Source organism: Desmodus rotundus, chromosome 10 (assembly GCF_022682495.2).
Source record: "Desmodus rotundus isolate HL8 chromosome 10, HLdesRot8A.1, whole genome shotgun sequence".
Lineage (NCBI taxonomy): Eukaryota > Metazoa > Chordata > Mammalia > Chiroptera > Phyllostomidae > Desmodus > Desmodus rotundus.
In genome coordinates this window covers 97114115-97258293 of record NC_071396.1, presented here as the reverse complement: position 1 = coordinate 97258293, position 144179 = coordinate 97114115, and the positions used below count along the sequence as shown (strand labels likewise).

General features: G+C 41.4%; 2 protein-coding genes across 7 annotated transcripts; one reads left to right on the top strand and one right to left on the bottom strand.

Moving 5' to 3' along the window:
- The first annotated feature begins 8345 nt into the window (after positions 1 to 8345).
- On the top strand, positions 8346 to 29280 carry MEX3C (mex-3 RNA binding family member C). Its single transcript, XM_024580568.3, has 2 exons — positions 8346 to 9436; positions 26259 to 29280. Exons 1-2 carry the CDS (start codon positions 8713 to 8715, stop codon positions 27479 to 27481), a joined length of 1947 nt encoding a protein of 648 aa, XP_024436336.3. The 5' UTR covers positions 8346 to 8712; the 3' UTR covers positions 27482 to 29280.
- A 43691-nt stretch (positions 29281 to 72971) lies between these two features.
- Positions 72972 to 134548, bottom strand: SMAD4 (SMAD family member 4). 6 transcript variants are annotated; one of them, XR_008425384.2, is made up of 13 exons: positions 134409 to 134548; positions 118004 to 118382; positions 116977 to 117151; positions 116515 to 116544; positions 111881 to 112093; positions 108821 to 108940; positions 108608 to 108724; positions 107110 to 107160; positions 89409 to 89592; positions 87282 to 87450; positions 75964 to 76102; positions 75330 to 75442; positions 74373 to 74493 (listed from the first exon to the last, which is right to left on the bottom strand). XR_008425384.2 is itself a non-coding variant. In XM_053913215.2 (12 exons), the coding sequence occupies exons 2-12, from the start codon at positions 118250 to 118252 to the stop codon at positions 74282 to 74284; spliced, it is 1659 nt and encodes a 552-aa protein (XP_053769190.1). In that variant the 5' UTR covers positions 118253 to 118382; positions 134409 to 134548; the 3' UTR covers positions 72972 to 74281. The 6 variants fall into 6 exon arrangements, 5 of the variants coding, with proteins under 5 accessions (XP_053769190.1, XP_045043887.1, XP_045043886.1 ...); XM_053913215.2 differs by lacking the exon at positions 75330 to 75442 and having other exon boundaries at positions 72972 to 74493; XM_045187952.3 differs by lacking the exons at positions 75330 to 75442; positions 134409 to 134548 and adding an exon at positions 134067 to 134204 and having other exon boundaries at positions 72972 to 74493.
- Positions 134549 to 144179: the final 9631 nt, after the last annotated feature.

Sequence of the window (144179 nt, the reverse complement as noted above, 5' to 3'; positions counted from 1 at the left end):
TTTTGCTCTTCTTTTTCTTTTCTTTTTGAGATAGGAAATTACATCATTGATTTGAGACTTCTTTATTTTACTAAATTTATTGAGGTGACATTGGTTAATAAAATTACATAGCTTCAGGTAAATAATTCTATAATACATCATTTGTATATTGTATTGTGTATAAAGAAGACCTTTCTTCCTTTCTAACATGCACATTTAGTGCCATAAATTACTCTCTCTACTCTGCTTTAGCTGTGTCCCACCAATTTTGATGTTGCATTTTCATTTTTATTCAGCTTGATGTATTTTATTTTCCCTCGAGACTTTCTCATTTACCTATAAATTGCTTAGAATTGTGTTGTTTAATTTCCAGGTAATTAGAGATTTTGTGTTCTCTTTCTATTATTGATTTCCAGTTTGATTCTATAATGGTCAGAGAGCATACTGCATATGATTTCAATTATTCTAAATTTGTTTTACAGCTCAGGATATGGTCTATGTATGTGACTATTCCATGGACAACTTGAAAAGAATATCTATTCTGCTGTTCTATGGAGCAGTCTACGAGTACCCATTAGATTCTGTTGGCTGATGGTATTATTAAGGTCTATATTTTTGCTGATTTTCTGTCTAATGGTTCCATCAATTACTGAGAAAGGGATGTGGGAGGCCCCAAGTATAATTGTACGTTTATTTATTTCTTCTATCAGCTTCATCAGTTTTTTGTTTTTTGTTTTGTTTTCCATGTGTTTAGAAGCTCCGCCGTTTAGTACATACACATTTAGGATTGCTGTATCATTTTCGCAGACTGTTCCTCATGTAAATAAACATTATCAGGCTCTGTGCTACAAAGTGTGAGAGTCCCAGGCAGTCTGTGACCAGAACATACCAGTAATTCTAACTAAACATTATAAATTTGTAAAAGAGGTTTTCCTGAGTTTTTTTAAGTAGACTTTTTAAAAATCAGTTTTAGGTTCACAGCAAAACAGCAGAAAGTACAGAGAGCGCCTGTATATGCCTTGACTCCACACATACACAGCCTCCCCCACTACCAGCATCTTACCATAGGGAGGTACAATTGTTGCAATCTATGAGGCTAAGTTAACACATCATTATCATCCAAAGCCTATAGTTTATAGCAGGGTTCACTCTTCATACTGTATATTTTATGAGTGGACAAATATATATGACATGTATCTACTATTACCGTTATATACAGAATGGTTTCACTGCCCTAAAAATCCTCTTTGATCCACCTGTTTATCCTTCCCTCCCCCTTAATCCCTGGCAACTGCTGATCATTTTATTGCTTCCTTACAAACCAGAGACTTTTTTAAAAATATATTTTATTGATTATGCCATTAATGTCCCAATTTTCCCCCTTTGCCCCCTACCACACAATACCCCCATTCCCTCCAGCAATACCCCCCGTTAGTTCATGTCCATGAGTCATGCATATAAGTTCTTTGGCTTCTCCATTTCCTATACTGTTTTTAACATCCCATCTATTTTGTACCTACCAATTTATACTTCTTAATCATGGCACCTTTTTTCCCATTCTCCTCCTTCCTCCTCCCAACTGATAACCTTCCAAATGATCTCCATATCTATGATTCTGTTTCTGTTCTGCTTGTTTGCTTAGTTTGTTTTCTAGATTCAGCTGTTGATAGTTGTGAATTTTTTTGCCCTTTTAATGTTCATAGTTTTGATCTTCTTTTTCTTATGTAATTCCCTTTAACATTTCATATAATAATGGCTTAGTGATGATGAACTCCTTTAGTTTTATCTTCTGGGAAGCTTTTTATCTGCCCTTCCATTCTAAATGATAGCTTTAATGAATAATCTAGGTTAATAATCTAGGTTGTAGCTCCTTGCTTTTCATCACTTCCAATACTTCTTGTCAGTCCCTTCTGGCCTGCAAATTTTCTTTTGAGAAATCAGCTGACAGTCTTATGGGAACTCCTTTATAGGTAACTGCCTGCTTTTCTCTTGCTGCTTTTAAGATTCTCTCTTTATCTTTAAAACTTTGGCATTTTAATGATGATGTGTCTTGGTGTGGTCCTCTTTGCATCCATCTTGTTTGGGGCTCTCTGGACTTCCTGGGCTTCCTGGTCTATTTCCTTTGCCAAATTAGGGAAGTTTTCTTTCATTATTTTTTCAAATAAGTTTTCAATTTCTTGCTCTTCCTCTTCCCTGTCTGGCACCCCTATGATTTGGATATTGGTGCATTTGGAGATGTCCCAGAGGCTCCTTATGCTATACTCATTTTTTTAAATTCTTTTTTCTTCTTGCTGTTCTGATTGAATACTTTTTTCTTCTTTATGTTCTAAATCATTGATTTGATTCTCAGCTTCATCCCCTCCACTGTTGGTTCCCTGTTGATTTTTCTTTATTTCACTTAATGTAACCTTCATTTCTACCTGGGTCTTTTTTATGCTGTTGAAGTACCCAATGAGTTCCTGGAGCATACCGATAACCAGTGTTTTGAAGTCTGCATCTGATAAGTTGCTTCTCTCCACTTTTGTTTAGTTCTTATTTTGGAGTTTTGTTCTGTTCTTTCACTTGGGCCATATTTCTTTGTCTCCTCATTTTGGCAGCCTCCATGTGTTAGTTTCTGTGTAACACATGTAACACATTAGATAGAGCTGCTTTGACTCCCTGGCTTAGTAGCTTGGCCTATTGTAGAAAAGCGCACCTGCAAGTTGTATGGAGTGAAGCCTTAGGTAATCACCAGGGTGGTACAACCCATGTCACTGTTCTGTGGCTCTGTGTGGGGGAGGGCTTGGAAAGGGGCCAATGCCACTGTCTGGCCTCTGCAGTTTTGCCCAGGAGGAAGCTATCTCCCAGCACTGATGCCAGTCACTTCACTTTCTCCCCCTATGCCACTAATGCCTTTCCAGCTGTTGCCCTGGTGCTGAATCCCAGAGGGAGTGGGTCTGTGTAAGTGTTAAGTTCATTGCAGGCCCTTTAATAGGAGTCTCCTGTGAGTCCCGCAGTTTCTTCTGCCACCCCAACCTCCACTGGTTTTTACAGCCAGGAGTTATGGGGACTTAACTTCCTGGCACTGGAACACTAGGCTGGGTGGTCTGGTCTAGGGCTGGGATCCCTTGCTCCTGAGGTATCCCTCCTGATTTTTATCTACCACATGTGGATGTGGGACCACCCATTCTGCATTTCCACGCCTCTTCATCTCTCCATGCCTCTCCATAGGTCTCCACCCCTCCACCCATCTAGATGAATGTGGCTTCTTTAAGTCGTTGGTTGCCAGACTTTCACACAGCTCAATTTTCTGACATTTCTAGGTGATATTTGTTTTGTAGTCTAGTTGTAATTTTTCTGTAGTTGTGCAAAGAGGCAAAGCGTGTTTACCTATGCCTCCATCTTGACCAGAAGAAAACTAGCTATTTGTAACCAAGCATTTTATATTAGTTAGGATAGGTTAACTGCTGTAATAAATGTACTAAAAAATATGTAATACTTCACCTTGATAAAAATATTTTTTGTCCTACAAAAAGTCTAGAACAGGTATATCCATGTGGTCATTCAAGCTCCTTTCACCTTGTCGCTTTGCCATCTTTAACATGTGGTTGCTATGGTCATCGTATTCATCCACATCACAGACAGGAAAGGAATGTGGAAGAAAATGTGTAAGGGATTTTTAAGGGTCAGGAATTGGTGTGCAGTTGGTAAAGCTCAGTGTCATGGCTATTCCCAATTGCAATGAAGGCCAGGAAATGTAGTCTAGCTCTGTGCTCAGGAAGTAGATGAAATGGGTAGGTGAACATACAGCCAGTCTGTGTCACAGGTCTACGGAGCCAAAGGGATCGATGGATAGACTTTAGTGGGTTGATTAGGCATTCAGAAGATATATGTACAATGTTGCCTTCATGTGTGTTTTCCTGGGGAGAGAGAAAGACTAGCCCTGATTGTTGTATTGATTAGGAAAGTAGTATGGTGGCTGAAGTCACATTTAAACTGAGGCTTTAAAATTGGTAGAGACGGTCTGGGTGGGGATAGAGGTATGAAGAGTGTTTCTCAGGACATGTACAATGCAACGGGATGGGCAGAGGAGAGCCATATTGCAGGCCTTGAGGCATAAAAATTGTACATAGAATATGAATGGCTGCCAGAAGGCCTCTAGGGCCGAGGCCGGGAATGCAAGAGGAAGAATGCCATAAAATAAGGCCAAAGAGGTAGACGGGGCCCAGATGCAGAAGACCTTTTATAAGTTATGTTAAGAAACAAGAGGTAGACGGGGCCCAGATTCAGAAGACCTTTTATAAGTTATGTTAAGAAATTGAGATATCACCTAAGGTCAACAAAAAGGGTTTTAAGCAGGGAAGTGGAAGGAGTAAACTTGAATTAAAATCATTCCAGCTGCAGAATGGAAAATAAATTGGAGGAGAGCAAGACTAGATGTAAGAATACTGTTCCATGGGCTATTGCAATAAATAGTTCCTGGTCTGAATGATGTGGTCTAGACTATGGTAATGGTGGTAAAGAAGCAGAGAGGTAGATTTGAGAGGTAGGACCCACAGGATTTAGTCTTTACAGGATATAGAGGTTAAAGAAGTCAAGAATGTCTACCAGGCATTTGGTTAAAGGAACTGAATATATAGTAGTGCTGGCTAATACTGAGCTAGAAAGCAAATTTTAACTGACATTTCAGTTTGGGGCGCTGAGCTTATATTGAGGTTTTATTTGAATTGCCAAGTGGAGACATTCATAAAACACTGGGATTTGTGGGTCTGAATGTCAATAGAGAGATCAGGAATGACAATACAGATCTGGGAGTTGTTAACAAAGTAACAGAAATCTTGAAAATAGATAAGATTTTTAGGCCCAGAGTATGGAGTAAACAGAAAGCAGAACCAAGACAGATCCCTGATAAGTATGCAAAGAGAGAGAGACACTAAGTTTGTCAAGGGGACTGAGGCACAACTGTAGAAGTGGGAAGAAAAGCAGAGGGAAGTCAAAGGAAGAGAGCGCTTTTAGGAGCAATCAGTTAAGGTGGATAAGGATAAAAAGTGCTCACTGGGTTCAGAACAACATGAGGATAATTCCAGTGAAGCAGCAAGAGCCCAGTGCACTGACAAGCGCAGTAAGGACAGCAGATGACTATTGGAACAGACGATTTGGAGCACAGAAGAAATAGTGGTGATGGGGGGATATGTGCCATCAAGGAAGAGTTCCTGTTTGTTAATAGAGGAGAGATTTAAGTACGTTTATATAACAATTTTGAGCACTTGGAAAAATGATACCAGAATGTGGAAAGCCTAAGATTCTAGGCAGACTTTTTTTCTTATGCAATTGGGAGCCATTTCAAGTAGAATGACATGTTTATTGTCGTGCTGTAGGAAGACTTATCTTGGAGCTGGGTACTGCTGATCTCAGGGGACATCCTACCCTAAAGAAACTTAATCCTGCCTGAAAATGAAGCAGATGTTCAGCTTTGGGTTCTAGGTGAGGCTGTCAGCGGAAGCTTTCACCACGCTTTTGTGGCAATCTTTATGGCTTTGCTTCAACCTTGTTGTCTAATTATCTGTTTTCTTACTAGGACAAACATTTGTTAAGCTTCATTTAGTTTGCAATTGTTCCAACCTTAATATCATTACAATCAGTTTTAAAAGGCTAGTTCTGCAGTTAGCCTAGTAGTTGATAAAAATGTAGCTAATTCTGTAGTTTTCTGTTTTAACATACTTAAAGCAACCCTCCTGCCTCAGTGTAACAACCTAAGCCATAAACAGCAAAATAAGAATGAAAGAGAAATCCCACTCAGGTGCAAATTACATGTGTGGCTGGAGGAGGGCAGAAGGGATGGTGTTGTTTAATGGATTTAAATGAAAGAACCCCAGTCACATATTTAGAGCAAAAGCAAATCTTAAATTTGTTTCATAAACAAGATTTAATACCAGACAGTAGATATAGACCCAAAGGGAAAGGTGTATGAGCTTCAATATCTCCTGACTTGTACATAAATCACAATATTGATCAAATATATGTTAATGCATGAGTGTATACATTTGTATATGGAAACTTATGCAACCTCATTTACTATGTGAGAATGAAGCAGGAAGCAATTTTTACATTATGAACATCTAAATCAAACCATTTAGCATTTTTAAAAATCTTAGCTGACTGAATCTTACCCACATGGATCTATTCTTCACATCTCCCCCTCTCAAAAGAAAAATGTATGGTGAACTATCACTCCACCATAGCTTTTGTTTTGGGTCCTTGCAAAGAGAGCTGAAGACCAAAGAGGGAACATTAATTGACAAGTCTCATGAAAAGAGATGAAGGACCATCTGAGATTTCATTTGTAATTCTATTACCCATTTCCTCCCGATGACCAACATATTCTACAAGTGGTCACTGCACCTTTTATTTGACTTTCTCCCTGATTTGCTTTGCTAGATCTACCAGTCAAAGAATGGTTATTGTTTAAACTGAAATATCAGACAGCAAGAGTATTTGTATATTCTATAAGTAAATGCCTAATTATATAAGCTAGTCGCTGGCACATTAAAAAAGATTCAGTACCTTTGTAAGACACCATGAAATATCATGTTCTTGGAGCAGAAATATTGTAGCAAAATTAGTAAAAAATGTGCCTAATTGGGAAGGGGGTGGAGAGAACACTTTGCAGTAGAATTCATAGCAAGATTCCTTTGTAATCCCCTAACTCTTACTCTGGATCAGTGTTCTCAACCCTGACTGAATTTTCAGAACCTGTGTGGCTTTGTAAAGACCGTACAGGACCTCACTCCACATCTACTAAATCCAGAGAATCCAGAGTTTCCTTCTCCCGGCTCTGCATTTACCTTTTTTAACAGCCCTTCTTCATCCTGATGTACAGTTAGGATTGAAATCACTGTTCCAGAGCCTACTGCTACAAATGAGTTGTTACAGAAGCAACATACAGAATTTTATGAGGACCAGGACACTTAACAACAGGAAAGATTTCAGTGTTAGCTAAATTTCTCTAGGCCTCTAATTGGGGGAGTAGCATAAGTTGTAGGGTTGGGAATATGGTCATGAAGGCGCACATACACACACACACACAAGACATAATTAAGTCTTCTCTTGGACATCCTAGACAATTCAGGACATTGGTGCTCGTCTCAGGTTCACTCTTAAGAAACTATTTTGAGGCAGTAAAACACAATAAATCCAAGGCAGAAAAACTCCCAAATTACAAATCAAAAACCAAGAGGCTTGGAGCTGCTAGAAGTTATTCAGTACTTGATACTATGGCTAAAGTGAACCAAACTGAATTGAGATGTGTTTTGAGTGTATGTAAGTGTAAAATACAATTTTCAAAGACTTAGCTTGAAGAAAACTATGTCACTAATAATTTTATATTGATTGAATGTTAAAATCATATTTTGAATTATTGCAGTATTTATTAAAACTGTTTTTCCTTTTTTCAATGAGGCCCCTGGAAACCTTAACATTACACTATTTGGTCATATTATGTCTACAGGATAACACTAGTGGTCAACACTAACCTGGGGAGACTCCTCCCTGGGCAGTACCGTGGGAAGGGCATCTTGAAGGAGGAAACAGTTTAATTTTTTTTTTTGAAAAGCCCCTAAAAACTGAAGTTAAGCATTTAAGGCTCCCGATGTAACCAGCCACCTTCACATTGGAAGCCTAGCCAGCTGGATGTGGGGGCGGGGCCCTGGCCCAAGGGAGGAGCGTTCACGGGTTGTGCTGGGAAGGCCCAGGAGCCACGCGGCTCAGAAAAACCACCCCCCGCGATTCACTAGGAGGACACCTCACTGGCCCTCCCTTCCTCGCCCTTAGGCCCTTAAGATGAAAAAAAGAAATCTCTTCCTTAAACTGGGAAAACAACGCCCTCAGGCCATGTCTACGCTCCACTCCAAGGCAGCTCCCTCAGTACGCTAAAGAAACCACACTCAGGTGGGCAAGAGGCTGTTGGGGAGGGAGAGGGACCAAAGGAAGAAACCTAGATCTCCGCTTGTACTGTACGCGCCTGCGCAAAAATCCCTTACTTAGTCTCTAGTTTCAGCCTCGCTATTACGTTCCTTCGTCCAGCCTCCTTTTCCCCGCCCCCACCTGGGGGGCGTCACAAAGAGTGACGTATAAATCGAACAATCACAGTCCCTCTCGTGAGCCATGAAAGAAAGGGGCGGGAGGAGAGGGGGGAGGGGAGAGGACTTAAGGAGAAGCCTTAGGGGCTAGCTCGTCCCAGTCACCCAATCAGAGAGCTCCGGGGAGGAGCGGGGAGGGGCCCGAGAAGAGGGTTGGGGGGTGGGGGCTAGGGAAAGGACTTAGAAGGCTGCGGGGAAGAGAGGGCGGACTCCCAGAGATTAAAAGCGCCCAATCAGACGCGCGGGCTTCATTCTGAGAGCAGCGTGGGGCGTCACCGCTGCCGCCGCCGCGCGCCGGGGGCTGGTTAAGGCCATGAAACAAAAGAAACCCTGAGAGGGGAGCCGCGGCCACCTCCAGCAGCCCGCCCCGCTGCCGTCCCCACCCACCCACCCTAGTTACCTACCTCTACCTCCTACCCCAGCCCCTCCACCCCGCCCTCTCCGGTCTCCGGGCGGACCTGGCGCTCCCCAGCCCGGGTCGCCAGCCCTGCCACCTCCCCAGAGGAAAGGTGTTTGCGCGCTGAACAGGGCCCGGGCCCTGTCCGCCATGGGGCTCGCCGCCCGCCTCGCCTGACCCGGCCGCCGCCGCCGCCGCCATTGACAGCGCGCCGCCGCGATGCCGAGCGGCAGCTCCGCGGCCCTGGCCCTGGCGGCGGCCCCGGCCCCCCTGCCGCAGCCGCCTCCGCCGCCGCCCCTGCCGCCGCCCGCGGGCGGCCCGGAACTCGAGGGGGACGGGCTTCTGCTAAGGGAGCACCTGGCCGCGCTAGGCCTCGACGACCCCAGCCCGGCGGAGCCCAGCGCTCCAGCACTGAGGGCCGCGGCGGCGCAGGGCCAGGCCCGGCGGGCGGCGGGGCTGTCTTCGGAGGAGCGGACTCCGCCCGGCCGCCCTGGGGCTCCTGAGACGGCTGAGCTGGAGATAGAGGAGGACGAGGAGGGGGAGGAAGCGGAGCTGGACGGAGACCTGCTGGAGGAGGAGGAGCTGGAGGAGGCAGAGGAGGAGGATCGACCGTCGCTGCTCTTGCTGTCGCCGCCCGCGGCCGCCACCTCCCAAACTCAGCCGATCCCGGGCGGGTCCTTAGGGTCGGTTCTCTTGCCCGCCGCCGGCTTCGAGGCCCGGGAGGCGGCCGCGGCGGCGGCGGGGGTGCTCTACGGAGGGGACGATGCCCAGGGCATGATGGCGGCGATGCTGTCCCACGCCTACGGCCCCGGCGGCTGCGGGGCGGCGGCAGCCGGCCTGAATGGGGAGCAGACGGCCCTGCTGCGGAGGAAGAGCGTCAACACCACCGAGTGCGTCCCAGTGCCCAGCTCCGAGCACGTCGCTGAGATTGTCGGTCGCCAGGGTGAGTGCGGGGAGAGGGCTTTATCTGGGCATGGCCCCGGGCGTGGGTGGAGACGCAAAAGAGCTTGGAACAGAAAAGGCGACCCTGGAGAGTTCCCCAAGTCTGCGTGAAGGGGTCGGGGAGGAGCCGAGGGTCAACGAGAGGAGACGGTCACCTTTCGAAAACCCTCGGTGTTCCGCTCGTTTTGCATGATAAAAGGTTTTAAGTTTCTCCAGCCACCCAATCCTACAGTATTCACTTTACTCAGGCTGTATTCGTGGAACACCAGACTGGCGTGGCACCAAAAACCTCAGTGAGGTGGTAAAAGGTCAGGTCGATTGTGCATTCGGTGTTGTGCACGGAAAGGACCGAGATTGCAAGTTAACCCACAGTGCCTGTAAAAGCGCTCAGTTCACTTTACAATAGCTTGTTCAAATGAAGAAATTGACAGAAATGGAGGCTTGTGGAAGAAAGAGTTCGTTCGAGAGGATAGGGAATGTTGTCGTGGTGGGTTTCACCACCACCACCCCCGCCATCCGCTATTCAGAAACTTAGCTTTTGAAGTGCAGCCTCTCTGTTGATCTTGCTGTATTTCTTTGATGCATTTTAACTCTCGAAAAGACACGTTAGCTACCTTTTAGTTCACTTCAGTATACACGATGTAGAAAAACTGACCAGTAAGGTAATTGAGTTAAGGAACTTTATGCATTTACACCGCTTTTGTAAATTCTTTTCCACACTTGCCAGCGCACCAGTACTGCAGACAGACTCCTCCCACATTGTTCAGACAAAGGACCTATGTCTCAGATTCCAGTAGATTTGTGACGGTGGGGGAAGGGGATGCCCAGAGTACCTCTGTATCCGACATTTTTAGGGAAGGTCCGGTGCTCTGTAGAGTGCAGCTTTTCCCCTTTATTAAATATTACTTGCAGCTGCCTTATTTCAATACGGGTTGGACTGGTTGATGCATGTCTCTGTGCTGTTAGGTTGAGAGCAGTGTTGGGGTCAAATAAAGAGAAATGATGGCGCTGCTGCTTAAATGATCTCATCTTTCCCAAGTGGTCTAAAGTACACATAAATAAGAGGTCTGTTGACATGGTGGTTTCAGGTATCAGAGCTGGCTCATTTCTTACCTCCTGGATTTTAACAAGAAAAACCTATCTGAAATCTGGATAGAGGAGATAGCTTATTTCAGACCTCTTGATTGGTACTAAAAGGCATTATAGTTTGGTAAATAACTTTTGCATGGCTTGCTTGAGTTTTTGCAATACTTTAGATACTAATCCAGTAGAGAACTGTTTCATCTTACGTAGAATAAAATTATAACATCTCAATTTATGGATCCAGAATGAGTTGGCCACTGAGTTAAGAACGTCGAGGAATTGCTGTGTATCAAGCTTGAATTTTGCCAGGCATTGAGTTTATGGCAGATGAGGATGTAAGGTTGGTTCAGAGTTGCTGCTTTTGAAAGCTAGTAGTCTAATAAACAGTGGAATGGCACTAACTGTAATGTGGGACAAACAAGTCATGCATCTCAGAACATCAACCCTGGGAGGCCTTAGGGAATGGACAGGACTTTGTCAAATGGAGGTGGAAGGAAGCCTGAGGAACAATGAGGAAAGAAAGGTGTGGAGGAATAGTCTCTAGGTATAATTGGAAAGTTGCATATTTTGCAGGGCGGGGGGGTTGATACTTAGGATCTATAAAGGGGAGTGGTGAAAGGGGTTGGGAAGGTGTGTGTAAGGCAGAAAAAACCCTTATGACCATACTGGGATGCCACTTCCTTAGCACAAGCTACAACAGTGTGCTTATGGCCACAGTTTAGGGTAACAAAGGAGAACATTTACATGCCAGTTGGACTAAGGGACATGAGAGTGACATCTTTTGTATATTTGGTTTAATACAAATTTTTCCTTTTCTTTACTAGACCCTTTAAAGCACTATAAGATGGTTGTTAATTGCACAAACTTTTACCTTTATACAAATCCATTACTTGAAAGTAAACTAAATTCATTCTGAGTTTTTATTTTATACTATCTATTAAATTGCAGATAAAGTCTTTAGTTTTTCTTTCTATTGGTTATTAATTAATAAGGAAACGTGAATCTGTGTCTTAGGACATGGAGACAAGTTGCTGACTGTTCCTTTTGTGCTATTTTCCCGGAATTCACAGTATTGTTAAAAGTATGTCATCATCCTACCTTATCTTAAGAGCAGAGAGAGTCTTGCCCTTGGCTGTTCTGGACCATTTAACTAGTGGATCATTGACCCCTCTGCCCCCCCATTCCTCAGCAGCACCATAATAAAGCCCGTAAAGTACTTTCCCACTCCTACAGGAGAACTGAGCAACTTCCAATATTTGCATCCTTTTATAGTGTGGTAATTTCTCTTTCCCCCTAAGTGAATAAACAGGGCAGATCATTTAATTTGTTTGCCTTAGATGAACTACATTTTCATTCTTAAGAATTTTCTATTCCTGCCATTTTATTCATTACCTGAAGTCATATTTTCTGTTTGACATCCTCTTAATTGGTTTTGGAAATAATAATGTCACAGATGGAGACATTTATGACTTCAGTTCTAAAGCAAAGAGTAGGACAAATGGAATTCTGAGTCATATAGACCAGCAACTCATTTAGATGGCCTCTGGTTTCAGTCTTTCAAGAAAACAAGCCACTGCATCTGCTAGTGATGAAAGTTGGCGGTGTTGACCTCATATTTATACTCCCCGTACTATGGTTGTTCACACATGTTGAATTGGTCCAGTTTTTTAAACTTTACATTTCATTTTTAAACCAACAGTACTGTGAAAGAAAGCCAGAAACTAAAGAGGCTTGTTGGTAATCAAAGAAGTTTTAGAATATAGGCATCAAAAGTAAACCTAACAGATTTAGACTTTTTAAAAATATATGGTATTTGCAAGACAGATTCACAGTGGTTAACAGATTTAAGTCAAGGGACTTGGTTCCAACTCGCAGTCAGTGGTATCCAGCCAGTTAGACTAAAAAGTGAATTAAAGTAGAACAATACCACACGGCCTGTCCAGAAAGTATCCAGCCATATAATCTGAAAAATGGAGACATTTATTGAAGAAGATAAATGAAACATTGTACATAGGACAAGGACACCTCAGTCCCCTTCAAAGTAGGCACCTTGAGACCTCACACAGTTCTCCTAGTCATAGTCAGCTGCCCCGTAGTATTTTCCTGAATCTCATCAAAGGTCAGAAATTTCTTCCCTTTCTAAGGTGATTTTAGTTTGGGGAAAAGGCAGAAGTCACAGGGCACCAAGTCTGGGCTGTAGCGGGGCTGAGTCACCTGGGTGATTTGATGTTTCACAAAAAAACTCTGCATGAGACATGATGCATGAGCAGGCATGTTGTCCTGATGAAGCTGCCAATCACCAGTTGCCCATAGCTGCGGCTTTCTGAATCATCCAAATAGTTCCAGTGGAGGAATGGAATGTTCAAGCTTTACACAAAATTTGGTGCAGATTCGCTGCTCTACTTGCTCAGTCATTTTGAATGGAATGGCCACACAGTACACATGCTCACTCAACAGCATCTACCACCCCCACTGACTAGTACAGTGAAGTCATCATTGTTCACACATGCGCCTTCCAGTCCACTCTCCTTGGCCGCCAGGTTACATCGATGTCACAAAAACTTATTGTTATGTTAACAATGGCTGGACTTTTTCCTGACAGGCCTCATATACCAATGTTTTACCACATTATACATAAATATTGGTATCATGAATTCAGTTGCTTTAAGACTCACAACCCACAGTTTAATTAATATCACTGTTTAAGAAAATAGTGTCTCCAACTACTTTCACTAGTGACTTTGTATGTGTGTGTTTTCTAGCTTCATAGTCTAGAAAAGTCATCTCTAGCTTTTTTTATTGTACACCTTGTCAAAAGAATTTAAACTTGTACTCCCATTGTCTGGTATTTATGTATGACTGTTACATATGCTGATATATTATACATTATAAAACATAAAACAATTTTTGAAGAATGAGGTAGCAGTGGAAATTGGAGTTCTATTTTTTTCCTGCACTCCAATGGATTTCCTTGCACCCTGCTTTGGCTGTTGCTGAGCTACACCCTTTTGGAAATAATTTTCTTTATTAAGCTACTGTCTCCAGTTTCACAGGGTGGAACCAAGTTCTAACACAACGGAAAGTATATGCATGTTTGTCCAGGAGAAAATGAAAAAGTTTAGTCTCGCTATACACATACACTCTATTCAAGAAGAAATACACATTTCATGAGGAGAGAGTTTCGGAATACTCGAGTCCCCTGGCCATGTCTGGGCCTCATTCTGCCAGGGAAAGGTCACGATTCAGGGCGCCTGCCTGGGCTGTGTGCGTTCAGTCCCAGTCCCGTGTGTGCAGGAGTTAGCCCGCTGATGTTTCTTTCCCTCTCTTTTTCCCTTTCTTCCCCTCTTTCTGGAATCAATAAAAGAAAAAAATAATTTTAAAAAAGAATAACACTAAAGCACAGTGTGTCTTTCTTTTGTGGAGGTGGAGGGGGGGATTGTTGGCCTTCTTTCTCCCTGTGCAGGTATGTTAGATGCTTTACTGGTGTCATTTAACCCTGCTGGGCCATGTCCCCCATTTTGCAGATGTAGGAACTGAAGTTCTGAAAGGTAACCTGCTCAAACAATGCTGCTTGGATTTGACTGGCATGTTTGACCTGAGATAAAGGTCTCACTCTAGATTGTTGCCTCAGTGCTGAGGCATCCTGCTCCGGAAGGTCAGTAATAGGTTGGGTCGATTTCTGACGTAATCACGAGTAGGGATACCATATTTTTAGTATGCATAACCTAAAATATTACTATCCAAATTAACTTAATAAAATTTTGATACCTCTACTACTCAGAAGGCAGAGTTGTCATTCTAATATTCAGGATCTGAGTCTTAAGTAAAAATTCAGTCATTTTCAGTTCAGAAAGTTAATTGTGTGTATATACACACTAGCTTTAGAAAATTAAATATTGCAGATTTCCTAGGCTTTAAATTTTAAATTTAGTTGATAATTGTATTAGCTCTGGGACCATTTGGAAAGGTTCAGTTATAATTGTTTTGCAGACTGGTGGGGAGTCTATTGCCTTCTCTTCCTGCCTTACTCTGCTAATGAACTATTTTGATTCACTAGGGAGGAAGCGGAAAATAAAGAGGTAAAATGAAGGGTGTGTTTCTTACCTCCAGTTACCAACAACCTAAATGATCCAGGGAGTCAAGTGTTTGAGACATCTTACTGTTAGAGATTTTTATTTAGAAAAATTTTCAACAATGTTTATAGGTTGGAATTCTAGGTAGCTCTTTTTACATCTTAAGTTTTCAGAGAAAGGTGGCATTAGTTGTAGCATGGTACTTCATATTTTGTGGGTTTGGTACAAATTAAAGAATATAAAAACTTTGCCTTAAACTGAATGTAAAAATGTTTTAAAATGTATGTTTCAATGTAAAAATTCATATTGTGTAAACTACTCCAAATTGCCCTTAACAAGTCTGCTCATCTGTGGAATTTTGGAAGGAGCCAGAAACCAGAAATTAAAATTCCTAAATTCTGATACTCTATGCCAATAACTCACTTTGTGATCTGGGAGAAGTCACTTAAACTCTGCAGGCTTGAGATTCCTTTCTCTTAGCTGGGTGTAATCAAGAGATTCTGAGTGACACACAAATCTGTTAATACATAGAAGTGATAAGCACATACTACTTTTGTTAAGTTAAACCTGAAATTAATTTGAGTCTCTCTGTTTAATCCTGTTCACCCTTTCGTGGCTTGCTTAGCAGTTTCACCCATTTTATTCTTCTCAGGAGACAGAACTAGAACCATCTGATGTCTGAATGCTTGTTAGGTAGATTGTGCATCTGTCCGGGTAGGCTTAAATTACACTGTGGTGACAAAGAACCCCGACATCTCAGTATTGTAACAACAAAGGATTACTTTAAAAAAAAAAAAGATTTTATTTATTTTTAGAGAGAGGGGAAGAGAGGGGGAGAAACACCCATCACTTGCCTCTCCCTTGCCCCAGGCTAGGGACCTGGACCACAACCCAAGGCCTGGAATTGAGCCAGTGACATTTCCGGTTTGCAAACGACACCCAACCCACTGAGCCACACCTGTCAGGGCAGCAAAGGTTTATTTCTTATTCACAAGGGCTCTGCTCATTTTAATCATTCAGGGACCCATGCCGGTGAGGCAACCACCATTTCAAACGTTGGCTGGTCTGCCCCTGTGCCAGAGGGGTAAGAGACAGTAGCATAGCATGTGCTGGTCTTTAAATGTTAGCCCTGGCAGTAATAATTACCAAATCTGTTCATATTTCATTAATCAGAGCGAGTCATCTGGCTACACCTAATATCAAGTGGTCAAGAAAGTGCGTTACAACCGTGGCCCACAAGAGAGAGCCAGAATGTTAGTGAATGGCTATGATAACTATCACAGTATTTTTTAATCTTTTAAAAAATTTATTTATTTTTAGAGAGAGGGGAAGGGAGAGAGGAAGAGAAACATCAATGTTTGGTTGCCTCTCCTGTGCCCCCCAGAGGGAACCTGGCCCACAACATACACATGTGCCCTGACTGGGAATCGAACCAGTGACCCTTTGCTTTGCAGGCCCACACTTAATCCACTGAGCTATACCGGCCAGGGCCACAGTATTATTTTTTAATCTGTGGGATTGTTACAGGATATTTTGAAATGTAATTTATGCCACATAGAATTTGTAATTTGAAGTTAAACTCAAAATGGCCCTGGCCAGGTAACTTCAGTTGGTTGAAGCGTCGTCCTGATACGCCAAGGTTGCAGGTTCCGTCTCCGGTCAGGGCTCACACAAGAATTGACCAATTACTGCATAAATGGATGGGGCGACAAGTGTCTGTCTGTCTGTCTCTCTCTCCCTTCCCTCTACCCACCCTCCCCCAATCAATAAGTAAGATTATTTAAAAAAAAATAAACTCAATAGAAAAAACAGATAATGTTCATCAGATACTAAATAGGAAAGCTTAAAAACTTTGCAGTTTAAAAACTCCTTTAGGAAACTAAATTATGGATAATCCGTTTTAGAACGCCATTGATGTTTAGGTACCCTAAAGTGATGTTTTTATTAAACTGCATCTTACTGCTTCCCAGATGGTTTATACAGCATAATTTGTGGGTTTACTTTTAACTTTTTCCCATGTTACCATTAGGTACCATATAGACATTTGTAAAAATTAAGTCTTAATATTAAGCCTTTACAATAACTTTCTAATGCTGTATTACCAAACTCAACTGTAAAATTGATTTATGCACAGACCAATGCTGTTTGAATAGCATTCAAGTTCAAGTCTTTATTTCATGACTAATTTTGAGAATTTTAAGATACACGCCATAACTATAGCACATCTTTCATACCAATGTTTGGGATTTAAGAACAGTTCGTGTAGGCATGGTTTGGTTGCCTTTGTTCAGCAAAAGCTACCATTTATTGGGTGCAGGGAAGCCTGATTTGACCATACGTAAAGTTGTATCATGAAGTGATAAGACTAGGCCTTAAAATGATAAAATTCTCTAATGAAAACTGCTGCTGTAGTTGAAGGTAAGCAGAAAGTGGTTAGTATTGAGCATGGTTAGTTAGAGGAGAGCGTGGAGGGAATTGTGCAAACCATTAGAAAATGTCCCCAAAAGATTAGCAGTATAAATGTTTGTACTTTGGACTGACCTTATTTCTGTTCCCCTTTCTATACCACTCTTCCTTCCCTTTAGCTTGTTTCTGCCTCTCCTGTACCTTGTAGTATACTGCAGGGAAGGACACTGAACTTGCAGTTAGAAAACTGGGAGACCTGGTTTCACCTTTTGTTGCTTATGACCTTGAACAAATCACTTAACCTTACTGAGTCTGTTTTTCCTCTTGTGGGAAAAAAAAACCTGTTTCATCTGCTTGCTTTCCCTGGTCCCTCCTTTGCCCCGCATTTGGCGCGAGGATCAAGTTTGAGAAGAAGTTGTGATCACTATACAGTTGAAAGTGTAGAAATAATAAATTGTATATGAGGTGTAAGGTAAGGTCTGTAATTTGTTTTTCTACTAGATTTATACTCTGAGCAGGTAACTAGTTGAAACCAAAAAATTGTCAGTCACTAAGTTTTTTCCCCTGGTATACCACTAACTAAATTATCTACATTATATTCAAGTTTACAATATCTTCAAATTTTTTTTAATAAACTTTTGAAATGTAAATGGTAAAGAGCTAGGCTAGCCGGGAAGAGAGTTACTTTACAAATGAATTAGATTCATTATATGGTACTCAAACAGGTATTTCTAAGGTTTCTACTAACATCATCCAAAGGGCATAAACCTAATTTAAAAATCCCCAGGTAGGAAGATTGTTCTGCCTTTCATCCCTCAACAGGCAAAATATGAACCTTTTAAAAATTACTCAGTGCTCTTGTTAAACTAAAAAGGTAAAATAAAGAGGGGGTTTTAGATTTAGTTTAACCTCTATTTTTAAAAATATCTTGAACATGCAGGGAATTCTGTACTCTCACAATCAACTAGGAAAATAAGCAGGTTGAGAGAGCGGTGTATTTAGGAGTCATTAGTCAATAACTTTGTTCTGAGTTTCAGTTTTCTCTCATCTATAAAATGAGATTAAACTAGATTATCTCATGTAGTTCTTATTTTTGTCCACAAAGAGTTCCTAAAATCATGTAAAAGTATCAGGTTTCAAATTACCAATTAACTGACTTCAACATATCTCCTCCCAATTCTGTAATGTTTATAGTATCTTAACATGCTTTTCATAGTATCACTAAGTTTTATCTTTAGGAGCTATATTCTTCACATGTTTTTAACTTCCTATCCAGAAAATTGATTTCACTTTATTTTTTTAATAACAACAAATGTTTAAGTGTGTCAGGCAGTGTGTCATCTTATTTGATCTATTACTTCCACAGTACGGATGAGGAAACAGTTGCTCCGAGTCTCAGACTAATAGAACTGGAGGCTTCAACACTCCTGTCTTCAGTAAGTGGTGGGACAAGTAGACACAAAGTCAGCAAGGATATAGAAAAGTTTAACAACATCACCAACCAACAGTATAAAAAAGGGACAGACCAGTATCTGCTGAACATGTGCAGACACCAAATCCTTACGATGTTTATAGTTGATACAAGTCAGTGAGGGCAGAACTGGACCTTGGTCATTTTTACATCCTTAATGTCAAAGTACCTAAAACAAAATAGATGCTTTCTGTTTGTTTTATTGAACTGAATTGTTGGATTAGAAATTTACCATTTTATTATTTAATTTCCATATTGTGGTCATTGGGGTTTTCCTCTCTCTTGCTTTATCTCTAACCCTTTGCCTAAAGAGCCCATCAACCTCAAGTTGTTTGGAACTTGTTTTAAGGGCAGTGGGTGCTAATCAATTTGAGGTATTAGATGAATACTGGTAATAATCAAAACTAAAATCACTTAAATGAAGCTGTTTGAGTGCTTTTATAGGATACCTTAAAGTGAGTCAGTGTTCTTAACAACAACAACAAAAAAAATCAGAAAAGTTTGACTAGGAGAGCTACAAGATGCACACTTGAACCCCAGAAAGAAAAGCTGTTATTTCTATATTGTGATTTAGGAATATACTGCATTGCTAATCTAAATAATTTATTTAAATGTTGGATTAATAATATTGAACTTGAGTCCCCTGTAAAGTTAAAGGAACTTCAGGATAGTCTTGTCTATACTATTCTAGGATATAGAGGACCTCATTTTATATAAAATCATTAAGTAATATGACCCCACCTTCATTGATTCTACTATATCAGGAAAAATGAAATAATGTGTCTTCATTACTGTTAGAGAAAAATAGTATGCCTAATGAGAGGAGTATGGAATTAAGGCAGCTTGGGTTTCAGATCTGACTTTCCAACTGGGAGGTCTTGAGCAATTCAGTTAAGCTCTTTTCTGCTCTCCCTAAAGCACGCTATTACAATTAAATGAGAATATAAACGGGAGAGTGAAAACTGAAAAGTAATGCTACAAATTTTTATTAGTTGCAAGTTAAGCATATTGTCTCAGTTCTCTCGTGAAATACTTGAAGTGATGGGGTTGGCTAGATAGTCTAAAAAGCTCCCCTTCACTGAGCACCTACTTGAGGAACAGGCATTGTAGAGTAATAAGCGTTTTTAATACATTATATTATTCAGTCCTTGCAACAACCAAGTGAGAGTGTCTTTAATCATAATTCCTCTCCCATGAAAGAGATAGAGGTTTAGTGACCTGTTAAAGTTCACGAAGCTGGTTAGTGATAGTCTATCCAAAATCTGGTGTTGCCAACCACTACTCAACATCCCTTTTCTTAAGGAAAGAAAGAATAGATACGTGTATGTGAAAAATGGTAGTATCTTAACGAAGAGGTGCCTTGGTTGAAACATACAAGCATTGGAAAGGGCCTTGAGGTTGAATGGCCTAATATAGTGAAACCATGAGTAACTGGCGACAGATTTGAACCCAGTCCTGCAGATAATCAGTTTTGTGATCCTTACATTGTTTCCTTTAAAACGGACCTTGGAAGATTGGCTGGTGGTAGTGTGGTAATAAGAGTTATACCTATGTTTGTATCACTCGAGTTCGCACGTACAATGTCATCTTTTCCAAATGGCTGTGTTTGTTACTCAGAAGATGTGAGGCAGCGAGGGTGCTAGGAGGGTGTTCCTGGTGATGTAGGGAAATACCTGAGCAGAGATAGAAGAGGAACAAGGCATGTGTGGGAGACGATGGGGTCTGGGAGAAGGTAGGTTGTGGCCACTGAATGGGGAGAAGGGAGGTGGGAGTTAATATTAGACCAAGGAGTTATTATCTTGAACGTAAAAAGAATTTCTTGAGTTTCACTGCCCTTCCTCATTTTTATTAAAGAGTGTATGTACATATATGTGTGTACACTGATTTCCTAATAGGACTCTTTCCCCTTCAAAACAAAACTGCTTGGGGCGGGGGCGGGACTTTCTGAAGAAAGGTATACCCAGAGGCTGACTCAACGTGAAAATAGAAGATGCGGTTTTGGTGTTTGTAAGAGTTTTAGCTTTCTTCAATCCCTTATATACTGGGTGTGGCAAAAGTGGGGTTTATAGTTGTGAGTACACAAAACAGTGTATTCTCATATTGGTTATTAATGTATTTTCCATACAAACAACTGTAAACCTACTTTGCCCCATCATGTAATATAATATGTAGCTAATTTATGAAATAAGTGAAAAATACAATGAATTTAACTTCGGGAAAACAGTATTTTCTTTGTCAAAAGTTAGCAACACTTCATAAAACGTTGGGGGGTTCTTTAAAAAAATAAAACAAATTCTCTGCAAGATAGAATTTAACCTTGTCTGACCTTGAGGATGTTTGCCTCCCCATTGAGCCTTCTCCCCTCCAGTCCCTTGAAGCTCCCACAAGAGCGAGCCAGGTGTAGCGTCCTGACCGCCATCTTGGACTCTTGAGCCCCTGCTTTGGCACTTGAACCTCCGCTGTTTCCTCCCACCTTTCTTTAAGCCTAAGTTCAGATGCTTTTGTAGCCGTCTGTCATTTACTGTAAGCAATAAAGTCATCTCCTTTTCTGTGCTCCCACTCTGTCTATTTTCTTTAAAGCAGTTATATCAGTATTGCTTACATGACTGTTTCCTCTCCTGATTATGAGCTTACATAATTCAAACCACTTTGAATTAGCACCTGCACCTCTCTAGGGAATTTAATATTTGAACAGGTAAGTTTAAGCATTAGGCTGCCTCTTGCACACCCCTAGTGGGGACACAGCCTGCAACCCAGGCATGTGCCCTTCCTGGGACTGATCCCTTTTCTCACAATTGGTGGATGTTTTTGGACTGGAGGAGGAGTGGTTTAGTTAGGAACACCTAGGCAAAGCCCTTAGAACAAGTGGAGGCCAGTTTGCCACCAAATTTTTCCTTAGCTCTTGCTGTATACTGTCTTTGTCAACACAGTGACTTAAGTATTTCTTCTTTACCTATATCTTGGTTTTTAGCTCAGTCCCATCACTCTATTCTAATGTCTGTGATTCCCATACTTCTGACCTCCTATGTGTAGCCACTGCCTTGGGTTAGGGTTTAAATTTTTCATGGGCCAGATAGATACTTTCCTAGGTTCCAAAGCTGTGACTTGGAAGAAAGGGAAAATAACTGGAGGAAAGGAAAATGGTGATGTAGTAGGCAGAATAAATTCTCTTCTCCCAAAGATGCCGACACCCTAATCCTCCAGAAACAGAGTATGTTTGTAGAATATGGACCTGGGGTACGGAGGATGTTTGAGATCATCTATCTGGGTGGGTCCTGTGTAATTACATGAGTCCTTAAAAGCAGAAACCCTTTCCCAACTGAGTCAGAGATGTGAGAAGAGGAGAGATTTGGGCATGAGAACCTCTGCTGCTGTCTCCAAAGACTGGGGGAGGGGGAGCACAAGCCAAGGAATGGGGGTGGCCTCTAGAAGCTGAAAATGGCCCTCTGTTGACAGCAAGGAAGGTGGGGAACTCAGTCCTGTAACTGAACTAAATTCTGCCTATAACCTGAGGAGCAGGGAAACAGGTCCCCTGAAGCTTCCAGCAAAAAAGGAACACAGTCCTGCCAGCAGCTTGATTTTTAGCCTTGTTGAGCCCCGTGTCACACTTCTAACCTACAGAATTGTAAAATAGCCACATGGTAACTTGTTTGGCAGCACTAGAAAACAGAAAACAAAAGCAGGTAATAAACAAAATTAAAGAAGAGAAAAAGATTTCTGGATTGAAGTCTCCATTTTCCATCTGGCTCTCAGCACCTCTCTCTGACTACTGAGAACCAGCTGGAGAAACCTGAAAGGACTCAGAGTTAGATCGGGCCGCCGAGGTGATCTGGATAATCTTCTTATTTTTAGGTGAATTGGTTTGGACCATAATTACATCTACACTGCAGACTGCAATTCTATAGCTGGTTCTTGGGTTATATGTACATCATTCCACATGTTGAAAGGATTCACAAAGTGGCCTTAAAGATGATCCAGTGCAGAATTTTACACTTTTCTGATTGTGACCCCACCCCCCAAGCAAAAGAACATTTTACAGTGAAGCCCATCTACACATATTTTACTGAAATATCTGTAACACCTAGAGTTTTTGTTCTTGTTTTTTTTTTTAATGCTGATTTCAACTCGTTAAGGTGACATTGCAAACCCACTGTAGTTTGAGAAACAATGAAGATGCAGAGACCATCCTTTGAATTCTTCCTTTCAGCTCCTCTCGCAGCAAGAGGACCTCTCCTCTTAATTGCTGAGGCAGCTGGTGGGAGAGGCTCTCTTGACCCTGCAGAGGCAAGGCAGGACCTTTGCTGTGCTGGGAGTGAGAGGACCAGAATTCTGGCTGGAGCTAAAGGGCTTCAAGGTGAAACAGCCCCAGCCAGAGTGGTATAGAAAGGAGAAAGGGGTTCCTCCTATACTAGGGAGCTAAGTTGGAGACTCTGTATTTGAGGAATTTACTTCCAAATCAAAATAAAATTACAGTTCTGAAAGCTGCTGCTGTTCTAGTTCTTAACCTCTACACAGGCTGGTATACATCTTGTCATATGTTTGGGGTTTTTGTTTGTAGTTGTAAGAAAATAATTGTTAGTCCTTACATCTTAGAAATAAAAAGCCTTGGCCCTTGCTGGGATGGCTCAGTGGATTGAGCACCGACCTGCAAACCAAAACCAAAGGGTCGCCAGTTTGATTCCTGGTTGGGGCGCATGCCTGGGTTGCAGGCCAGGTCCCCGTAGGATGCGCGTGAAAAGCAACCACACACTGATGTTTCTCTCCCTCTCTTTCTCCTTCCCTTCCCCTCTCTAAAAATAAATAAATAAAATCTTCTTTTAAAAAGCTTTTTTAAAAAGTTAAAAAAAAAAAAAACTAGTTATTGCCCTAGAAATAAAGTAACTTTGATATTGCCCTGGCTGGGTAGCTCAGTTGGTTAGAGCATTGTCCTGATAGGAACAGTAAAATGACAACAAACTCACAACTATCAACAACTGAACCTAAAAAACAAAAACAAACAACTGGAACAGGAACAGAATCACAGAAATGGAGATCACATGGAGGTTTATCAGTAGGAAGTGGGAGGAGGAGAATGGGAGAAAAGATAAAGGGAATAAGAAGCATAAATGGTAGGTACAAAATAGGGGGAGGGTAAGAATAGTATAGGAAATGGAGAAGCCAAAGAACTTACATGAACAACCCATGGACATGAACTAAGGGAGGGGATGTTGGTGAGAGAGGTATGCAGGGTAGAGGGGAATAAAGGGGAGAGAAAAAATGGGAAACTGTAATAGCATAATCAATAAAATATACTTTAAAAAGAAAAAGAAGAAAAATAATCTCAGTACCAGCCAAAAGTCTTACTGAGAAGCTAAGTCTAATAAAATTATCATTTTTTAATTGTTCTAATTTAACCATACTTCTTTGCAAAGTTGATGCATTTGTATGGCTCAAAGTTTTTCTAAAAGTGGCGTGCAAGGAAAATTTTCTCTCTCGTGCCTGTCCCCCTAAGTCAGCCAGTTCTGTGACTGCATAGTATTCCACTATGTAGCTGTACAGCCCTCACACTAATGTAAACCACAAGTGAGAGCATAGTGCCGAGGTCATTTTGTACCCCTGCAAGTATTTCTGCAGAGCCCATTCTGCGGGTGGCAGTGTAGGGGCAAAAGGACACCTGCAGTGGTAATTGTGATAGGGCAGCTAAATACGAGGGTTTCTCACCCTTTCCTTCCTAGCGCTGTTTTTGATACTTGCCAATCTTACAGGGGAAAAATAATGCCTCGATTCACATGAAAATGGGAATTTGTGTGTTCAGAGCCATTGATGTATTTCTTCTGTGAGCATTTCTTTTACCTGTTTTTCTGTTGGGCTTTGGTGTTTTCATATGTAGGACGGAGTATGTGTGTAAGAGAGAAAAATCAGCTATTTGTGATGTGAGTTGTAAATGTTTTAACCTTGTTTTGGGTGGCTTTTGGCATGCAGAAGTTTTTTTTAGTGCAGTCTAATTTATCACTACTTCTATAGCTCTGTGCCGCTGTGAGATTATATATTTTATGATTTTTTCAGTATCTCTGAATTTTCAAACACAAACTCAGTCTAAAGTACTCAAAAGCTTTTTATCTCCACCTGAATATTAATAAAACAAACTTTTTCTCCTTTCATTTATGTCACTTAATTAGAACTCTGCCTATTCAAATTGTCCCCAACTTTAGAATGTGCATATTCTAGAAAATCTGTGTTCCTCTAGAAACAATATCATGATTGATGGAGTTTTCTTGCACCGTGTTAAAACTGTCCTATAAACTTTAGGGGAGAGAAGACATGCTTCTGCTTTTGCTGGCAGCGTAAAAGGAGTTGGGTTTGCTATCTTCCTGTTACCACCTTCCCTGGTGTGCAAAGCCTGAGCACACGACTTTTGGGTAGTGTGTAAGGCCTATCTCACTCCCCCATCTCCAAAGCAGTTCATGCTCAAAACGTTCGTTTTCTGTCTGCCTACATGAGCCATATGTTAAACACCTATTTGTTAGATCCAACCACAGTCCAGATAGTTGGGGGGAGGGGGGTGGCGCGGGACAAAAAGAAGAAGGGAAAGTTTAAGAAAAAGACCTGCCCAGATAGTGATGAGTATCTTCAACAGCCTTCTTTATTTGGAGGAACTGGGAATACCATGACACACTCAGGAGAATAAATCTGTTCTAGTAACCTTCATGTTGAGATCTTTGAAAACTGCATGCTGTGGTGGTATATTTTACATTTTAGGTTACACTTTGAAGCCTTCTAATCTTACCCAGTTGGCACTGGTATGAGTGATTATTCCAAAAAGTTATTATATAATCACATGTAGTTATACATGCTGTCTTAAATGTTTTATTTTAACTTAAATATACTTAGGAGTTGTCCTTCAATAAGATCACACCCAATGCCCACATTCCGTACAACTTCCAGTGTTTCTTTTGAATTTAGCCAGAATTTCACAGTGAGTGCAAAGTCATCCTGTGTTATTTTTTTATCCTAGGCTTTCACAGTTGTCTCACCCATACATAGTTCAACAACACCTTTTTTTCTCTTTAAGGTACTCATCTGTGTTGAAATTTTCAAAAATAATCAACTTAGTTCTCATACAAATATGTTTTTATTCATATTTCACTGGTTTATGTAATAGTTCATTTAGTTCATTCATGAATACAATTAGCATAAACAGATGAGGAGAAACACAACTGATTCTTAGTAAGCTTAAAATTCAGCTGATGTGAGCAAAAGTGAAATGACCTACTAGTCATGAGCACTTTGCTGTTGTCATCGATTGAGTTTTATGAGAAAGAGTCGTGTTAAAATGATAAGACAATTAAGTGGGAATTAGTTAAAGAACATCGGTCATATGGTATAGTTGTGTGAAATTTGAGGTTATTGGACTAACAAAAAGATGGTAGATTTTCAAGTCAATAGGTTTAACCTTGACTTTGCCACTTACTATCTGTGTGAACCTGGACGAGTGATACAATTTTTCTGCACTTCATTTCCTTTGCAGTAAAAGGAGTATAATAGTCTAGTTCTTAAGGTCATTGTTTAGGTTAAATCAATGTTGAATTTCTGACATATACACCGATGGCTTTTCTTTGCCACCAGTACCCTGCAGGGTAGGAAACTACTCAGGTTTTGAAGGTCAGACCAGTCAGGGTACAGCTTGCCTATATAGAGCAGTGTGGCTGCCCAGAAGCAGAGTCTAGATTGAAAGGAGCGCTTTGTGATTTGTCTTTATCAATATTGTTGAAGTAGATGTTGATTCTTGTGACATATTTTCTTTCTAACAGGCTGCAAAATTAAAGCACTGAGAGCCAAGACAAACACGTACATCAAGACACCTGTTCGTGGTGAAGAGCCCATTTTTGTTGTCACCGGGCGGAAAGAAGATGTTGCCATGGCCAAAAGAGAAATCCTCTCAGCTGCAGAGCACTTCTCCATGATTCGTGCATCTCGAAACAAAAATGGCCCTGCCCTGGGCGGGTTGTCAAGTCCTAATCTGCCCGGCCAAACCACCGTTCAAGTGAGGGTCCCGTATCGTGTGGTAGGGTTAGTGGTTGGGCCCAAAGGAGCAACCATTAAAAGAATTCAGCAGCAGACCCACACATACATAGTAACTCCGAGCCGAGATAAGGAGCCCGTCTTTGAAGTGACCGGGATGCCTGAAAATGTTGACCGAGCCCGAGAAGAAATAGAAATGCATATCGCCATGCGCACAGGAAACTACATTGAGCTCAATGAAGAGAATGATTTCCATTACAACGGTACCGATGTAAGCTTTGAAAGTGGCACTCTTGGCTCTGCCTGGCTCTCCTCCAACCCAGTTCCTCCTAGCCGTGCAAGAATGATATCCAATTATCGAAATGATAGTTCCAGTTCTCTGGGAAGTGGTTCCACAGATTCCTACTTCGGAAGCAATAGGCTGGCTGACTTTAGTCCAACAAGCCCATTCAGCACAGGAAACTTTTGGTTTGGAGATACACTACCATCTGTAGGCTCAGAAGATCTTGCAGTTGACTCTCCTGCCTTTGACTCTTTACCAACATCCGCGCAAACTATCTGGACTCCATTTGAACCAGTAAACCCACTCTCTGGCTTTGGGAGTGATCCTTCTGGTAACATGAAGACTCAGCGTAGAGGAAGTCAGCCATCTACTCCTCGTCTGTCTCCTACATTTCCCGAGAGCATTGAACACCCACTTGCTCGGAGGGTTAGGAGCGACCCACCTAGTACAGGCAACCATGTTGGCCTTCCAATATACATCCCTGCTTTTTCTAATGGTACCAATAGTTACTCCTCTTCCAATGGTGGTTCCACCTCTAGCTCACCTCCAGAATCAAGACGAAAGCATGACTGTGTGATTTGTTTTGAGAATGAAGTTATTGCTGCCCTAGTTCCATGTGGCCACAACCTCTTCTGCATGGAATGTGCCAACAAGATCTGTGAAAAGAGAACGCCATCATGTCCAGTTTGCCAGACAGCTGTTACTCAGGCAATCCAGATTCACTCTTAACTATATATATATACATAAATACTATATCTCTATATGGACTCGTAAAGGCATGGGTATAATGGTACCCCCAGTAAACTTCCTAATGAATTCTTATGACTGTTATCAGGCTTTATTGGGATTAGGCTAAAGTTGTTAGTAAACTTATAAAAGGCTGCTATGGTAACACTAAACCTAAGTGGTCTCTTGTCTATTAGTTTGGTTTGAATTATTAATATTATCCTGTAGACCCAGAGACATAGCTTGTATAAGAATTGCTAAAGCTGAAGTTCAACTCTATGGAGTGAAGATCATAGGTTGTGTGAGCCTATGAGAAAAGTATATACGTCTAAGATTACAAAACAATGGGTCCCAAAGCCTAACCACATTAAGAGTTTATGGAGGGTACTTGGCATTACAGGTGATTCAAGACACTTCCAGGGCTGCCTTCTTTTACACTGCCAGTTTTGACAAAACAGGTTTGTTTGTTTTTTTATTTTACAACAACTTAGCCTAATTCTGCAGGATTACAAGTAACTTTTTAATGCATTGTGAATTACTGGTAATAATAGGGCTGATGGCAGTTTACTCAATCACTGGTTATAATTTGGGGCAAAAAACTGCTACATTGACCTTCATCTCGCCCAGCTGGTATGATCAGTGGATCAGGAATGCAATTGTGTCGATGGTGAATTCCTACCCATTGCCTCCCTCGGTGAATGTGGAAATGGCCACCTGGGTTTTCCCATTTCAGGAAGGGCTTTGGGGTTCACCTGTATTGGCTAATAATTGAGGATGTGAACATTCCATTCATTAGTCTGATCAAGCTATTGATTAATTTTTAGACTCTAGATCAAAATGTGAAACATTTTATGTTCAATCCATATTTGTCTTGCACATGATAAATATATTTTTATTTTTTAGTAATTTAGGGAAGGGGCGGGGAGAGAGGGATGATCATGCCCTTAGCATAATTCACAAAAGCAGCTGTGATGACCTCTAATCAGTTTACTTCATTTCAAAACTATTTCCAATCACAAGGAAAGATTTAAGATACACTTTTACATTTCACCTGCGGATGTCTATGACGTCATCCTCAGTATGTTCCCAAATCTATGCTGGCATCGACAGGACAAAACATTATACTGGTGGGTTTTTCTACTAATTATTTTTTTGAAGCGTTATTTTCCCAACACAAAAGAGCTTTTTTTTCTCAGTATAACAAAAATTGAAATCCTATGTGTATTGAATAGTAAATAGACAAATTTTATTTTTTATTTCCACTTGAAGAGTTACATTTCGTATAAAAGTTTACAAATAACGGTTTTTATTTTGATTTTTTTCAGTATAAAAAAATTGCCTTGATGGCATATTATGATGTAATGCTAATTGCTTGTAGGATAGTTAAATGTCAGTATTGAAACCTAATCTTTAGCTGCCGTCTTGTAGATAGGAACGAATGTTCACCAAGCATGTATTTTGTATTCTGTTGCATTGTACACTGCAACTAATAAGCCAAGGGATTGACGTATATATTAGGTGCGTGTACTGTTTCTAAACCCACAAACTAAGAATGATAAATTATCAATATAGTTTAGTATTTGCTAATTTTACTACACTCTTTTGTTATGTATATGTAGGGAAGTCATAGGGATTATAAATTCAATTTGAGTAAAGTTTAAAACCATATATTTTATGATAAAGGGCCTTTAACTTAAGATGGCCAAAGCACTGATATTATATATTTGCTGTAAAGAGAATTATAAGAGTTTTATTTTTCTGATATTAAAAGTTACTTAATAAAGACTTGTTTCCATTAACTTAAATGTATTCTCATTGGTGTTTTTCATGTAATCATTAGTTTAGACTGGAAGATACCTGGATCCAAAGCTGAGTATTTCCTTGTATTTTCTTTTACAAAGTTCCCCCTCCAGCCACCTGTGTTCCCTCTTGTGAGTTTAGTGTGGCGTTAGTGTCGAATGTGTCGCTTGTGTCGAATGTGTCGCTTGTGTTGCTATGCACATTTACCCTTTTCTTTAAATGGTGTTACATTATAGTAAAGTTAGAGATGTAGCTAGTTTCAGATTTTTTAGTTGCACATTTGTGTAGTTGACCACAAATAATCACTATTAAGTTAATTATAAATAAAATAGAAGATGACTTTGTATAGGTATGTTAACTAAAACCCTGAATCCAACTTAGACTGTAGTCTCTATCTTTTGTTGAAATTTTTTGTTTTTAATCACCAAATATATAAAAACTTTTTTTTCTATTATGTAGGTACATGTACAGGATGGGGCAGGGTAGGCTTATAGTTGTTAATATGGCAAAATGCAGGGGTGAGCAAAAGTGGGTTTATAGTTGTTTGTCTGGAAGAAGAGACACGCAGGTTATGATTGCAGCGGCGGCTGTGTGAACTGTTCCCCGTGCTCCCGGCTGTAAACGACTGTTGCTCCCCCCGGTGTAAAACAAGAAGCGCAGTTTCGCATCCGCACAACTTCAAACCTACTTTTGCCATTCCTGTGTTTAATTTGCTAAACACCTTCTAAAAGGTTTTGTTGGCAAAAATACTACTCCATTGATGAAATTGATTTGATGAAGCTGGTTGGAGTAAACTATTGCTTTTGTTAACGAGCAAGAAAAAAGATATTTCTAAGATTGTTCTAAAGAAACAGAAATTCTATCCATTCTTAATACTTAGAGGTATTTATTCCACACCCAGAATAAGTCTTTTTATTGTTCGTTTTGGGTAGATTCTTAGGCCGTGCTGGGAGACCAGAGAACATAGATTCGATGGTGGGCGAGATTACTGCCCTAGAGTTACTCCACTAACTTAGGGTTAGCCTCCAAGAGTATGCAAGGTAAATTAATTGGGTGTGCTACAGTATTTATATAATTCCAGCATAAATGAATGACCAATAAATAGGAATTTTTTAACTTTTACCCAATATAAGGTCAAGATCTTTCAGAGGACCTTGGAAATAATCTACTTGGAAGGCTTTCTTTGGCAAAAGAAGCCAAAACTTTGTCTGAAACTAATGTTAGCCAAGATAAACACTTAGCAAATTCTTCTAAGTCTCGGTCTGCCTTTCCCTTAGTGCCTGAGTTAATTTTCTTGCTCATGGAAGTATTGGGGGGAGGGGCTCTAGGAACCCTGTGGACATGCATTTCCAGGGAATCAAAGCCCCACACTGGAAAATCTGCAATGTGAAAAACCAAAGGTAAGGCAAACCTATTGAGAAGGACACCACAATATTCCATTTTTACAACTTTGGAGAATAGATGCTAACCTGAAAACATTTCGTTTGGCTAGCAGTTTAATTATGATATGTAATAATATGTAATTCTTTCTGTAAAGGGTTTTAACAAAGGAATCCCCTTGCAAATACGTTTTTAGCAAGAGTAAAAAAGGCTACATAGAATACTTAGGTTTAGGAAATTGGTGTAGGTATGTTATTACACTTCAAATTATTATTAGTGAATCTATAAAACACACTGGTTCTCAATCTGCTACCTATCCCCCCCCTCAAATTTCTACTTGTTTCATTTCAAAATTTTTTATAAATAGGGCTAGGGATGTTTATGATACATCATGAACATTTTTTCATGTTAGTATACTTCCATAACATAATTTAGTGGTTGCGATAATACTGTTGTATAGCTATTTCATACCTTAGCCATTTTCTGTTAGTGATTTAAGGTACTGGGCTCCACTAGCATTGATGAAATAGGGAGGGACATCGAGAAACCTAATGAGATTCTGTTTAATAAAGATTAGGAGTAGCTATTCTCTTTAAACTGTTATACCTTCCTACTTGGATGTCTTAGAGTAATTATTTCCCATTAAGTGTCTTCAGTTGACCATGTGAAGTAATTGAAAATTATGAAAAAAAAGTTCAATTTTCCTGCCATTTGGGATATTCTGTGCTGCCTCTGTATTAGTGTGTATCTGCTTTTACATTTTAAAGGTAGCATTTTTACACCTGTGCAAGAGAACTTCCATCTGGAGGAGGCGAGGGTAGATACTTTAGCTAGTAAACAGTTCATTGGCCAATTCATTGCTGGGGGATTGGAAAGAGGGAAATGGCTAAAGAGAAACCTGGCCCTCCAGGTATTTTTTTAGAGGTCTCTGGGAAGATGGAGAAGTTTGTAACCTGATTCCCAAATGAGTTCCTGCTGCTTCTGTATTTAAAATTATAAATTTGCAGTCTTTGTAAGAGTGTTTAAGTACCTTTTAAATTTGCAGTCTTAGTGGGAGTGCACTTAAGTGCCTTACGTCTTAAAGAGGAGCTATGATGTACACAACAAACTGAAAAGAACTGGCTTAGTAGTAAGCTTGCTGGTTTCAGAAGACAGGACCGACGTGTTACAAATCTTGTTCAGAGCCTATCAGCAACATCCAATGTATCATTTACTGCACATGTTAATATTGAGCATCAAAATGGGAAAAGTTAGTGTCACCATCTCAAGGGCTGTACAAAAAAAACCTCAAAAGTATAGAGACAACCTACGTGTGCCCCAGAGAGAGATGGAGGTTCTGCTAAATTAGAAAGTTCAGCAACAGGTTAACAACAGTTAGCCTCTATTCAAAATGAAAATTTGGGGTTTTTTTTTAATGTGATCCTAGAACTACAAGAATGTATTATTTTAAACTGAAAAACAAATTGTAGGTATTTCTGTTTGAAAGCACAAGGCTCTATGTATTCCACGACAGTTCCCAAGAGCAAAAGCAAACAATGGAAGTTTTGACATAATCTTCCTGCAGTTTAAGGGGACTCACCAAGGCGTTGTAAGCGACTTGAATGGGGTAGTGGTTTCATGCCTACTTGAGTCATAGATGTAAACTACCGAGCTGTGGAAACTAGACATTGTACTTTAGAGATAAATCTAAAACTAGAGAGCTAGGACTTCAAAAAGGACTGAGGGAATGCTTGATAGCCTGTGGGTTTCACTAATGCTAACCATTTGTAAATTACATAGACTTCAAGTCTTTGAGGTTCACTATTAGGTGGCATTTAAAAGAATATGATAGTAGAGTTAACAAATAACCATGCCTACTATTAAGAAATTACTGAGTCCCGTTGGTGAAGCAAAGTTTTCTGAAAGGAGGACCTAAACCGCAGAGGAAAACGAGGGATTAGCTAGTTGATTTCTTCCTCATTGCTGGAATCTACAAGTACTTATTGGAAATAGTTTTAAGAATTGTGTGTGTGTGAAAATAATTGTGTGAGTATCTAAAAGCAACTCTTAAAGCTACTTAAAACAGTACTACCTCAGGGAAGGACCCCCACCCCCACATCTGGCTAGTGATGAAAACCAAGAACAGACTGACAATGAGGGGGCTCTTGGTTGTGTTTGGATTAAATGGCAATTTTCCTTTGTTCTGTGTATTGCAGAATTTTTACCTGGGAACTTTGCACATTCTTAAAGTCAACCAGTGGTATCGTTCAGGATGTTTCTTTTTGATTCTAGAAGTTGCAGTTTTCTCCAGGCCAGACATGTCTTAGGCATGCCTTTTCTGTACGTGAATGGAGGTTCTCAGTATTCACATTCTGAAAAGCTGTCATCTCATGTTTCTCTTTCCAAGCAGGTAATTCCTAGTAGTTTTTTCAAGAATCCTCCCTTCAAAGATTGTGTTTGTGGTCAAAGTTAACAGAAATGGTCCTTTTACTTTCATTACTAGTGGGCAAGCCTTATCTTGACCTATTCCAGTTCCTCAACCTTGTTCGTGAACTTGCCCCCTCTTTTTGTAACTTTCCCCAGGAATAGTGTTCTGCTATCCCTTCCATCACCACCTTAGGTAAGTAAACCCTTCCCAGTAAAAGATGGAACCAGGCGGACTCCAGATCTGTGTCCCTGAGGTCTATAATCCCAGGTAGAGCGCGGAAGGGGAACCGAGTGTGTCATCTCTTACAGTATATCTGATGTGTCGGTCACGACCCGGGGCATTTCCCTGTCGTTTAGTTTTGCAAAGCGCTCCTGGGCTAGGCCTACAAAATTTATTTTTCAGCTTTGGATTCTATTTCAATACAAGTTCCTTTAATTTCCAGCTTCAGTAGAGGGCATCTAATCCTATATTTTGCAGATTGTGTACTTTTGGTCTTATTTTCCTTATCTGGGAAATGGAAATAACCTATGAAGACTGCACAAAATTCAGCTCAGATTGAGACCTTGAGATGTTGTGAAATAAATAACTACTTTTCCTAGGTAGCATCCCTCTTGTTCTGGTTCTTTTAAAAAACCCAGCATGACCCTAAAAAACAATGAAGTACTTACTGCTGAAGAGCAGTGTAAAGTAAGAAGACTTTGGGTTCTAGAACACTACCCCTAGTTGGGCGACCCAGTTAACTCAGGTGCATGATCTCATTTAATCTTTACCACAGCCTTGGGGGTGTAGGGACTATTGTGTCCATTTTGCTGAGGCGGGGGGACAGGTTTGCTATTATGACCCTCTAATTTCGACTGCATTTTCACATCTTTGCCCAAGAGCTGTTTCAATCTGTGCTGACCTATGAGTTTCTCGGCATTCTGAGGTCACAGTCTCAATGTGTACTGTGTTGGGGGTGAGGGGTTCCCACACCACCAACTCTCAGACTTAAGCAGGGTGTCTAAGAATTCAACTCAATTCTGACACTTGTTAAATAAAAAAATTTAAATTCCAAGGCTGAAAGTCTTAAAGGGTTTATTGAACCATTGCTGGGGGCTGGAGGTTGGAGGGTTGGGAGACTGGGTCCTGGGCTTGGAGTCTAAACCACCAATCACAGTGCCCAGTGGAAAAGTCAACAAGCCCTCTGCCCTGGAGTTGGCAGGCATTTTTATACATCAGCTGGGGGGAGAAAGATGTAAGGTGCTCTGCATACATTTACACTTCTGTAGAGAAAGGGAGTAGGAGAAGGTGAAGCGGGGCTAGTAGTTCTGGGGAAGGAGCAGAGTCCCAAAGGAAGAGAAGCCTTTGCTCTTTTGGATTGGTTGTAGACAGCAATCTGGAAAACTCGTGTATAAGCAAGAAGTGGGAGTTCCTGGAGTTGGGTGGTGCCTAGCTATTAGATAGTTGCAGAAATAGCCACCTGGAAATTAATTCAAAGTTCCAACATGAGCAGCCTTGTCAGTTGGCCCACAGCAAATTATTGATAGGCTTACACTCCAGCCCACCAATTTACAGCATCTCAGGAATTTTGTCATTCTGCCTGGTGACAGCATCAGATCCCACAGGGTAAGGGCTCAGTCCTACAGCCCCCTCTCCCACCTGTGAGTCAGGTTCCTACGCCCCCCTCGGGTTGGATAAATTTGCTGGAGAGGCTCACAGAACTTAGCAAACATTTTACTTAGTAGAACAATGCTTTATAACAAAAGGATATAACAGGAACAGCCAAATGGAAGAGATGCATAGGTCAAGATGGGGCAGGGGAGGGCACACAGCATTTGTCCCCTCTCCATGACATCACTCCAAATCTCCCTGTGTCCACCAGCCCAGAAGCTCCAAACCCTGTCCTCTTGGGATTTATGAAGGCTTCATTACATGGTCATGGTTCATTAAACACCGGGCCATTAGAGATTGATTCCACCTCCAGTGCCCATCCTTAGATGAGGTCCAAGAGTCACATCATTAACATAACAAAACACCTTTGTCACTTAACACTTAGGCATTGGATGCCCAGGTTCATCACCCCTGCTTGCTACTTCTCACTTGCCCGTGAGCATTTACATTCTAATTGAGATGCCACTCCCGATCCCTGAGTCTCAGGGCCCCTTCTTCACAACGCTGTCTCTTACACTGCCCAGGGACTCTAGAGATCTCTCTGCTGCCAGGCCCCAGACCACTGTGCCCAGGGGCTGGTTTCATAGCTCACCAGGCCCTCTGGCTTCTACACTTGCCACCCCGGAATGTATTTGGTGAAAGGTACTGTGTTTGTGGAACAATAAAGAACTAAGCTGCCTAAGGACCCGTGTTCTGGGTGCCAAGGTGGTATCTGAGGATGGCACCTTTCTGGAAAGTCTCATTTCCAGTGGTTTTGCCATTTGACCCTGGTTCCCTGAAGGAACCGGAGGTCTTCAGAAGCATCGCCCCAGGCTTTGGGATGTGTTGGGGAGTGTCTTACTTTATGGGGCTTTGAGAGACCTCCTTATATCGTTTACTCTGCATTATCAAAAGATGGGGGGGAAGGGGCAGGGTAGAAAAGGCCACCTAAGTGTGAGTCCTTGGTCCTCTTCCAGATCTGTACCCAGTGTCCCCCACTGCGCAGTGCCAAAGCCACTGGGGGCTAACCCTGGTGGACTTCATCCTCCAGGGCTTGATATTAACACTGACGTGGTCCAGCAAAGCTCCAGGTGGATTTGTCACTCTGCCACTCAGATCTTGAGGAATCACTGGCCCGTCTACTAGGGAACCACACCCCCTTCAGACCTTTCCACCCCCTCCTGTGAGTTTCACAAACACACCCTTGAGCCAGAGCTGCTTAATCTCCCCTGAACATTAGAGTCACTTGGGAGCAATTTGGACCCGGTGCTGACGGCGACTGTTGAGAGGAGGTGCGGGTGAGGGTGTCAAGCTCTCCAAAGCCAGGCGTGTGGACTAAGCTGCACGCCTGGAATTTCTTTAAAGCCTGTGTTTCACTTTGACCGGTGAACAGTTTGCATTTCCTGAACAACATCCGTGTCTGATACTGAAATACCTTAAACGACTGAAGTCCCCACATAACCTGCTAAGAGTAAAACCAATGCTCCTGGAAGGCGCTTATCACACGTCCCGCACCTCTGGTGTGATTGCTCTTGTCTCGGGCAGGTGGGATCCAGACCTTGAGAAACCTTTCGTGGCTCTCACCACGTGTGAAGCTTTGTCATAGAGGAAATCCTCCGGCTTCAGGACAGTTGATGGTTTTCCCTGGGCTTCTGGGAACCCCTTTCTCATTTGAATTGGTGCCTGGATTTCCCCAGGGTCAGGCTCAAGGGCTTCTCTATAGGCTGCATAGTTACATTTGCTTCTGAACACAAGTAAAAGAGGAACAAAAAGCTCTGTGCTTGAGTAGCATTCTATTTTGACCAGGAAAGAAGGCACAGATGGGCTGGGGGAGGAGGGGGAGATCTTGACAGAGTACATTAGGGGATACTGAGGCCCAAGCCAGGGAGAGAATCCCCTCCTCCACCTCCAGAGTCCTCAGATTTGGGCGGCCTCTGGTGCTCTCACTGAGTGCCTCACTTTCTTGTTCCTTCATCCCCGAAAGGGCTCCTTACATTATTGTGTGTGAGCAATCCTGGGGCACAGGGCAGTTACCCAGTTCTGCAGATGAGGAGGGAAATGAGTTTGCCTGGCTGGGCACCCGGAGGCTCTGGTGGCAGGATAAGGACTGGGGCGCTGAGCCTGTACTGGCCACTTGGTTGCAACAACCTTGCCCAGTGCCAACCTGCTTAAAGCTCTGAGCTCACAGCTTATGTTACCTGTGGTAAAGAAAAGTCCCTGGGTGTGAAATATTTCATTCATGAATACTATGTGTCTATTCTGCGGTGTGCACAGTAATCAGAGTCTGTTTTCTACACACTGTCCTACTATCAGCAAGGCCAGCCTGGCCCACGTAGCCGGGTACAGAGCTGCGTGGGGCCTCTCTGAGGGTGGGCCTGACTCCGCATCTCTGCCTCCCCTCCCCCCACCCCCACGACACACCCTAGAGGCCTTCTGAGGGACTCCGGCTTAGAGAGAAGCCTTGTCCTGACTGACACACCAGTGTGATTCTGAAGAATGGCATCACTCAGAGTTGAAATGCAGGCTGGTGGTGTAGCCAGCTTCCAAAAGGAAGCCATGCAGGGGGCTGGTCACGTGGAGGCGTCCACATACAGAGCATCCAGCCAGAGTTCAGAGTGGGACCCACATGCCATTTCAGAAAGGGGAGAAGACTAGGAGAGGAACAAATGTACAAATTCTGAGACTGACCAGGGGAGACAGCAGAGATCAAGGTGACCTTCTGCCCAGCAGGCTAGATCCTTGACTAGAAGACCAATAAAGAGAGTGGCCTGGCTCCTTTAGATTTCTGGTCCAGGATGGGGGTTCTGGTAAGGACAGGGTGAATGATCAGTCCCACCTGCAGCCCTTTCTGTCAGGGACAATTGGACCTGGCCAGGCAGAGGGATGGGGCTCTGGAGGTAGCTGCTGAAAACTGAGCCAAGATGCATCCTCTGGAGGCGCTGGCAGCCCCCACTGTTCCCAGGCCTCTCCCTAAGCCCAGCCACCCTTTTTTGTTCTTTCCCACCAGCATGTGTCAGCTGGGCCCTGTATTCAGCCTGCGGAAGCAGACACATAAAAAGGATTCTGTCCCCAGCTAGAGGGGTGGTGCTCCTTCCCACTCAGATCTCCCCTGAGGTTTAGGAAGCGGGACTTGGGTGCATTCTTCCGATGCTGATTGAATCCCTCCCATTTGGGCAGCTTCGCATGCCCTTGGCACCAGTGAGAAAAGGAGCAGGACAGGTTAAAAATAGCGCACAGCTGGCCAATGCGCACCGCCGACAGGGCCAGCTATTATAAACAAAAAGTCCAGGTGACGCAATTTGTTGCGAATGTCTTTGGCATGCTTGGGGGTGTGGCTTTGCATTTCTAGGAGCACGTGTTCGGTTAGTGGAATGGAAATAAACATCAAGTGAATGTTCGGTTGCAATTCAAACAGCAATGTGCTTTCATGTCCAAAATGTGGTTGTCGTCCATCCATGGACCTCAGGTAATTTGTGGTCGTCAGGTGCTGCTGAAATCAGCTCTTTCTAGGAACGGGAAATGGAGACTGCAATAAAAGGAAGCCACTTGTTGGGGTTGCTCTGAAAGGCATGTATGTTAGTGTCTAGGAATGGCTGCCACAGGCCAGTCTCCCGATTGCAAATAAATACTGCCACTTTTGAGAGAGCCAACATTGTGAACAGGGAGCATGTATTTACAAAGGAAGCTTTTAATCACTGTATTAGTTCCTACGCCTGTTATAACAAAGAATAGCTAGGGGTCCTGGGACAAGGATGCTGGGCCGTCTACTAGTTTTACTCAGTAGCCTGTAAGTAACTCAGCTTTGTGCCTCAGCAAAATGACGGGCTGCCCAGGGACCTTCTGGGTGACTTGGGAATGACTAAAATGTCACTTGCACAAATGCCGAGGATCTTGACTTGGGTGAGAATAGGGTCACTGCCCCCACAGCCACCTTTGTCTTCCTTGCCTTGAAAGGAAGAATGGACTGTATCGGATGCTCTGGAATTGGCTCATTTTTGCATCTGAAACCCTTTAGGTCTTAAGGCATTTCACACTGCTGTCTTCCTGTTTGAGGTCCAGAGGGCAGATCTTGGATGGCTGACAAAGCACTAGGACTTAAAAAGCTTTTTTTGTTGTTGTTCAAAATCACATAATTATTAGTTAGTTGGAGCTGGCACTCGAAACTCCAATCTTCTATTTTGCATCCTGCCACTCTTTGTTACCTGGCTCTAATTTTCCCCTCACCCTCCCCTGGAAAGTTCGGCCAGAGGAAGCCATCTGCCACCGATAGATGCCGAAATTCCAGCATTAGAGCTTCCTCTCTTTTGCTTAAGGCACGAGTGTGAATTAATTGCTTCTAGGAGCAAATGCTCCTAGAAGGCAGGTTTCCCTAAGTCAGGGATCAGCAAGCTTTCTGCACAGGGCCAGACAATATCCCAGGGTTTCGCAGGGCATACGACCTGTGTCGCAACCACACAACTCTGCCGATGTAGCACAGCAGCAGCTGTAGACCACATAACAAATGAACAAGCCACTATTTATGGTGCTGGCATTTAAATTTCATGTGATTTTCACATGCCACAAATTATGCTTCTTTTGAGAGGAATTTCACACCATTTAAAACGTGAAAACCAGACTTCCAGCCAGGATGGAGGCGTAGGTAGACACACTTTGCCTCCTCACACAACCAAAAGAAGGACAACAACAAATTTAAAAACAAAAAACAGCCAGAACTGACAGAAAATCAAACTGCATGGAAGTCCAACAACCAAGGAGTTAAAGAAGAAACATTCATACAGACCGGTAGGAGGGATGGAGCCGGTCAGCCGGGTGGAGAGGACTCACAGCAAGGTGGAGGCTGGTGGAGGGCCGGTCCCACATTTGCATGCAGATAAACTGGGAGGAACAACTGGGGAATGAGACAGACCACACAACCCAGAGTTCCAGAGCTGGGAAATAAAGCCTCAAACCTCTGATGGAAAACACCTGTGGGGGGTTGCAGCAGTGGGAGAAACTCCCAGCCTCACAGGAGAGTTTGTTGGAGGGACCCACAGGGTCCTAGAACGTACACAAACGCACCCACCCGGGAATCAGCACCAGAAGGGTCCAATTTGATTGTGGGTAGCGGGGGAAGTGACTGAAAATGGGCAGAGAGCGGAGCAAGTGGCACTGTTCCCTCTCAGACCCCTCCCCCACATACAGCGTCACAGCGCAACGCCGTGTGTTGTCCCGCCCTGGTGAATACCTAAGACTCCACCCCTTACTACGTAACAGGTGTGCCCAGACAAAAGAAATGGCCCAAATGAAAGAACTGATCAAAGCTCCAGAAAAAATACAACTAAGCAACAAAGAGATAACAACCTATCAGGTGCGGAGTTCAAAACACTGGTAATCAGGAAGCTCACAGGAATGGTTGAGTGTGGTCTCAAAATAGAGGGAAAAGTGAAGGCTATGCTAAGTGAAATAAAGGAAAATGTACAGGGAACCAACAGTGACATGAAGGAAATCAGGACTCAACGGTTTGGAGCAGAAGGAAGAAATAAACATTCAAGCAGAACAGAATGAAGAAACAAGAATTCAAAAAAATGAGGAGAGGCTTAGGAACCTCTGGGACAACTTTAAACATTCTATCTGAATCATAGGGGTGCCAGAAGAAGAGGAAGAGTAAGAAACTGAAAACTTATTTGAAAACATAATGAAGGAGAACTTCCCCAATATGGCAAAGGAAATAGACTTCCAGGAAATCCAGGGAGCTCAGGGAGTCCCAAAGAAGTTGGACCCAAGTAAGCACACACAAAGGCCCATCATAATTACATTACCCAAGATTAAAGAGAAGGAGAGAATATTAAAAGCAGCAAAAGGAGTCAGTTACCTACAAAGGAGTTTCCATTAGACTATCAGCTGATTTCTCAAAAGAAACCTTGCAGACAAGAAGGGGCTGGAAAGAAGTATTCAAAGTTATGAAAGGTAAGGACCTACATCCAAGATTACTCTACCCAGCCAAGCTCTCATTTGGAATTAAAGGGCAGATAAACTGCTTCCCAGATAAGGTCAAGTTAAAGGAGTTCATCCTCACCACGCCCTTATTATACAAAATGTTAAAGGGACTTATCTAAGAAAAAGAAGATAAAAAATATGAACAGTAAAATGACAACAAACAACTGTCAACAACCAAAGCTAAAAAAACAAAAACAAAAACGAACTAAGCAAACAACTAGAACAGGAACAGAATCACAGAAATGGAGATCACATGGAGGGTTATCAGCAGGGGGGAGGGGAAGCAGGAAGAATGGGGGGGGAAGGTACAGGGAATAAGAAGCATAAATGGAAGGTACAAAATAGACAAGGGGAGGGTAAGAATAGTATGGGAAATGGAGAAGCCAAAAAACTTGTATGTGTGACCCATGGACATGAACTAAGGTCAGGGAATGATGGTGAGAAGGGGGTACAAAGCAGGGGGGAGTAAAGGGGAGAAAACAATGGGACAACTGTAATAACATAATTACATATATTTAAAAAGAAAACATGAAAGCCATTCTCAGCTTACTTCATGCAGAAACAAAGGGCCAGACTCTGCTGTAAGGGGTCCTCAGTCAGGGGCTGTGCTTTGGGGGTGATGGCTCTGACGAAAGGATTGGGTGGGGACCTGAGTGAGCAGGAGACCACCGAGGCCCCAAGCAGGGACGTGGGGGATGCAGACAGGTCATGGCCATCTGCAGTGTGGCCATTGCTGTCACAGCACAGTCCCCTCAGCCCACCTAGAAGGGGGCAGATGCCACCCGATTGTTAGTGCAGCCACTGCATCTGCAGCACCCACTTGGGCTGTTCAGACCTCACAAGAGCTGTGGCTCTAACCCTGGCGTCCACTGGCGGAGCGGGAGCCAGATGTGCCCCATCCAGCTCACAGCTGCACCAATAATCAGCTCCTTTTCCTGTCCCCACATCCAGCTGCGAGGACCCAGCCTCTGCATAATGAGGCTGGCAGGGCAGACAGCGCCATGCTGCTCCTACGTTTGCGGGGGTACATTACTGCTCCCTTGTTTGTAAGACGAGAAAGCCCTTTGAGGAGGAGGTTGCCACCCTGTAGACCGCCACTTTGATCTGCGACATGACAGACATGGGGTATAAGACGCTGTGGACCTGAAAGCACTTCCTCTTATTAGCTCATTTGGGTTTCCTGAGTGGAGTGAATAAGGAGATGTAATTATCACCATTTTGCAGGTGGAAAAACTGAGGCCAGAGAACTAAAATGACTTTCCCAGGGCACAGAAAGGCAGCAGCATTTGTATCCAGTTCTGTCTCCAAAGACCTGACTCTGAAGCTTTCAGTGCACCAGGAAGACTTAAGGGGATAGGTGTGCACAGAAGAAAGGGCTTCTACAGGGACCAAGCAGGCTGGCACCCACCCAGAGTGAGAAGGAGGGGCGGGCCAGCCCCTCCAGCCTCAGCCTCCCCTCTGTCTCACTGTGGGCCCTTAGACCTGGCAGCAACTCTGGTTCTTCTGCTGCTTTGTCTGGGGTGGAAATGGGCTTCAATCCACTGGCAGTGCCAGCTGCCTGCCCCCTCTCACCTTGCCTAGCAGCAGTCCCCAGGGACACCCACCAGAGCCCCAAGGCCCTTCTGCGTGAATGAATAGCCCTCCTGGCTTTTATCTCTATTCGCTCATAGATATTTGTTAGTTTATTGTCTGAGGTGCAGTCAGCACTCAATATCTATTTGTTGCATGGATGAATGAGTGAGTTAATTCTCTTACCTTCAGATGCCCCAGGGAGGCCTGGATAAGATTCTCCAAGTTTAGCCTTCATAGGCACTTCGGGAATGTTGTCAGGTCGGATCAGCACACCGTAAGGATACGAGGGAGCATGCAGCTGGCACTTTGCACACACATGCTTCCCTCTCGTGACCATGCACAGTCGGCTCCCTCATCACCCCGTTTTCCAGAACAAGGAACTGAGGCTAAGAGGTGGGGTGAGGATTTGGACCCATCTCCGAGACTCCACAGCCCTTTCTGGGCTCTTAGTTGTGGTGGCAAAGGAAGCACCATAACCCTAAAGACAAAGCTTGAGCCCAATACAAGGAGTGCTGAGGAAGGGGGGAGCCAGCCCAGGGCCCCCACGCCTGCCTTACCCTGTCAGTCCCAGGCACAGGCTGTGCTGGGGGCCAGGCAGGGACTGCTCACAGCTCCCTCCCCTCTCCCACCGGCTGAGCTGAGCGCCTGGGACTGGAATTCTATTTGCCATTGGTTGCCAAAGGAGGCAGGTGCAGAAAACTGAGACCACAGTAGGACTTTCCTCAGAAGTAAGCGGCCTGCATGTACAGGGATGTGATCGGGGCCCCATATAAGGTACACTGACTTTCTACTGCCCAGCCTGGGCTGGAAATCCCATTGAAACCTACATCCCTTCTGGTACCACAACTTCTGGCTTTCAAGTGTCTCCCGTAATCATGCATTTAAAAGGAGGAGAAAACTGGGTGTGAATATGTGTGGGAGGGAGCTGCAGAGCAGCAGGCCCCACCCGTGCTGGCCCGAGACCTCTGTATTAGCCTTTGCCACCGCATGGGAGATGCTGGCCTCAGCCTCCCGTCTCTGCCCTGGATGATGATGTGTAGGGGACAGAAGAGCAGTGTGTGACCCATTCCCCACTATTCACAGCTCCCCGCTCACAGGACAGTCCAGCTCCTCCAGGCTTACATACCCGCCACCTCCCTGAGCCCAGCTGCTGAGATCGGCCTTCTGAGAAGGCCACAAGACAATAAGAAACACACGTTTTCTTTCCTGTAACATGCGATTTCCTACCACACATGTGGTATTGAAGATTTGAGGTCTACGGCTGGTGAGTGGCTGCACAGGGTCTTTGCCACCAAAGCCTGAGCCTTCCCAGCCCTGTGCCCTTGGGGGAGCCAGTATAGGGACCCCAAACCCCTCCTCCTCCCACCCCTGCTCTGGGCCCACCCCTGGACCATTCCTTAGCACTCATTCTAGTTCCTCCCTTTCTGGAAGTGATCACAAAGCCAGGCCTAAGGCTCAGGGATCCATCTCCAAGGGCAACTGCAGGCCCGGCAGTGTGGCAGGCAGGGTCGGGGGAGTCGTTGGTCCTCAGGGGGCCCTCGTCTTCACTGAGATGCAGGTAGAGACAGCAGCCTGCTTCCCCTTGTGCTGCGGTCATTTCTATAGACCGGCAGTCTGGTCCCCCCCCGCCAGCAGGTCACCCGGGAACCTGTGAGAAGTGCCGAGCCCTTCTGAAACTGAAACCCTGGGACTGGGCCCAGCGACCTGTGTTTTAACACGGCCATCCCTGTGGCCCCGAGACATCTAGGTGTGAGAGCCACTGGCCCCCGAACGCCACCACCGGTTCCCGTGCCACCCACCCCGACCGGGCTGTTCACACCGCCACACACGTTCTGATTATCTTAATTTATAAATTATGTCCTCGTGCTATTATTATGCTATGTGCAATGTAAAACACCCAAAAAAGATTTAAAAGGATGAGGTTAACACTATTTTTTAATGTCTTGTTGCTCCTCTGTAACACAGAATACCCTTCAGCACGGATGACGACAGCTGTAGAGTCGTATTTTATTTCCTCTTCCGGATAATTTCAATTTTGGCCACTCTTGGTCGGATTACTTTTTAAAGCACTGTTGTTTCTACCACGCAGCGTGGCTGACAGCGAGCTCACACAGGCACGGAGCAGAGTCCAGTGGCCAGCGTTGTCCTTGTTAGCGCTGCCGCCGCCCCCAGCGTCCTTCTCTGCAGTGTTTTAAAGCCACTTGTTGTTTTTGTGACAGTTTACTTAAAAAAAAAAAAAGAAAGAAAATAGAATCTGTCAGTTCCTTTCCATGGGCACCCCCCACTCAGGCCGCCCTCGCACGCGACAATCCAGGGTGCCAGAGTGGCCAGCATTCACCATGAATAACGGTGTGGGGCTTTCTCTCTCATGTTTAAAGTAAGACATTAAATAGATGGACTATCATTTTTTTCCCGCGGCCCCACGTATCAGCCACACCCTCTGGGATGTGCGTACCCCACTTTGGAGACCCCTGCCCCAGACCGAACACAGCGTCCCCCTCTTCCTGAAAGCTCCGTGGAGAGCCCTAACGAGACCTCATCCGTCAAGAGGGTCTGCCAATAGCCGTGGGGCCGATGAAAGGAAGACAGCGTGGATGGGTCACAGGGGCCGGCCAGGCCCCCTTCCCTCCACTAGGTTCGCAGAGCCTCTCAGAGGCCGGTCTGATAGGACCAGCAGCTGGACAGCCCCAGCCAGGCCTTACTCAGCCCGGACCCACCTGACCCGGAGCCAGCCCCCAGTCCCAGCGTCCCAGGGCAGGCCCTGGGGCTGGGGCTTTCCTTGGGGGCCGGCCCCAGCGGGCCGCCAAAAGCAGGGGACAGACAAGGGAGGCTGCTGCTTCACCAGCTTCATGGTGGCATTTCTGAAATCTCATTTCCTGTCTCACTCCGAGAGGCAGGTGTTTCTGTTTTTAAATGTCTGCCGTTGCTATTCCGGTCGTGTGAGTCGCTAGTTTTCCAAGGACTGAACTATTTTTTCCCCTGGTGGAGGCACAGTTAGCTGCCAGTCCACCCCAGCTGGGATCAGTTGGGTGGCAAGTGGCCCCTCCCACTGCCAGCCCAGCCCAGAGACCTGGGGACACTCCACAGACAGCTGGGGCCCTAAGGCAGAGCGGGCAGCATTCTCTTGGGCAGTTAAACAGCCCTCTTTGTTTTGGTTCCATTGCACAAGTAAAGTGCACCTGGCCCCACGAGGGAAAAGCAAACAGAACAAGGCAGGTCCCTGCGCCATCAGGGAGACCTCCGCCCACAGGGTAGAGAGGAACTCGAGGTCAGTTCAGGCCAGAGTCTTATGTGAAAAGCAGACCCTCAAACCCAGGAACCCTACAACCCGGCTCCACCCACACACCCTGAGAAGCGCCAGCCAAAGTCAGGGGCTCCATGACCCTCTATGAGACTTTTAATCTTCACATGAACGAAAATCTCAAAAGTTTATTAAAACATGCTCCATCTCACATAGGAGTTCTTAACTGTTTCTAGAGATTCAGCACTAAATAGTGTTAATTTTTGGACCAAATGGAGGAGCAGCTCTCATTCCTGGGCATCACGGTGTTCTGCGCGTGTGAAATGGGTGCCGTTTTGCCAGCGGAGAACGGACGTGGAAGAAGCGTGTCATCGCACCTCAGGGGCCAGTGTCACTGAGTCACTGCTCCGAGTGTGGGTTCAGGAGAACAGCGTGGCAGTTCACAGTAAAGTAAGTGTGATTTTGTTTAAAGTCACTGTTTAAAAAAAACAAACTTACGCAAGGTTATATGTCAATCACCTCAACTTTTTAAAATCACTGTTAAATGTGCTAACTTGAGTTTCAGTGGCTTTTCAGGGACTTTTCATATTTTATTTGTACACTGGTTTCAGTTTTAGACCTAGGTAAACACTACCAAGAACCCACAGTTTACATAATTTTGTGTTGCTACTTATTTAAGTAATATGATAAGCAAAATAATTTAAGTCAACCCTGGGGGGGATCATAAAACTTTTGGTTTCCTTTCTAAAAATCATCACTTCGGTGTTTGACTCAGATATCTAGAATTATCTAGAATGAAGGTTTCTGCTGGAAGAATTATGGAACAGTCTTTCAGGGTTTAGGGCCAAAAAGAGAAGGTATTTATCACTTGACACTTACTAGGAGCTAAGTTTAAACAGACTGTTTGTTACCAACATCCTTACTTGTGCCTGAAACGTTAGTTTCTCGCACTTTTTGGTCAGTAAGTAAAAAGCGAACTTCATATATGTGCTGTTGCCGAATGAACGGAGTGAAACGTGACTGGAACATACACACAGTCTCCCAGGAGCAGCTGCAGGCAGGTGGGGGCATCACCACGGTGCAGGGGGTGGGGGGAAGCTGGCACCTCGCTCCTCCCACCTCCTCTCTGGGTGCCTGAAGCTCAGAGCACTCACTGACCTCTCTCACTGGCAGGGTTGTCTTGACAGGGGGACAAGCGCCACAGCTGGGTTTGTGTTGTCTCTCAGACTTCCTGGGAGCTCCACTGTCCGCAGGGGTGAAACAAGAAACGCAGCAGAACAAGAGGTTTAGAGCCGGGAACGGGGAGTTCATGCAAGGCATGGGCAAGCCCGGGGTGCGGCAAGGTGTCCCCCACTCTCTGCAGGGTGGGGGCCCCACCTGGGAGCAGCCCAACAGCCCTCTGGTGCCCAGCAGAGCTGGCAACTCCAGTGCCAGCCCTCTTGGGACAGAAACCCCAGAGACCTGGGCTGTCTTCGGAGACCGAAACCTGCTAGAACCCTCTCCTTTGGAAGGCGTTGTTTGTTAGAGGGAGATGAAATAAGGGTGGTTAACGGGCCACAAATGGAGCACTGGGGAGTCACTTTCCAAAGCCGGATGCCTCAGGACCAGGTGGAGATGGGGGAGGGGTGCTGTTTCCAGGAAAGACAGAGCGTCTCACCATCACCTCCCTGTCACGGGGCAGGGTGTGACCCCAGCCCAAGTGAATACGTTCGCTAGGCTGGCAAACGTAAAGTACTGCAGACCCGGGGGCTTAACCAACAGGCATTTAGTTTCTCACAGTTCTGGAAGCTAAAGGTCCAAGGTCAAGGTGGCCTGTCTCTCCTGAGACCTCTCTTCTTGACTTGCAGGCAGCTGTCTTCTTGTTGTGTCTGCACATCGCCTCTTCTCTAGCCATGCGGGCCTCTGGCCTCTCTCTCCTCTTATAAGGGCACCAGGCCTGTTAGATTAGGGACCAGCCCCATGACCTCGCTTACCCTTAACTACTTCTTTAAAGAGCCTGTCTTCAAATGCAGCCACACTCTGAGGGGATGTTAGGGATTAGGACGCCAACATACGAATTTTAGGGGAACACAGTTCAGTCCCCAACACCAAGCACACAGCACGGTGCAAGGCGTGGGCGTTCCAGACCCAAGCTGTATCCTTGCTGGCGAAGGTCAGGCAGAGCCCCCGCCTGCCAGGGCAGCTTCCTTCATATGCACAGGGCTGTGCGGTCACTCCAAGCATGGCCCGTCCCTCACCTTTGCTTCAGCCGCAGGCAGGATGGGCTGACTCTGACCGCTGGCCCAGACTCTTGTCTTCGAACTACAGGCTGTTGAACCAGCACTGAGCACTTGTCATATTCATCTCTGTGAAGGTGGAACAAAGAGGCCATTTTCATATTGACTATAGAGGCCAGGTAGGCCCCAGGGACCCTGGGGTCACTGATCCAGTATCTGCTCGGGACAGCACAGGTCACCTCAGGTGTCCTTTTGGGTTATGTTTACTCAGACAGCTAAGCAATATGTGCAGCTCCCAGGCCTGGCTGCCACATGTCCTCCTCCGGCACGACGTCGCGTGCCGGGCCTGAGAGTCAGCTTTCCCAGACACGCAAGATGCTGAGGAGCCATGGACTTTAGACGTTATTAGCAGCACTGCCTGCTCCCACACCTGCTCAATGGGTCTTCATCTCGTAGAGTATAATTAATAGTACCTGACTTCCACTTCCATTTATGGCAGAACAGGGAAATCAGACCAATTGTTTTTTACCAAACACAGTTGGAAAAGCTGGGCCAAATATAAAAAGCACTGAAGGCAACAGAGAGCTAACATAAGAGTGAAAATTACTGGGCCAAGATCTCACAGAGAGCAGAAACTCGGGTGCGTCAGGCAGGTGTGCAGAGAGCCTGGGTGCATTTGCTGATTCCACAGAGCAGGTGGGAGACTTGACACTGCTCGTGAAAGCTTGGCGGGCTGCTGGGCAAGGTGCACAGCAGCAGCAGGGACGTTGCAAGTGGAGTGAACGGAACCAGGGCTTTCCTAAGGTGCTCGTATTGTCTAAGGAGAGGTGAGAGTACTCATTTCTTTTAGGATTTTATACCTCAAGGAGGTATTGTAATAGCCATGCTTGACCACCAAGATTATATATTTGTAAAAATATCATTGCCAAACTAAGAAAGGAAAAGATGAAATAATTTAAAGAGCAGTTTAAAAAGATAAAGAAGAAAAGAAAATGAAACAGGCTAATGGGGACAAAAGAGCAAATAATAACATTTAAGCCCAAGTGAATCAGTAATTGTATTAAATGTAAATGGACTAAATGGTCCAATTAAAAAGATAAAGATTCTCTGATGATAAAAATAAAACCCAATTATATATAAGCTGCTTACAGGAAGCACACCTAAAAGAAAAAGATACAGAAAGGTTAAACGTTAAAGTATGGAAAAAGATGTAACAACCAAAAACCTTAAGAAAGTTGAGGTAACCATATTAATATCAGAAAAATAGAATTGAAAGGAAGAAGCATTATTAGAGGTAAAGAGGTATTTTATAATAATAAGAGGTGTAATTGGCCAAAAAGATCTAGCAAATCTAAATTTGTATGTGCATAATAAAATAGCCTCAAATGTGTAGAAAGGAAAATGTTGACAACCACAAAAAAAAGCAAATCTGTAACTATGGTTGGAAGATAGTATCACATTTCTTCCAGAAAATTTGGGGAAAACCAACAAAAATTCTGAAAGGAATTGAAAGGACACACCACTTAACTGGAGAAATTGACCACAATGACCGATACCAAGACACATTCTAGTAACATACTGAACTCAGAAATAAAAAGGAGAAAAATCCTTTGGACATCCAGATGAAAAGACCAAGTAACTTATAAGGAAGAGAAAATTCAATTCCTGAAAAACATCTTGATAGCAACATTTTTATGCTGGAAGAAAATGAGTAAGATATTTAAGACACGCAGAAAATAAGACCCAAGGAGTTTCTAGCCAAACTGACTTTTGAATCTAAATGTTACAGACGACAACATGTGAAATTCAGGGAATATTGGTTCTATAGCCCTGGCTTGGGAAACTAGTAGGGAATAGAGCTTAGAGAACCCAACTGACCACTCTGTGTGTGTGTGTGTGCCTCGTGCACCATTTCCCACTAAAAGGAGCCAGTGCTTCACGGAGAAATGTCTGGGACGAGAATGGTACAGGATGGAGTATCTTGTCATAGGGGATGGAAAAGAAGCTATCGAAGGCACAGGAGCCCAGCGGAACTTCAGTTGGCCAAATATGGGACAATTTAAGCAGCAAGGACGATTATGAAAATGGATGATCCAACACAGCAACCGGATTCTCTTTTCTGTGCATGAGTTATATATATGTAATTTTTTCTATTTTTTATCCTCACACAAGCAAACAAATGAGTACTCCCCAGACCTGGGGGACTCAAACAGAAACTACCCCAGACCCCAGATAACTTTTATTTTTCCACTCGCAGTGTTTTTGTTTGTTTGTTTGTTTTATAATATATTGAGTTGATTCAAAGGACTTAGAATCCAGTTGGGGGAGAGATGTATTTATAAATAAGAATTCAAGAATTCCTGGCAAATGAATGCACTCACTGACAGGCCAATCTTAAAGGCATCACGGGCATTCGCAGTTGAGGATGGAGCGTTGCTCTTTCTCAGAGCCGGAGCAGAAAGACTTTGGGCTCGTAACACAAAATTTGGGGTTACATCTTGGCTCTGCGTGACCCTGGGGAGGTCCATTCCAGCTTGTTGAGTCCTTGTCAAAAGCCTCGAAGGCTCGTACTGGTGCTCTCTGTCAACAGAAAAGGCTTATAGGCCCGTTGGTTGGGGCAGCCCGGTTTCCATGCAGGCCGGTGGTGGCAGGGGAGGGGACAGAGGCCAAGGAGACACAGCAAAGGGGGAGGCAAAAAGCCAAAGAACTCACAGAAGAGCTCTGAGAAGTCAAACAGGGGCAGGCAGGGTTTCCTCCCTCTCAGAAGGGGCTTTCTAACTGCCTGGGCTCCCACTGGCCAGCAGAATGGGGCCAAGGTGACCCTGTGCCTGACAAATCGGGCCCGCGCTCCACCCCACCTGTCTGCCCACTCGGCCTTCCCTGTCAGCCTTCGGTAAGGAGGATGCAGTGGATCCTACGTCCACGTGCTGGATCTAAGTACTCCAATGACAGTTCAAGTTTACTTAACCCTAACTCACCCCCTCACCTGGCGGGGTCTCCACACTGAAATCTGTACCAGAAGCCTGCTGACCCAGACTTCCGTCCGCACGGCCTGGTGAACCCAGCTATGATGCTGCCCTCGTATTCCAAGGTGAGTGACTATAAAGGATCTTGTTGACTCATCAGCAAGAAGGCCTGGGAGAATGGAGGGAAGAGTATGTGTGTGACGAGGAACGACAAGAACTTGGCTGCAGAGACATCCTTAATCACACGGGGCGGTCGTTCTAAAATCCCATCAGCTTGGCATCTTTTCCCATTCCATGTTTTTTAAATTGGGAAATTCGATTTTGAATTTATAGATTTTTTTTTATTGATTGATTTGAGAGAGAGAGGAAGGGGGAAAAAGACAGAGGAAAACATCGATTTATTGTTCCACTTACTTATGCATTCATTGGTTGATTCCTGTATGTGCCCAGACCGGGGATCGAACCTGCAACCTTGGTGCATTGAGACAATGCTCTAACCAGCTGAGCTGCCTGGCCAGGGTGAATTTATGGTTTGAGTCCTGGCTGAGCTGGGAAGCAATGGCTCAGGCCACCATAAACTTCTGCTTCCTAATCTCCATCACGGGCCCCAAATGCCTGCTACTGTGTTATGGAGAGAGAGGAGCAAAGTCGTGTAAGGAAAGCACCTTGTAAATACAAAAGTGTTTGACATTATCGGTCCATTCCTTTAGAGAGTCCCTGCAGGACCCCCGAAGGAAGGGTTTGCTAATCAAATAAAGTGGGGGGCACACCTGTGTAGTGGTCGCGCCCTGAAAACTCCTCTCCCACACTTCGAAAGAAACATCTGACCTCCTCACAGAATATTCTTAATTATTCTCCCAGGTCACCCAAGAAGCCCTGCTGGGCAAGGGCCACACTTCACCATGCACCTGTTGGAGTGTCCCACAGCTGCACAGCTTGAGAAATGTGACAGCTCCTGGACCTCTGCAGGACCTCAGCTGGGAGCCCCACCCCCAAGCCCTCCATGCTTTGGGCATTTTCTGATTTGTGTCCTCAGCAAGCCTGGTTGGCTGGAAGCCCGATCACACAGTGGTTGCTGGGCTGTGTCTGGTCACAACCCGCTGGCTGTGTGTCCTTGAGCAAGTCCCTTAGCAGCCACCTCCGCAAGCCTCGGGTTCCCGTCTTTGCAGCAGGGAACTGATAGTCCCTCCTGGTAGGGCCTGCCTTGAGGATTAAATAGTTCACACAGAGCATTGAACAATACCTAGCCAGCAGAAGTCTTCAAAACATATTAGCTAACTCACTCAGAACTGAAAAGTCAAAACTGTAAGTGAAAGGCGTGTTTCTCAGAAAGGTGGAGCCACCCGCGGAGGCCTCCTTCTTGGGCGTCAGTGCCCAGATATGGACTCAACACAGATGGTGGCTTTTCTCTCCTGAGAAAGGGCCGACGCCCACTGGCCCAGGACTCAGGCTGGAGGGGCAAGTTCATCCACCCACACGGCTGGAGCTGCCCTCGAGCAGGCCAGCGAGGTCCCTTTCACACACAAGCTATTCACCTAACTCAGGTTTAGCTATTATACCAAGCGTCCCACAGCACTTGGTGGGGAAGTGGGGGACCCCACCCCCACCCCCAGCCACCCTGCCCCAGGCGTGATTCAGTGTTCGAGCTTATTTATGAGAGACCAAGAGTTCATCTCAAAATGTCAAATGACCCCAGGGGACTAATGGCCCTGCTGTGTTCAGTGTCTTCACAGGGGTTGTCCTGCGCCCTGAGGTTGTCTGCATTCCGGGAATACCCATCTGGATGTCACCCAATCAACCAAAGAAGTCGAGGAGCCCAGAGCCTGCTGGGGTGAACACCGGGAACTTCAGCCCAAAGGCACGCCCCCTGAGATGGAGAAGACGGTGATCGCGGAGGGACCATGGAAATCCGACCACCCAGAAAAAGTAACTAGGCAGGTGGGTCTCATGCGGTGTGCTCGGAAAACAATTTTATTTTACAATTTTTGCCCATGACTTGCCCACGGAAATATGCTCTGGGGGCAGCTCTGAGCCTACCCACATGGCTTTCTTGTTCATTCCCAATTTTAAAAAGCCCTCTCCGTCACTGTTTAAACTTGTAGGATGGAAATTTTTACACAGAACCGAAACTAAAGAAAACGGTGTAACAAACCTGTGTGACCAGTCACCCGGCTTCAACTGTTATCAGCCATCATGCTTGTTTTCTCAGGTCCCACCTCTCCCCAAACACATACTCTTTGTTTTTGCTGGGACACTTTAAAGCAAATCCTCTGATTACTTCGAGAAACAAAAACAGCCTTGGTGGTGAAGAAGCCCAGCCCAGTGAGAGAATCCAGGACTTCCAAACTTCCAGTTAAAGCTTGCTCTCCCTCCCCCCACTCCCACCTGGGCTGCTGCAGGTGGGGAGCTTGTATTTGATAGGGCGTAGGGTGGGGATGGGTGTCTTCTGTGTTCCTGCCTGAGTTCCTCCTTCTCCCCCTCACAGCTGCCTCTGGCTCCTTCAGGGCTGGGGTAAAGGACAGGTGAGATGTTCCCCCTGGCTCTCGCAGGCCATAGGCAAGGCTCAGCTTCAAGTCCCAAGTGGGCTCCTCATCTCTACCTTGCAGGTCTTGCCTACTCAGAACTGTCCCCAGAGCTGATGGATGGATAGTGGAAATAGACCCCTTTCGGATTACCTGGGTCAGGCAGCAGTGCATGCTGGGTAATCTGAACATGGTGTGGCTGCTCCTCACCGTGAAGACATTATTTTAGTGGAAAGAAAAATTTAGCGGGGGTGGAAAACACATGCACGGCCTTCACCCACTGGGTGAAAGGCAGGATTCGCATTCCCATGCAGGTGACCTAGCCTCTCACTTGGGAATGAGGGGATTGTGGTCACTTCTTGCCTTGGGGCTGCGCTGTCCGGTAGGGTAGCCACGAGCCACGTGTGGCTACTGAGCACGTGAGATGTGCAATAAGTGTGAAATACACACTGGGTTTCCTCCAAGAATGTAAAATACCTCAATAGTTTTTATGTCGATAATCTGTTGAACTGATGTTTTTATTTTTGCATTAAATCAAGTGTATTATTAAAATTAATTTTACCTATTTCTTTTTTTTTTTCATGTGGCTACTAGAACACTTTAAGTGACGTCTGAAGCTAGTTGGCCCAGAGCCAGTGAGGGTTGACTGGGATGAGTGTCTAGTGGGACCCCTTCATTTCATGGAGGATGAAACTAAGGCCCAGAGAGAAGTAACTGGCTTGGCCTGGGGTCACCGAGCACGGAAGCTATTTCAGTTGCTCCTATGAAACAGTGCAGAATGAAGCCTCTCTGTGCCTGCTCGCCGAACGACAGCTGGGAGTGAGGAGGGCAAGTGCACGGGGGGTGGGGGTGGGGGGGCCCCCGCCGCAGGCACAAGGGCTGGGCAGGCACCAGCAGACAGCACATGCCCTGAAGAGGCCTGGCCCTGAGGTCAGTACACTGGCAGCCCGACGCCGAGATCTGGCCCTCACATCTGTTTTGATTGGCCCGTGATGTTTTACAATTTTTTGAATCATTTGCCAACATTTCAACATTAGGAAATGGCAATAAAGATACAGGTTCCAACTTCTGAAAAATTATATCTGGCCCCATGGGCTTGTTTTCCTGCCTGGCAACAGCCTACTGCCACCCCACAGCTGGGCCCCTTCCCATGTGGCATCAGACCCCTGGGTCCCCCCAGCCTCACCCTGCCATCGTCTGCCTCTGTGGGGGGTTGGGGGGGAGCCCGGGGGAGGTAGACTGCTTGATCTCTGGAGGTAAGAGCAAAGTGCAGGGGTTCCCGTTACTCCTGTCTCCATCAAAAGGCAAGGAAATGAAAGCTAAGCCAAGAGGGCTTCAGGTTCCAGAGGAAAAAACAGCTGCTCCACCCATTCACATCACCTGCCTACTCACCACGAGCTCTTGAGTTTGCCATTTGATCTAATTTGTTTCTTGTGCATCCTGTGACAAGGAAGGTGGGCATTTTGCCCACTTCCATGAGGAAACGGAGGCTCTGAGAGGCCACCATCCACTGAATACAAGGAGGTGGCTCTGGAGTGGGGGCCCTGGGGCCTGGGGCTTCTGTCTAGCTCTCCAACATAAGTCACCAGGACCTGTGGGCCAGGACCCAGGGTGCTTCCACCCCAAGGGCAGATCGTATGTCTCTGGGGGCACCATCTGATACAGACCTGGGGAGGCTGTCTGGCTTCTCCCAGGGGCCACATCCAGGCACAGGAAGGAAACCCAAATTAGGCTGTACTGAGGGCAGGAAGCCACCAAGAGGGCAGTCACCGCTGGTAAGATGGTTGACTTGTCATTTCTGCTACTATCCCAGCTATCAGGCCATCCTCTGTCCCTGACAGCCTCCTGCCCTCAGGGCTCCGGAACCCAGCCTTGCCCCCCAGGATGTGTGGAGCCTGCCAGACCCAGGCACCTCGCGCTTTCAGAAGTGAAGCCCCAGACAAGGCCTGCCTGCTGGGCTGGCACCCCAACTGGAAGGGGGCAGCCCCTGAGCCAGGGGGCCTCTCAGCTCCCCCACTGAAGGGCTTGGAAGCTCTTACCTGTCCCAGGAGACCTATGGGATGTTTCTTGCAGCCAAATGAGCAGGTGGGAGAGGGCAGGCTGCCTGGGGAGGGAAGGGGAGAGAACTGGGCTTTAGTTATAAACAGGGTTGTTTCACGTTATTAAAAATTAGTCCACTGGGTTAGGGGTGTGGGCAAGATCATAAGTGACAAGTGTGCAGCAGGTGGTGCCCAGCAGCTGCAGAAGCCCATTCACATCTGTTCCCAAACCAATGAACCAACATGGAGACAGACACTTGCCCAGTTGCCTGGACTGGGATGCAATGCTTGCTGGGTAAATGGCAGAGGATGTGAGTCCTGTGTTCACCGGGAAGTAAGGAGAGAGGAAGGTCTGGCGTGGAGGGAGGTGGCCTGGCTGCTCTGACCAACCAGGTGCGTCCTAAACACAGACTGCTCATTGATTACTCCTTTGGCAACTGGGTCATTCACACTTCTACTTGTTTGTTTATTTCCCTTTGTTTGTTCATTTGGGCGGGGGGGAGGGCAGGGAGCCCATGCAGGGATATGGAAAGAGTGGGAAAAAAGGAAGGGAAACCATGCCTTTAGAATGCTACCTTCAGTGGTGGAAGGAGGAAAAGTAAGAATATCACTCAGGCTTGCTTGAATTTGCATCAGGAAAATATGAAAGGAGGGTACACATGAAGCTAATGAAGTGGTTTCTGAGGGACAAAGCAGAAGGAATGTATCTCAAAGTACACATTTTAAAAACAAAATTCTCCATAAGTAAAAACACCACAAACGACTTCATAAGCAGTTTAAAAAGCAGAGGTGGATGACCCGCCCTGACCTCACTGTAAAAACATGGGTATATTCCCTCGTGCTTGTCGTCCTCCTGTTTTACCCACGTGCTTTCCCTGTTTTACTGAGAAGTAATTGACATACATTACTGTATTATCCATGTGTTTGATATTTTACATATGAATACAGTCACAGGGCTCATAAAATTGTCTCCTGATTGGTTCATTGAACATCATAAGTGTTCCCCAGGTTACCAGGTTGAAGACATAAAATGCCACCAACCTTGCTTCCAAAGATCCGCGGTCTTCATTTCTTCACTTCTGAAGGTAACTAGGTCGATCAGCTCTAAGGCTCATCACCCAGCCGTCCTGGCTGCCGCTGGAGCGCAGGGAGGAGCAAAGCGGTTTGGTACACAAGCAGAACAGAGCCAAGACCCAGCCTTTCCCCCAATGCACGTGTGATCCTTCACTGACCTAACACAGCCAGAGCTCCCACAAAGGGATTTATCTCCCCTCTGAGCTAAGAGTCCTTCAATATCTGTTTACTTTTTACTTGTAAATAATTATAGACTCACAGGGAGTCGCAAAAACAGGGCAGAGAGGTCCCATGCACCCTTCACCCGGTTCCCCCTTGATTACGTCTCCCATAACTGCAGTGCGGTGTCAGAGCCAGAAAATCAACATTGACACAACGCGTGTAGAGCTACGTCATTTCATCCTTCGCGCAGAGCCCTGTAACCATCTCCCCGCTCCAGGGAGGGAACTACTCCAGCCCTGCAAAGTCGCCCTCCTGGCACCACTTCCGCCAGCCCCATCCCCAGCCCTGGCAACCAGGAATCTCTTCTCCAGCTCTCCAACTTCCTCATTTCAAGAATGTTGTATAAATGGAATCACACAGTATGTGACATTTTGAAATCGGCTTTTGGGCGACTATTCCAAATAAACTGTTATGAACATCGTGTACAGATTTGTGGGTGGACATAAGCTTCCATTTTCCCTGGGATAAATGTGCCATGGCTGAGTCACGGGGTGTCTGCTTAGTTTTTTAAGAAATCGCCTGTTTTCTGACTGTCTGTCCCATTCTACATTCCTATCAACAGCCTATGAGGTTCAGTTTCTCCACATCCTCTCTGGCATTTGGGGGTGAGATCACACAAGTGGGCCAATCAGAGCTTCTCCTGGACGTTGGCTGACGATGCTGAGAGGCAAATTCTTGTCTGGGATGGCTAGTTGTGAGGTATATTAATTTTTTTTTAATTTCTGCATTTCTGACACTTTGACATCTGAGGCCTTTGCCAGCTCTGGAAGGACTGCCCCTCACAGAGCGAGCCAATTGCTGGAGGTAGCAAATAATTCTACTGCAAGCAGGTCCTTCATTTGCAAACTAACCTGTCCAGAGCCTGTACCTCCCCCCTACCTCTTCTGTCCCCTCTGAGACTCCAGACCACTGTCTCCCTGCCCTCGCCACCCCAGGGCCAGATAACAGACACCCAGGTGCAGACTCAGAGCTCTCTGAAAAATTCCAACCTAGCAGTCCTAAGCCTGCTCACCCTGTTGGCCCGTTCCTTCCCACAAAATCCATACTAAAGCCTCTGGCCCACGTTTCCACCCTGCGCACTCCGCCTCCCCACCAAGCCGGGTGCTTCCCTGTGTGGCCCTGCACAGCGAGTCCCCACCTCTTGAGACCTGTGAGTACCATACTATCTTTTCACGGGCTATCGCCTCCTGACCTGCTGGCTTTGCCATACCTGAATAATAATAAAACCTACCTCTCAAAATACTAGCATAACGTATGCTTGTAGTGGCCGGTGGCCACCCTTACCCCCCTTGAGGAGAGCCTCCCTGAGAGTGAAGTGCATCTAAAGAAACACGACGGAGAGACAGAGCATCCTGATGGAATCATTTCAGGCCCTGAATCCACCTGTGTCTGCAAAGCACCCAGACTTTCTGGCTTCCTGACTTTCTGTCTTCCTTGTTATATAAGCAATTACCTGTTTTTTTCCCTTGCTTGGCCCATTTGAGGTTGGATTGTCCGTCCCTGGCACCCTGACTGGTGCAGACAGGCCACGGCGCCCTTACCAGGCGCTGTGCTGCGGTCAGACCCAGACTTCCAGGAATTCTGCGGAAATAGTCCTTCCTTTGCTGCAACCTGGCAAAGAAAGAAATCGTCAGGTGGTGGGCACGAGGCCCAGGCTGGAGCATCTGCTCAGTGCTGGCAGGCACAGCGCCTCTCTGGGCTCCACCTGTAATAGAATGGTTAGCCAGGCCCTGGCTGGTGTGGCTTAGTTGGTTGGAGTGTTATACTATAAACCATTCCACTCCTGATCAGGGCACATGCCTAGTTTGTGGGTTCGATCCCTGGTCGGGGAGCAGGCAAGCTAGAGGCAACTGACCGATGTTTCTCTGGTGAGAATTAAAAAAAATAAAAGATTGGTCACGTGGGATGTATCCACAGGCCCTCCCTGTTTGTCTCCCTCAATTCACGGAGCTTCCACTGCAAGTCAGGCACTTTGCTGACGGATTCACATACATTAATCACTTAATCCTCTTAACAGCCCTGTGAGTGTGCACTAGCCCCATTCTCTGGGGGAGGAGCACAAGGCACAGAGCTGCGAAGGTGGAAGAGCTGGGATCAGGGTTCTCGCTGATGACCACTGCTGAGACCCTTGCCTCCACCTGCGAACGGCCCATCTGTAAGTTGTCTAACCTGAATCCTCATTCTTTTTCTTCCTTCCTTTCTACTGTTTTTTTCTTTCCCAGACTTTCCTCAAAAGTATTAGTTCTGTATTTTAAACTTTCCTTTCTTTCTAAATTCCCTCCCACATTCCCCTTCATGTATTGAAAATTCCAAACTGGGCAAGCAGCAGGGGGCAGGGGGCCTTTGTTCTGGGCCCCAAGTGAGACAAAGGCCTGTGGCACCTTATACACAGTGCTTCCGAGTGCCAAGCAAAAGGGCTTGGGGACCAGGGAGGGGCCCGAAGCCGAACCCTGCTGCGGACACTTCTCACGGAAGATTCAGGGGTCTGTCCCATGTTTGTGAAATGTGATGGGCCATTCTTTTCAACTTCCCAACATCCCATAATGTACTTGTCCCTCCCCACCATCGCTGCCACCCCTGCTTTACAGATGAGAAAACTTTACCCAACCTGAAGTCAGGTCTGACTTCAAAGCTCATGTTCTTTCTTTTACATCATTAAAAAGAGTTTCTTAAACACCTCCCAGTGCACATCACTGCATTGTTAGTGGCTGTCATGGAGCATGGGGACTGGCAGCTTCTTTCTTCGGAAAGAAGTGGAAGTCAACATGGGGGTAAGGACCATGCCAGGCAGCATGCAGCTACCAGAACAGTGGCCTGGGACAGGTACCTATAACCAGGAGTTGGCCATCCAGTGGGGGGCCCCGACTCTCCTGTTACTAAAGCCTTGAAGGTCCTTGCCCCCTGCATCCTCAAGCAGAAGTGTCCCCAACAGCCATCTGCTGACCCCGAAGGGCAGTGCCAGGGCTCTTGTGGCAGTGCTCCAAGGCCATTGCCACGCCAGAGGCAGCAGTTGGTGGCAGTTTGAGCTCTGACTACCAACGTGGCTCTTAAACTGGGTGGACACCACCGCCCACACTCCTCCGGCTGCCCCTGGGATCCTCCCCACCCACGCAACTGCGGCCATTAGATGCCCACTCTGTGGAACCAGGGCTCTGAGCCTGGAAGGAAGGTACTGGGGGAGGGGGAGAGCTTCCCTGGAAGAATTTTCTAAATTCGGAGCAGGGCAAAACCACTGCTTACCTTACCAGCCCCTCCTAATCTGCCTTCAGCACGTGGTTCACACACCACAGCTGCCAGCACAGTCCTGTATTGCGGGAGCCCTCATGGGCCTCCGGACAGGACAGTAGCCCACAAAGGTCCCCTGCAGTTTCGTGTCTAGATGCCCCTGGCCCATATCACGGGGCTCTCTCACTCTGAGGACGAAGCTGGTGTTTCCATCATCCCGGTGGGGACACATTTCTCCCAGGGAGGTGGCATTGCCAGCCCTCCCCATCAGGGGGCGCAGTAAGCATGTTCTTTCCCAGACTTCTTCATCAAAACTTCACCTCATTAGAAGCCATTTCCTCTAGTTTGTCCAGCAGTTTTTCTAACGCTCTAGTCCCATTGCAACATAGTCAAAAAAATAAATAAATTTTCCTGGTGTCACCCCTACACTCTAGATACTTACTCACCATGAAATGTCATGCTTATTTCAGTGAAATAATTTATAAGTAACAGAATGGCGGGGGCGGGGGAGGGGGGTGGCGATCTTCCTTCCTGATTCTTAAGTCCATTCACGAGGCATTTTCCTCCCAAACTGTTGAATTTTCAGGCATCTGAGTCCCAGAGAGACAAAATCTCTGTGCCTCACTTCCCTCACCTGCAGAACAGTGATAATGTTCCCTTATAAAGTTTTCTAGAGGGTTAGATGCCTGCCTGTCATACAGTAAGTGCTCACTAAATGAGGGTGGTCATTTTCGTGCCTCCTGGTCCTGGCTCTAGAATTTCTTCTTTGTCCTGGAGCGCCCCCTGCTGGGAGGGGCTCCGCTCCTTTCCCCACGCGGCCCCGCCCCTCCACCTTTTAGGAACAGGCGCTTAGGAGCGCTGAGACTGGGGCATGAGGTTGGGGGTGGTTAACAACTTTCCTACCAGATGCTCTGAAAGCCCAGCCGCCAGCACCAACAGGAGGCCTCTGGCCCCTCTGAGCCCACCTGGACCCCACGAGGACAAGGGGCTCAGGAGGCCCTCAGACTTCCAGGTTGGACCGTGCCCAGACGACGGGGCTCTGGCTCAGACCCGGCCACCTTCCTGATTCCTGGCAAGCGAGGGCCTGGCTTAACGTCACTGCAAGACCCAGGTTCTTGTGGACTAAAATGACAGTTGTCTACCTCCCAGGAGTCCTTGCAACATCGAATTAAAGATCCTTAACAGAGCGAAGCCTAGGTGTAAGGAGCATCCGTGCTAGTTTGGTTCCCGGCCCCGGGTGGCAGCAGGTGGGCTGCCCCGCGTCTGTAGGCGGCGGCCAGTACACTCTGCGCAGACCTTCGCCCGCCATCGGGCTTTGTTTCCTCTGGGAGAGAGACTCAGGCGGGGATTCGGCGTGGCCCTTCTTCGCAGGACGACGTCTGACCCCGGCGGTGTGGCGGCGGAGGGGAGGAAGGAAGGTGGTGCCGCGAGGGGCGGTCGCTCCAGGGACCTTCGCGGGACCACAGCGACCCCTGGTGGTCATCGCGGGAAGTGGACAACCGGCCGCGGCGCCTCCTGGCTCTTCTCCCGGTTCCCTCGCCGCCTCCTTCCTTCTTCTGTCCCCTCTCTCCCTAACCCTAATCCGGCCGCTCAGGTGTGCGCGGCTCTGTCCTCCTCCAGCTCGCCCACAGCGCAGCGCATCCAGGCGCTTCCGACTCTTCTAGGGACAATCGCGGCCCAGGCCACCAGACAATTGAATGCCCCAAACACACCACTTTGACGCCAGTCTCCCCGCAGGACACTTGTCCCCTGGCCGCCTGTACGTTTCCCAGCAAAGCCCACTCCTGCCAGCCTCCTCGCACCGGCTGCTTATGGCGGTTCTGCGGGAATTCAGAGCCGGTTCTGAAAAAGAGCCTCCCCAGGGGACCGAGATATCCTCTGCCCCATGCTGTCACCTGGCAAAGGGTTTGCTTACCCTGTACCTGAAATCCGGCTGCGGATGCCCCAGACACGCCGGGGAAGGGGGCCATGGAGGGTCGTTCATGAATGAGGAAAGAAGGTCACCAGCGCCCACATAAGGATGAAAGGCTGCCCCCCGCCCCCGCCCCCCCCCCCCCTCAGCACATTGACAGCCTGGCCGGTGCATTTCAAAGGTCAGGGGCATCCCCCAAACACTGGTTTTCCATTAATGGTCTGATGATGATGATGATGATAGCTAAGCTTTATTAATCCCTTCTGGTACACCAGGTGCATTGTAAGTACTTCATATACATTTTTCTCAGTTTATCCCCACGTCAAACCTAACATGTTGGGTGCTTGCCAAAGTTTTACAGATAAAGAAACCGAAGCTTAAAGAAGTTCTAGAAGTTGTCGAAGGTGCAACCAACAGCGAGAAACTTCCTGTCTTAGAATGCCGAGACTCTCCAGCGCTGACATACAGGCCTCCAGGTGCTGCCAGCTACTAGATACCATACAGGTTACTCGTGTTTTCACCCTCGAAGGAAGATTTCAGGTTACCCTCTTCCTGTCTGACTAGTCCTGTTTGATGCTCCTTCATGTGCCATGGAAAGGCGTCTCCAGGAGCCCAGGAGGTGACCGGCAAATCCTGCTGCCCTAGCTCTCTGCCTGTTCTGGGAGATTTCTCCCGCTCACTTTCAACCGGCCGTGCATGCCCCTCCGCCAGCGTCCTTCCACACTGAGGCTCCCGTTCTCGCAAGGTTTGCTCCCATAGGAACACTGCGGTGTGGCCTGGCCCAAAATGAACTTAGTGAACCCAGCCTGCCAGGGCCCGTAGCCACCCCCTTGCACCCCTCCTGTGCTGCCACCACCCCGTGCAGTGCACACACAGTTAAATAGCGAATGAATGAAAGAGCAAATGAATGTTGGGTTGATTTCCTAGAGCTGCCCTAGCAAAGCCCCACAGACCACGTGACTGGAAACAGCGACCTCTCTCACGTTTTGGAGGCCAGAAGTCCAAAAGCAAGGTGTCCTAGGGCCACGCACCCCCTGAAACCTGCAGGGGCGGACCGTTCCTTGCCCCTTCGCGGTTTTGCCCGTAGCTGGCAATCTTGGCGTGCCGCAGCCTGCAGGTGCATCTGCAGCCTCTGCCTCAGTCTTCACAGGCCCCTCCCCCTGCGTGTCAGCCTGTGCCTCTTCTCTTCTTATGAGGACACCCGTCTTGTCATTACATTAGGCCCACAGGTATCGGGGGTAGGATTTTAACATACCTTGTTTGAAGGACACAATTCTACCCATAACAATGGTCAAGGCCAATTTGCTGATGGCCTTACTTTCAGTTCAACTACGGCTCTCGGGGCTTGGTTTGTCACTGCAAGCAAAAGGTCGGCAGCCTTTAGGAGGCGGTGTTGCCTCGTACACCGCAGGGATGTGCTGGTTTCACCCTTGACTCCTCTCCCTTTTAATTAGTCCGTGGGGGCTGCTTCTGTGGTCAGAGTAATGACTGTTTACTCCAGGCATAAGTGCTTGTGTTATTTCTCTCTCTCTTCCTTGGTGGGTATTAAAATGCAACGTTAACTTAGAATATAGTCTCTCCCTCCTGGGCAATGACGAGAAACATTCTAACTTCAACATAAGTCAAACTGACCTCACCTTGTTACTGAAGTCCAAAGTCCTCTGTGTGGTCCTTAAGCCTCATTACAGTCCAGTCCCAACCCTCCTTTCCTGCTGCTGCTCCTTCATTCACATACTCGTGGAGCTCCATGGCCCCCGCTGCTTGCCCTTCCCAGAAATGCCCGACGGACTTCCACATCCATGCCTTTGCCATGACATTCCTGGGACTCCCTTCTGGTAGTCAGTTCTTCCTGTTGAAATTCTCCCCGATTTTCAAGGCCAAGTTCAAAGGCCACCTCCTCCAGGAAGTCTTCCAACTTCCTCTTCACAAGGCTAGTGGCCCTGATTGGCCTTCACTTAAGGCACTGACCACATGCTGCTTTGTTCTGGAGTAAATGTATGTCTTTCCCCTATTCCTGAGAAGCAGTAATGGAGCGAAGTCTAGAGGCCTGTTCATGTAAGCAGCAGCTGAGGTTGCTGAAGATGTTTACTTGGAAAGAGAAGACTTCCAGGGAGTTATGTGCCCCATGCTTCTTTCAACCAGTAAGAGTCTACCAGACTATAAGCCCCTTGTGGGAACTATACCTGGGCTTCTTTGAGGTCCTTTACACACACACACACACATACACACACACACAACCTGTGCCCAGCACAGAGCAGTGAACACCTTCCTAAGATTTTGAGAGGAATTGCATTAAACCTATGTTTCCATCAGAATTGACAGCTCCACGCGGAGTGTTCCAATCCGTAAGCACATGGCATGTTTCCCCATTCATTTAGATCTTTATTTCGTATTTGTGGGTTAAAGCATACAAGCCCTATACTTGTTTTGTTAGATTTGTACTTGTCTTCTTTGACTGTAAGTAGTATTGCACTTTAATGTCAGTGTCCACATGTCCATTGCTTATAAAAAAACTGCAACTCACTTTGTATGTAAATCTTGTATTCAATGATCTCACTGAACTATTAGTTCTAGAAGTTTTTAAAAATACATCCCTTGGGACTTTCTATGTAGACAAACATGTCATCTGCACATACTCTTATTTCTTCCATTCCAATCTGCATTCCTTTTGTTTCCTTTTCATGAATTATTACACAGGCTGGAATTTCCAGAGCTACTGTGTTGAGTAAGAACAGCGAGAGCAGCCCTGGCTGGTGTGGCTCAGTGGATTGAGTGCAGGCCTGCGAACCAAAGGGCCACCAGTTTGATTCCAGTCAGGGCACATGCCTGAGTTGCAGGACGGGTCCCCACTTGGTGGCGTGCAAGAGGCAGTCAGTCAATGTCTCTCTCACACATTGATGACCCTCTCCCTCTCGTTCTCTCACCCTTCCTCTCTCTAAAAATAAATAAAATCTTAAAAAAAAATAGAGCAGACATCCTTGACTTGTTCCCAATCTTAAGTGGAAAGCATTCAGTTTTTCACCATTAAGTATGCTGCTAGCTGTAGGGCTCTTTTCCTATTTTTCTGAGTTTTTATGATAAGTGGGTGTTGGATTTTGTCGCATGCTTTGTCTGTGTCAATTGCTATGATTTGACATTTCTTCTTTAGTCTGCTAAAATAATTAGGTGAATTTTCAAGCATCGAACCAGCTTGGCATTCCTAGAATAAACCCTACTTGCTCATTGTGTATGGTTTTATATGTCACTGAACTCTGTTTGGTCTACTATTTTAAAGAATTTTGTGTGTATATTTATGAGAGATATTGGTCTTTTTGCTTTTTTTGGTATTGCCTTTGTCTGGTTTTTATCGGGTTGAGTAGCTTCATAAAATAAATTGGGAAGTATTCTCTTCTATTTCCTGGATAAGATTGTGGTAGTTGGTATTAATTCTTCTTCACTGTGGTAGAATCTCCAGTGAAACCACCTGGGACTGAAGATTTCTTTTGTGGAATTTTAAAATTAATTCAATTTCCTTCATAGCTATAGTGCTATTCAAATCCTCTACTTCATACTGGATGAATTGTGGTATTCTTTCAACAACCAGTCAATTTTATGTAATTCATCGAATTCACGTGTATTTGTTGCAGCATTCCCTTTTGATGGCTGCCGTCTGTAGTGATCCTATCTCATTCTCCATATTGGTGATTTGTCTTCTCTGTTTTTGTTTGAAGTTGGTCAATTTTACCGATCTTCCCAAAGAACCAGCTCTTTGTTTCACTGATTTTCTCTTGTTTCTGTTTTAGTTTTATGGATACCCGGCTCCAACTTGCTTTCCTTCCCTCCTCTGGCTTTGGGTTTCTCTAGGTGTTTGAAGTGAAAACTTAGGTACTGGTTTGAGATTTTTCTTTTATTCAAATGTTTACAATGAATGCTGTCAATTTCCCTTTCAGCACTGCATTAGCTGAATCCCACAGATGTTGGTGAATTTTATTTTCATTTCTCATTCATTCTAGCATATTTTTAAAAATTTCCATTGAGACTTCTTTTTTGACTCATGAATTATTCACAAACATGTTGTTTCGTTTCTGAGTGGAGATTTTACTGTTACACTATTGATTTCTGGTTTCATTCTATTGTGGAGAATATTCTGTATGATTTCTATTCTTTGAAATTTATTGAGTTTTAGGTCAATTTGAGGTAAAGTCTATCTTGAAATATATGATGTGTTTGAACTTGAGAAGTGTATGTATTTTGCGGCTGTTGGATGTCTTGTTCTATAAATGTCAATTAGATGTACTGGTTGATGGTGGTGTCGACTTTAGAAAGGTATAAAGTCCCCAACTACAATTGTGTCTTCTCCACTCAGTTCTATCATTTTTGCTCTGTTGTCTGGTGTATACACATTTAGAATTATTGTACCTCCTTGGTGCACTGAACTTTCTATCATTATATTATGTCCCTCTCTGTCTCTGGTAATTTTCTTTGACCTGAAATCTACTTTATCTAATATTAATATATCCACTCCTGCTTTTCTTTGTTCATCTGATACATATTTTCCCATTTTTCCTTTCAGCTTGCCTATATTGTTTGAAGTGAGTTTCCTGAAGAGTATACAGTTATGTTTTTTAATCCATTCTGCCAATATCTGTCTTTTAATTGGTATATTTAGGCCATTTACATTTAATGTTAATTATCGACATGTTAGAGCTTAAATCTGTCATTTTATTTCGTTTTTTGCTTGGTTTTTCTCATGCTTTATTATGTGTCACTTGAATATTTTTTAAATTCCATATTGATTTATCTATAATATTTGAGTTTATTTCTTTGTATATCTTTTTCAGTAGCTTTAAATATTTTCTCCGTATATTTAGAACCACCCTAGGCAGTGTTACAATTTTTGCTTCCACTATCAAAACACAATTTAGAAAGCTCAAGATGGGAAGGGAAGTCTATGGAACATACCCATATCTTTGCTTATCATGCTTTAAATTTCTTCTGATGGACCAACTTTTCTTCTTTTATCATTTCCTTGCTATGTAGAGGACTTCCTTTAACCTTTTTTAGGGTAGGTCTGATGACGACAAGGTCTCTGGTCTCCCGGAACCCGTCTTGTCTATCTGAAACCAAGTGGTGGCCCACCAATACGACATCAAAATATAGCAATGGATGCCGCCCCCAAAGCAGGGCCAGAACTGAAAGAGTTACTCGTTTACAACAAAGAGGGCGAAGAGTGAAGGGCACTGCAACCTATCATGGGGAGAAGATGGGGGTGGGAAGTTTGAAGGGGAGGTGGGAACGTCCTACCGTCTGAGGCTGCCATTTGTGGCAGGCGTGATGAGGCGGGCGGGGGAATAAAGCACAAGGAATCAAGCGTCAAAGCAGAGGGCAGAGAGAGAGCACACAGAAGCACACACACAACTGCCCTGTTGGCGGAAGTGCCGCACAAAGTAATGGCTTTTCCCCAATACAATGCCAATCTGCTCCCCTCTTCAAGTTTTAGCCTGAAAATACTATAAACTTTAGGTGAGAACGGGTCTCTTGGCCTTATAAACATCTCTGGAAGCCATGCCTGCAAGATGAGAAAGAAGGCATTGATTTGGTTGTGCTTTTTGTAGCCACTGCCATAGATTACCTTACCTGGCACACAGCTTTCCACGCTCACGCCCATGTCATACGGGCGGCAGCTGGGGGGACATGACCTTCCTTAACCCTTAGATGGGCAATGACAGGGTCTCCAATTTCCAACTGCTCTCTCCTTTAAGCAGCTTGGTTCTCATCATCCCCTAGCACCTCCATTTCCTCCAACCACCACAACCCCACTCCCCCCATTTGGAAATGAGAAAGGAGTGGGGACCCTTCTTCCAGGGTCACACTTTGAAACGCCCTATTTCCCATTTCAGTGGTCACAGAGCAACAAAGGGAAATGCTCTTCTCAAGTCTTGAGAATTCTCTAAGTGGTTAGGGGCTCTTTCCAGACCCAAAACATCCACAAGCTTAAGAAAAAGAATGAGCACATAGTGATTTAATTGGCTTTCTCTTTTAATCAAAAACATAGTTCATTACAGAGTTCTCAGGAAAGGTTCAATTATTTTTTAGCCACAGACTTCAACCAGGAAAAAGTATACAGAAAGCCACAAAGGAACTACCGGAACTTTAGCTGCCCAGTTTCCCCAAAAGCAGAAGCTAAGAGTGGCTCTTCTCTGAGTGTTAGTGTAGCTGCGCTCCTCTGAGTTCAGGGGAGGAGACAGAGTTGGGAAATACACCACCAAATCTGTCCCAACCCCCATCCCTTCCTCCAAATGGTTCTGCAGCCCACCAAATTTTCATCATTAACAAGCATTCCCATGTTTCCCGTAAATCACGTCTGAAGCATTTGCCAGAACCCAAGATCTGGAGGAAGTTTGCTTGCTAACTCCATGTTTAGCCTTTTAACCAATCCAAGCCCACGAGTCCTTCTATCAATGACAAGCAGCCATAGCAACAGCAGCTGGTTACATCCCTTCCTCCCCAGCTACCAGAGCTGGCCTCTACCAGGACTCCCCCAAACCCCACCCTCTCGACCCAACCCCCATAAAGGCTCTCAAGGTCCTTATAAAAGCCAAGTTCATCCAAAGATAGGCTGGAAGAGAACTCTGAAAAAATGCTCCAGCCAAAAGTCTTCTAATCAAATGGACTAAAAAGAGCCAAGAATAAAGTGAATGGTCACTCACTATGTATTTTCTTGAGTTGTATAAACCATTTTCATTGATATAGCTCAAAGGAATTTCCCTGTGTTGAGCAAAGAGTTAAGAAACCAAAGACCCAAAGTAATGACCTCTAATATTATCAGGCATTTACAATTAAGTTTTCAATCCATTTCAGTTGAACAAAACAAATTGTCAGCACACAGCACTTAAGGGGACGGTGTCACACACATGCCAACCCAAAAGTCAGAAGGTCATGACTCAAAAAAGCCTTAAAAAACCTTCAATAGAGATGATGGGAAAATAAAATGAAGGCTTTTCCCTCCTCTCATTTTTTAAAAGTATTTATTGCAGCCCCCAAGGTGGTGCTAGGCCTTTGGTTGAATTTAAGTCTTAAGAACATATTATGTAACTTCTTGTCCATAGGAGAATAGTAATAAAATCTCAAGCCTAGTCTCATTCGAATAATGTGGAAATAAGTAAAAAAGCCCCCTCAAACAGCAGAGCAAAGATAAGGAAGAAATCAAAAACTGCTGCAAGGTAGGCAAGGTCACTTAAATTTCAGAGCTGGAGGAACTCATCTAGTCCAACTCCCTCATTTTACAGATGAGGCAACTGAGGCCCAGAGAAAGTAGGCGTTTACAATGACTTGCCCAAGGTCATACATCCAATTAGTGGCAGAGCACAAACTAGAGAGTACAAATGTCTGGTCCCAGACCCAAGCCACTAGATTCAGGTTGAACAAGAACACTGGCTCTGAGACCTACTGAGAACGCATCTTAAATAAACGGAAAACTATGCACACATCAATAGAGAGAAATGATTGTCTTCACCAGAGTTTTCTCCTCAGTCCTTCATAGTTAAAAAAAAAAAAAGAAAAGGTTCATTCTTTCACTCAAGTCTGATGTTAAAATCCCTGACAACATCAGCAATTACTTTAGCTACTCCTTGGGGCAGGATATCAAACCCTCAATTATCATAAAGGCACCTATAAGTCAAAAATATCTGTAGAGAAAGGCCAGCACACAGGGCTCAAAAGGGGACACCCAAAAGTGATCCTCTTGCCCTGGCCGGGTGGCTCAGTTGGTTGGAGCATCGTTCCTTACACCGAAAGTTTGCAGGTTTGATCCCTGGTCAGGGCACAAACCTAGATTGTGGGTTCGATCCCCAGTTGAGGCACATCTGTGAGGCAACTAATCGATGTTTCACCTCACACTGATGTTTCTCTCTCCCTCTTCCTCTCTCTCTATCCTTAAACATATCCTTAGGTGAAGATGGAAAAAAAAAATGATCTTTTCATTTCTCAAGATTTGTTTTTGTGGTTGCTTTGTTTTTTTTTTGCTGGTGTCCTCTAGACAAGAGTATTGCTTCTGGCTATTGATACCTAATTTAATAATCCCTGTAACCCCAATTTTTATGTGAGCAGCAGGCAAGTGGAAGCAATGAAACGTTTCAAGATCTTGCAAAGGGGGAAAATATGAATATGACTCACTTCTCTCTACCGCAACTACCTGAAACCGACAAGGTTCAGGAAGCACTCTAAGCAGTCAAATGCCAAAGCACTGAAGTCCCTTTCAATACATTACAGGAAAGTTTCCTGGGTCCTGTCCCAGTTTGCCCTCCTATTCAAAGAAAGTATTAATAAGTTTGGTTATCTGGTTTCCTTGCCCAAGCAGCTGGAAAAAATGAATCAGAAAGGGAAGAAGAACCGACTAATGGGAGGTACACTAACACCACACAGGAAGTGGTCACTGCCAGAAAGGGAGAAGATGGGGGGCTGGAAGGGTGAAGCAGCTAAACACCCAGAACCACAGCAGTCTGCAACTATTTAGTAAAGGCAAACAGTCCCACCTGTCTAAGTCACCCCTGAAGTCGAGGAAGAAAGCCAGGCGCACACACAAAATATCATATCCAGTACGTTCTGACATACACACTACATAATTCCATCAAAGAAGTGGCTAAAATAAAAAAGTCTTACTGCTTAAATAAGGCATGTCTGGATCAGGTAAAGAATCCCAACCCACAGTGATACAAGGTAAACAACCTGGTAACACTGGAGTGAGTGCTGGGGGCAAGGCTGGGCCTGAGGATGCTATGAATAAGGCCACTGACTTTGTACATCCTTACTGATACAGCTTTACAGAAATTATCTAGCTGTCAGGAAAAAAAAGGGAAAGGCTTACACAAAAGATTCTCATAGTCCATTTTCTATAATCTTGCAAAGGAGGATTAGGCGATTATTTACAGCCAGCCATCTGCAAGATGGGTTCTGCCTTTCGAAGAAAAAGCCGAACGAGACCCGACTTGGGGTGAACATGCGCAGCACAGTGCACAGATGACATGGTGTAAAACTGTGCACCTGGCACCTGGGTACTCTGTCTAACCAGCGTCACCCCAACAAATTTAGTGAAAAGGGGGGAAAAAAGGAAGAATGCACTTCTTCATTCTATTATGTGCCCGTCTTTGCCAAGCCCCATCTACGAGAGCTGTCAACTGACTTCCCAGGGAGATGTTTTCATTTACTCTTTTACCTCAGTGATCTAAATGTGCCAGTTCCCCATTTGCTGTCATTAAACAAAATGCCAGTGAACGACTTAAGGATAAAAGGAGCGAACTGTAAAAACTATGAACAAGAAGGATCCTGCCCTACTCAAAATAAAATAGCTTCTTCCAAAAGACTCTCAAAAGCGCTCTGAGCTAATCTGATTCTGCATAATAGATAACGAGTGACAAGCATTAACCGGTTCCCACCAACCCAGGAACAGGTAGGTACGCTTCACTGTATGCTCTTTAACCTCCACAGACAGTGAAGGAGAACCTTGGAAAAAGGTAAAACTTCCCTTCTCCACATGGGCACAACCAAAAAGATAGCTGAATAAACTCTTAAAATAAGATATCTATCATCTGGAAGACAGGACATGTATTTTGCCTTCAAAATTTCTGTTACATATACCTCCCCCTTACATCACACCATTCCCCACAAAAATGGATTTTTAACACAGCTAATATATGTTCAGTTTACTCAAATGTTTCAAGCACGGTTATCCTTAAGCCAGACCACCCAACCTGTAAACCTACCATGTTCTTAGGAGGAATGGGACAGGCGACCTATTTAGTGGTTAAGTCAATACAAGTGAGCCACGCTCCTGGAAACACAAGGTTGTATGGCAGTGATTTATTGTCATTATCTTTGTATACCAGGTGTAGTATACTGTAAAAAATGAGACAGACTATATCCTACAAAAGAATCTACTTCCTGGGAGATCAAGGCAACACCGTGAAGGACTCCCTTTGATCGCGCACTGAAAGGCACTGGACAAACGTGGAAGAGGCCTCGTGATGGATTACAAAGGTACGTACTTGGTGCATCTCTCACTCAGCTTTCACTGAAATTCAACGTTTTGGAAGTCTCTGAGATATGAACTAGCTGAGAAAACTCACCCAGAACCAGAGCCTCGTAATAATCAGATTCTGAGAACTGCAGAAACTATTCTACCCTGAAAGTAGCCGTAAAATTTTAAACCTAGTGATTCTTCAGTCTTGCTCATTAAAGATGACGGCATTTAAGAAATGGAATTACCATTTAACAACTAAGCTCTCAGGAATAACTGATCATAACAAGCCAGATGTCTTCTCAAAACCATGGGACTGCATCTAGGTACAAATGTAAAGCAATCAATAACTAGAAGCACTTCTATGTATTTCTATGGCTCTTAGCAGAAAGCAGCCAAGACAGGTGGTTTGGCCTCAAAGATAGACTTCTTAGCAAATATTTTCCACATATTTTCCCCAGACGATTACTCAGAGCTCATGTTTCATTAAACATGAAAACCTTTCTTAAAGCAGAAAAGGAGGCAATAGATTATATCATAGCATGCTTATGGTTTTAATCAAATAATCTGGATTTTAAAAATGTCATTTGAAAAAATCTGTCATTCTAAAACTCCTCTCACTCCTACTCTTCATTCACAGTAAAATGGACTAAAGTCAATAATTTCTACAGAATAAAGATATCTTTTTAAAAACCTGCCAATAAAACTTAAATCATCAAACTTTTACAGATTGAAATGAGGTCTTTAACAAAAGTATCTGTAAGTACTTAAGAGTACAAATAAGTTGGCAGAGAAGTTATTTTAAAAACAAAAGCCATGTAGCTTCGATCAAGATCTATGTTGAAATCACAGCAATAAACAGACTTAGTGGTTTCTGGGGTGGCTGTAGGAAGACCCTCTGAGCAAGAAGGTGAGGACTTGCCCACCCAGGTCAATACGAGGATGACTATCATGCATAAGTGCTTCTCAAACATAACACACCTAAGAATCTTATATGCTTATAAAGGCCCTCCAAGCACAAAGTAAAAGCATCTGAAAGATAATCCTCGATTTTACTTCACACCATTTATCCTGCAGACAATCTATTTATCTTATAGACCACCAGGCCTGTTTTTACTGCAGTAAAGTAAAAGTTCAACAAGTAAGAACTCTACACTTGGCGCACAGCGCACACGGGGAGTCCCGGCAGAGCGGGAGGGAAGAACCAAAGCTGCAGTCCTGGCTGTCGCCTGTCATCTACTAGAAGGTGTCTCACCATGGGTTGGACTCAAAAGTGCAAAAGAAAAAACTTAAAAATCAAACCTAGAATTCAACTTGGTATGTTGAGATTCGGTTTTATTTATGCTACCAGCTACGAAAAAAGCATACATATTGTGTCTGTGGTACAGTCATTACATTTTCAACTTTTCTACTTAAATTCTCTATACAAAGTCACTGCCAACCGATATGATCATTGATGGGCAAAGGGCTTAGAATAACCAAAAGGTATAAAAAGTTTGCAGTCTTGCCCCAAGATACAAAAACTGAATTTTAAACAATATTATAACATACATGATTTAACAGTATATGGAAAAAAGTCACACATCAAATCAAATACGAAAATACCCAAACTCCCTATCATGAACTGTAACATGTCCGTTATTCTGCACAGTATCTAACACAGAATTTAGCAGTTTCCAAAATGCTCGTTTAGTTTACGCACCGCCACCTTTGCAGACGGTGAGATGTTAGGTGGAGTGACGCTGCTTTAGTGTTTTTAAAAATACAAAACCTTTCCCTATGAATTAATGAAGGAAAGAAATTCCCCTTCTAGGCTTCTTAGTAACCAACCCTCTGCCTAGAAATCTAGAAGATTAGATCTACTGTTTAACAGGGCCAAAGTTACACTACTCAATAAATAGTTATCCAACAGGGACAACAAGTATCATTTTAAATGATATCTCTTTGCTAATTTTAAGGAATTCTCAGTATACACAGAGATTAGTGTTTTGCCTTGGTGAAAATAAAAGTGAAGTCACAAGACAATCTGAATTGAAATCATCTTCACTAGTTTAACTTGCAAAAACTATTTTGGATGAAAGATTATAATACATTACTATCTTCTTTTAAACACAGAGTGAAGTTGCTCTTGGTAAAATTAACTCACCCACATGGCACGATATTTTGGAGTAAAGGATGCTCAACAATAACAACTCACACACAAAATAACAGGTGAATTACCTTTGAGAACTTCTCTGCCTTTAAAATCAGCAATATTGAATTTATTCTGTAGAGTAACACACGTACCAATGTTCTGCATATAAAAGGGTCTAGGACATTTTAAAGGGCTAAATTTTCCAGCACTGGAATGACTCCTTCATACATAACTGGGGAAGAGATAGTAAGAATGTGTTTTCCTGATCTTCAAGCTCTGAGCCATGCCTGAAAAGTTCTAAATAGGAAAAAAAAAAAATTGTTTTAATCCAGTTTCTGTCTGCTAGGAGCAAGGCAGCAAACATGTATTTTCACCCCCTTATGAAAAGATAAAGCAGAACAAAAGTGAAATGTATCTTCAGATTATAAACAGGACTGTATTTTATAGTCCACCATCCTGATAATGAAGGCTACAGGCCCCAACAGTAAAAGACCTCAGTCTAGAGGCTGTGGGTCGGCAATAGGCATGGTGTGGAGTACTTCATCTAGGAGCTGGAGGGCCCGGTGTAAGTGAATCTCAATCCAGCAAGGCGTTTCTTTGATGCTCTGTCTTGGGTAATCCGGTCCCCAGCCTTTCACAAAACTCATCCGGAGTATGCATAAGCGACGAAGGTCATCAACACCAATTCCAGCAGCAGCTGACAAACCTAACGGAAAAGATTTGAAAGACATCAGGGGGGCAGGTTGATCTCTTCCCATTCTCCCTACATCTTACTTTAATAATGTGAACAGCTTTCTTTACTTCACTCTCCCCAGAATATAATTCTTTGTCAAAGTGCCAAGAAGTTAAGTACAGTTCTAAACTTTATCAACAGGGACTGAAAACTTTTGATTAAGACAATTTACATTCCACATGGGTCGTCTAGCTACCACCAATTATAACATAAATAACTATAATCTACCAACACCCCACCAATTTTTCTCTTTAGAAGTGGAGGTGAAGGGATAAGAAACAACTTGTTTTTAAGAGGTAGTCTATGTCCACAGAATGGTTCTTAGAACCTTCCTGTCTGTCTAAATAGCCTAGTTAGAGTAAGACATGGGTAAAATGAGACAGGAATAGTCCTGGTTCCATAAAAACTTCTTGGAGGACCCAACAATGTCTCTCAATTTCATAATGTAACAGATAATATGCAATTACTCAATAAGGGCAGTAGGTGAGAATGAGAAATTTAGTATTTCTGGATTCTTTAGTAAAAATGTGTTTATAACATCAAAACTAGCAAATTAACGGTTTAGATGCCCGAATTTTTTTAAAAAATCAGATTCTTCAAATGAATATGCCTTATCTACCTTTAAATCGTAAACTCCTGAACATCAGTCACAATGGAGACTCTACATCTAATTTTCCAGTAAGAGCATACAGTCATTTGTCAACCTGCATTCATCAATATTACAATGAAACTAACGGGAGGAATTTGCATGTACTGTAGAGAAACCTGCAGGGCCACTGCAGTTTTCTTAGCCAGTGTGATTTGCTTACCACACTGAAGAGGTTAAGAACAGGGGTTGAATGAATCACTAGTTATGCCTTCAGACGTGGAAGATGGGTGCCACGTGTTTCCATCATAAAAGTCTATAGTCAGGAGTTTAACTCTGCAGTAAAAAATTCCCCATCAGTGTGAAACCTGGCACACAGTTCAATTTTACCCTAAAATTGAAAAAAAGTCTACAAGTTATCAAAATACCACCCTCACTTAATTTTCTCTGCATACTTAGCATACTTAAGAAAAAAAAACTGGAGGTGCCTAATTCTGAAATTGAAATATGCTTTCCTTGTAAAATAAAGCCAAGCATATCAGTGATAACAACCCACCCTGGCTGGTGAGGCAGGAATTAAAAGCATCAACCAAAAAGGGGAGATGACCAATAATACAACCCTAACCCCTTTTCTTCTTTACCCCACACTCCCTTTTTGACACAAAAAGAATGAAAACGGGGTCCTAGACAAAGGGCAAATATTACCAAAGAAGTTTTGGGTTTGTTTTTTTTTTTTTTACAAATTCAAAAATGTTACTATCCCAGTAAAGAGAACTTTAATTTGTATTATTGCTTAAAGTAGCTACTCAAATGAGTGAATCAAAATAAAACAACAGCAAAACCAAAAGCGTACTTACTGATCGCTGGAGCTATCCCACCCACTGATCCTGGGCCAGGGATGTTTCCTGCCACGGCCGCAGCCTGGGCAGCTGCTGCAGCCTGTGCAGTGGCCGCCTGCTGCTGCATCTGACGATGACACTGACGCAAATCAAAGACCTTTTAAAAAAAGTGTAAGTTTAATGCTGTGAGGCCATCGGAAAAGAACCCATATATCAGTAATCCATGTACCATTTCTTGATAACTCACAGCTTCATTTAGCTCTCAAAAAAATTAAAAATCCTGAGTTTTTACGTATACTGTAATTGGGAGCTAGGAAAGGTGGCCAAGAGGCACATTTCCCCATAAGGACAGCTGTGGTGGCCACAGGCCTATATCCTTTATCTAATTCAGTGTGGGTCAGCGTTACTGTCCCTGTGAATACCAACCAGTTTGTGTACAATAAACGGTGAAGCAATCACCCCCCACCCTTTCAAAACAAATTGCTTTGAGTTTTCTTTAGGATGAACTGATGACGACTTTGGTCATATGACCAACTTCTTTTCTTTATCATTCTAGCTATTTGGAGGAGTGTAATAAATGCCATTGTCACTATACAAGAAAACATCTGCATTTTTAAGAGATGCAAATTTCACTGCACAGAAGCAAAATAACATGCAACCTAGGACTTGTTTTAAAATATGTAAGAAATGAAGAAAATGCATTTAAACTCAATTTTAAAAAGAAAAAAATACTAAGAAAAAAGGACAGATCAAGCAAATGTAAAACCTTAACTAATGAATCTCAGTGATGCATAATGGAATTTCATTAAACTAGGTTCTCTCTCGTTTTCCATATGTTTAGAAATGCTAATCATTTTTTAAAAGCTGAGCTTTGAATACTATCACTGATATCTGCTGATTACATGGGTTCCTTATTAACCTCTCTGGAACCTCAGTTTTCTTATCTATAAAATAGGAATGCTACATGTACATGATTTTTCATGGAGTTGTTGTAAACTTGGCATACTATAATATAGCGAATTGTCAATAAATGTTACTTATTTTGTTTTTGGACTCCCCTGTAGCCATTTACCGTTCAGGATCAGTTAAGGAATTCGTAAACAATTTCAGTGTTCTTTATCAGCCATGCCAAGGGCTGGCATAGTAAGAAAGGGGTTGCCACTTACATCCTTAGCCTCATGAAAGTAGTGGAATGTTCTTTTGTAAGCAATTGAAGTTATGGATGATAAATCACACCACCCTTTTCTAGGACAAAGCCAACTTCCTAAGATAATGTGCTCACTCGTGTTTGCACTAAACAAAGCCCTGCACAGGCAGAGTGGTCACCTGTGAGACCTGCAGGAAAGAACGGCTAGGGCAGAGCAGAAGGAAGGCTGCTCAAGGCAAACTTTTTATGTCATTTTAATTTCTGAACCATGTGACCATATTCCTTATTCAAATAGTAAATTAATTTTTTTAAAACCCTCTTCTAGTATGCATAAAACCCAAATATAAGCAAGCATGCTTATCCCTGACAATAACAGAATTCAAAGAATGAATACTACTTTACCAGCTACACAACAGGTTTGAAATCCAAACTATTAGTTTTCAGATGCCTCAAAACTTGTCTTTATCCATGATATTCACACAAACCATAAGAGCATACAACAATAAAGAAAATGGCCTTTTCCAATTAGCAAATCACATTCCTACTCGCTTATGTCTCTACTCAATGTTTGTCTTCTAGCATCAATGAAGGACAAAATTTAGACTATCTCATTTTCTTTAAGACAGGAATTTACCAAATATTTATGTATGTATGTATTACCTAGCCAAATTATTACACCTAAAAGACTTCAGGGCAGAAAACATGACAGAGTCAGATCTGGAAATCAGAAATTCCACAATGCCTACAACAGAAACCACTGTTTTTTCAAGATTCCCCCAGAGTCTGTCAGATTCTGAACCTTTCCATTGGGCGATGGCCTCTTGGAAGGCATTATGTGGCATAAACACAAAGGGTCTCAAATATCTGAAAAGCTGAACGGCTCTATGACCACTTTTTTAAACAAGAAAATTAATAAACTTTATCTTTTTATAGCAGTTTTAGGTTCACAGTAAAATTGAGCAGAAAGTATAATCTCCCCACTCAACTACAATTGCCCCCACTACTGATAACCCACACCACAAGGATACATTTGTTACAATCAGGGAACCTACACTGACATGCCATTATCACCCAAAGTCATTGTGGATGTTAAGAGTTCACTCTAGGTTTTGGTACATTCCATGAGTTTGGGCAAATGTTTAATGACATGTATCCAACGCTGAAGTACCGTGCAGAGTAGTCTCACTGCCCTAAAATCCCTCCGTACTCTGCCAAGTCTGCCATGCACCCTTTCCTCCCCCTCATCCCACTGATCTTTTAACTATCTCCATAGTTTTGCCTTCTCCAAAATGTTACAGAATTAGAGTCAGACACTTGGTAATGTGGGATATGGTTCCTCCATGTCTTTCAATGGCTTCGTAGCTCATTTCTTTTTAGTGCTGTTAATATTCCACTGTGTCAACATGCTACAGGTTATTCATCCACTCACCTACTGAAGGACATCTTGGTTGCTCCCAAATGTTAGCAATTATAAATACAGCTCTATAAACATCCATGTGCAGGAGTTTGTGTGGACTTAGGTTTTCAATTCATTTGGGTAAATACCAAGGAGCACAACTGATGGATTATATGGTACGAGTATGTTTAGCTATTTAAGAAACTACCAAACTGTCCCTTCCAACTGGCTGTATCATTTTGCCTTCCCACCAGCAATGAGGAGAGTTCCTGTTGCTACACATCCTTGTCAGCATTTGGTTTTATCAGTGTTCTGGATTTTGGCCATTCTACCAGGTATGTAGTGGTATCTCATTGTTGTTGTAATTTGCAATTCCCTAATGACATATGATGTTGAACTTCTTTTCACATGCTTACTTGCTATCTGTATATCTTTTCAGTGAAGTGTGTGTTTAGGGTTTTTGCCATTTTTTAATCAGGTTGGTTGTTTTCTTATTGCCCAGTTTAAGAGTTTTCTCTATTTCAGATAACAGTCCTTCATCAGATGTGTCTTTTGTAAATATTTTCTCCCAGTCTGTGGCTTATTTTCTCACTTTCTTGACACTTTCACAGAGCAAAACTTTTACATTTTTAAAAAAGATTTTATTTATTCATCTTCAGAGAGAGGGGAAAGAAGGGAAAAAGAAAGGGAGACACACATCAATGTGAAAGAGAAACATCAATCAACTGCCTCTCGCTTGCACCCGACCGAGGACTTACCATACAACCCAGGCACGCACCCCGACTGGGGAGTGAACTGGTGACCCCTCGACTCATGGGATGACACCCAAACAACTGAGCCACATCAGCCAGGGAAGAAGTTTTACATTTTAACGAAGTCCAGCCTATCAATCATTTCTTTCATGGATCGTGCCTTTGGGGTTATACCTAAAAAGTCATCACCATACCCAAGGTAATCTGTGCTTTCTCCTATGTTACCTTTAGAATTTGAAGACATACATTCACACAAAAACTTGTACTTTAATGTTCACAGCAGTGTTGTTCACAATATAATCAAAAAAGTGTAAACCCCTATGCCCATTACTTGATGAATGGATAAACAAAATGTGGTATATGAAGTACTGAACCATAAAAAGGAATGAAGTACACATATATGCTACATGGATGAAGCTTGAAAACATGCTTAGTGAAAGAAGTCACAGAAGGCCACGTTAGCACTGCATTTACTGAAATATTCTGAATAGGCAAATCTACATGGAAAGTACATCAGTGGTGGTCTAGGGCTGGGGGACTCGGGGGTGCAGGGTTTCTTTCTGAGGTGATGGAAATGTCCTAAAAGTGACTGTGGCAATGGCTGCACAGCTCTGTGAATATACTAAAGATCACTGAATTGTACACTTTAAATGGATGAATAATATGGTATATAAAATTCATCTCACTATCTCAATAAAGCTGTTAAACAACCCGAGTGCCCAGTACTAAACAACACTAAACAAAATAGGTCTTAGCTACTTTTGAAAGCAACAGAGCAAGGCCACTAAAAAGGACTTCATACATTTGCTTCATTTAAAACTTGTACAATGCCATTTCATTAAATCAGACTTTCATAAATATGAGATGACTACTCTGTCATGAGAGAAGGAGGGAAAAGAATCAACATCTTAGAGGAAAATATCCACAATTCAGTTCTAGCTTCTAGGTTTACAAAATGAGAATTGCTTTCCAAATCCATGCTTTTCTCAGTTTAATTAAAAAGGGAAAAATGTATTTGTGTATATATTGGGGTTGGGGATTATATTTCTAATGTTGTGGGCGTTCCTTCCGGGGGTTCGTACTATCTGCATACAATTCACCTCAGTAGTATCATCTCCAGTGAGAAGAGATCTGACAACATAAACAGATTGTTTAGTTACAGCTGCCCCAAAAATTAGCAAATGAAGAAAATGCCAACGTTAGATTTAGCATATACCTGCATCTCTTACTTTGTGGCTAACAAGAAGACTCTTCTGAAGAACAGTAATATATTTGGCAAACAGAAATAATTTTTTTTATCTTAGACAGTTACTATGACAAAAATGAGATTTTTTTTTTTTTACTCCACTAAAATATCCCACAAGATAGTCCTTTATTTTTCCTAGCAAAGGCCTAAGATTACCTAACAATCTATCCATAACAGTTTATTAAGTAATGACATGTCTCATACCTTGGGGGCTTTTCAAGGGTCATTTCTACCAAAGTAGAGATAATACACTTATGTTTTAAATACTAACCCATATCTGGTAGGTTCATAACTACTATCTGGCACACAGTATATACTCAACACCATAGTGCTCTCTTTAGTCACTTCCAATTATACAAGCGACCCAGAGACTTCCACTCAAGATCAATGAGTAGGTATGCATAACCACCTTCTCTCTCTGCTTCAAATACATGCAAAAGACAGAAAAACTATTAAAAATGGATAGCCTCCAAGCCAATCAATTAACTCATATGGAAATACAAAGGGGCGGCGATAGCCAAAACAATCCTAAAAAAGAACAAAGTTGGAGGACTCACACTTCCCAATTTCAAAACTTACTATAAAGCTACAGTAACAAAGGCAGAGTAGTACTGCCATAAACATAGAAATATAGATCAATGAAAGAGAATTCATAACCCAAAAATAAACCTCTACATTTAAGGTCAACTGAATTTCAACACGGGTGTCAAGATAACTTGATAAAGGAAAGAAGAATCTTTTCAACAAATGGTTGCTGGAACAATTGAATATTCTCATGCAAGCTGGATCAACCACCTTAAACTATACACATAAATTAAAAAGCCATCATAAATGTAAAAGCTAAAAATATAAAACCATTAGGAAAAAATACAGGAGTAACTCTTCATGATCTTGGTTAGGCAATGGTTTCTTACACATGACATCAAAAGCACAAGCATTCAAAGAACAGCTAAACTGGACAACATCAATATTAACAACTTTTGTACTGCAAATCATATCAAGAAAGTGAAAGACAAGCCAAGGAACGGATGAAAATATTTGTAAGTTATGTATCTGAAAAGGGACTGATACCCAGAATATATAAAGAACTCATACAACTCAATAATAAAAAACAACCCAGTTGCCCTGGCTGGCATTGCTCAGTTGGTTGAAGTGTTGTCCCATAAACCAAAAGATCGTGGGTCAGATTCCCAGTCAGGGTACATGCCTAGGTTGGGGGTTCAGTCCTGGTAGGGGTGTGTACTCACGGTAACCAATCAGTGTTTTTCTCTCACATCAATGTTTCTCTCCCTTTTTCTCCCTCCTTTCCCCTTTCTCTAAAATCAATTTACAAAATATTTTAAAGAGATAATAAAATAAAAACCCTGGCTGGTGTGGCTCCGTGGATTGAGCACCATCCTGCAAATCTAAAGGTCAATTCCCAGTCAGGGTCCATGCCTGGGTCACGGGCCAGGTCCTCAGTTGGGGTTGTGTGAGAGGCAACCCATCAATGTTTCTCTTGAGCATCGATGTTTCTCCCTCCCCCTCCTCCTTCCCCTCTCTCTAAAAATAAATAAATAAAATGTTAAAATAAAAATTAAGAAAAATAATAAAACGACAACGTAATTTTTAAAATGGGCAAAAAATCTGAATGAACATTTCTCCAAGGGTACGCAAATGGCCAATAAGCACAGGGGAAGATGTTCAATGTTATCAGCCATCAGGGAAATGCAAATCAAAATCACAATGAGATACCACTGCACATCCACAAGGAAGACAAAATAAAAAATACAGATAATAACAAGTGTTAATGAGCAATAGAGAAATTGAAACCCTCATGTATACACTGCTGGTGAAAATGTAAAATGGTATTACCACTTTGAAAAATAGTCTGGCAGTCCCTCAAAAAGTTAGCATAGAGTTACTTGTGATCCAGCAACTCTGCTCCTAGTTACATAACCAGGAAAATGAAAACACACCTCCACCTAAAAACTTCTATGTGAACGTCCACCACAGTATTACTAATAGACAAAAAGTGAAAACAACCTTTATGCCCATCAACTGATGATGGATAAACAAAATCCACAGTGGAGAGCAAGGACTAAAGAGAGGAAATAGCTGGCACACAAGGACCAAAAACAGAAGGTGTGGAGGACAGAAATTCAACTTCTTGGAATAATATGAAAAGAGACAAAAGCCAGGCTCCCTAAGGGCTACAACAGGCCACCCGCTCATGAATTAAGTGCTGGTAAAATACCTTGACAACCAATTCAGAAATGTACCTAGGCATAAAATTCTTGACTGTGTTAGAGGTAAGCATCAGAAAAACCTATGCAACAGGAATTAAGCCCTCAGTATGCCTGTGGATTGGAACCCAACTTCCTTGAGGGACGAAATTCCTCCTCTAACTTCCAAATATAAGAATTGGCTAAGATGTGAATCCCTAAGTGCCAGACTAAGGAGACACAGTGACAGTGATTAAAAAATAAAATAAAATAAAATGAATTATCTCAAGACAAACTTGCCAACAAATACAAAATAGATTACAAAGCATATGAGAAAATCCAACATCACTGAAAAATAATTACAAAGCACAAAGAACTAAAATTCCTTATGGAAAAACTGGAAAACACACAAAAAATAGTAATTCCACACCATTCTAGACTTGTGTGTATATAAAATGCAGGACTTCTGGTCAGGATGGCGACACAGGTACACATGGTGCTCACCTCCTCACACAACCACATCAAAATTACAGCTAAGGTACAGAACCACCATCATTAAGAACCTCCAGAAACAGCTGAATAGAAGTCCTACAACTACAGAATTAAGGAAGAAATCACATCAAGACTGGTAGGAGGGGCAGAGATGCTGAACAGGGTGGTCCCACACCCACATGTGGTAGATAAACATTGGGAGGGATATTTCGAGAGCAAGGGGTCCCAGCCCCACAGTGCCAGAAAGAGAAGTCCCCATAATTTCTGGCTGTAAAAACCAGTGGGGATTTAGGCTGAGGAAGACAGAAACTTCTAGAGTTCTAGGCAGTTCCTCTTGAAGGGCCCATGCAAGGACTTATTCAAATTCACTCTCCCTGAGGTCAAGTGCAGGGGCAGCAACAGCCAGAAAGGCACCAGAGATGTAATGGGCGGAACTGAAGTATTGGCTTCAGGGTGAGAGCTGGGGAGCAGCTTTCTCCCAGACAGAAGTGCTAGCAGACGCCATTGTTCCTTTGATGAGCTCTACCCCCACAGAGCTGGCAGGCAGGCACCGCATCTAAGACCCCATCAGCCTGGCTCACACTGTATGCCCCACCCTGGTGATTCCCACACCACCCAACTTTTTGGCTCAACCAAGCTGTTTCCAGTGGCTTTTCTATATAAATGGCCTGTTTTGACTCATGCTTCAGATTTTCCTAAATTCTCTCAAACAAGCAGCATCTAGCCTCAGCAAGCCCTGAACCTCTGACTAAGTGGCCTCAGGCCTGGCACTAGCAGCAGTCAGCAATGGTTCACACAGTATGGCCGTGCCTGGGGACCTCCAACCCAGCACGAGTAACAGCCATCTGCAGATTGCTCTGCTATGCTGGGTGGCCCCAGGCAGAACACGGGGGGTAGATGACCTTGACCTGCACCTCCCAGGAGGCCCCAGAGCCAGCATACCCAGTGGACAGCTTTAGACCATATCAGACCAGCACCACTACCCAACCACCTCCTCAAGCAACACACTCAAGGGGCAGACTCTGTGGGCACAGAGCCCCACTGGAGTAAGTCCTGCTCTGTGGAGTGGGCCCCTGCACAGCTGACACTCCATGGTGGCTAGAGGTTGGTGGTCAGTAGTCACAACCAGTCCTTGAAGCTGACTGGCCTGGGCAAATCCCTCCCATTGACGTGCCAACAGTAATTAAGGCTCAACTACAAGAGGAGGGTGTATGTAGCCTACACGATGGGTGCACCTTGCATACCCAGCTTGGGGGACAGGCAGGCTGTGTCACTGGACCCTACAGGACACCTACTAAATTAGGCCGCTCTACCAAGCCTGGAAGACATATGTAGCAGGTCTACTTAACACACAGAAACAAACACAGGGAGGCTGCCAAATTGAGGAGACAAAAAAACATGCCCCAAATGAAAGAAAAAGAACGAAACAAAATGGAGGCAAGCAATCTACTAGTTGCAGAGTTCAAAACACTGGTTATAAAGATGTTCACTGAATTTAGTGAGAACTTCAAGAGCATAAAAAAGAGCCAGTCAGAAATGAAGGATATAATAATTGAAATAAAGGATAATTTACAGGGACTCAACAGTAGCAGTAGGGTGGATAAAGCCAAGAATCAAATCAGCAATTTGGAATATAAGGAAGCAAAAAACACCCTATTAGAACAGCAAGAAAAAAGAATCCAAAGAAATGAGGACAGTGTTAGCAGCCTCTGGGAAAACTTCAAGCATACCAACATTTGCATCAAGGGGATGCCAGAAGAAGAGAGAAAGCAAGAAATCGTAAACCTAATTGAAGAAATAATGACTGAAAACTTCCCTAACATGGTGGAGGAAAGAGACATACAAGTCCAGGAAGCCAGAGTCCCAAACAAGATAAACCCAAAGAGGCCCACACCAAGACACATCATAAATAAAATGCCAAAGGTTAAAGACAAAGAGAGAATCTTAAAAGTAATGAAAGAAAAGCAGTTATTTACCTACAAGGGAACTCCCATTAAGATTCAGCTGATTTCTCAAAAGAAACTTTGCAGGCCAGAAGGAATGGCAAGAAGTATTCAAAGTGATGAAAGCAGGACCTACAGCCAAGATTGCTCTACCCAGCAAAGCTACCATTTAGAATCAAAGGAGAGATAAAGAGATTCCCAGATTAAAAAAAAAAACCCTGAAGTTCATTACCACCAAATCATTATTATATGAAATGTTAAAGGAACTTATTTAAGAAAGAGATCGAAACTATGAACAATAAAATGGCAATAAATACGTATCTATCAACAATTAAATCTAAAAAACAAAATAAGTAATCAGAACAGAAATAGAATCATAGATACAGAGAATGTTTTGATGGTTGCCAGATGGGAGGGGCATTGGGGGAATAAATGGAAAAAGTGAAGAGATTAAGAAGTACAAATTGGCAGTTGCAGAATAGTCATTGGGATGTGAAGTACAGCACAGAGAATACAGTCAGTAAAAGTCCAATAACTATGTATGGTATCAGATGGGTGCAAGATTTATCAGGATGATCACTTATTAAGTTATGTAATGTCTGATCACTGGAGTGTACACACAAAACTAGTAATGTATGTCAGCTGTAAATGAAAATTAAAAATGATAAAAAAATATACAAATACCCACATCTTCTTTAACAAAAATGGGATCATATTCTGTACTGTTTATAACCAATTTTTCCACACCATGATAACCTACCAATAAATGTAATTTAATATTTTAGTATTATTCTATGTCACTGTTCCAACAGTTCAAAACTATAAATGGTCCTCTATTGCCAAAACTTTTATTAGGGAATTACTGTTAATTTGTTAGGTGAGATAAATAACACTGTAATTGCTTTTTAGAAATATTTATAAATTGGTGATTCATACTTCAGTATATTTTAATGAGAGAACTAATATAATGTTTGGAATTGCCTTTAATTACTATGGGAAAAAAAAGAAAGAGAGAAAGAAATACATTAAAGGAGTGGTAAAATGATGACAATCATTAAAAGCTGGATGATGGGTACATGGGAGTTTATTAGTATGTTCTTTAGAGTTGATATATTTGTAAGTTTCATTTTTAAAAAGATCCCTGCCCTGACTGATGTGGCTCAGTTAGTTGGGCATCATCCTACAAAGCAAAAGGTCGCCAGCTTAACTTCCAGTCAGGGCACATGCATGGATTGCCAGTTCAATCCCCGATCAGGGCACAAGAAAGCAACCAATCGATGTTTCTCTCCCTCTCTTTCTCCTTCCCTTCCCCTCTCTCTAAAAATAAAATAAATAAAATCTTTAACAAGATCCGTATATCCTTTAACTGACCTGTAGTGACTGAAAATGAGATACTGTTGTGAAGCAATCAAGTAATTCCATTTTTGTAGATACTGTTTTGCTATACTATCTGTATGCTGAACAATTTCCTGGGAATAAGTGAGTATGAAATAGTTTATCCCACTAATTTACAATAGCCAATAATAAAGATGCTTAGGAAGACTGTGAAAACTCTGAAATTAAAAATGTTTAGGCTACCTAATTACTATATTTCTCTTTCAAACAGTGTGATAAAATTAAAATGAGTTGAATGTGTAATATTCATGAGTTGAATTTGCATATTAATACAAAATACCTTACACTTAATCAGAAAAATGATAGAGTAAATAGAACCCATTTAATGCACAAAATAACCAAACCAAAAAAAAACTTGTGTTGAATTTTTTATTTCTCAGGTTCCTAATTCAAAAAGCCATTAATTTTAGAATTCCTTTTCATAAAATCCTAAACACTGGCTAAGATGGAACTCCAAAATTCTACACAATTTAATAACAAAGGAATGTTTGGTGGGTTCATTCAGTATTTTCAAAAAGCTATGTATTACTCTAAAACAGGTAACAAACTTGCTAATAGAATAACTGGACATGAATGTGACCACAAAACTAAGTAACTAGTCATGTCAACAAATGCCCCAAGGAAATATGTTTTATAAATAAACAATTTCTGAGATTTAATGCATAAAGAGACATTTTTCTACTCTTCCGACCTCCATCTCAATTCTTTAAACAACAAATAGTTTTCCAAGTCTAAAACATTTAAGTAAAACTCCCACTAACCTTTATATATGCACTTGGGTAGATCTTATGAACAGCATCTCCAGGCGCACGCCCAGCTTCTCTGTCTAAGTAGTAACTCTGTACAAAGACTGCGTGGTCACTAAGGCACCTGACCCAAACATCACCTTCACCTTTACATTCCAACTGCACACCTTTGCCTATGTGCAACCTTAGGGAAAAAAGGGAAATTATATTTTATTTTGATAAGTATTTTTAAAAATGTATTAGTTCAGGTTATAGAAAGGAAGGACCCAAAAACACCGGAATTTATTTATAAAAAATTGTGTATTTATTCTTACATGTTTAAACTTCAGTCACCTTCAAAGTACACTCTCCATTTCACGTAATACACCTATCGAGATGTTTTTTTCCACTGCTCAAAGCAGATTTTGAACTCGTCGATTTGGACGCCTTTCCGTGCTTCTGCTTTTTGTTTCCTCTTCCACATCGACAAAACTTTTCCCTTTGAGGATTTTTTTCACCCAGGGAAATAAAAAAAAGTTGCTTGGGGAGAGATGGGGTGAATAGGGAGGGTGGGATGTGGAAGTCATGCTGTTTTTGGTCAACAACTGCTGAACAGTCAGCACAGTGTGGGCAGGTGCACTTGTAAATCACCCATCATGAAATGGGCAAACACATTCAAGTCCTCAAAAAAAATTTCACTGAAGCTAAACGCAGCCTCTCACAACACCACCAGCTAGTTACACTGATACAGATGGGTTCCTAGAACACTCGCCTAGCAGGTGAAGCCTGTACTACAAGGGACCCACCCTCCAGAAGATAATTCCAGGTTTTTTTGGGTCCCCCTCCTGTGCTTACTATGTGTCAGGAATGTTCAATATAAATTCTTACTGACCCTCACAATTCAATGAGATAAGTATTATTATTTCCATTATATAAATAATGAAATTAAGGCTTACAGGTACACTGTCCAAATTGATAGCCACTAGATAAAAGTGGCTACTTAAATTAATTAAAAATAATTTAAAAATTTAGTTAACCACATGTCCAAATTTTAAGTACTCAATAGCTGTATGTGGCTAGTAGATACAGTACTGGACAACACAGATATAAACCATTTCCTTCATCACAGAAAATTCCATTAGACAGCACTGCCTTAGAGAGTAGGTAATTTGCCAAAGACGCAGCTTTGATAGAGCCAAGATGATGTATTTACATACACGTTTTCTTAAAGAGCTGAGATTACAAAATTGTGTATGTTTTCCCATAATTTCATCTTCAGCATTTACATTTGATTATATATTTTTATTAATGTTTTAATGACTACAAAAAGTTTATCAAAATTTACTTAACCATTCTCTTTTATTATTTTCCAACATTATAAATAAAATTTGTAGCAACATGTCTTCAGTCATTTCCTTTAAATATGTGTAGAAATAATATATGATCAGAAGAAATAAAAATTAGTTTTTAAATTAGGTTAGACCAAAAGGTCTTGTTACTATTCAAACATACAAACTTCATTTACACACACACAGAAAAAATCTTCAAGATGTGGCATATACACACGATGGAATATTATGTAGCAATAAAAAAATAAAATCTTGCCATTTGCAACAACATGGGTATTATGCCAAGTGAAGTAAGTCAGGCAGAAAGACAAATACCATGTGGTTTCACTTATATGTGGAACCAAAACACAAACCAAACCAAACAGACTCATTCATAGAAATAGAGACCAAAGTGATAGTTATCAGGAGGGAGGGAGTAGGGGGACAGGTAAACTGGGGAAGGGGAATTTAGTTAGTAACATTGTAGTAAGTGTACACAGTGACAGATGATTGATTCTAGAATTAGGGTGATCACATTGTATGGTATAAAAATGTCAAATCACTGTATTGTACATCTGAAACTAATATAACCAATATAAGATTGTATGCCAACTATATGTAAATAAAAAAATAAACTTCAAAAAGACCACCTTTTATCATATTTTAAATGGCAAACAGCTACAATTCAAGTGGAATGCTTACTGACTCTGAATTTGCAAGATGACCTTTGTTTTTTCCCTATTTGAACACTTATATAATCTACACTGAGAAATATAACTTTGAATAAAAGACAGTGTGCTATGTTCAACTTTTAAAATAACTATACAATCCATACCTTGCTCTCTCAATGGCTTCTGTCCTGTGGACATTGGAGAGTTGACCCAAGCAAAAGCGATCTCCTCCAGAAGGGTCCACATATCCATCAACAGTAACAATAGGGCAGCTTGAAGGAACCTTAAATGTCTCTCCTACTTGAACATCCATTTCAAAGTATGCGATGGAACACCAATACTCAGGAGCTACAGGAAATAAGTGAGAGCGAACATCACTCAGTAAGACAAAACTTTTCCTAGAAGGAAAGGTGAAGGGACAGAGAGGCATCTGAAAAGCACCCAAAAGAATATGATTAAAATGACAACACATTTAAAAAGTAGGCATTTTCATGTCTTCTATTTTTTCAGCTCAGTCTCTAGCATTCTTGAAACTCTAGGAGTCACTTTTAAACTCTTTGAAGTAAGAATTTGGTTCTTACATCAAAGGACCCAATCAACTAAGAATTTAAAGAATGGGAGTAGTAAGAAACTAAAATAAATTATTTTACCATAATATTTCATTTGACGGCACATATTTTCTAGGTAGTCTGAAATTTTTTTTTTAAACATACTGTCTCAAGACATTCCAGGTAAATATTCTTGAAAACATCAATCCATATTGTATTTTTCTAGTTCCCTAATTGAGATTAAGGGCATAAACTATTATGCCATTCATTCAGACCACAGTCAAGGTTAATTACACTACAAATACATAGTTGCCTTGAGTATGAATTCTCAATTGTCTCTTGGGTGAAAGGTCATTGTTCCATCTCTTAGTGAAGTCAATTCATGTTAACTACTACAATTTTATCTTTGAGGATATATTTAGTACATTCATTTGAACAACAGTAAATGGTTTAAAATAATTTTAAATGATTGGAAAAAAATGAGGCACTAGATGATTTGGTTTGTAAAGTTTTCTGCTTATAAACAAATTGTTTATCTGCATCTCAATGTACCCTTTATGAACCCTGACTGGAGTAGAATTTGAAGCAATAAAACTTTCAAACAGAGCATATATGAAGATCGGAGACCAAAGATAGAGGACATTGAAAGATCTGACGGGGAGACAACAAAACCTGGAGTGCTGAAAAGACCAGAGTTAGACAGTGCTAGACCCATAAATGTCAGCTCAAGACCAGTAAGCACAGGAGATTAAGGAGACAGCACCACTGAATCCCTTTGGCATTCTACCATAGAAGTTCATGCCATAAACCCAGGGAGTCACAATAGATCAATTTAAGAAGCAGAGGCTAACAAGAAGAGTCTCACAAACAATGGGAAGACAAAGAAACAACTCCCAAATGAAAGGAAAGGAGGAAGCCTCAGAAAGAATGCTAACTGAAAAAGAGGCAAGTCAACTATCAGATACTGAGTTCAAAGCAATGGTCATCAGGAAGCTCACTGAGCTCACAGAGAACTACCAGAAACTACAGGGAAAACTACAATGAACTCACTGCAAACTATATCAACATGAAAAAGGAAATAGAAACTATCAACAAGGGCCAAGAGGAAATGAAGAATACAATTTCTGAATTGAAGAACACAGTAGCAGGAATCAAAAGCAGACTTGATGAAGCAGAGGATTGGATCAGCGAGCTGGAGGACAAAGTAGAAAAAAACACCCAGAAAGGGCAAGGAAAGGAAAAGAGGCTCAGAAAGAATGAAGAGGGATTAAGGGAAATGCAGGACAACATGAAACGTAACGATATCCGTATAATACGAATACCAGAAGGAGAAGAAGAGCAAGGGATAGAAAACCTGTTTGAAAAAGTAATGATGGAAAATTTCCCTAATCTGAGGAGAGAAAAAGTCACCCAAATCCAGGAAACACAGAGAGTCCCAAACAAGAGAAACCCAAAGAGGCCCACTGCAAGACACATCATAGTTAAAATGGCAAAATTCCAAGACAAAGAGAGGATCTTAAAGGCAGCAAGGGAGAAACAGGAAGTAACATACAAGGGAGCCCCAATAAGGTTAGCAACTGACTTCTCAATGGAAACGCTCCAAGCCAGAAGAGAATGGCAAAAAATATTCTAAGTAATGAGAACCAGAGGCCTGCAACCAAGACTACTTTACCCAGCAAAGCTCTCAATCAAGATAGAAGGCCAAATAAAGAGTTTTGCAGACAAAAGAAGTTTAAAAGAATACACTTCCACCAAACCAGCTCTGCAAGAGATGCTAAAGGGACTGCTTTAAGGAAAGGAAGGAAAAGAGAAAGAGAGGAACACAGGTAGGAAAAAATGGCAATGCATAACTACCTATCGATAATAACCTTAAACGTAAATGGATTAAATGCTCCAATCAAAAGACATAGAATAGCTGAATGGATAAGAAAACATGACCCACACATATGCTGCTTACAAGAGACCCATCTCAGGACAAAAGACCTACACAGACTGAAAGTGAAGAACTGGAAACAAATTTTCCAAGCAAACGGACAGGAAAAAAAAGCAGGGGTAGCAATACTCATATCAGGCAAAACAGACTTCCAAAGAAGGGCCATAAAGAGAGACCCAGAAGGTCATTTCATAATACTCAAAGGAAGAATCCACCAAGAAGACATAAACATTGTAAATATATATGCACCCAACATAGGAGCACCCAAATACATAAAAGAAAATCTTGGAGAACTTCAAGAAAGATATGGACAGCAACACAATTATAGTAGGGGACTTTAACACCCCATTGTCAAAAATGGACAGGTCTTCCAAACAAAATATCAGGAAGGATATTGTGTCACTTAACAATACCCTAGATGAAATGGACTTAACTGATATATATAGAGCTTTTCATCCCAAAGAAGAAAAATACACATTCTTTTCAAGTGTACATGGAACATTTTCAAAGATAGACCACATGATAGGACACCAAGCAAGCCTTAACAAATTCAAGAAAACTGAAGTCATATCAAGCATTTTCTCTGACTACAAGGGACTGAAACTAGAAACCAACCTCAAAAGGAAAAAAACCCAAACACTCAAAATCATGGAGACTCAATAGCATGCTATTAAACAATGAATGGGTCAAGAACGAGATTAGGGAAGAAATCAAAAACTTTCTGGAAACAAATGAAAATGAACTCACAACAACCCAAAACCTATGGGACACAGCAAAGGCAGTCCTGAGAGGGAAGTTCATAGCAATACAGGCCTACCTTAAAAAGATAGAAACATTTCAAACAAACAACCTAATCCTACGCCTACAAGAACTGGAGGAACAACAACAAAGACAGCCCAGAGCAAGCAGAAGGAAGCAAATAACCAAGATTAGAGCAGAGTTAAATGACATAGAGACTAAAAGCACAATTCTAAGGATCAATGAATCCAGGAGCTGGTTCTTTGAAAAGATAAACAACATCGACAAGCCTTTAACTAGGCTCATCAAGAAAAAAAGAGAGAGGATCCAAATAAACACAATTAGAAATGAAAGAGGAGAGATTACAACTGACACCACAGAAATACAAAGGATTGTAAGAAATTACTACGAAGAACTGTATGCTAAGAAATTTGAAAACCTAGGTGAAATGGACACATTTCTAGAAAAATATAATCTTCCAAAACTGAATGAAGAAGAAGCAGAAAACCTGAACAGACCAATAACAGCAGATGAAATTGAAGCAGTCATCAAAAAACTCCCATCACACAAAAGCCCTGGACCATATGGTTTCACAGGAGAATTCTACAAAGCATTTAAGGAAGAGCTAACCCCTATCCTTCACAGACTATTTGAAAAAATCCAAACTGATGGAAGACTCCCAAACTCTTTTTATGAAGCCAGCATCATCCTAATCCCAAAACCAGATAAACACACAACGAAGAAAGAAAACTTCAGGCCAATATCGCTGATGAACATAGACGCTAAAATTCTCAACAAAATATTGGCAAACCACATCCAGCAATACATTAAAAAGATAATCCACCACGACCAAGTGGGATTCATCCCAGGGATGCAAGGATGGTACAATATTTGCAAATCAATAAACATAATACATCACATCAACAACAGCAAAGACAAAAATCACATGATCATATCAATAGATGCAGAAAAAGCATTTGATAAGATACAGCACCCATTTCTGATAAAAACACTCGGCAAAGTGGGAATAGAGGGAGCATTCCTCAACATAATAAAGGCCATATATGAGAGACCTACAGCCAACATCATACTCAATGGACAAAAACTTAGAGCTTTCCCACTAAGATCAGGAACAAGACAAGGATGCCCTCTCTCACCACTCCTATTCAACATAGTATTGGAAGTCCTAGCCACAGCAATCAGACAAGAAAAAGCAATTAAAAGGCATCCAAATTGGAAAGGAGGAAATTAAACTGTCACTGTTTGCAGATGACATGATAGTGTACATGGAAAATCCTATAGACTCCACCAAAAAACTACTCGACCTAATAAATGAATTTGGCAAAACAGCTGGATACAAAGTCAATACTCAGAAATCAAAGGCATTCCTGTATACCAACAACGAAACTGCAGAAACAGAAATCAGGAAAAAAAACCCCATTTGATATAGCAACAAGAAAAATAAAGTACCTAGGAATAAACCTAACCAAGGAGGTAAAAGACCTGTACTCAGAAAACTACATAACACTGAAGAAAGAAATTAAGGAAGACACAAACAAATGGAAGCATGTACCATGCTCATGGATTGGAAGAATTAACATCATCAAAATAGCCATACTACCCAAAGCAATTTATAGATTCAATGCAATCCCTATTAGAGTACCCATGACATATTTCACAGATATAGAACAAACATTTCAGAAATTTATATGGAACCATAAACGACCCCGAATAGCTGCAGCAATTTTGAGAAAGAAGAACAAAGCAGGAGGGATCACAATACTTGATATCAAACTGTATTCCAAGGCCACTGTAATCAAAACAGCCTGGTACTGGCATAAAAACGGGCACATAGACCAATGGAACAGAACAGAGAGCCCAGAAATAAACTCAAGTCTTTACGGTCAATTAATATTTGACAAAGGAGGCAGGAGCATAAAATGGAGCAAAAACAGCCTCTTCAACAGATGGTGTTGGGAGATCTGGACAGCTACATGCAAAAAAATGAAACTCGATCACCAACTTACGCCATACACGAAAATAAACTCAAGATGGATAAAAGACTTAAATATAAGTCGTAACACCATAAAAGTCCTAGAGGAAAACATTGGCAGGAAAATCTCAGACATTCCACACAGCAACATCCTCACAGACATGTCCCCTAAAGCAAGGGACATAAAGGAAAGAATAAACAAATGGGACCTCATCGAAATAAAAAGCTTCTGCATGGCTAAAGAAAACAGCACTAAAATACAAAGAGAACCAACAGTATGGGAAAACATATTTGCCAATGATACCTCAGACAAGGGCCTGATCTCCAAAATATATAAAGAACTCACACGACTGCACTCCAGGAAAACAAACAACCCAATTAAAAAATGGGCAAAGGACTTGAACAGACACTTCTCCAAGGAAGACATACAGAGGGCCCAGAGACATATGAAAAGATGCTCAGCATCACTAGCCATCAGAGAGATGCAAATTAAAACCACAATGAGGTACCATCTCACACCAGTCAGAGTGGCCAACATAAACAAATCCACAAACAAATGTTGGAGAGGATGCAGAGAAAAGGGAACCCTAGTGCACTGTTGGTGGGAATGCAGACTGGTGAGGCCACTGTGGAAAACAGTATGGAATTTCCTCAGAAAACTAAAAATGGAACTGCCCTTTGACCCAGCAATTCCGTTGCTGGGATTATACCCTAAGAACCCTGAAACACCAATCCAAAAGAACCTGTGCACCCCAAAGTTCATAGCAGCACAATTTACAATAGCCAAGTACTGGAAGCAACCTAAGTGCCCATCAGCAAACAAGTGGATCCAAAAACTGTGGTATATTTACACAATGGAATTCTACGCAGCAGAGAGAAAGAAGGAGCTGATACCTTTTGCAACAGCATGAATGGAACTAGAGAGCATTATGCTAAGTGAAATAAGCCAGACGGTGAGGGACAAATACCATATGATCTCACCTTTAACTGGAACGTAATAAATAGAAGAAAAAAGGAAACAAAATATAACCAGAGACATTGAAGTTAAGAACAATCTAACAATGGACAGGGGGAGGAGGGGACAGTGAGGACAGGGGATTACAGGAACTACTATAAAGGACACATGGACAAAATCAAGAGGGAGGGTGCAGGTGGGGGAAGGAGGGGGGTTCGGCTGCGGTGGGGTGGAGGGATGGGGAGAAAAGGCACACAACTGTAATTGAGTAACAATAAAAAATTAAAATTAAAAAAAAATAGTGTACTCAAAGGGAAATTGAAAAAGGCACTAAATTTTATAGAGAACTGTTTTTCTCTTTTTTGAATATTTTGCTTTTTTCTTTTATATACAATATATTTTTTTCTTCTTTTCAAAAAAAAAAAAAACAAAAAAACTTTCAAACAATCTGAATAGTTAGAATAACCAAAAAAATATATCTTTTCAAACACCTCCCAAAACCTTAAAATGCAGTATAATTCATGCTTAAAATACATTTTTTAAAAACCTTGTATAGTCTTTGTATCTAATTGATTTTCAAAATGGTCATCAAGGTAGAAAGTACTTTCCAATAAAGAATTAATAAAACAGACCATGAAGTCTGGGTGATGCAAAAACAAAATTTCACATGTTTTATCGCACAGATCAACCAATCATGAATACAAACATTACTTTAAATATACTTAAATTATCAGAAGAACATGAAAACTAGTGCTATACTAAAGTGCCTTATGAAAAAGCCAGTTCTGAAATATTTATGAAGCTATTCCTTTTAACAAAATTCTGTATTAAAGACATCACATTATACTATGAACAAGAAGCTCCAGCAAACATTGGGCAGGTACGGTGTTTGAAGCTAAACTAAAGAGGTGGTCTAACACAAGATATCAATTATCCAATGTTTTGGCAACAAAAAACAGTAATAGCACTTAAAAGAGGCCTTTCAACAATCAGTCCAAAAAGTAAATTTTGTTACAAACAATGCCCCTGAAGTCGTGAATGTCTACAATGCTGAGTTAAAAAATGAGGTGCATGTATATGCATTTCCTAGTTCACACTGAAGAACACCGTCCAGAAGTAGTTTCATGGCGAGCAACCTTTTTTCCCTGAGGGTCAGCTGGAGGGTGGAGGGGTGGAGGAGTTGTATAATCTTGTTTAAACAAAAATAATACGTTTGTCATCATCAACTACAACCTGCATCTAAACCTTATTTTTTTATTTTCCAGCCACCAAGGGATTTTTTGTTTCTTTCTGTAATATTTCAGACACCATGCAACAGTGATGGTTACATAAAGCTACATCTCTGAATAGGTTTAGAATGAGCTGACCTGCTAGCACTAAAAAGAAGAGTTTTAAGACACTTGAGGATTAAAAAAAGCTGGTATCAGAGTTGTGCCACAAACCAGGGATGCAAAATGACCATCTATTAAGAGGTTATTAATCTTAGTAAGCGGAAGAGGGCTACTATCTGTGAGGACAGAGAGGGTCAGTGGTAATCTAAGTGGTCTCTAGAGAACTGAGCACTGTTGGGATATAAAACACCACGTGTAGAACTTTGCTATTGCACTCTAAATTTGCTAGCCAAACAAGAGGGAACAGTCTTATTTCTAAAACGAGTGCAGGTAATACAAATTCATTAAGTTCATGTAGCCTTTCTGGATCTCCCTTTGCTCTTTTACTCTAAGAACCAAATACCATGTAAGTGACAAGCCTGCAGCTTCTCAAAACTAACATCGACAGCAGGATGAAATTACTCAGTTCAGAGAGTTTTAATGCCTTAATTCATTTTAAAGGAAGTGGGATTGTTAATGTCCTTGCTGACAGTTGATATTTTTAGTTTCTCGTTCCTAAATTAGTGAAGTTGAGCTAGTCTCATGGAGCCTATACTGGATGCTCATCACTAGCCAGAGAAAAGGCTTAAAAGACTAAGTTTAAGGACCTTAGTTTAAAAGGTATAAAAGACATGAAAAAAATTTTTTTTTTACAATGTAAGTATGTAGCTAAATGTTTTGTAATGGGGAACCATAATATAAAGCATAGTTTTATCAAATAAATTTTGTTTAATTATAATGAAAAATGAAAGACTCCACCAAGACATTATCTTTAATTGCTGAAGTAAAAGTTATTTAAGAAAAAAAAATTTATTTTGCTTAACTTCTTTAAAAATTAAAAATTTGCATAAAGCACCTAAGAGACTCATTATAGCCCTGGTTGGTGTGGCTCAGTGGATTGAGTGCCGGCCTTCGAATGAAAGAGTCACTGGTTCGATTCCCAGTCAGAGCACACGCTTGGGTTGCAGGCCAGGACACCCCAATAGGGGGGTGTGAGAGGCAACCACTCACCGATGTTTCCCTCTTCCTCCCTCCCTTCTCTTGTCTCTAAAAATAAATAAATAAAACCTTAGAAAAAGAGCAAGAAACTCATTATAAATTATCCTTTTTATTATTTAGATTTCAATGAGATGCACTGTGAGAATCTTTTATGAATATATAAAGGAACTCTCTTAAATGATGAATAGCTCCAATGTACTAGAACACAATCTGAATTTGGAAATTTGTATATTTTGAATTCATTTTTCAATTACCAAAACAACCTCGAAGGCACTGAGGGAACTCTTCACTTTAATTTGAAATCAACATTTAATTTGATGAATATGTCTTGGTTTTAAGAAGCAAATACAATTTGGATGCCTTGTATTTCTTCCTGATTGCTGTGGCTAGGACTTCCAGTTCTATGTTGAATAAGAATGGTGAAAGCAGACATCTCTGTCTTGTTCCCAATCTTAAGGGGAATGCTTGTAGTTTTTGCCTGTTGAGAATGACGCTGGCAGTGGGTTTGTCATATATGGCTTTATTATGTTTAGGTATGTTCCTCTATCCCCACTTTGCTGAGAGTTTTGATCATAAACGGGTGCTGGATTTTATCAAATGCTTTTCCTGAATCTATTGATATGATCATGTGGTTTTTTAAATTTATTTTTTAAGAGATTTTATTTATTTATTTTTAGAGAGGAAGGGAAGGAGAAAGACAGGGAGAGAAACATCAATGCGTGGTTGCCTCTCACAAGCCCCCTACTGGGGACCTGGCCTACAACCCAGGCATGTGCCCTAGACCCTTTTGGTTCACAGGCCGCCCTCAATCCACTGAGCCACACCAGCCAGGACTGATCATGTGGTTTTTATCCTTCATTCTGTTTATGTGGTTGAATCACATTGAGTGATTTGTGCATGCTGTACCAACCTTGCATTCCTGGAATAAATACCACTTGATCATGGTGTATGATCTTTTTAGATGCATTGCTGTATTCGGTTTGCTAATATTTTGTTGAGGATTTTAGTGTCTATGTTCTTCAGGGATATTGGCCTATAACTTCCTTTCTTTGGAGTCTTTATCTAGTTTTGGAATTAGGAGAACGCAGACCTTGTAAAATGAGATTGGGGGCCTTCCTTCCTCTTGAATTTTATGAAATAGTTTGAGGAGAGGTGTTAGTTCTTCTCTAAATGTTTGGTAAAATTCACCTTTGAAGCCAGTCCAGAGCTTTTGTTTATTGGGAGTTTTTTGATTATTGTTTCAATTTCACTAGGTGTAATCTGTCTATTCAGACTCTCTGAGTCTTCCTGATTTAGTTTTGGAAGATTGTATGTTTCTAGGACTTTATTCATTTCGTCCAGTTTGCTGGCATATAACATATTTTGCCATGTGCAATGCACACCCACGTTTTCGGCCCAAACTTTTAGGGAAAAAAATCTTTCATTTTTATTTTTAATTCAGTTATTTATTTATATGTATGTACTTTTTAAATATTATAAAGGAATTTTATTTTATTTGATATTTTTAAATTTTACTTATTTATCTTTAGAGGGAAAAGGGAGGGAGAGAAACACCAATGTGTGGTTGCCTCTTGCATGCCCCTCACTGGGGACCTGGCCTATAACCCATGCATGTGACCTGACTAGGAATCGAACCAGCAACTCTTTGCTTCACAGGCCAGCACTCAATCCTCTGAGCCACACTGGTCAGGGCAAGGAATTTTAGCATTCATTTTTGAACATATTATGGTATAAGAAATTTTACGTAACAAATTATTACAAAACATAAGAACAGATACGAGGTATTTCAGGTACTACCCAGGTATAATGCACATCCTTATTTTTCCCTCTAAAATTTGGGTAAAAAAGTGCGCATGATACATGGCAAAAAACAGTTAGTTGTTCATTATATTTACTTACAATCTTTTGTATTTCTTTGGTGTCAGTTGTTATTTCTCCTCTTTTATTTCTTATTTTATTTATTTGGGTTCTCTCTCTTTTTTTCTTTATGAGCCTGGTCAAAGGTTTGCCAATCTTGTTTATCTTTTCAAAGAACCAGCTCTTGGATTCATTGATCTTTTCTATCGTTTTTTAGATTCTTTTCTGCTCTGGTCTTTATTATTTCCTTCCTTCTACTCACTTTGGGCTTTTTTTGTTGTGCTTTTTCAAGTTCCTTTAAGTGTGAAATTACATTATTTAATTTGAGCTTTTCCTTATTTTTCAATAGGCCTGGAGTGCTATGAATTTCCCTCTGAGGACTGCTTTCCCTGTGTCCCACAGGTTTTGGATTGTGTTGTGTCCCCATTTATATTTGTTTCAAGATATCTTTTGATTTATTTCTTGATCTCGTTCTTGACTCATTCACTGTTTAATAACATGTTATTTAGCTTCTAAGTCTTTGTTGTTTTTCAGTGTTCTTGTGATTGATTTCTAGTTTCATAGCATTCTGGTCAGAGAATATGCTTGGTATGATTTCAATCTTAAATTTGCTAAGACTTGTTTTGTGTCCTAACATGTGGTCTACCATAGAAAATGTTCCATGTGCACTGGAAATGTATGTATATTCTGCTCGTTTGGTATGAAATGCTCTGAAGATATCAATTAAATCCATTTGATCCACTGTGTTGTTTAAGGCTGCTGTTCATTTTCTGCCTGGAAGATCTATCCATGGACGTCAATGGGGTGTTAATATCCCCAACTATAATTGTATCTGTCAGTCTCTCCCTTTATGTCCATCAAGATGTGCTTCACATATTTAGGTGCTCCTATTCAGGGTATGTAAATGTTTACTAGGGTTATATCCTCTTGTTGGACTGTTCACGTTATCATTATGTAGTGTCCTTCATTGTCTCTTCCTATAGCCTTGATTTTAAAGTCAATTTTGTTGGATATAAGTACTGCTACGCCAGCTTTTTTTTTCCCTTTCCATTTGCATAAAATGCCGTTTTCCATCCCTTTACTTTTAGACTGTGTGCATCCTTCTATCTGATATGGGTCTCTTGGAGGCAGCGTATATATGGGTCTTGTTTTCTTATCCATTCAGCTACTCTATGCCTCTTTGGTTGGTACATTTAAGCCACTTACAGGCAGCCAAGTTGGAAAGGCATCCAAATTGGAAAGGAAGAAGTAAAACTGTCATTATCTGCAGATGACATGATACTATACATAGAGAAACCCAAAGATTCCACCAAGCAACTACCAGAATTAATTTAGTAGCAGGATACAAAATTAATATCCAGAAATCAGTTGCATTTTTATATCTCAATAACAAACTAACAGAAAGAGAAATTAAGAAAACAACCCCATTCACAATTGCTACAAAAAGAAAAAACTTCCTGGGAATAAACCTAAGGATATAAAAACACCTGTACTCAGAAAATGATAAGACACTGAAGAAAGAAATAGAATATATAAATAAGCAGAAGCACACATACCATGTTCATGGACAGGAAGAGTTAACATCATTAAAATGTCCATACTATCCAAAGCAATCTATAGATTCAACACAATTCCTAACAAGACTGCAGTGATGTATTTCACAGAACTAGAACAAATATTTCAAAAATTTACATGGAACCACAAAAGGCCCCACATAACAACAGTGATCCTGCGAAAAAAGAATAAAGTTGAAGGAATCATGCTGCCTAATATCAAACCATCCTATATGGCCACAGTAATCAAAACAGCACGGTACTGACATAAAAACCGACACATAGATGGATGGAACAGAATAGACAGACCAGAGATAAACCCACACCTTTATGGTCAATTAATATTCAACAAAGGAAACAAGCATATATGGTGTTGGGAAAATTAGACAGTTATGTTCAAAAAACCGAAACTAGACCACCTTCTAATACCACACACAAGAATAAATTCAAAATGGATCAAAGACTTAAATGTTAGACCCCAAACCATAAAAATCCCAGAAGAAAACATAGGCAGCAAAATCTCAGACCTTGCTCATAGCAATATCTTATCGGATCTATCTCCACAGGCAAGGAAAACAAAAGAAAAAATAAATAAATGGGACTACATCAAGCTAAAAAGTTTTTGCATAGCAAGGTAAATCATCAACAAAATTAAAAAAACCTACAGGATCAGAGAACATACTCATCAATACATTTGATAAGGGGTCAATACCCAAAATTTAGAAAGAACTTACAAAATTCAACACCAAAAACACAGCCCAATTAAAAAATGGGCAAAGGACCTGAACAGATATTTCTTCAAAGAGGACATACAGACACATGAACGATGAGGACTATGGCCAACAGACACATGAAAAGATGCTCAACATCACTGATCATCAGAGAAACGCAAATTAAAACCACAATGAGATACTACCTCACACCTGTCAGAATGGCCATCATCAATAAATCAACAAGTGCTGGTGAGGATGAAGAGAAAGGAGAAGGAATCCTTTTGCACTGTTGGTGGGAACGCAGATTGGTGCAGCCACAGTGGAAAGCAGTATGGAGATACCTCAAAAAATTAAAATGGATCTGCCTTTTGACCCAGTGATCCCACTTATGGGAATATATCCGAAGAAACCAAAACACTAATGTGAAAGAACATAAGCACCCCTATGTTCATTGCAGTGTTATTTACAATCGTCAAGATATGAAAGCAGCCCAAGTGTCCATCAGTAGATGAGTGGATAAAACAACTATGAAATATTTACACAATGTAATACTACTCGGCCATAAAGAAAGAAGAAAATTTTACCCTTTGCGGTAGTGTGTATGGACCTGGAGAACATTATGCTAAGTGAAATAAGCCAGTCAGAGAAAGACAAATACCATGTGACTTCACTCATAGGGGGAATCTAATGAACAAACGGAATTAACATGGAAAATGGGGACAGACTCACAGATGGAGAGCAGGATAACAGCTGTGGGGCAAGGGGAAGGTGAGGAGATAGAGGGACTGAACAACAAGGAAAGAGGACTCATGGACACGGACAACAGTGCAGTGATTGCTGGTAAGAGAGGGGTCTGAGGGGACTAAATGGTAATAGAAAAAAATAAGTAAGATTAAATTTTTTAAAAAAGCAAAAACAGAATCCATAAAAAAAGAAATGAAATGGCAACCTTTTCTAAAACTATTTTTCAACTAGTTATCAAAGTCAAAGCACAGAAATCACCAAGTATGGAGCCTGTCCAAAATCTTTAATACCAAGGTAGCAACCAATACTAATTATTTGCATCTTCTACAATTTATATTACCTATTTTCCTAAAACATTTATGCAACAATCTTCAAAAATAATTTCCCAAAATAGATTTACTACGTATTATTGATGATTATTAATTATTTAAAATATTTTACATATTGAGAGGTCTATGCATATTTCCTGTCTAAATGGTCCTCAGTCTGCAGTAGAATATTTTAGCATTTCTTAATTAGACTTTAAAGGGCTGTATTAACCATATATCTAACACAAATATTTCACTTTGGTTTCTTTTCTATTTATTCATGAAACACAACAGCAGCTATGTAAACTAATAACTGTAATTTAGGAGGGTTAGCCAGTACTAGAGTAGGGGACACACAGGATCAGGAAAGGCTTCCCAACTGTGGCTCACTTAAGCTGGATCTTAAGTATTCACCATGTTCAGTAGATCAGGGAAGCTCGATAAGGGCATCAAGCTGTCCCCAGGGATTCTCACTTCCTGCTACTCACATCTTGTGTAGTCCCCTCCCTACAACATAGAATTTGATGGAAATGATGTAACTTTTGAGGCTAAGTCTTAAAGACACCAAGGCTATCTCACTTTCTCTTGGTCACTCACCCTGGCAGAAGCTAGCTGTTGTGCGAAAACACTCAAGAAGCTCTACAGAGAGGTCTACACAGAGAGGAACTGCAGTTTCCTGCCAACCATAACACTAACTTGCCAGGTATGTTGGTAAGTCACCCTGAGAGTGAATCCTCCAGCTTCAGAAAAGCCTTCAGATGATAGCAACCCAAGCCAACAACTTGACTGCAACTTCATGAGCCTGCGCCAGAGCAAACCAGCTAAGCCACTCCCAGGCCCACAGAAATGTAGTAAGGTAAATTGTCATTGCTGTTTCAATCTGTTAAATCTGAGGAGTAATTTGTTGCAGAATAACAGATTTAATTTTATGCATATGTACAGTACAAGAAATATAAGAGGACAACAGCATGTGCAAAAGAAAAAAAAGCACAGAGGGATGATACAGCTGAGCAAGCCTGGATACAAGGCTCAGGGTGGTTAAAGCACAAAGAGATGGGGCTAGCGAAGTAGGCAGAGACCAGGATCAGAGACTCTTTTTTTCTTTGTCTTTTTTGCCTAGGTAAAGAATTTGGGCTTGATCCTATGGCCAAGCAGGAAAATCAATGCAAGATCTTTTTAGCAGAGAAATAACAACTAGATCACAATTTTAAAACAAATACTGCCCTGGCTGATGTGGCTCAGTGGATTGAGTGCCAGTCTATGAACCAAAGGGTGGCTGGTTCGATTCCCAGTCAGGGCACATGCCTGGGTTGCAGGCCAGGTCCCCAGCAGGGGGCGTGTGAGAGGCAACCACACACTGATGTTACTCTATCTTTCTTTCTCCCTCCTTTCCCCTCTCTAAAAATAAATAAATAAAATCTTTAAAAAAAGAAAAGAAAAGAAATACTGAGTATAGTAGAGATTAAATGGTAGAAAGGAAGACAATGTGACTGGAAGCTCTCTCAATAGGGAGATCAGTTAAAATATTCTTTTAACAGTATGAGAGGAAAAATTAATGGTAGTGAGGTAAAATAACTGCTCTCGAGCCCGTTAGTATTCACAGCCAAAGAGTTCACAGACATCTGGGTTCCAACTAGCTGACTATATTTAAGGTGTACGTGCAGGTGGATCCCCTCCCACAACCACTTGGAAAGAAACCTTTCCAGACCATCCTCACCATTAAGTTACTTCCTATTCTGCTCAAAGACAGAAGGTTGAATGCCCATGCAGGGTGCTACAGATGCATATCCTCATAACTAGTTTATGCTATTCCCTAACTACCAGAAGCTATTAGGCCTTGACATCAGTTCTATCCCAAGAAGGATGAAGTAAACTTATCATAAGGCCAAAAGTAACTGCAGAATCTAAAATTGAGTCCAAATAACTAGCTAAATGCCACCACCCCCAACCCGAGTCCACCATTCCATCCAGGGTAGGTCTTTCCTCAGAGGCCTGATTACCCTCATTCCTGCTGATCACCTTCCACTAAGACTTACGAAGACTGAGAACTACGCATTGGCCCACCAAGTTGCCAGGGGCCACTAATGACTCTCAATGATACTGCCTTAAAGCCAGCAAAAAGTCTCATTCTTAAGATTCTAGATTTCCCCCTCTTATCACAATATGTTTATTTACAAACAAAATTAAGATTCTGATACAAGTATTTCAATTATATCATTTCAAATACAAGTGAAACCAAACTACAAAACTAGATTAAGCATGCATCATTTTCAAAGGGCAGAAAAATAGTGTCCATAAAAAGCAGGATAGTGGTTATCTCTGGGGAAAGGAGAGGAAAAGTTTTTGACTGAGACAAAATGTATGAGGTAGGAAGGTTTCTGTGGGGGGGGGGGGGGGCAATGATATAGTTTTCAATCTGGGTGGTATTCAATACAGGTGCTGGCTTTAACATTATAGATTAGACTGGATGTATACATGTTTTATGTACTTTTCTATATGTTACATTTCTCAATAGAAATGTTTATAAAAATGTTTATAAAAAGGCAAGACCTGTTGACCCACAAAAATGTTTAAAAAAAACAAATATGCACATAACATGGAAAGGATAAGCAGTTTAAAAAATGCTTCTGCCCCACCAGAATTTTTCTCCTAATCAAAACAAGCATTACTTGTCTCCTAAGTCATCACAAAGTTTATTAAACTATCACCATTTACTGCTGGTAAGCATAGTAAAAGTGGTTTTTATACTCTAATGTGACCACTATAAAACAATTGGGCATTCTGATCCAGAAATTCTTTCAATCTCTTAAACTAAAGTATAAGAGTTAAAGCATAAAGATGTCACCCTCAATGTTTTAATGGACAGAATAAAAAAGTGGAACCAATATAAATAATAAATAACAAAACACTGTTTAAGAAAATTATGTAGATTTCTTTGAGGAATTCTAAGGTATCCTTTAAGTTGATCATATAGTTACTATAGTCATATCTTTTTTAAAAATCTCTATTGGAAACATATACTAAAATACTTACATATAAAATAAGTATATAGAATTTCCTTCAAAATAAAAGGTGAGGGTATGACTGAAAAGTAGGTGCGGGGCCCTGGCTGGTGTGGCTCAGTTGGTTGGAGCGTCATCCCTTAACTGAAAGGTTGTAGCTTCAATCCCCGGTCCGGGCACATACTATCCCCGGTCCAGGTGCATACAAGAGGCAATCAATTGATGCTTCTTTCTTGCATGGATATTTCTCTCTCTAAAAGTAATAAAAAACTTACCTAGGGTGAGGATTTAAAAAAACACACAAAAACCTAACGGATCTTTGTCATTGAGAACATTTAAGGGGGAAAAAAGAAGTACACAAAGGTATGAATGAAAAAGGATCAGCCATTAGTTGATAATAGCTACATTTGAGGGATGAGTACAGTGAGGGAGGGATCTCCCATACTAAAATGGCATTTGGTATACGCTTAAAATTCTTTATGATAAAACATTTTTTGAATTAGGGTAAAAAGGTGATGAGTTGAAATTATTTATATCTTTTTATAAGAGAAAAGATATGAAGGGAAAGAAAGGAAAACAAATCAAAATCCTATGTTTATGTTAAGAAGCCTTTGGTACTTTATTTCTAAACTTTGTTTTATTACTTCTATATTTTAAGAAGTTATATTCAAACCATGAATTGAGAAAATCTACTTAGCTATTTACTCTTTTGGGCGTAATTTAATCAGTCTCTAAATTACAATTAGCCAAAGATTCCTGGACCTATCATCTAAGACAGATATAGTGAATTATTTTTCTTTTCAGCATCTACTTCAGATCCTTCCCTAGCTTTTTAAGCTACAACTTTACATCAGTTCTGTTTTGAAACCTAGTTTTCTTTTGCTGCATATTTACGTATTCTTTGCTAAAATCAGCATTTTGGTACTTTATATCTTAACTGAAGATAGTTCTTGTCTTTTCTTTCAGAGACAGTTAAAAAGAATCAAATATAAACCGTTTATGTGTGATTACATTGGTTACTAATTAATGCCATAATGAGAACTGTACTTATCTAAACATTAAGTTACTTCATAATTATATTATAGCCTGTGTATGTGTTTCTACTACCATAAAGAAAATCTAAACAGGGACTCAATTTGGAAATACACTTACCAGGATGATTAGAAATGGGAGGCTGGAATGCAAGCTCATTGTGAACTGGCCCTAAAGAAAAGACAATAAAAACCCCAATTTTATTTATTAAAAGTTCACCAATGCTAAAATTTTTAATAAGCCTTACTTAAAAATAACTACCATACCTTAGGAGCTGCTTGGATCAGGTTTATGCAACATTTGATAACTTAAAAGCTTAGTTTAGATTATAATTATAGTAAGCAAATACTCCTGAATTATTTTTGTAGATATTTAATAACTAACGTTTTGGTGCTATGTGCCAAGTGCTGTTAAGAAATTTACAACAGTTGTACATGCAAAATGTATTGTAAATTAAAAATAAATTATTCACGTAACATATAATATGGCATTATTTATAATGTAATACATAATGATGATGCAAATCATTAGGTCCATTCTAAAATCAAATGTGTATGGTTTATTTAATTAAGGATATTTCCATAATTGAAAAACAGCTAATATAACTGAGAGATTATGTATTAAGACACTGTGCTAAACATCTCACATGAATTATTACATTTACTTCTTACAACACTGAAATGGATACTACTATTATTACCCTTAAGGCTTAGAAGGATTAAAGAACTTGCTAATGGTCACACAGCCAGTTAAGGGTCCAGGTTCAGCACCCTTAACCACTATGCTGGCCCAGGCAGCCATTAAAAATTATATTCTTTTAAGACATGGAAAAATAGTAACACAACTGGAAAAACAACAGGATTAACAATATACACAGTATGATCTCCTCGTCCCCCCAGATCTATATATACCCATTTCTATGACTGGAAGGAAAACGTGCCAAAGTATTAGAAGTGGATCTCTCTGGGTTGTAGAATTCTAGGTAGTTTTTATTTTCTTATTTATACTTTTCAATATTTTTCAAGTTTGTTTGGTACTATTAATCTTATATTAAAGGAAAAAAGACTCAATATACATGAAAGATTTATACTCTTGATTTTACTATGCCAAATGAACAGTGTTCCTATTGTGCCCGAACTACAAGCTATGGTTCATCAGAAGGGTATCCCTCCCAATCAAGCCTGCACAGAGTAATGATGGATTTGACGTCTGAATGTCTATGGTATGCTAAGTAATACAATGAAGGAAACCTTGAGATCTTGATACTCAAGGGGTTTCCATCAACTTAGGGTAGATATACATATACATATGAGATCTAAGAACACACACAAAGCAAACGAACAAATGAATGGAAATCAATGTGGTGTTAATGAAACATTAGCAAGAGAAAAATTAATGTATTTAGTAAACATCACTCCTCTAAAACAAAGGTATGACAACATAATTACAAAAAATAAATAATACTGTTTACAAAAAATAGTGAAAACACTATTTAATAAAACTAAATTGTTAGATGAATAAAAGATGTAAAAACATTTTTTATATGGAAAGAAAAAAAAAAAAAAAAAACCAAAGTCCTCAAAAAGAAAAAGCCCCTACAACAAAAACAAGAGCTTACAGTAATGTCCGGGATGGGGCGGCATAGGCGGGTGGTGCTGAAGATGGCCGTTTTGGTGGTGAGGCAAATTAGGTGTGTATGGTGCGGTCCTACTTCCAGTCCAGGTGGTAGTGCTGTCTAAAAATTAAGGCCCACATGGATTAATTTGCTTTTATAAAGTCTGCCTATTTTTTTCTCATCTACTTTAAAAGATTTTAAAAAGCATGTACATACTATGATGGTAAGTAGCTGGCTGCCCAGTAAATCCATTCTGCTGCTGTCCTGGCTGAGGCCCTGAAGCTATCTGCAACAATCCTTCACTATGGCTGCCTGCCAGTATACTGGCAGGCTGACCTAGGGGAACAAGAAGACATTAATATGGTACATGTATAGATGCAATCCTATGGTTTTATACAGCAAATGAAGGACTAAATTATATGATAGTCACCATAAAAATGGGCAAAAAGTGGAACTCATTCATGGCCTATCAAATAAAAAATCCTCAAGCCCACTATAAAGGCAAAACTTAGAAAAGTTCAAAACTATTCTATCTTAAGTAATGTCTAGCTAATTTTAGTGGCCTATTTATTCACAATATTCTTCAAAATGCCAGCAAAATCCCTATCATAATAACTTCTTCCGAAGCATATCAGCTCACCCCAGGCCACTCCATCCGGCTCTGGACTTTTCTGAGTAGGACTTCAAAAGCCCAGGCTTAAGAAAATGTTGAAAACTGGAAAGTTCATTATTATCAGCTCTGATACCGGTAATATAATGCTAGGGTTTAATAAAAGAAAAGAAAAGCAGGTAAATATCTTAAATGGAATGTGATGGGTAAGGTGAGTAAATTAAAAAAAAAATTTTCAAGTTCCACTGTCCAATCATATAGCATTTGCAAGTTAAAAAAAAACACACTATCAGACTATCAGTCTACTTTGAAGTTTTTTTTCATGTGCTTTTAAAAACCAAGAATCACCTCTTACCAAGAACATTTCCTATAAATCCTAAATTTACAGGAAATTACTTGCCCTGTCTATATGTAATATAAAGGACTAAGCCTCCTCTAGCTTCTCTATTCAATTCAAAACCATTCTGATATTACTTACTGGCCTACATTTTTAAGGCTTTTTTTTTTTAAGTGAAAAAAAACTTGATTTCTTCAAGCAAGCATTAATTAAGTCAATTGTTTATCTCATTTGGAAAGCACTGACATTTCATAATTGTTATCTGTTACTGGCATCATCTCAATTTTTTCTCATCTGAATGAGAGTATAATCAGAAAACAGGGGAGCAAATGACCACTGCTCAAAGTATAAGGAAAAGGAACATTCTTCTCCTTTCTACAAATCACATTTCCCTAAGGCTAAAAACTACAGAAATATTTAAATACTCCCCAAATTATTTATTTTTAAAGACAATGTTTTTAGTGATTTCCTCTCCTACTCACCCACCAAAATTTTTGCAAGATATCTTGTGATTTTAATTTATAGATGTTTAGAAAGAAACTCTGAAAACACACAGGTGCCAAATGAACACAGACTGTAAAGGAGCCCAACACAGTTATCTGTCCTGAATATTTCCATTACACAATCCCAAGTACATAAAATGAAATTGAACAACACAAGCAAATCTGCTCATGTAAAAGTCTTTCAATTCCTCTATTTTAGTCCAATTTTTCCTTTAACTTCCTCCAAGTGACTATATATATATAAATACCAATATGCTTTTTGAAAGGTAACACACACAAAAAATTTACAACAAACTCTAAAACCTAAAGTAATTATTACTTAATTGTGAAAATATATCCAAAAGATATCAAGACAAAATTATCTGCATTTCATTCGTATCACTTTTTCTAGTCTTCATAGGGAACAGTTAAAATGAAGTCAATTCTGCAGGCATCATCAACAAAGGTGTGCACATTCAACCTCAAGATAGTCCGAACAAAGGTCGGGTGACTGTGCTCCAGCACTGATAATCTACGCTGCAGACTAATTTATTCTCTATCACTGCCCACTCTCTTTGTCAACAACATTACCCAAGTTAGTAAATAAGGAATAAACAGATAACACAAGCACCAAGTGGTGAAGGGTCCAGGTTCTAAAGTACATGCTTAACCAATATGACCCTCTTAGAATATGTGAGACTCTTCTCACGTATTTTCACAGAGAGACATGAGAGTCTATCTGATGAGACTGTCATCTCATGCAGCAAATCCAAGACATAGTGCTTTGAAGAGGTGAAATGAATTAAAGCGGGGGAAAGTCGGCATGTTTCACTCAAAAACTCAATTATATAAATCAGTCCTCCATTTATTCCAAAGATCAAATTTCTATACTGAATCTTATTTGACATTAAAGTAAACAGAATAATGTTCCCTTTGTTTAGCAGCTAACAAAGTATCAGTCCAGATCTATCAACACCTAGTGCTGATGTGGGCTTATATACAATCTCCTTAGCAACCAGGTGCAAGTAACACCATGTACATGCCAATACCCCGCTGTGATTAGTTTAAAAAAGCTGCTCCATGCAGCAAATTGTCCAATATTTGGTGACTGTGAAAATAAATAAACGTACTAACAGAACCAAGTCATTAATGCCTTGATCAGCCCCCAAGAAAAGCTGAACCCAATAGCCCTGTGGCAGGGAAGGTGGCCCCTCTATTATGGGAAAAACCTTTTTGAAATTAGACTTATTTGAAAAAAACATTCGAGTTAGATAGACAGAATTAACTTTATTTTGAAACTGACTAAAATACTTAATGTTTATCTTGAGGGACATTAAGTTATAAACAAGTTTGTCAAGATCCCTTCTAAGTTTGTACAACGGGAGACTGAGATGACTTATAAAGTAATATTCTGATAAATCAAAATAAAAGCACTGATTAAAAGAAAGCTCACAACTCCATTTATACAGAGTTTTGTAAACATGTTGGTTTAAAATTACTTGTTAACCACTTAACTATTTCTCTAAAATGTATCTGCAAGCTTAAGAGGCTTCTCACTTCTGCGTGTAAGAGTAGATAAAGTACAAATTAGACCATTAATTTAAATCAATATTATAATCAAAGTCATTAATTAAATTCCAAGTGATTGTACATCAACATAAAAATGTTTAAATAAACTACAAACCATTTTTTCCAGGACCAACCCAAAAACCTATTTAATAATTGTTTACCAATGAAAGATACCACAGTGCTTTTAATTTCTAGGAGTTTTCCTCCAAGTGACTATATATAAATATTTCATAGTTAGAGAAATTCGGCTTGTGACTACATCTGATTCTACAACTCACTTGTGGAAGCCACAGGAATGTTGGGAAAGTTGGTGGTGCTGGTAGCATTAGACTCGGATGGAGCTAACAGAGCTGGGGTGCTGTATGTCTCCGTCGATGCACGATTACTTGGTGGGTGCTGAATGGTTTGAATAGAATGCCCTTCAGTGGATAACGATGGCTGTCCCTCAAAGTCATGAACATATTCATCCTTCACCAACATACTTGGTGGAGCTATACAGAGAATTAAACATATTTTAAAATCTTAGAAGCTTCTATTCCCAGAAAAAATCTTGTAAGCAATATAACACCTAAAATCAACTACAGTGTAAATAACAGAATTTTTTCATAATATTTTTAAAGCATATTACTTTATTAGCAAAAGCTGTTTATTTAGAGGTAGTGGCATCAGATATATTTTATCATCAATTTGAATGACTCCTTGAAACTTGAAGCTAGACTAAATTCCAACAACTTCCAGCAATGGTTCTGAAGAGTATTCCTTAGTTTCTTGATTAACCTAGAAATAATAATTACCTTAAATATATAACATGAGGTAGACAAAAACCAAATGGCTGGGAAAAACATTTACCCAGATGAGAAGATCAAGTTGAGACTGAGTACTTAGCTATCTCTTTTTGCTAATTTCACACACTGCAGAAGTATGAGTGGGATATGGTAACTATCCAATTCCAGGATCCAGAATTAGTTAAGTAACAGTCTTTGAAAGTGAAATATACTGAATGTCCCTAAAGGGTTAAGAACCAGACAGAAAAATCCTAAATGTTAAGTCAAACTGAAATTTCCCTCTAGAAAACCAACCAAATAATGATGTTTGGTAAATATGTGACATGAAAAAACTTAATACTCAAGGTCTTTGACCTATGTGCTTAGTCACGATAATAAGCAAAGGTAGACTGTAGGCTGATGTAACGTAACAACCTTTCCTTGAACAAACCAGGGAATAGGGTTTGTTGTAAGGAAAAAAAACCCTGAAACTGTATTTATAATGTTAATTGCTCTCTACCCAGAATCTCCATACATATTTGTTTTAAGACTACTGTTCTGGGGTTTGCTTTTTATCATTGGCCAAAAAGCATTTACTACTTCTGAACTAACACTACCCCAGAATTTTACAATCTGTTGAATTGTAATACTAGGTTCTTTTCTTAGAACAGTTAATTAATAAGTCCACAAAGATATTCTCTTTTCCATTAAGAATCAGCGTATTGAGCTCTTTATCTTTCCCTATGTCAATCTTTGAAAAAACCTTACACATAAATATCAATTATTTGAGTGGCTATCTTTTCATTAAACAGAATATTTCAACACAGCAAGAATAATCCATTTTTCAAATTTCTATGCACAATCTTTTAAAGGCTCTTTATGAACCAAGTCATGAAGACATTAATATTTTTAAGGCACATAAATTTCATTCCCAAGAGTTTCTCTTTAGAAAATTCTACAAAAACAGGAAGATAACCAAAAGGATGCTTAACACATCATTACATATCAGCAAAACAAACGAACAAACAAATGAACTCAATCACTCATCACTAATGTTGACCAAATTATAAAAATATGAAGAAAAAAATTATTTGGGGCATACAGTGGGTATGGCTGTATTTATTCAATCTGTTCTTTAAATTACACTCAACAAAGTTCTGTGATTTTCTTCATGTAGATCCTGATGTCTCTATATAACTTCTGGACACCTTAGGGGTTTTTTTTTGCTGTTACAGTGACTGGGATCTTTTCACCTAGATATCAGTATTACTAATACACAAGGAGAAAGCTATTGCTTTCAGGATATAGCTGGTCAAACTGATACTCACTGCTTCTGCTTTACTTGCCAGCTTAACAGTCAATCATAACAACTGAATTCTGCTTTGAAAAAAGTATGCCTCATAACTGTTTCTTGCCTAATATGTTGGCTAAAGTTTCCCAAAGGTAAGTTTGAGACTTCTACCAGTCTACATGTCTCTAAATCAAGTAACTTAAAACATATGTTTCTTAGGTAAAACTGTAGGCATCAACAAGATAGATGTCTGCTATATATTTTTGCCAAGAGAAAAAAAAGATTACAAAACACTATTGTACACTATGATCATATGCATGTTTAAAAAATCATACACTGTAAGTAAAAAAGCAAGGTCCAGAAAAGTGCACAATATGCTTTTTGTGTAATAAAGGAGGGAAACGGTACATGTATTTCTGCATACAGAAACCCTGGAAGGAAACACCAGAAACTAATAAAAGTGATTACCTGAGGTGGGGGGGAATGGGGGCAAGGGTGGGAGCACTTCTGTTCACTGTATACCTTTTTATAGTATTTTGACTTATGGATCATGTATTGCCTATTCAAAAAAATAAAATTAAAAAACATATAGTATATATTTTTAAAGTCTAGAAAAACAGACACCAAACTGTTAAGTATTTCTCTTTATGGATGAGCATTCAACAAATTCATTTGCTAAAAAAATATTTATTGAGCACCTATGTTCCAGGTACTGTTCTAGCACTTGGGATACATCAATAAACAAAAGAAAGATCCCTGTCCTCAGTAGGCTTAAGTAATCTGCAGTATTTTTCTATCATTTAAAACATCTAATAGTGAGCAAACATTACCCCAGCTCCTACTAGCTGTCTAATCTTGGTCAAGTTCCTTGCCCTCTCAGGGCACCAGTCTCTTCATCCTTGATAAAGTGTGGACAATGCCACCTACCACAAGAGGTATTATGAGAATGATGACATGATACTTACAAATAAATCACTTAGCTCAGTACCTGATACAAAATGAGCACTTAGTGTCAGCTATTATGATTTAACCATATTTTCAGAGCGGTCATACATGTATATAGTTATTGTAGAATGTTCAGTGAGGGGTAAGGAATGTATAGGAAACAGAAAAACCGAAGCCACTGGGCTCATCCTACGTCTGCACTCTTTATCACCACCAGCAGGTAGGCCTCGTACTCGTCTGATGGGACTGTCAATGCCTTATTTACCTTTTCTTTCCTCCACTAGACTCTGAGCTCCCTAAGTGAAGAAAACATACCTTATTGTCCCTGGAACCTAACACAGTACCAGGCAATACATGCTCATTAAATATTTGTTAAAGTGAATATACAGGTGGATGTGGTCATGGAAAGTTTCATAGGAGACGAGACAGGCTGGAAATGATTACCACCACCACAGTCCTAACTCAAAAGTGAAGGAATTACCTACTTAATATTAACTTTTAGTTACCTGGTCTTGTATTATTTCTTTGACCAAATCTAGGAAGAGCTGTGAAAAATACCTGTTGTTTTGTGAGGAATAAGCCTTTGAAGCCAGCTTTTACATACACAACCACCTCTACGAGGCTGAAGACAGCCCCAGAGCCGCTAAAAAGAGGCTATTGGCCCACACAATCCCATCAATAATGGCAGTATTTTAGGGTAGGGAAGAAGTGTAATGACTCTTCAGAACTGGATCTCCTGACACTACCACCCTAGGGAGATTCTGATATAGTTACCAACAGTCTCCTAACCCCTAACAAGCCCTGAGCTAAATGCTTTACTTCTCCAAAAACACAGATGGAGAATGGTGAAGATGGGAACTGACATGACATCAGTGTCTGTAGGGGACAGGGCTTTAACCAATCTTAAAGCTGCTCTTCCCAGACCACCACCACAGCTTCCATTCCCAACCCTCGTCAGAAGCCTACTGAGCATTGACAAGTACCAGGACTAGGTACTAGGACTAGGCTCGTCTTCTATTGCTAGTGACACGAAACAAAAGTGGAGAATAAAAATAAGCAGACCTCCATGCTCCCCTTAACTTTTCAGGTATTTCTGACCCACCTCTAAGATTCTGCAACAGAAGGGGTGCTGAGCCACCAATCCGCTCCACAATAATAGAGCACCTTTCTAAGATGACAGTGGCTCTTTATCAGTTTCTCTGCAAATTAATTAGTTCTTACAGAATTTCGAGTTTATCAACATGTTCTAAGTACCAGAGCTAAAGTTTCAACAGATCTGTTCTTAAATATCACACTAAAAAATAAAACAAAGCACACACACACCATTTGTGGCATTTCCCCACCTCCAAACACTTTCTCCTGTTTAAAATAGGATTAGATCCTCTGTGACCAGCATGCACTTTAAAGTGCCTTTTGTTTTATCTACTCAAAATGTAACAAAACTGAAAAACATTAATATATGTAGTTATAGATTATTCTTAAAATTATCTATCATTCATAAAAATAAGTTAGACTGAAATGAAGAAAAATTACAATACTGGTATCTTGAAAATGTTATACATGATTCCAAATTACCAAACATTACAGGCATTTATACCCATTTAAACTAGCTCTGTGAGATTTTCTTCCAAAATAACCAGTTTTAACTGATTAAAAAAAATATTCTTCCTTTGTATGTTTTATGTCCTTCTGTTATAGACTACTTTAGCTCATAAATAGCAGTTCAAATACAAAGAGCCAACAGCTTAATTTAATCGTTTTAAATGCTGATGCATGCACACACCCCAAAATCTACATTTCCAAGTTTTTTCTTGTAAATGTTATCAGTATCCACACAATTTCTAAGTAAATAAAAAATAGAGGGGAAAGAATAAAAGAAAACAGAGAAAGTTACAAGAAACAGATTACCTACCATTACTCTGCAGTGTTAATCCTGAGAGATCTTAATTTTTTAAAGGGGAAAAGAAAATGAAACATTAATCATTATCATGAAAATATTTTCCATTATATTTAAAATCATAGTACAGAAATATAAGCTATAGTCAAAATTTCATGAGCCATTTTAGTTCAAGAATAGTATTGTAAGTGCTATCTGACAATACATGAAATATTTAATTCTATCATGTTTTCCATCTTATTTTTCAAAAATATTCTAAATGGGCAAAAGTACCAACTATTTGGTTTTAGCAGTCAAAATACAAGTTTGTTCCAAAGTTGAAATTTAAATATTTTTATTGCATTAAAAATGTTTGATTATTTAACATTAGCTGCAGCCCTGGGCCTCTTCCAGATTTATAATTTAACTTAGAAAAATTAAAACACTATCAGATCTTTTCCCTTTGTGCTTCCAAGGATAAAGGCAAAATCTACTTACCAATTCCAGGTGATACAACTCGTTCATAGTGATATGGATTCACACAGACACTATCACATTTTAAGTCAAATGCATACTGACAATATTTAACATGTTTTAGTTCATTTTTGTGAAGATCAGGCCACCTCCAGAGACGGGCATAGATCACATGAGGAAATCCTTTCCGACCTGCCACCTAGTAAAAATAAAGGACCACTTGTTAAGCACCAGTTATACATCACTCATTATTAACAAGACACTTCACACACATTCTCATCTAACCCTCAGAACCCTACAAAGTCAGCATTATGACCCCCATCTCACAAAGGAGGAAACTGAGGCTCAAAGCAAGTGACTCGGCCATGGTCACAGAGCAGTGAGCTTAGGTGTGATTTCAAGGCTTGTGCTCGGGTTTTAAAGATGCAAAAAAATATGAGTTTGTTCTAGAAATTACACCTAAAATCTAGAAATAAAATTTTTTAATCTGAAGACTTAAGGTTTCTTTAAAAAAATTAAGCACAGATGTATTATGTAGTTCTACATGAAAAATGAGACTTGTTAAAATGAAAGGTAAAGAACATTTGTAAAATATAAGCTTAATTCAAGTTTTAAAGATAAGCTTGAATTCTAGATTGCTTTTTATATATGAGTACCAAACATACAATATCAGAATTCTAAATTATACAAGAACCAAGTGTAACTCAGGTTTTTTTAAATGTGTATTTAATACCAAAAAGGAAAAAAAAAAAAGCTACAAGGATGAATACCAAAGTGCTAAAGGTGTGGATTTTCTTCTTTTATTTTTATGTTCCAAACTTTCTACATTTGACTTTTAGGTCAGAACATTAAACAATTCAAAAAATATATCTTCATTATATGGAATACATAGACTTCCACATATTTCTATAATGTGTACTAGTATAGGATGTACAATATCTAAAGAGATGGAGCAAGGATTAAATTATCTCAAAGAAACAAGAGAAAACAAGAATTTTTTCTTTAAGTCTGCCACTACAAAAGATAAAGGAAACTTCAGCACCAAACTAACCTGAAGCCTTCCATCCAATGTTCTCTGTATGGTAACACATTTGCTAGGATGAGCTCCATTTGTAGTAATGGCTGTTATTAAAGAATCCAATTCATCTTTTTTCTCCTTCAGCTTCTTTACCAAACTTTCAATTGCTCTTTTTGCAAATGTTTCACTCTCTCCACCTTGTCTATGGCACATCAAACTATGTACAATGCTCAGACAGGCATCATTACTTGTTGGTGTATTTGTAATAGACATATTGTCCATTTGTCAAAATTATTTCCTTTAAATCAAATATGTCTCCAACTTCCAGAGCAATTTTGATCTTTTGGAGGCAGTGAAAAATACTGGCTAATGTTGCAAGGAAAATTGTTAGACATGTGGTATTCAGGATAATCTAAAAAAAAATAATAAAGAAGACAGATATTAGAACACATTTTACAAAGGAGAGTCAATTACTTGGGAAAATATGGCATTGCTCCAGTTAAGTCAAAGACTCAATGTTCATAATTAAAATTTGATGCTTAGATTTTTAAATGACTGAAAATGTTTTTGACATTCCAAAAATATTAAAGTTAGGCCTTCTTATTATAAAAGCATGCTCAATTAAGTCTTGTTGATTGTATTATTCACCCTAAAGTAAAATCTTAGAACTCTAAAAAGAAATACTTATGAAGACCAGCACTTTAAAATATTCTTGATCAACCAGTTAAACCTAGTCTGTCACTCACACACATGAAAATTTCACTATCACCTGCTATCAAATGCTGTTTATCAGTTAACACCACCCATCTTTGTTAAAAGAGACTACTAACAACAATTAAAAAGGTAAGTAACAATTTTCAAATGGGCACAGGATTCTAATACTCATTTCTACAAAGAAGGGCCATAAAGTACATGAAAAATGCTCGTCATTAGTCATTAGAGAAATGCAAATCAAAATCACAAGAAGATATCACGTCACATCCACTACCTGGATAAATCAAAAGGATGTACTGAGAAAGACAAATACCCTATGATTTCACTTATATGTGGAATTTAATGAATAAAATAAACAAAATAGAAAGACTCATAAATATAGAAAATAGATTGATAGAGCTGTTAGAGCGCTGGAGGTTAGTGAGCTAAGTGAAAATGATGAAGGGATTAGACCTGGCTGTTGTTGCTCAGTGGACTGAGTAACAGCCTGCGAGGTGAAAGGTCACCAGTTCGATTCCCAGTCAGGGCCCAGGAAGAAATAAACGTCTCACCAGAACAGGATGAAGAAACAAGAATTCAAACAAAAATGAGGAGAGGCTGAGGAACCTCTGGGACAACTTTAAAAGCTCTAACAACAGAATCATAGGGGTGCCAGATGGAGAAGAACAAGAGCAAGAAGTTGAAAACTTATTTGAAAACATAATGAAGGAAAACTTCCCCAATCCAGCAAAGGATTCCAGAAGTCCAGGAATCCCAGAGAGTCCCAAAGAAACTGACCCAAAAAAGAAATACACCAAGGCACAACACCATTAAGTTACCCAAGATTAAAGATAAGGAAAGAATCTTAAAAGCAGCAAGAGAAAAGGAGACACTTACCTACAAAGGATTTCCCATAAGACTACCAGCTGATTTCTCAAAAGAAACCTTACAGGCAAGAAGGGGCTGGAAAGAAGTATTCGAAGTCATGAAAGGCAAGGACCTATATCCAAGATGACTCTATCCGGCAAAGCTATCATTTAGAATGGAAGGGCAGATAAAGCGCTTCCCAGATAAGGTCACATTAAAGGGGTTCATCATCACCAAGCCCTTATTATATGAAATGTTAAAGGGACTTATCTAAGAAAAAGAAGACCAAAAACTATGAACAATAAAATGACAACAAACTCACAACTATCAACAACCGAACCTAAAAAAAATGAAAACAAAAACCAAGTAAACAACTAGAACAGGAACAGAATCAGAGAAATGGAGATCATGTGGAGGGTTATCAGTGGGGAGGAGAAGGGGAAGAATGGGGGGGAAGGTACAGGGAATAAGAAGGATAATTGGTAGGCACAAAATAGACAGGGGGAGGTGAAGAATAGTGTAGGAAACAGAGAAGTCAAAGAACTTACATGTACCACCCATGGACATGAACTAGTTGGGTGGGAATGCTGGAGGGTGGGAAGGTGCTGGGAAGAGGGGGATAAAGGGAAGAAAAAATTGGGACAACTGTAATAGCATAGTCAACAAAATATACTTTAAAGAAAGTAACTAGTTATTCCCCTGGCTGGGTAGCTCAGTTGGTTAGAGCATTGCCCTAATATGCCAAGGTTGCTTGCGGGTTCAGTATCTGGTCAGGACACATACAAGAAGTAACCAAGGAATGCATAAATAACTAGAACAACAAATTGATGTTTCTCTCTCTCTTTCTAAATCAATAAAGAAAAGTAACTAGTTACATAGTTATTTGTATTATTGGCTAGATTACTGCTTGGTTCCATTGTTTATGTGGTTTGTATTATATTACTGCCATTTCTGAGAATGTTATTTTTGTTCAGTTATACATATTGGGAAACAAAGTCAAATTTAAGTAAAAGGAAATTTCATTGGCTTGGTCAGGAAATACAGCTGGCCTCAGAGTGCTGGATTAGCGTCACAACCAGCCAGTATCATCAGGACTCTGTCTCTTGGGTTTGGTTTCATTTCTTTTAGTTTAAGTCTTAGTGAGGCTCCAGTGTTATTCCTCCCAGCTTCAGGTCTAGCAAAGAAAGAGCCTTTTTTTTTTCCTTCTGCAGTTCCATCGTAAGTCCTGGAGCTGTGTCGTTGGCCTGACTTGGGTCCTGTCCTATCTTTGAAATAACTGATGTGGCAAGGCGCTGACTTTGGTTAGTCAGGCTGGGGATTGTTCCACCTGCCCAGATGGGGAGATTCTCCTTAGAAAATCAGATTACTGTTACAGAAGGGGAGGTACATGCTGGCAGGAGAAAAACAGATATCAACTAGAGGACTTGGTTGACTCTTCTTTTAACAATCTCTATAACTTATCAAGAGCATGGTAATTTTTAAATAAGATTATTTAAGGTGAAGCTAGTGTACCACTATTACATTTATTTATTTTAATTTTTGTTGAATTTATTGGGGTAACACTGGTTAATAAAATTATAGGTTTCAGGTGTACATTTGTATAATACATCATCTGTATATTGTATTGTGTGTTCACCATTCAAAGCTGTCACTATTTATTGCCCCTTCACTCTCTTTTATGTCCCCCTAATCCCTTTCCCTCTGGCAGTCACCTTACTGTTGTAATATGACATTTCAACCTAAGACCTATGGGTAAACAAGCACACTTCTAAATGTGTTCCTTGTAGTTCATCTTAAAAATCATCACAAAAGCATTCAGTCATATTATTCCCATCTCAGGTTTTTATAATTATTAATACCTGTGTGTATAATCCTTTGTGTTTTAGAGGTTCTCCTACAGCTGCCCTCAATATGATGAACCTCAACTCTGGGATGTTCTTGTTGAGGATCTAGGCTACACCTGTGCTGTAGGCTGTTGAACTAAGCCTGCACACCCTTTAGCTCCTGCCTGTGAGCCTGTGATTAGAATTGCATTTCAGGTCAAGCTTTTACAAATTAACTTAAGCACTTTTCTCAAGTATTCCTGTATTAATAGCTTATTGCTCATTAATCAATAAACTTATAGAAAATACCTGTATCTTCTAGAAAATACATATAATGTTTGTTTCATGTATAATACAGCCAATAATTCAAAAGTAAACAGACATCTGAGAAATAAAGACATATAAACATTGATTAACTAAAGTTTATGAATTCCATGAGAGCCATTTAAGCCAGCACTCAGACTTTTTAGTATTAGAGGGTAACTTAATTAGCTAGGTTATCTGGCTTTGTAGTCCATGGAGTTAGACCTGTGGTCAACATCATGTGACAGTAGTATTAAAACAAGGTTAGAAACAAACACATGATTAATTGATTGATAGATAAAAGGAGAAAACTTTGTCCCTTTTACTGACTTTCTGCCTCCCATTGCCCTTGTCACGTGGGATTGTTTGTTCTATCACAGTGACTTTATCTAATACCTGTATGTTAGAGACTTTCCCATAGGCTTTTTTCTACTGAGCTCTTTAAAACACAGCATACTTGTTAAATTTTATTCTGTCATCATTGAATTAACTTAGCTAGGAAATGGGACATCTTTTGAGTGACCCTTCTTTTCATCCCTTATACTTAGTTGATTAAGACCTAGTATGTTCTACTTAGAAATATTTCATTGGTTCCTCCTTTGTTTTCATTGCCCATGCCTGTGATCTAGGCCCTTTCACTCTTCTGATTACTGTCTCCTAACTTCTGTTTCACTTTCAAAAGCTATTCTTTATCCTCTCACTATAGTTTTTCTAATGGATATCTAATGCTGTTGTTTCTCCCCCCTTTTCTGTCATAATCCTACTGTAGACATCTGTACATCTGTACAGAAAACATATGTGCTCTTATCCCTCTGTTTTTCCTTGTGATTTCCTTTAATCTGGCAAATTCTTATTCACAGGTGGTGGTCATTGGTACAGTTCCACCAATAATCTGATGGCTGTCTTTGGCACATAGTAGTATTGTACTTCTCTGTCTCCCTCCCCTACTTGAAAATAGGCATGGTCTAGTGTTTCTCAAACTTGGCACTACTGACTGGTAGTTAAATTTTTGGGCTGGTTAAATTTTTGTTGTGGGGAGCTGTCCTGTGCATTGAAGGATGTTGGCAGTAGCCCTGGCCTTTACCCAGTAGATGCCAATAGTGCTCTGCCTCCCACTGCCCCATTCCAATTGTGAAAATCAAAAATGTCTTTAAACATTGCCAAATGTCCCCTGTGGGACAAAGTTGCTCTGGTTGAGAACCACTGACATGGCCATATGACTTTGGCCAATTAAATGTGAGCAGAAGGGATGGTCAGCCTTTAAAACATAGTGCATGAATTATCCTATCTCTTCTCCCGCCATTTAAAGACATGTAGAGATGGAGTCTTTGTTAGCCTAATCCCTGAGAGGTAACAGTGAGCAGGGCTCCCAGTTTATGCAGAAAATACACCTGTGACTTATGCTATCAATATTTTGGGGATTGGTTGTCACTGCTACATGATGCTACGATTTAGTTTACCTGTGAACTTTCCATGTTTTGTCATTTATAGTCCATAATCACGTTAACAACTACCTCTTTTAGCATCTGTTACTTAGTGTAATGTATTTGGGCCTTCTCGATCAGTGCTTCTCAGAGGAATATGGTAACTACTGCTCCTTGAGGGATGTTATGAAAATTAGTGGGAGGAGTTTTGGTGGAGATAACTTTGAAGAATTATCTTGCATCCCACAACACTTTCAGATGCCCCAGAAATTCATGTAGGAGGAAACATAATTAGCCTAGAACCCATTTAATATGTACTCACTTCCCAATTCCATTTAATATGTACTCATTTTTTCAGAAATGAAATAATTTGGGTTCGTAATTGAAGTTGTTTTGTTTGGAACTTTATCAGGAGTTCATCATTTTGGAAAATCCATGTCACCAACTGCACTGCCATTATGCTATTTGAATTGCCAACACAACACACCTGTATTAGATGGTGTGAATTTGTAGCTGTCATATTTATGATGATTCTACATGTAAGTGCAGGCATCTATCATTTGTATTATATTTTCCAAATTTGTTAATATGCTGGGGCATTTTTATTAAAATACATACTTTATAAATCTTTTCCTTTATATAACAATTAGGATATTGTTGAAATTTTAAAAATATGTGTAAATAGGTTTTTGTTTCAAGATACCTAACAGGGTGATAGAAATTATTTGTTACAAAATGTGATGTTTGATAGAGTTGAGAACCACTTTCTAATTATGTGCTACTTGTTTTGTGTCATAGTGATATGCACAGAGTAGATACAGTGTTTGTTGGATCGGTCAGTTTGTGGTTCCAGATTGTTTTTTTGTACTCTGTTGCATTTGATTACCATAGCAAGTCTGTAGTTGGCAAGGCGTGTGTTGTTCCCATTTTATAGGTGAAAAAATTGAAAGAGATGTTAACTTGCTTTAGTCATGTTGCTAGAGCTTTAATTAGAACATAAAATTTTATTTATACCAGTCTGGTGCCCTTGTCTGCTATCATTACATACAACTCTTTAAAAAAATTATAATGTAGACCTCTTTAATGTAGGAAAACATCTATATACCCCTATTAATAATTATTTTTTATACAGGAAACTTTTAAATAATGTTTTAGGTACTTGTGGTCATAGGAACGCAGCAATGATAAACACTTATGACAAAGCCCTGTTAAAGAAAGCAAGGATATTTTAATTAGTTTTCAAAGACATGTGCAATTAAAACTGTTTTTGAGATGCCATTGGGCACAAAGACTGCTTAAATTTTAGAAATAATGTCTGATAGTGAGATTATGGTGAAATAGTTATCTCACACTTTAATTACATTATAGATTGGTAGAAAGCTTTTGAAATTTGATACCAAAAAATGAGTTCAACAAGAAAGTATTTGCACTCTTCAAAACTTGTTGCAAGGAAATGCCACAGAATAAAAAGCTACAGTCAATACACAGGCTTTTGCCTAGGAATTTTTTTTTTAAGATTTTATTTATTTTTAGAGAGAGGGGAATGGGGGAGAAAGGGAGAGAAACATCAGTGTGTGGTTGCCTCTTGCACGCCCCCCACTGGGGACCTGGCCCGCAACCCAGGCATGTGCCCTGACTGGGAATCAAACCGGCAACCCTTTTGTTCACAGGCCGGCACTCAATCCACTGAGCCACACCAGCTGGGGCTGCCTGGGAATTTTTAAGATGGGAAAGTGTTGCTGTGTTCTTGAACTTCTGGATTTGTGGCAATAGAGTGTGAGACAAATACATAATCAAATAATAAATAATGTGTTGTTTTAATTGGGGTGTATTTTAAATTTGAGGGAGGAATCAGGGAACACACAGTAAACAGACCAGGGAAATAATTCTCCAGGATTGGGGGGAGAAGAGATAGTGTGTTAGGGAATGGTCTTAGAAAAAAATGAGACATTTAAACGGCACTTGTTTTGAAGGATTGCTAGGACATACCAAATGGATAAAATGGGAGTGAATATTTTACGCAAAAGAAAATAGCATGAGAAAGAATTTGAAAGCACATACAGAAGTGCATTTATTTGACAATAAGGGGCACTTACATGTCCTAGGAATTGGGTGTATAATGATGAATAATACAAACATAATCCCTGCCCCCTAGAGCTTTCAGTATAGAAATTAAAATTGTTACGCGTGGACATTCAGAGATTTTCACCTGGTGGTACTCTCGGGTAAGATTGGAGGTGGTGTGTTTTGTTTGGTATACACATTGGTTTCCCTCTTTCCCTCTCCTTTCCTCCCTTTCCCCACAAATACATTGCCAATACTTAAAAATGAGGTTTCACATACAAATGAGCGTTGAAGATCTGGCAGCAGTGGGCTAACATTCTGAAATATCACTTCCACCAGAAGTGCGTGAAGGCTACCCATTTAGATGAGCATGCACTTGTACGCCTCTCTGTACTTTTCTTTACAGCTGGCACATTTTACTCATTTTCCTATATGCCTTTAAGTTGTGCGTCCTTGGATGAGTAGTTTACTTCAGCCCCTGCCCTCCTAAATTTTCTTTGACAAGTTTTAGTAGGAGAAAGTGCAGAAAAATACATAATGTGCTTTAGGAAAATACCTTTTTAAAAGCAATTAAACATTTTATTATTGGGATAATAGCTGCTTTTTACTGAACCTTATGTGCTAGGCACTTTATACTGTAGATTTTCTCATTTGAGCTCTATATACTCTTCTTTTGATCCAGATTCAGAGTTTAAGTAACTTAATTTGTCAAACTACTTAGTGTGAGGGCTAGGATTCTAATCCAGATTCTGAGTCCAAACCCTTCCTTCCCTGTTTAGATAATCTTTGGTTATCTGAAAAGTGTACCTTAAAACATTTACTGAATGTATGCATGTGCTAAGAATTCAAAGATTTAAGAAAAAATGCTTCTTTTCTGCATGGGGCTTATAATTAGTGGCAGAGACAGGCATTTACCTATGTAAAACAGATAACAATAATGGGGAACGTGGGGTAGATACCAAGTGGTTGATATATTGCATTTCTCGCACTATAAGACGCACCTAGGTTTTAGAGGAGGAATATTGGTGGGGGGGGACCTGCTCCACTGCCCCCCCCACCCCCGTGAGCCAGGTGAGCTACATTGGGACTATAAGATGCACCCCAATTTTTCTCCCAAATTTGCGGGGTTATGTGTGTCTTAAAGTCCGAAAAATACAGTACATTCTAAGGATGCCCCAAATTGCAAGTGTCAGGGAGAATAGAAAGGAGACTGATAGAAATGACTAAGGTGAAGAATCATGTAACTTTGTGAGAAAATATGGGGGCAGTGAAAGAGAGGAAGGTTAACGGATGCTTTACCAAGCTTTCCAGTGTTGGGTAATGGAATGGAATTAATGCTTTAGAAACAGAGGTCATCAGAAGAGGAACAGGTTTTGGTATAGCCCGATGAGTTAGTTTTATTTCTTTGATGGGGGGGGGCAGATTTTTAAAAATTCAAGTAAATAGCAAAAGAAAATAAAAGCAAAATAAGCCAGGAATACAACATCATCAGCAAACAAACAAAAACAACCCAGCATGCAAAGTACAATCTCCACTCCTGCTTTATGTCATTTATTCTTAAACTGATGACCTTTTCTTATTCCACGTGGAATCTTTTTTTAAAGTATAGTTTATTGATTATGCTATTGTAGTTGTCCCAGTTTTTCCCTCCTTTATCCCCTCTCTGCCCTGCATCCCCAAGCCTCTAGCCTTCTCCCCCCTTAGTTCATGTCCATGGGTGGTACATATAAGTTCTTTGACTTCTCTGTTTCCTACACTATTCTTCACCTCCCCCTGTCTATTTTGTGCCTACCAATTATCCTTCTTATTCCCTGTACCTTCCCCCCCATTCTTCCCCTTCTCCTCCCCACTGATAACCCTCCACATGATCTCCATTTCTCTGATTCTGTTCCTGTTCTAGTTGTTTACTTGGTTTTTGTTTTCATTTTTTTTAGGTTCGGTTGTTGATAGTTGTGAGTTTGTTGTCATTTTATTGTTCATAGTTTTTGGTCTTCTTTTTCTTAGATAAGTCCCTTTAACATTTCATATAATAAGGGCTTGGTGATGATGAACCCCTTTAATGTGACCTTATCTGGGAAGCGCTTTATCTGCCCTTCCATTCTAAATGATAGCTTTGCCGGATAGAGTCATCTTGGATATAGGTCCTTGCCTTTCATGACTTCGAATACTTCTTTCCAGCCCCTTCTTGCCTGTAAGGTTTCTTTTGAGAAATCAGCTGGTAGTCTTATGGGAAATCCTTTGTAGGTAAGTGTCTCCTTTTCTCTTGCTGCTTTTAAGATTCTTTCCTTATCTTTAATCTTGGGTAATTTAATTATGATGTGTCCTGGTGTGTTTCTTCTTGGATCCCACTTCTTCTGAGCATCCTGCACTTGCATGCCTAGTTCCTTCACCAAATTGGGGAAGTTTTCCTTCATTATGTTTTCAAATAAGTTTTCAATTTCTTGCTTTTCCTCTTCTCCTTCTGGCACCCCTATGATTTGGATGTTACAACATTTAAAGTTGTCCTAGGGATTTCTCAGCCTCTCCTCATTTTTTGAATTCTTGTTTCTTCATTCCGTTCTAGTTGGATGTTTATTTCTTCCTTCTGCTCCAAATAGTAGATTTGAGTTCTGGTTTCCTTCCCTTCACTGTTGATTCCCTGTATATTTTCCTTTATTTCACTTTGTATAGCCTTCATTTCTTCCTTCATTTTGCAACTAAACTCAATCAGTTCTGTAGGCATACTGATTACCAGTGTTTTGAACTCTGCATCTGATAGGTTGCCTATCTCATCACTTAGTTCTTTTTCTGGAGTTCTGATGTGTTCTTTTACTTGGGCCATATTTCTTTGTCTCAATGTGCCTATTCTGTTGTAAGGGGCCATAACTAGCTACTTTAAAATAGAAGTTGTCAAACTATCTGGTCTCAGGTCCCCTTACTTACATTCCTAATTATTGAGAATTCCAAGCAGCCTTTATTTATGTGAGTTACATCTACTGGCACTTACCATATTACCAATTAAAACTAAAAAATATTTAAATATTAATTAAATCAATTTAAAATAATAAACCCATTATGTATTAATATCTTAAGAAAAATAACTATTTTCCAAAACACACACAAAGTCAGTATTCAGAGTGATTTTTGTCGTCCATCATTGCAAATTTCTCTAATGTCTAGCTTAAGAGAAGACAGCTGGACTGTGATCACCTGCTTCTGCACTCAGTCTGCTGTGATACGTTGTTTTGGTCAGAGTATATGAAGCAAGTAGGGCCCTGGCCAGTTTGGCTCAGTTGGTTGGGGTGTCATCTCGCAAGCTGAAAGGTCACAGGCTGGATTCCCAGTCAGGGCTCATGCCTGGGCTGTGGGTTCAGTCCCCACTTGGGGCACATATGAGAGGCAGCTCATTGAGGTGTGTCTCTCTCTCCCATTGATGTTTCTCACTCTACAATCAATAAACATGTCCTCAGGTGAGGATTAAAAAAAAAAAAAAAGCCTACTGCTAAATGAAAAACTAGAAGTAAAAAATATATTAAAAAAGAAAGAAAATGTGCCTCAGACAAATAAGTAATTGGAATGTTTTAATTGCCTTTTAAGATAATAGGTATTCAACGTTTATTTAACACCAAATGCAACAAATGGCAATTCTTAAAGGTTAGCTGCAATGTGAAATCTGAATCCCTATCAGTGAACTTCTTGGTTGTGTTTTTTAAAAATCCAATGGTCTATATTATATTTTGAATGGATCTCCTACCTGTGTATGATTTTATAACATCATGCATTGGTCATTTGGGAAAACCTTAGTTTAATGAGTTATACAGAGCTTCCAAATATTGAGACATTTTTTTATTTTATATATATATTTAAATCACATACCTTAATATCACCACTTAATATCTTCACTCATTTTCAAGGACATACCTGCCAAATATCCACATCTGTGTAACTATGGTTTATCAGTCATTCTTTTATGTAAAAATAAAAAGTGTCACATTTAAAAAGCAGCTAGGTTAGCCCTGGCTGAGTGGCTTAGTTGGAAGTGTGGTCCTGTAAACCAAAATCAATCCCAGCTGGAGCACCTACGGGAGGCAACCAATTGATGTTTCTCTCACACTGATGTGCGTGTGTGTCTGTCTCTCTCCTAGTTTATCTTACTCCATTAAGCACTCCTTCTGATCATCCTTCCACTAGATGACTGAATCACAATGACTGCCATCTATTGATATCAAATGCTCTAGAATTCACCAGCAGTTTCCTTAAATATATATCCGTAATTCAGTTTTACATTTACAAACATATTTTGACTTGAAAAAAAAATGAATCGCATATACACTCATCCATATTAAGATACAGAAGACATACCTTTCTACAAAGACAAATATTCAGTAGCAATCTTTTTATTCAAGTCATAAATAAGATTTGCATCCTAAATATGCAAATTAGGGTTTGATGAATTTTAAGTAAATTACTCCAGTGCACCAATGATTGTAAAGTAAAGCCCTGTACGGTATTAAAACAAATGAAGCAATGGGATAAGCATACTAAAATGTCCAAAGCCTTTAAAATAAAGAGGTACTTTTAAAAAATACAGATTCCCATGCCCCTTCTACTCTATTCCCAATTCTGAATCTGTGTGTGTTGGGATGGGGCATGGGTAGGAAAAAAAGGATATTTTGGGGTTTTTTTTAAATAGCTCTTCCAGAGACAGAGATGCAACTGTTCTTAAACTGGCACTTCAGGAAATATAGACAGAGAACTGAAGTTACAAGCACAAGTGATCTCTAAAGAACTACCAACTAGTTGGGCTTGTTGAGCAACTTTCTCAAGTATGTAAGTTAAACCCTGACAGCAAAAGCTAAATCCATGTGACCCTGACTGGTGTGGCTCAGTGAGTTAGATGTCATCCAGCAAACCAAGGGGTCACGGGTTTGATTCCGGGTCAGAGCACATGCCTGAGTTTCATGCCAGGTCCCCAGTTGGGGGCATGAGAGAGGCAACCAATGGATATTTCTCACATTGATGTTTCTCTCCCTCTTTCCCCCCTCTCTAAAACTGAATAAATAAAATACTTTTTTAGAAAAAGCTAAATCAATTTGCATCTCAAGAACCAATGAAATGGCCAGCTAATTGGTACCTAGAATATTTATTGTTTCCAAAGAGACTACCCCCTATGAAAACCAAGTTCCTTTGGGAGATTACATGTTAATTTTGGCACCTGAACAAAGTGCCAAAGCAAGCTCTTCTACAAGGAGCCCAAGTAAGCATTTTATTTTAGAGAGTACTTTAAGAGATCAATGTTCTAGTTAGGATAGTGATGATACTAGTATACCAACAGCATCCTGAAACTTGCCATCAGACAGTTCAAACGAATTGAAAAATGAAAAGGAGAAAATAAGGGAGAGAAGGAGAGAAGAAGGGACAGACTTGGAAGCAAAACATATATGGCAATATCTTCCAGGGACTCATTAAGTTAGATGTGAGATGATTGCATTGTGCATATGTATATGACTGTATTAAAAATTGTAAAGCTGACACAAGCGAAAATCTTTAAAAAGTCAGAGGACCCTAATAGCTCGACCACTTCAGAACTCTGATGTGGCTATACCCCAAGCCAAATGAATCACTATTTCTGGGGGTAGAATCCAGCCATTAGGGTTTTGTAAAGCTCCCCAACGAATCTCAAAGTGCAGCCAAGGTTGAGAACCACTGCCCTAAACCGTGGGAATAAAAAATAAAGAACTATTAAAAAGATGAACCCAACACTATAAATTCTCCAGGTTGAAAACAATTTTCATTTAAAATGTAAGCACTAAACCCTGGCTGGTGTGGCTCAGTGGACTGAGCACCAGCTTGCCAACCAAAGAGCCGCCAATTCGATTCCCAGTCGGGGCACATGTCTCAGTTGTGGGCCAGGTCCCCAGTGGGGGGTGCCTGAGAGGGAGAAACACACTGATGTGTGGCTCCCTCTCTTCCTCCCTTCCCAGGTCTCTAAAAATAAATAAATAAAATCTTTTAAAAAATAAAATAAAATAAAATGTAAACACGAAAGTATAGGTCTTGACCTTTAAGGCATTTACAATTATCACCAACTTGAAATTAAGGCCCTGGCCAGGTGGTTAGAGCATAGTCCCAATACACCAAGAATGCGGGTTCAATCTCTGGTCAGAGCATACACACGAAACACTGCATAAATAAGTGGAACAGCAAACTGATGTCTGTCTGTCTCTAGCTGTCTTTCTCTCTCTCTCAAATCAATAAATTAAAAAAAAATTTTAAGACACAATAACAGAAACTAGCTATAATCAGCCTCTGGTAGCTTTCTATCTTACCTGTGATATAATCTGCAGCAGCAAATAACCAAGACTTAAATTATAAGATCCTGACCACCTATTATCCTAGTTTTACACAGGTAAGCATTACCCTCATTTTTATCCACTCTCATGACTAAAATAAATTTTCCTGGATGCCAATCACACCACATAATAGTGTGAAAGTGACACAACCCAAAATACTTTGTTCCTGAGAAACAAAAATTCAGCCACATTTCCCATCACCAGAATTACACATTTTAGAATTTAAAATTCCAAATCTGACCCATTATCAAGCATATGTTTTGGCATTTTATGATGCAAACAGTATCACGCTGAAAACCATTCTAATATCTAGACGTACTTGTTAAGTGTTTGAATTTCTCTTATTAAAACAATAGAATCTTCATTAATTGTCAAGCAAAAAGCCCAAAATTTGATAATTTAACAAAAATTAAATTGTGTATGCTAACCTAACTCCTTCAACTTTCATTTAATGTAGAAAAAAATGCAATCACTGAAACCAATTAATTTTATACACGATTAAACATAATCTGAGAGTCACTGTTAATCATCACTTAAGCAAAAAAACACTCTACCTCACTACACAATCTTTTAGGGGGGAAAAAGAAAAGAATAGCCAAACACATACAATGAGCACTGAAATGACTACTTTTTTTTTAAATCACTCTAAAATCACTGAATGAAAATGAAAAAAGTAATGAGCTGAAGAGAACGAAATTGAAATAAGTTTAAACATAAAAAAAATAATGCATGTTCTCACCAAAAGAGGCAAAATTTTAAGCAAGATTAAATATGCACTTTTAATATAATGAACAAAGCAGATCAGTAGGGTTAATTGCCCTAGTAGAAACCTCAGCGATTCAGAGCTCAATTAGAATAGTGTCTAATGATGTTACTATAACACCAACTCACTCAGGAAAAAACAGCTTTCAAGCCAGCGAGCTGGAGTGTGACTGGGCAGCATAAATTAGTTTTATACTTGTTTTTTAATTGGGGGGTTGGACTCTGAAGGGAAATTTCAGAGAAAGAGAAGGGGGGGAATGAGAACGGGGGGAGGGAGGGAGAATGAGAAGTCACACACAAATGAAAAAATAGCTCAACTAAAATGTAGTTTAAGAAAGTGAGGCAAAGGTTTTTACGAAGATTTGCTGCTTCCTAGTATAAGCAGAAATGCTTCAAGCTGCAGAGCCATCAAAAAGGCCAATGATCCACATTAAACTTATTATGAAAAATTTCAAAGTTACTTTCTCAGCACAAATTTTCATTAAACCTGAAACTGACTTGAAATTGTTGGGGGTTTTTTCCCCCAAGCTCAAGATTTAAAATGAAGGCACTTAGCTGAACAGAAGTTTCTACTTAAGCACTGCCACTTCAAAATAAAACAAGATGCAGTAGCCCTTTAAAGCAACCTTCCCAAAAACCTGGAAAGCAAAGAAAAGGCCACTTCTATTAATAGACTCACAAAATGGCATATCAGTTTTGTCTAAGAAGCTTTTAGTTTTAACTCCAACAACTTAAACCTACATAATTCATTACCACTTTTAGACCTAAAGATACTCCAAATCGTAAAGCCTTGGCCTGATTGCATTACATCCGTTCTGTAATAAACCCAAATAACAAAAATCAAAAAGCATGATGTTATCAAAGAAACATTAATAAGAAATCATACTTTTAAATGTTAATTATAGCAATCATTCACAACTTGGTATGTCATGTACTAACATACATACTCTTCCAAAAGAGTAAATCCTTGGCAGAAAAGAAAAGGTACATGCTAGAACTTTGTATGCTATGTGTCAACGGAAATATATTTAGTTTTTCTGCAACACGGCAAAGGCATTTATAAAATCGACAATAAAAACTGTTCAAATGCAATGCTCCAAATAATACTACTTTATGAAAGTATGTATCTTCTATTAAGAAAAGCACTCAACCTACTTTTTAAACACCCGGACAAACTGCTACTGAGACTAAAAGGATGCTAATTCTGTCAAAAGACAAAGGTTGTTAAAAATTAACCTAGTCTACATGCCTTTAGAAAGTCAATTCAGAGTAATTAAGTTGATTCCACATTATCTTATATTTATTATTCCTAAGTATCACCAGCAGTTTCACCTTAAACTGTTGTACAAAAACTAAAGGGATTAAGAAACTAGGTTCAAAATAAGTAACAAATTATTCGCTTAAAAATTTACTGGGTTTTCGGGAGAAAAATAACTACCAACCTTCAAGAGCATTTTTAAAACCCACAAAGAAACCTTCACGTTAACTAAACACACCCATTTCTTTGAAAATCTAGCTTGGGGAAGGGGTGGGGCCACCGCCCTCCATCTCCACCAATTTCACATCCAGTATTTGGAGTCCTGAGCAATAAGGTACACTATGTCCTTTATTCTTTTATTAGGGGCTGGGGGAGGTACGGTCAGGTGCCAAGATTGCTTCCTGCATGCCGCCGTCACCCACAATATTCAAAATGCAAGTAAACAAGTCAAAGCCTGAACATAAACTAGAATGACACAGCCAAGAAAAGAAAATAAGGGACAAAGAGTAAACAAAATTGTGCTTGAGAAAAGAAATGAACACGAACCACTCACAACTTGCATTTAGTCACCTAAGGCAATCTCTGCAGCGACCCAGGCCGTCGGCCCCAGCGGACAGGGAAACTACTCCAGAACAACAAAGAGGAGCGGCGGCCGCGGCGGGAGTCCCTCTTCGAGTTTAACTCCATTCTGCGACAAACTGTGACGGGAGCTCGGGACCGGAGGACCAACCCCGGAGCCGAGGGACGCGAAGCACGGCGGCCCGGTAAGGGACCGTGCTCGCTCTCCGCGCGGACCGCTGGCCTCCCGCGCGCTCGCCGCAGCCGCCGCCGGGAGCCCGCCCCGGGGCGGGGAAGCCGCGGGAGGGGTGCGCGGGCCCGGCCTTGGGAAGGGGAGGGGACGTGGCTCGTTACCTGGGCTCGGGCGATGGCGAGGGGAGTTCGCTCTCCCGCCGGGGTTAGTCCGGGAGGGCACTGGGCCCGTCGCTCCCCCGGCGGCCCCGAGCGCTCCTCGGCCCCTGCCCCGAGGCGTCCGGGCCAGGCCGCCCTTCCTCGGCGCCGCGCCGCTGCCCGCGCGGGCCGGGCCGCCTCGAGCTCCCGGACCGCCCCACCGCGGGGGCGCCTCTCTCGCGGGGCGCCCGGCTCCCCTCACCCGCTCCAGTCCCCTGGGCGGCCGCAGGGCCGAGGGGAAGGCGGGATGGGCCTCCGGAAGAGAGCGGGAGGGTGCGAACGCGGGCTCCGCCACCCGAGCCGCTCCGTTACCGCAGCGGCGACGACGACCAGGGCCGAGGTGTTGCTGCCAACTTGTCGAGAGGACACTGAGCATGCGCGCGCCCAAGACCACATCCGGGTAATTTCAGGGTTTGGCCCTTTTCCCCCCGCAGTTTTCCTTTCTCCCGGCTGCCCCCGCCTCCTGCCCCGGAGTGACGGGAGGGTGGCTGCGCGCAGGCGCCTGTGGAGAGGCACCAGTGGGTGCGCAGCCCTGAGCTCCGGCTCGGGGTCCCGCAGGGCCCCACGAGGCCGCTTGGAGAGGGTGGTCGCTAGAGACATTGGCATTCCTTGCAAAAAAAAAAAAAGTACCCAAGCAGCGCGGGAGACCTCGGCGTATAATGGATGGCCAGTAAGAGTTCATAAATAGCGAGAAGCCGAGCCTTGTTTTTGAGGACCTCTGTAGGCACAAAAATTAGATTTTAACAGCTAGCGGTTTACTTTGAGAAGAAACTGGCGATGACTGCTCCTTCCTTCCCTTTCTACCAGCCCTGGATCACTAGATTCAAAGGCTTTTTAAATTCGCGAGACTCCCCTTTGGGTTAAAGAGATGGCACAGGACAATTAAGGAATCACACATTTGAGAAACTGGCTAGGTGTTTATAAAAGTCAGTGGTTCTTGTTGGAAGAGATTTAGGCAGAATCTCAGAGTTGGAAGGGACATTTGAGAATCTACAACACAGCTGTTAACTAGGTACCTGTTGGGTAGGGAAAGGTGTAAGCTCTGCTGTTGACTTTATACTTTTATTTGAAATTTTTACAAGAAGTATGTATTTCTTTTATATTTAAAAAGTTTCAGAAAATACATACTAAATATATATATAATTTCCACCAACCAGAAAATACGCTGTTTTAAAGTCATTTCTTTTCCACCTGGAAAATATAACTTCTGTTACCAGGTTTCTGACCTTTCAGGGGGCCAAAGCAGCCCTGCCCAGGTTCTTTCCTGCTGCTTAATTCCTTGGAGCCGAAACTTTTATTTCCTTTCCACTACTCATTAACAGTCTTTAAATCTTTTAAGGAGAGTCTCAACAGGTCTTCTTGCTTGGCATTTAGGTCCTTGCATCCCCTTTGCAGTCTTCTTAAAAGTTGTCAAAAGCAAATTAGAGAAATCTTATGCTTTCTCTACAATAATTAGTAATTCAAATTATGTGTGTAATCTTTTTGTGTTCAGTCTTCATGTGTGTGGTCTTTACTTGATACGTGTTTGTGTATTACATGGGGTGCGTTTCCTGCCTGGAGAGGCATAATTAGTGTGTAATATTTTATGGGCCTAAAGATATTAAGTACTTACATAAATTAAGCAGGATCCTATGTTCTAGACAAAATTTTTAATATTAAAACCAGTTTTAACTTTGAGTAATGTCTTTTAGGGTTATTACCAAAAAAAGTATTGTTTTACAAAAATTTATATTATAATCTTTTGGTTAAGTATATTTGACAACCTTCCCAAAGTTTTAAGTTTTAAAAACTGAGAAATGACTTTGAGTTATTCCAATGGGCCCCTGGAATACCTCAAGGATTTGTTCTCTCTCCTGAAAAAAGAGAAGTTTTTTAACTAATTAGGCCTATTTAATATGCTCGAAATTACATGGGAAACTTTTCCAAACAAAATAATAATGACTATTTTATTTGTATACACGTTTTTATCAATATAGTTTTTCTAGAAGTTTCAATCTGCCCCAGGGAGGAACTTGCAAAGATTCAGAATCAAGTTCAAACAGGCAGCTCTCAGGGGTAACAGGTGTCCTGTCAGTGACACTGGAGAAGTCAAGATTGATAGTTCCCTCTGGGGACATCAAGCAGTGGTACTCTGGGTATTTGTAACTCACACATTGGGAATTTATGAATTGGTTCCAGTGCTCAATGCACACTTCCAATAAGTCCTATACAGCATTTTAAAACCTTGCATACTATTTGGTCTTTATATATATTAAGATTGTGTGTTAAGTCTAAAAATATGGGCTTTATATTTTTCTTTTGTGTTAGTGCATAGTAATTATCAAGATATTAATCTTGAAATATATGTTACAAAAAAGCAAACTTTTTTATCAATTACATTTGAATCAAATCTACAACCATGTTATTTTAAATTTGGTCATTAAACAGTCGTTTTACTCTAATGCATTTGGAAGCGTTTCTTTGGATAGGTTCATGAAAAGGACTCTGACTTACTCTAAATTACAGGTATCTAAACAGGTCATATCTTTAAAGTAAAGATTTATAAAATCCTAAAAAATAACTGGATTCATGAAAATACTGGCAAATAATCAAGAAAAACAAAATTGGTTGAATGGAACTAAATGAACTAAAGATAATTGTTATTTTATGACTGTTCAAAATATACTAATTTTAAATCTTTATGTTTTCCAGATACAAGGAAACTTGTTTTTTCCCCCTAGGACAATTGGCAAATTTTACCCTCATAAGCAATATTGAAACATTTACTTTTTTTCTTCCTACGTAATTCCTTCAGAATTTGGCAACTTTTAATGAGTGAGTATTATTTTCATGGGAATATGTTTGTTTGCACAAACCCAATATGAATCTGTACTCTGTATAATAGCACCGGTTTCCAAATGTGGTTTTATTAACCAGGCCTTTGTCTGGAATGTCTTGATGGAAAGAGCCATGCCTGGACTCTGCATGTCACCAGAAAACTTTCAGGAGTTCAGATTGAATTTTGAAGCCAGTAAGAGCCCCTTGGAGAAATGGCCTTATACCTTGCTTGGTCACATGGCTTATGGCAGTCTTTGCATGTAAGCACCAAAAGGGGCATTCCTGAAAGATGGCAAGAAAAGAATCTAAAGACATTTTGGAGACCTCAAGAACTTGAGGAATCCACCCAAACCTATAGGTATTGCAGGCAAAGCCATATGGCAACTGTGTGGCTTGGCTCATGTGCCCTGAAGGGCTGACTAAAGCTCAATCTGAAGGTTCCTGTGAAAATTCCAGCAAAGCAGATTTGAAAGATCCTATATGATCAATTAATATTCTTGTTGTGTTCATGCAAATAATCAGGCCAAATTGAAACTGGACTTAATGTAGTCTCTTTGATAAAATGAGGGTGATTTTAGGGAGAAAAATTGTGTTTCAGTGGACATCACAATGTCCAGTTGTCACCCACAAACTGATTGAATCCTAATTTTTCTAGTTTTCTTCCAAGCTAATGTTTCATTTTTTTCTTTCATCCTTTGACTTGGAATTATTGAGAACTAACTCATGCAGCATCAGCCACACAGAATTCACCTACTACTCTGCCTCTCCCTTTTTGGGATTTTAAGGCCAATATCTGGTCCTGGTTTTCCTGGCTAACTCCCTTCCTAGAACGATCTACAATAGCCTTTTTCTTTATTTTATTTTTAGACCATGTCTCCTCAAATATCTCATATCCTTCATTCAATGGAACATCCAGGCTCTGGGAGATTCCCTCCACAAACCATATCCAGCTACAGCTCTCGCTTTCTGGACCGTCCTATTCCACCCTCGTCTCCTTAATGACCCATACTCCGACCCACAGGCAGGAACAGCTCTACGTCCCTAGCCTGCCTGAAGTAGTTACAGAAGAAGAGACCTTCATCCCTACTCCCCCAAACCAAAACTGGCCCAGGTCATTAAGAATAAATCCATTTTAAAACCAGAGGTGGGAATGAAAGGATAAAGCCACCCGCTTTTGCTATTGTGGCACCATTTGCAGAACAGGCCTGTGACCTTGTTAAATGTGACTTCCATTTTACTTTTCCAAGCTTATGTCCCCAGGACTGGAAATTACTGGAAAGCAAGAACAGAACGTGGCTAAGTGCCCCACCACAGGCAGAGGCAAAAGATAACATTGGAGCAAACTGCATCTCATACAAAACCACCCAAAACCTCCTGTGTTGCAATGCCCCCAACAGCCCAAGGGCCACACATCAGCAACCCCTCCCCTCTCTTCTATAATCTAGTTATAATCCAATAAAAGCTCAAAGCCCCCACCCCGTCAGTGCTGGTGTATCTCTCCACATCATGCCCCTCTCCTCTCTTGGAGAGTGAATGAAAACTTTACTCTCTAAAGAAAAAAAAAGTAATTTCTTTTTTTAATTATATTTCATTGTTTATGCTGTTACACTTGTCCCAGTTTTTCTCCCTTTGCCGCTCTCCACTCAGGCCCCCCCACTCCCTCAGGCTACTCTGTTCCCTATTCTGTGCTTTATATTCCCATGACTATTCTGTCACCGCCAATTTTTACATCTTAATCCCTTCACCTTTTCGGCCCATCCTCCCTATGGCCCCCCATCTAACAACCATCAAAACATTATCTGTATCTATGATTCTGTTTCTGTTCTGCTTGAATGTTTATTTTATTTTTTAGATCCAATTGTTAATAGCTTCGTTAAAGTTACTTCTTAAGCCATATGTCCCAGAAACTCTCTAGTCCCCCCACCACCTTTCACACAGTGCCCCACCCCTCGCCTCATGCTGTCCTTGCCATCACAGCCTGCGCTCGGCCCTCCTCTTCCAGGAGTCCTCTAAAACTTCCATCTTCACTGGCGTTCCCTTACCCCCGGGGCTCAGGACGGCTTTCCAAGACTAGTTTTAAGGGAATCCATTTCTAGATCTTCCACTGCTATCTGTACTATTTTCTAAAATTTCTCAGCTTCAGAAAGCACCCGAAGACACAGCATCCCCTTTCAATACTGACCTTCTCCCGCCTTAGAAAAAAGGCAAAACTCTCACCCACTATTAAGGTGCATGGACCCAACATGTAAAGACCTCCAGGGCAATTCAAAGGGATAATTCAGAAGTTGGTGTCTGTACCGAGGAAGTAAACTACTTGAATTAAACAGTTATAAATTCTTTTGCAAGTCAGGTGGCTTCCACTTCTTTGCTATCAACAAATTTGAAGGAAGATCTAAGTAGGTGATTTGATAATAGAGCAACATGATTCTTATAAACCTCAGTTGGGGTTAAAAATATGGAATAACATTGCTACAACTAAATTTCTTCCTTTCCATCTATATTAGTTAATCTATTACTGTGTAGCAGTATTACCACAGTAGCTTAAAACAACATTGATTTATTGGCCCACAGTTTCTATGGGTCAGGAGTCCACCCATGGCTTAGCTGGATCCCCTGCAAGATCACAAAGTGACACTTGACTGGGGAAGGATCTGCCTCCAAGCTAACGTGGTGGTTGGCAGCATCCAGTTCCCTGCAGGCTGCAGGAGCCAAGGGCCTTAGTCTCTAGCTGGCTGTTGGCTTCTTCAGTTCTGTGACATGTGACCCTTTCCACAGGGAAGCTCACAATATAGCAGCTGGCTTCTTCAAAGCCAGAGAGGGGGAGAGTCTCAGCATAAGACATTGGTAGCAGCCTTATGTGACATAGTCACCTACACACAATCACATACATCCTGTCACCTTTGTGTACTCTATTGGCCAGAAGCAAATCACAAGTCCCACCCTTACTCAAGGAAAACCAACACAAGGGCATGAACAGGAGGCGGGGATCAAAGGGGGCCACATTACAATCTATCCACCACAGCTATTCATTTATGCAAATGACAATCCCTATGAGCTTAACCTCAGAATTTTGCTTCAGGTCCCCTTCACCTTCTTACTAAAGGAAAGCTGACTTACACCAGGGACTGCTTCCCCTTCTTCCTCTCAAGTAGTGGCAACTTGTATTTTTAACCATAAGCCTCTTAGACTGTGCCTAGAAGTGGTAGGTGTCCTCCTTGCCCCTCAACATTGCTTCCTGATCATCCCCCTCTCTCCTCCCCATTAACCAAAGCTTTAAATCACGTTATCCAGTGCTCCTCCTCTTACTCTCATTCCCCTTCAGGTTTTCACCATTGGCTCCTATCGGTCACTCCAGTGCTTCTGTCCTTATCCTAGGTGGTTATAGTGTGTACTTAGATGGTTTTCTCATTACCCTGACTGACCTCTCAGTTCCTTGACTACTACTCCAAGGATCTTGTCCTACCCTAATTCGTATCAGCCACTTCTTCGTATTCACAGTTTCAAACATGCCATACTCTGAACACCACCTCATATTTCCATATTTCCCGGTAGCCCTCTAATTCCAGTAGTTCTTCAATTCACGTACCCACTTTCTCCCATTCTTACAATAGCCAATCATTACAATCACTCCCTTGCACACACTCTCAACCCCCTTACTCTTCTTCCCCTTTGTCATGTTTGCTGGGCAAAACCACAGTCCTGATTCAAGCCAGCTCTCCACCTACTCCACACCAGCACCCATGCACCTGAATGTGGCTAGAAAAAAACACATCACACTGGCTATTTTCACTTTCATTCCATCACTGGGAACCTCCAGTGGGCCCTTAGTGCTGCCCGGGAATCCTGCTCCCCTCCTCCATTCCGGGTTCCATAGCTTTTCTGTCCTCTAACCTACACCTCTTTCCATCTTCATTCTCAGTGAATAACCTTGCTTCCTATCTCATTGAGAAAAGTGAAGCAATGAGATGAAAACTTTCACAGAATCCCGCTGCCTCAGCTACCCATAGCCACAGACCAGCATGTATAACCTCTTCTTCACCTTTCCCTCCAGGACAGGGTGAATTTTCCATGCTCCTAGCTAAAGCCAGTCCCTCTGCTAAGGATCCCAATCTTGCCTTGCCTAATTGAGATCATCACCCTCACTCCAGCAATTGTACCCCCTTTTCTATATTATCAATGTTTTGCTCTCTACTGGGTCATTCCCATGGGCTTACAAGTAGCTGTTATTTCTCCAATCTTAAAAAATCTTCTCTTTGATCCACTTCCACTGTCAGCTATTGCCCCATTTCTCTGCTTCCTTTGCTACAAAACGTCTAACAGAGTTTTCTATACTGTTTCTACATCTCTCATTCTGTGGCAGCAGAATGCATGCCACATGATACATTTATCTAAAGCTGAAAAACATGCCAAATAAAATGCGGTAAGGCTGCATACACATATAATCAAATCACAACAACACACAAGGTTACAAGTGGCATATTTTAGGTTTTTAGCTGAGAGGCTCTCCCACCCTCTGTTAAACCCATTCCGTTTATGCTTTCATCCTTAGCACTCTGTTGAAAATACTCCTGTCGAGGTCGGCAGTTAACTTCACATTGCCTGAATCCAGTGATTTAATCTCAGTTCTCCTCTTAACTGACCTGTCTGTGAGAGCTGACACAACTAATCCCTTGATTCACCTTTTTTTATTTTAACCAGACTCTTGGTTTTTCTCCTTCATCACTGGTCCCTCCCTTCCTGTCTCATTTCTTCCTTGTTGATTCTATCTCTTCTTCCATTTTTTTAACCTTGTAATGGCCCAGGGCTCATTTCTTGGATTTCTTCTTTTCTGTCTATACTGATTTACTTGTGATCTCATCAGGTCTCCTGATTTCCAGCAACATCTAAGATATGTGATATCATAATATATGATAACTCCTAATTTATATCTTCAGCTCACACCTCATCTGCACTCCAGATTCTGATACCCAGCAAGTCTGCTGTACACCTCAAACTTAACATGCCACAGACTGAACAATATCCCCCCTCAAACATGTTCAGTCCACCGACTTCCCTACCTCAGTGGATAACAAGTCCATTCCTCATGTTGCTCAGCCCCAAACCCTGGAGTCATGCGGGACTTCCCTCTTCCTTTCTCATCTCACGCCTAGTCCAGAGTTAGAGTATCCCTCACCCCCTGCCACCCCTGTTCTGAGCCACCATCATCTTAAGCTTCGATGAGTCTTCTAAAAGCTCTTCTGGCTCTCAGACTTGCTCCTCAGAGTCTATTTCCAGCCAAACAGCCAGAGTGACCCTCCTAAAATATGTCAGATTGAGACAGGTTAGTCAGCCAGGACAAGTGGAACAGGGAAGCTGAGACAAGTTAAATGGCTGAGCAGTTTACAGCCATCTAGTAAACTGTAAAGTCCTATCCTCCCTAACCAAGGACACGTAAGAGTAAATGGTTCACACTCATCCTCCCCACCAGAGGATAAATAGCTTAAATCGCCCTACTCAGGGACATAACACATCCAATGTAGTGTCATTTGTGCCAACCTCACCCAAGGATGGATGAAGTCAAGGGAATAAGTCTCCTTTGGTACATCAGCATAAAGCTGATGACTCCTGTACCGAGATCCTCCCCTAAAACCTCCCCTAAAATTCCTTCCTTTAGCAAACAGATAAGAGCCTCCCAGTTGGTATGGCTCAGTGGATTGAGTGCAGGCCTGTGAACCAAAGGGTCGCCAGTTTGATTCCCAGTCAGGGCACATGCCTGGGTTGCAAGCCAGGTGCCCAGTAGGGGGTGTGTGAGAGGCAACCACACATTGATGTTTCTCTCCCTTTCTTTCTCCCTCTCTTCCCTGCTCTCTAAAAATAAATAAGTAAAATCTTCAAGCAAAAGAAAACAGATAAGAACCCTTAAGACAAAGACCCAGCAAGGGCTCTCCCTGGAGTACACCCACGCCTTTCTTCTCTCTCAGGTGTGCCTCTTTTTTTCTCCTAAATTCTAAGGGCCCCCATGAGACTTGCAACTGGGAGCAGCAGGCAGTGACAGCTCTTCCCGGCCTAACTCCCTGAACTTGTCTCCAAGGCCTCCTTCTCTCTGACTTTTTCAGTGAGCTAACAGTAGCCCCCCACACCTCCCTGCCCCACCGGCTCACTCCTATCACTGTGACTTTAACTTCTCAGTGAATTCACACAGCCCAGGGTGGCTCATTTCTTTTCTGTAACACTTGTAGAGAGCCAAAGCAGAGCCCCACCTGGGCTCACTCCTGTTGCTTCTTCGACCCTAGGCCCTCCCATGCTTCACTGTCCCCAGCTTTAAAAATCACCTGGACTCGTGTTGTGAACTGTTTCCTACATGAAGTCAGGAACCCACACATTACCTGCCAGCCCTAGGCAGACCTACTTGGGGTCTGATCCCTTTCCAGAGGCAAGATCATGTCCCTCCTCTGCTTAAATCCCTGCAATTGCTCCTCATTTCACTCAGAGGAAAAGCCTGCATCCTTAACGATAGCTTTAGGGCTCTACAAGCGCTGCACCACCACCCCACCCCGATCATTCGTTTTCCTGGGTGACTGCTGCAGCCCTACTGACCTCCTTTGTTGATCCTAGAAGGTACCAGCCACGTTCCCAAGTTAGGGCCTTTGCATTTCCCCGAGATACCGGCATTACTAACTCCCTCACCTTACGTCTATCAAATGTCACCTTCTCAGTGAGGCCCAACCAGACCTTGTTAAAACCACAACCCATTCTAAACCCTCTTTCTATGCCCCAGATCCCCCTTACCCTGCCCTGTCTTTTCCCATAGCTCTTCTCATATGCTCTATCATTTACTTATGTGTTATGTTTCTAGCTCATTGTCCACAACCCTCTCTAGAATGTAAGCTCCATGAGTGCAAGGATTTATCTGTAGTGTCCACTAATGCATCCCGAGTG

What these genes read in the sequence shown, in the direction of transcription:
- MEX3C (XM_024580568.3), top strand. Translation starts at nt 8,713, where the DNA reads ATGCCGAGCGGCAGCTCCGCGGCCCTGGCCCTGGCGGCGGCCCCGGCC. An exon ending in TGAGATTGTCGGTCGCCAGG is followed by an intron (nt 9,437 to 26,258) that starts GTGAGTGCGGGG and finishes TCTTTCTAACAG; the next exon opens with GCTGCAAAATTAAAGCACTG.
- SMAD4 (XM_053913215.2), bottom strand. Translation starts at nt 118,252, where the DNA reads ATGGACAATATGTCTATTACAAATACACCAACAAGTAATGATGCCTGT. An exon ending in GCCCCATCCCGGACATTACT is followed by an intron (nt 107,161 to 108,607) that starts GTAAGCTCTTGT and finishes TCTTTTCTTTAG; the next exon opens with GGCCAGTTCACAATGAGCTT. An exon ending in ACCCAAGTGCATATATAAAG is followed by an intron (nt 76,103 to 87,281) that starts GTTAGTGGGAGT and finishes TTTTTTTAAAAG; the next exon opens with GTCTTTGATTTGCGTCAGTG.